The sequence below is a fragment of the Talpa occidentalis genome, unplaced genomic scaffold (genome assembly GCF_014898055.3).
Source record: "Talpa occidentalis isolate TD23 unplaced genomic scaffold, MPIMG_talOcc4v2.1 talOcc4.9, whole genome shotgun sequence".
Lineage (NCBI taxonomy): Eukaryota > Metazoa > Chordata > Mammalia > Eulipotyphla > Talpidae > Talpa > Talpa occidentalis.
In genome coordinates, this window is record NW_023605305.1 from 26,601,959 (window position 1) to 26,723,854 (window position 121,896).

General features: G+C 49.3%; 7 protein-coding genes across 12 annotated transcripts in view; 4 read left to right on the forward strand and 3 right to left on the reverse strand.

Annotated features, from left to right (window-relative positions):
• The window catches only part of TIE1 (tyrosine kinase with immunoglobulin like and EGF like domains 1), an 18,548-nt gene extending 12,711 nt beyond the window's left edge, over positions 1-5,837 (forward strand). For 2 of the 3 annotated variants that reach the window (XM_037498939.2, XM_037498940.2), the window contains 9 exons: positions 101-311; positions 505-615; positions 822-1,012; positions 1,973-2,086; positions 2,170-2,240; positions 3,276-3,316; positions 3,407-3,503; positions 3,626-3,725; positions 4,602-5,837. In XM_037498939.2, coding sequence (XP_037354836.1) covers positions 101-311; positions 505-615; positions 822-1,012; positions 1,973-2,086; positions 2,170-2,240; positions 3,276-3,316; positions 3,407-3,503; positions 3,626-3,725; positions 4,602-4,673 — 1,008 coding nt within the window. In that variant the 3' untranslated portion in view covers positions 4,674-5,837. The remainder of the gene's footprint in view (positions 1-100; positions 312-504; positions 616-821; positions 1,013-1,972; positions 2,087-2,169; positions 2,241-3,275; positions 3,317-3,406; positions 3,504-3,625; positions 3,726-4,601) is intronic. The other variant, XM_037498941.2, reaches the window with a different exon arrangement.
• An 8,471-nt stretch (positions 5,838-14,308) lies between these two features.
• On the forward strand, positions 14,309-26,957 carry MPL (MPL proto-oncogene, thrombopoietin receptor). The gene is made up of 12 exons (XM_054691199.1): positions 14,309-14,441; positions 14,591-14,723; positions 15,020-15,198; positions 15,706-15,998; positions 16,394-16,556; positions 17,093-17,219; positions 21,901-22,085; positions 22,244-22,386; positions 24,275-24,434; positions 24,643-24,739; positions 26,491-26,678; positions 26,881-26,957. Exons 1-12 carry the CDS (start codon positions 14,309-14,311, stop codon positions 26,955-26,957), a joined length of 1,878 nt encoding a protein of 625 aa, XP_054547174.1.
• Positions 26,958-32,357: 5,400 nt separating this feature from the next.
• CDC20 (cell division cycle 20) lies at positions 32,358-37,293 on the forward strand. The gene is made up of 10 exons (XM_037498286.2): positions 32,358-32,696; positions 32,783-32,931; positions 33,016-33,112; positions 33,307-33,435; positions 33,533-33,729; positions 33,830-33,924; positions 34,071-34,299; positions 34,456-34,581; positions 36,580-36,697; positions 37,052-37,293. Exons 1-10 carry the CDS (start codon positions 32,516-32,518, stop codon positions 37,228-37,230), a joined length of 1,500 nt encoding a protein of 499 aa, XP_037354183.1. The 5' UTR covers positions 32,358-32,515; the 3' UTR covers positions 37,231-37,293.
• A 182-nt stretch (positions 37,294-37,475) lies between these two features.
• ELOVL1 (ELOVL fatty acid elongase 1) lies at positions 37,476-52,677 on the reverse strand. Of its 2 annotated transcripts, none has more exons than XM_037498288.2 (8): positions 52,654-52,677; positions 39,612-39,671; positions 39,239-39,429; positions 39,005-39,085; positions 38,787-38,843; positions 38,600-38,705; positions 38,374-38,510; positions 37,476-38,201 (listed from the first exon to the last, which is right to left on the reverse strand). In XM_037498288.2, exons 2-8 carry the CDS (start codon positions 39,655-39,657, stop codon positions 37,974-37,976), a joined length of 846 nt encoding a protein of 281 aa, XP_037354185.1. In that variant the 5' UTR covers positions 39,658-39,671; positions 52,654-52,677; the 3' UTR covers positions 37,476-37,973. The 2 variants fall into 2 exon arrangements, with proteins under 2 accessions (XP_037354185.1, XP_037354184.1); XM_037498287.2 differs by lacking the exon at positions 52,654-52,677 and adding an exon at positions 42,189-42,312.
• On the reverse strand, positions 48,050-57,029 carry MED8 (mediator complex subunit 8). 2 transcript variants are annotated; one of them, XM_037498289.2, is made up of 8 exons: positions 56,974-57,029; positions 55,856-55,974; positions 55,035-55,179; positions 54,399-54,539; positions 54,132-54,213; positions 53,530-53,778; positions 52,654-52,714; positions 48,050-52,096 (listed from the first exon to the last, which is right to left on the reverse strand). In XM_037498289.2, exons 1-8 carry the CDS (start codon positions 56,977-56,979, stop codon positions 52,093-52,095), a joined length of 807 nt encoding a protein of 268 aa, XP_037354186.1. In that variant the 5' UTR covers positions 56,980-57,029; the 3' UTR covers positions 48,050-52,092. The 2 variants fall into 2 exon arrangements, with proteins under 2 accessions (XP_037354186.1, XP_037354187.1); XM_037498290.2 differs by lacking the exon at positions 48,050-52,096 and having other exon boundaries at positions 52,107-52,714.
• Positions 57,030-57,114: 85 nt separating this feature from the next.
• On the forward strand, positions 57,115-108,613 carry SZT2 (SZT2 subunit of KICSTOR complex). Of its 2 annotated transcripts, XM_037500982.2 has the most exons (72): positions 57,115-57,198; positions 66,847-66,972; positions 67,324-67,497; positions 67,788-67,958; positions 72,645-72,776; positions 73,497-73,638; positions 74,054-74,160; positions 77,414-77,624; positions 77,804-77,974; positions 78,412-78,646; positions 78,826-78,955; positions 79,664-79,806; positions 80,050-80,202; positions 80,340-80,454; positions 80,614-80,831; positions 80,904-81,119; positions 81,462-81,540; positions 81,785-81,879; positions 82,147-82,315; positions 82,512-82,626; positions 82,738-82,851; positions 83,066-83,236; positions 83,387-83,481; positions 83,714-83,837; positions 83,951-84,115; positions 84,204-84,402; positions 84,716-84,831; positions 84,964-85,210; positions 86,055-86,196; positions 86,356-86,448; positions 86,598-86,676; positions 86,780-87,073; positions 87,236-87,377; positions 87,551-87,658; positions 87,744-87,807; positions 88,015-88,200; positions 88,552-88,719; positions 88,803-88,881; positions 89,002-89,073; positions 89,378-89,579; positions 90,370-90,469; positions 91,148-91,277; positions 92,919-93,071; positions 93,159-93,261; positions 93,351-93,456; positions 93,547-93,658; positions 94,303-94,421; positions 94,522-94,686; positions 94,961-95,045; positions 95,193-95,357; positions 95,436-95,603; positions 95,979-96,124; positions 96,537-96,703; positions 96,822-96,919; positions 97,001-97,133; positions 97,242-97,372; positions 97,466-97,566; positions 97,640-97,816; positions 98,015-98,282; positions 98,383-98,462; positions 98,548-98,673; positions 98,798-98,997; positions 101,146-101,236; positions 101,468-101,548; positions 101,631-101,705; positions 103,604-103,817; positions 104,225-104,378; positions 104,523-104,645; positions 104,750-105,155; positions 105,272-105,388; positions 106,668-106,736; positions 106,890-108,613. In XM_037500982.2, exons 1-72 carry the CDS (start codon positions 57,172-57,174, stop codon positions 107,034-107,036), a joined length of 10,299 nt encoding a protein of 3,432 aa, XP_037356879.1. In that variant the 5' UTR covers positions 57,115-57,171; the 3' UTR covers positions 107,037-108,613. The 2 variants fall into 2 exon arrangements, with proteins under 2 accessions (XP_037356879.1, XP_054547780.1); XM_054691805.1 differs by having other exon boundaries at positions 82,512-82,851.
• HYI (hydroxypyruvate isomerase (putative)) lies at positions 107,726-110,279 on the reverse strand. The gene is made up of 8 exons (XM_037500983.2): positions 110,029-110,279; positions 109,848-109,959; positions 108,823-108,937; positions 108,555-108,633; positions 108,421-108,470; positions 108,261-108,330; positions 107,992-108,126; positions 107,726-107,879 (listed from the first exon to the last, which is right to left on the reverse strand). The coding sequence occupies exons 1-8, from the start codon at positions 110,225-110,227 to the stop codon at positions 107,806-107,808; spliced, it is 834 nt and encodes a 277-aa protein (XP_037356880.1). The 5' UTR covers positions 110,228-110,279; the 3' UTR covers positions 107,726-107,805.
• Between the last annotated feature and the right edge of the window lie 11,617 nt (positions 110,280-121,896).

Genomic DNA, 121,896 nt, shown 5'->3' on the forward strand with positions numbered 1-121,896 from the left:
GTCTGGGTCTCTGTCCTTTAGTCTAACCATTCTGCGTACACCTGTCAGTGCCCCTTGCCAGCTCATGTCTCTTGTGTCTGCCCCTGCCCACCTTGTGAAGGGTGAAGAGACCATCCTGCAGTTCAGCTCAGGGACCTTGACGCTGACCCGGCGGCCAAAACCACAGCCCGAGCCCCTGAGTTACCCCGTGCTGGAGTGGGAGGACATCACCTTCGAGGACCTCATTGGGGAGGGCAACTTTGGCCAGGTCATCCGGGCCATGATCAAGAAGGATGGACTCAAGATGAACGCAGCCATCAAGATGCTGAAAGGTCCCCTGGGAGTGACCCCTGACCCCAGTCCTAACTTGCTCCTTTCTCCCACAAATCCCAGGCCCCACTTGGCTCCCTCTAGCAGCTGACCCAAGCCCTCAACTCCCATGCCCTTTCTCCAGAGTCACTTCTGACAATGGTAATACTAGATTCTTTATTTATTTATTTTTTTTAATGCCAATTCTTTACACAGAATATGCCTCTGAAAATGACCATCGTGACTTTGCCGGAGAACTAGAAGTTCTGTGCAAATTGGGGCATCACCCCAACATCATCAACCTCTTGGGGGCCTGTGAGAACCGAGGTGAACCCCCAATTCATCACTTAGCCCTTCTTCTGAACCCCCATCTTCAGCATCAGCTCCCCCACATCACTAGCTGGCTGGGAGCTGCATGTTACCCAACATCAGTTCTCCTTCATGCGTCAGGCCCCTTGTCTATCACCACTGAGCACCTGCTGCCACCCCAGGTGACCTGTACGTAAACCACCACTTACCTCCTCACCTCCCAGGTTACTTGTATATAGCTATTGAATATGCACCCTACGGGAACCTGCTGGATTTTCTCCGGAAGAGCCGGGTCCTGGAAACAGATCCAGCTTTTGCCCGAGAACATGGAACAGCCTCCACCCTCAGCTCCAGGCAGCTGCTGCGTTTTGCTAGTGATGCTGCCAACGGCATGCAGTACCTGAGTGAGAAGCAGGTGTGTGGGTGTGTGGGCGCTGAGAGGGCAGTGCCAGAGGGAAGAAGGGGGCCACTGGGTCAACTTCAGGAGATCAAACCAGCAGGCTCTCATTGGCTGTGGGATGGAAAAGCAGAGATAGGGGCATGGGCCCAGGCTGCTGGCCTCAGTGAATGAGTGTGATCGCAGGACAAGACGCAGGTCTAGAGGGGTGCTGCCCACGAAGCATCCAAGAGACATCTTGGTGGTGGAGATGAGTTAGTAATTGCAGGTGCCAGCCTACAACTCAGGTGAGAAGCCTGAGCCAGACAGTACGATCTGGGGGCTGTCACCCCCACAGATGGTGAGTAATGGAGAGGGAGTAGGTGGGGCCCACCAGGAGTGGGGGGCAGAAAGGAGCAGAGTGGAGGCCTGCTTGAATGAAAGGAGAGAGGGGACAGTAACAAGGGTAGAGAATATGATCTGAGGAAAGGCATTTTAAAATTAGGACAGTTCTGAGTGTCTTTGAAAGCAGGGAGGGAGGGGTTGATGGAGGCAGGGCTCTGAGGAAGATGAAGGGCTGAGCGCTGAGGACCAAGAACTCCAGGGAAAGCCACTTTGGGTGAGAGAAGGGCTTTCCCCAGCCTCCTCCATGGAGGCAGAGGGGAGAGTGGGAGAGAGCAGGTGGTGAGCATGCAAAGAGGGGGCAGTGCGACGTGGTGGCTGGGGAAAGCCCACCACCATCCCGGGAAGAGGGTCAGACTGAGCTTGGCCAGGCCAGTCCTGGGAGGGAGGGATGACAGCCTGCACTGACTTTTCTCAGGCAGAACTCATGGATCCAGGATGAGGCTCGGGAGGGGGGGTGGGTGGCAGCACAGGGGGCAGGGAATGTGGAAGGAGGGTATGATGCTGCTAAAGGCATGGAGGGCACCCACAAAGGCTGGTGTGGAGTCCTGGGCTCACTCATCCCCAGGTTTCCCTGACCTCTGACCATGCCTGCAGTTCATCCACAGGGACCTGGCTGCTCGGAATGTGCTGGTTGGAGAGAACCTGGCCTCCAAGATTGCAGACTTTGGCCTTTCTCGAGGGGAGGAGGTTTATGTGAAGAAGACAATGGTAAGTCTCAGTCCTCCTGCTCAGGGCCTGTGCCTGACCCCAGAAGGCTTCTTCCTGACCCGCTCAATCCCTCTCTCTCCTAGGGGAGGCTCCCTGTACGCTGGATGGCCATTGAGTCTCTGAACTACAGTGTCTACACCACCAAGAGTGACGTGTGAGTGGGGGAGGGGCAGAGAGGGCTTGTTCACACAGGACACAGGCAGGCTTAACCTGGACATGCCTCCCAGGAGTGTCCAGGTGTGACACAGTTGTGTCTTGGGTCTACCTTGGTGATGCCCAGTATCTCAGTGGGAAGGGCTAGTTGGAAGGAAGTTTAGTCCTGGAAGGTATTTCAGGAGTAAGAGTGGGGTAGGAATAGTTGTGTAAGAGACTGAGGGATGCATTGGAAGGGTTAGGAATGCTGGCAGCTAATGCCAGGGTGGCTAAGAGACCACTCTAAGAATGCTCTCACCTTCTTCTCTGAAGGGTAGCGTCATCCCCACCTCACGACTTAACCAGAACTGAACCTCCAAGACCTCTCTGTGCTTCCTCCCTCACCAGACAGCCATCTTGGCATACCCTTCCCCACCCAGGAAGCTTACCTGGCCAGTCCTCCGGCCCTGACTCTGCCCCTCACCCCAAGCCCCTTGACCGGCCTGCCTGGCTCACTGTCCACCACACAGAACATCCCTCTGATCACCACTCGCCAACGTCCCTCTTCTGCCCCAGGACTCCAGATCCCCTCCCTCTAGAGATCCCCTCCACCTTGGTGTCACCTGACTCTCTGGCACAGAGGTCCTTACAGTACAAGGGGCGGTTAAGAGAGTAAGTCAGTCTGCCAAGTTTCGAGTCCGGGCTATGCCGCTTACTAGCTGTGTGACCTTTGGCAAGCTAGCCAGCTTCTCAGTGTCCCCATCTATAAAATGAGGAGACTGATAGTCCCTCTATCAAAGTCTTGGTATGAAGGTTAAAAGAATTACTATATACACTAAATGATCTGTGTCTGGCCCAGAGTATGCATGATAGGAATGTGAGCTATGACTACACTGAGCCTGGGGGGACTGTGAATGTCTCTCCATGGCGCAGAGACAACCGTTGATCGAGGCCCATGTGTGCAGGGGCCAGGAGGAGGCTTCACACCTGGGGTGGGGAGATGCTGAGCTGCTGGCCCAGGGCTGGCAGCTAATTACATGCACCCTCCCCCTTTCAGTTGGTCCTTTGGGGTCCTCCTCTGGGAGATCGTTAGTCTTGGTAAGTACCCAACCTCCAGTTCCCAAGTGGCCCCCTTAACACCCCTCCTCCCCGGGTCCTGGGCTGGGAGAGCTTTGTCTCGTCCTGCAGGAGGCACACCCTACTGCGGCATGACCTGCGCTGAGCTCTATGAGAAGCTGCCTCAGGGCTACCGCATGGAGCAGCCTCGAAACTGTGATGATGAAGTGTGAGTCACCGCATCCCTCAACCCTTGGCCCCCTCTCTGAGGAGTGACCTTAACCTTGAGCCCTGTGACCCCATCACCTCTGTTGGTCCTGACCCTTCACCTCAGCAGTGCCCCGTCTGCAGGTACGAGCTGATGCGGCAGTGCTGGCGGGACCGTCCATACGAGCGACCCCCCTTTGCTCAGATCGCACTGCAGCTGGGCCGAATGCTGGAAGCCAGGAAGGTGAGGAGACTGAGGGTGATGGGCAGCCTCTTGGGGTGCCTGCCCTATCATAGCAAACTGAGAGCAACAGCTTCCATGCTGCTGTCCCCACTGGCTCCAGGATGGAGACCCCTTTCCAGCTCTTAATGGGTTAGACACTAGGCCCTTTTAGACTCTAGAGGGCCCCGGCAGCAAACCCCACCCCCCAGGCCCCAGAATGCTTGTCTGTCCTCTGCCAGGGCCCTCAGTCCTTCCTTAGCTGGGTCACGTATCGTCGCTGGCACAGGGACAGAGTGGAATGTATGAATGGCCAGCCCACAAATGGATGGGGGAATGGATGATACAGAAACTGAGTGAATGGATGAACAGAACTAGTGGGTAGATGGTACAATAGTCATATAATAATCATAGAAATAAACATATAATCAAGCAACCATGTGAATGAATGATCAAATATAAATGAAGAAATATACCAAAATGAATAAATGTGAAGTTCTTCATATGAATTAATGACTTAAATAACTATAGGAATTAGTAAACCTTCTTAAGCATAAAGGAATGATCAACCAGATAAATGAGCAAATCATCAAAACTAGCCTTGTGAAGAGATGACAAGCAAACAAATGGCTGCCTGCATGAGCAAGCAAGTCATCTGATGAGGGCATGAAAAATCTCCTGTCTGACTTTGTGACAGGGGCCTCCCACCACATGCCCCAGCTGTGGTCTGATGCCCTCACTGCACTGGAGGGGTAAGGGCTGTCCTCCACCACGGTGCTATCATTAGTGTCCAGTACAAATCAGTGTCTTTCAAACGCCCCAACGATGTGAAAGTCAAGAACCTCCAGGCCAGAAGTGCCTCCAAACCTGACCCGCACTAAAGCTTACTCTGCTCCCCAGGCCTATGTGAACATGTCGCTGTTCGAGAATTTCACTTACGCGGGCATTGACGCTACAGCTGAGGAGGCCTGAGCTGCCATCCCGCCAGAAGCTGGCTCTGCTGGCCAGAGCAAACCCCATATGCCAACCTGTGACTTCTGATCCTTGGAGCTGCTGACCTGAGCTGCCTCAGGAAAGTTTTTTTAACTTAAGAAGAAAAGCGGAAACCCAGGATGGGGTGTGCATAGGGGAGTTGGGTCCTCATCCTTTGCAGCTGCATCCTGCATTTGCTTGTCCCACTACCCTTCACACCCTTCCTTCTAGTTGAGCAGCTCCACATACATGTTCCTCTTCTGCTACTCCCCACACCCAACCCCTACTTCAGCTCCTCACCCAAACCAACACTCACATACTAACAAGCCCTGTTCAGCTACTCTTACCCCAGCCTTGTAATCAGAACAAATAAATGTTCTGAGAAGCTCTATTCAATGTCTACCTTCTACTGCTGGTCAATCCCTGGGAAAAGTTGAACTAAAAAGGAAGAAACTGACCTCTCCAGAAAAGATATGCTGTCCCCTGTTACACTGTCTTCAGTTAGGGTTGGCTTTCCATGATGGGGGATGTTCTAGAAGACCCATTTTACATTCATACTACCCCCAACTGTACCCCCACCCCTGCATCTCCATGGCAATGAAAACCTCTGATTTTCCCCTGGTCTCCTCCTTGCTCTCCAACCTTCATCGCCAACAAGTCTCCCTGAATCTCTAAGTAACTTCCTGTGTAGGATCCTTTGCTCTGTCCAAACAGTCCATTGAGCATCAATCTCTGCACCAAATTCTGGTGGGTCTGGAAGCCCCACTTCTCCTTATGTCTCCAGACAGCCTTCCTGGGCTTGGCAGCCACCTTATTGCCCCATCTGTGGGCCTCAAAGAAGGGAACTAGAAGTCACCTCCAACTTTAGCCCATCATGTGGGACTCTTGCTTTCCTCAGTGCCTCAGAGTGTTCTGGGAGATAGCCCTTCAGACTAGTCACCATGTTACACTTTGGATTTGTCACTGCTGGCCTCAGATGCCACTCCCACTGGTCCTTAGGAAATAAGACCTGTCTTGCTTCATATAATTTTTTGGTGAATCAGACAAACTCAAAGAAGGCATTGGGCATTGTAGTTAAGAGCAGATTCTGGAATCACACACAGACCTATGTCCTTGTCCCTCCCATCTCAATATCTGTGTGACCCTGGTCAAGTCACTTATCCTCTCTGAGCTTCTTTTTCTCCTCTGAAAATGGGGTTATTGAGGAAATTGAGGTAAGAACTACCTCAATGGTGTCAGCACTAAATAAGATGACACAGCACATTTTTCGCAACACTGGGCTAGTCATAGTGAAGATGAGGTTTATGTCCATACATTTAAAAAGGTGAAATGATACTATATACAAATGCAGGAGGTTGCGGGCAAGGATCATCAGAATCTGTGGTCCAAAAAAGAATTGAATGGTGGGTGGTGGAGCGGGGGTGCTGAATTTAAGAACAAGAAATTAACTAAGGCCGTGTAGGATAGGAAAGATGGGATTTGTTAGAATGAAATTTCATTTCAGATCCACTGCAAGGTTAGTGCCAGGTTCAGGATGCGGGGGTTGAAAAGATTCCCCTGGTGGTGACTAATACATAAACAAAGACGCCCCCGTGGAATGACAGATACATAAACATATAACAAAAATAGAGTGGTGTCAGCTCCAGAGAAGGAGGGGACCATAGGAAGGAGATGGAGTCAGGAAAGATTTTCTGGAGAAAGTGACATTTTAATCTGGGCTATGAAGAAGCAGGAGCTCTCCAGAGGAAAAGACCCCTCCTGAGGAAACAGCACCGGTGACATGTTGTCTTGAGGAGCTGCAAAGAGTTCCAGGTGGCTAGAACAAGGGGAGAACATAGTTCTGTGAGGGTGGAGGAGCCAGTGTGGTTCCTGGGGGCCAGCCCTTGCTGGGCCCTTCAGGCAGAATTAGGAGGTGGGTCTTTATCCCCAGGACAGAGAGGAACCTCAGGAGAGCTGCATGCTGGGGAGTGCCATGATCAGATTTGCATTTTCTAAAGATCATCTGAAGACTGTGGAGGATGATTGTAGAGGAGCATGAGTGGAGATGAGGTTTGTATCCATATGTTGTTAGGAAAAAAAAAAGACAGAGTTTCAAGTTCCTAGAAAAACAAGAACTACCAAAATTAACCCAAGGGGAAAAAGCCAGGCCCAGTAGGCTTCACTGGTGAATTCTACCAAAAATTTAAAGAAGAATTAACACGTATTCTTTACAAGCTCTTCCAAAAAATGATGAAACAAGCAGAATTCTGAACTCTTTCTAGAAGACCAGTATTACCCTAAGACCCAGAGAAAAGACATCATAAGAAAACTACAGCCAGATATGTGGACACAAACATTCTCAAGAAAATACTAGCTAACAAAATCCAGCAACATGTAAAAAGGATTATATACCAAAACCAAATGGGATTTATCCCAGGAATAAAAAATTGGTGTGACATGATGTCCACGAAAGAAAAAAAAGAATATGATCATCTCAATAGACACAAAACAAGCATTTAACAAAGTCCAATATCCTTTCATGACGCAAGAATAAAATAAAATGAAGAACAGAAAGATACTTACTTCATCAACCTGATCTATGATAGTCACAAAAATCAACACTGCATTTAATCATGAAAGACTAAATGTCTTCCCTACTTCTACTCAACACTGTACTGGAGGGCCTGGCCAGGACAGTTGGGCAAGAAAAATAAACAGACCCACACTGAAAAGGAATGAGTACGCCTCTGTATTCAGATAACATGATTATGTATATAGGAAAACCTCAGGAATCCACTCAAAGACTAATCAAACAAATAAATGAATTTAACAAGGTTACAAGACACAAGATTAATATACAAAAGCCATTTTCTTTTATACAATGAACAATCTGAAAATGAAAATAAGAAAATTCCATTTAAAACAGCATTTAAAAGAATAAAATACTTAGGAATAAATTTAACAAAGAGCCTCCCCAGTGGCGCAGCAGTTGAGCGCTGGGTTGCGAAGCTGCCCGCAGCCTCTGCAGCGCCAGTTTGATCCCCAGCTGCTCCCCGGCCACCAGAGGAGGGTCCCACATGGCGTGCAGACCTCTCCTGGTGCCCACTGCTCCCCTCAGCAGTGTACTTCGGTCCTTCTGCCTGCTCTGCTCCCCGCTCTGGCTCTGGTGAATTCTCTCACCCTCCCGCGCCTCTGACTGTACCCAGTGCTTGTATAAATAAATAAATAAATAAATAAATAAATCTTTTTAATAAATAAATAAATTTAACAAAGGTGTAAAACTTACACTCTGAAAGCCACAAAATCCATTGAAAGAAAATACAGCACAGCTAAATAAATGGAAAAGCATCTCAGGTTTATGAATTGAAGACTTAATATTGTTAAGATAATAGTACTTCCCAAATCGATCTACAGATTTAGTGAAATCCCTATCAGAACTCCACTTAGGTTCTTTATAGAAAAATACAAGCTGATTCTAACATCCATGTGGAATTGCAAGGAGTTCAAGATAGCCAAAACAATTTTGAAAAAGAAGAGCTAAAGGTGGAAGACTTATACTTTCCAATTTCAAAACTATAAAGCAACAAAAATCAAGAGAATACAATTGAGTGTCCAGAAATAAACCTATGTGTCTAAGGTCAACTAATGTTCAACAAAAATGCCAAGACTATTCAGTCTTCAACAAATAATGCTGCAACACTATGTGCAAAGTGTTATGTACATAGTGCAAACACTATGCACAAAATTAATTCAAAATGGGTCAAAGACCTAAGTGTAAGAGCTAAAACTATAAAGCCTTTTGTACCTATTAATTCCTTCAATCTTCAACAACCCTATTAAGTAGGTACCATTACTATCATCCCTATTTTACAAAGAGAAATCAGGCTCGGAGAGTGTAAGTAACTTAGCCAAAGTCTGAGAGCTGGTGAAGGCAGAGCTGGACCTCAAACCAAGCCTTTCCGACTTCAGAGTCCCTCTCCTCGCCACGGTGCCATGTGGCTTCTCTGGCATCATGGGACGGTGAGAGATTGGGGTACAATACAACTTCCAAATCCAACACAAATACACTGATCACATACTGCATGCCAGGTCCTGGTCTGAAGACAGGCCCCCGGGGCCCCCTCCCAAACAGAAGGTCCCCACGTTTCCACTCTAGCCCCAGAGCTTCTGGAGGCCCCAAACAATGCAGTAAACTGCAATATGGAGCACCCGGAGCCCTGCCTCACCTGCCCCACGCCCAGCTCGCTCCAGTCCTCACTGTTTCGTATTCTCACAGGAGCTGGCCTGGGTTGGGCAGGGGTTGGAGGGAGAGACCAGCCCAGCAGCACAAACTTGTTTCCAGGGAAGTGAGGAGAAGGGGAAGAGGAAAGGCCACGGCACACCTCATAAAGGCTCTGAGGCAAGCAGCAGGGGCAGGCAAACCTGAGCACTTTAACCAAGGGGCCTCTCTGCAGCCGTCCTGGTCTTGGCCACAAAAAACGGAACTTCCACAAGTGGGCCCTGAGTCATTCCCCTCTTGGCCCTCAAGGAAGGGGTGATTTCCTGCAGGCCCTCTGGGCAGCTCAGACTCCTCCCCTGGGCTGTGCATCCTCTTATCTCATGGGGCCCTGGCCCTCTCCCTCTCCTGGGTGGGCAGGCCAACCAGAGTCCAGCTAGAGTGGGCTGGACTTCATGATTCCTTGGCTGGTCTTGGGTTCAAGGCTCAGAGAGAGCCCCACTGCTCTACAAGGACAGAGGGCTGACCTAACCAGGACCCCAGAAACTCTCTTGCTTGGGGTCACTGCTGGACACCTACTGTCCATTTCCACTTACCTGAGTTAAAGCTTTCCTGATGCTTATTTTGAATCCAGCCTCATACTCTGAGAAAGACTCATGCCAGGCTCTTCGCCAAACACATACTGTTAAATAAATGAATAAAGGGGAGGAAACAGTAGCCCCGGCCAGAGGTGTCTGTGTGGTGGTTAAGAGAACGAGCTTTAAAGTTAAACAGACCTGAATACAAGTCTCGGTTCTGCCTTCAGAGTGATTTTGGACAATTCATTTAATCTATCTCAGCCTCCACTTTCTCTTCTGTAAAGAAAGGACAAGGGCACCTAATAGACGCTTTGTGTGATGACACGAGACAATGCTGGCAAACAGCAAGTGCTGGGTACTGGCAAGTGGCAGAACGATAGTAGGGCAGGGAACCGGAGAGGAAAAGGCACCCACTCTTACTCAGGAGGAATGAGCCAAGATGACTTGATGGAGTTCACATCTTGTCTAGCTACGGCAGAAGTGCAGCATGGTTGTTTATGTATACAAGCAACCCAACAGAAGCACAAAATTCTGGGGCTGGGATGACTGCATAGGAACCCAAATGTTCTCAAGGATTACAGCCCTCTGGGGTCACCTTTTCCATTATACCCAATTAGAATAGCTCAGTCCACATTCCACATCCTCTGGGAAGTCCATGCCCCTCCTGTTCTCACTAGGACTCCCCAAGGGGCTATGTCCCCACGGTCACTGCTCAGTCTGAATTTCTGCTTTCTCTAAATTCTTGCTTACTATTTTACCCACTTTCTGGGGTAGCCATGTTGCCTTTCTTCCTAAAATGCCATGACTGTAAGGTTTTGTGTATAGAACACTTTTGCTGAATGTTTGGGGAGGCTATAGGGAAGTTTAAGCATTCACAGAGTAGGGAAAACACTTTAAGTATTAGGCATCGCTGTTTTGAAATCATCCTCTAGCAGTCTTTCCCCTGCACCTTCCCCTTGGGTAAGTTTTCTTTGCTTAGGTTGCTTTCTTTGCTTAGGTCTTTCACTTACTAGCCCTCCTTTTCCTCTGGAGTTCCCACAGTCCATTCTAAAATTATCATCAATTTCTTAATCAACATATTTAGTTCTCTGACTCCTTCTATCAAGGCCATAACCAAAGGCTCAACTAGCTGTTTGTAATCACAAAAGAGCTATGAGGCCTCTGAAAGGGATGTGAAATTGCATTTCCCCAATTTCATATAGTTAGGGCTTAAGAAAAGACTCCCAAGAAGTCATGACTTAGGAAAGGTTTGAAACATAAAGTGAGTTCCAGCAAGTTTCTGTGACTGGGGAAGCAAGGAAACAAGGCCCCGTGGCAGGAAAAGGTTTGGGAAATAATGAAGGGAAAATCCTGAGGTAGAGATGGCAGGAATAGGAAGACGCAAGTTCTGAAGGCCAGGGTGACAGCATCTGGGGCTGAGTCTTGATCCAAGGATCTTGTGGAGTGATGGAAGGATTTTAAGCAGGGCAAGAATAAAAGTCAATCTAAACTTCAGAAAAAAGCATTGTCAGCTATAGGAATGGCAAACTTAAAACATCGACGAAGGTGTAGGGGAAATACAATGCTCTACATGCTGCTAGCGATCTAAAAGGAACCACCATTTTAGAGAGACATTTGGCAATGTTGGGAAAGAGGTGGGGAGACAGAGAATCCAAGTGCCTAAAGCTGCCTATCCTGGGATATGATTGGAAAAAATTTGGGGAGATGGAGGGCTAGAGCATAGGGATGGGCTCAAAAGAGCCAACTCTCTGCACAGATCACTGTTTTGTGAAATCATCTTAGTCACTTGAAACTTTACACCACAAGGAATTTACACCAAGGCCAAGGAATTTACACCACAAAAAGCAGCAAATCCTAGAAAACAGGGTTCCCTCACCCAGAGAACAATTTGTCAGCACACTGCTGCCTGAGCCAATCCTCTTCCAGGAACTCGTTGAGTTCTTCGAGCAACAGCTGCACGGTAGGCCGGTAGGCCGGGGCTTCAACTTATGTCCCAACAGAAACACCTAAATTTGCTGATCTGTATTTGACTACAAAGAGCTTACTGGATTGGCCAAAGAGTAGGAAGACCTAAGTGGTCTCCTTTTTCCTAGCTCCATTGCAGCTTCTGCTTGATATTCTGAAGTAGTAAAAGATGGGGGTACGGTACCTCTTTCCAAGTGTATGGAAGCAAAGAGAAATAGAAAAATGACAAGAACAGGAAGCTGGACCCCCTTCCACTCAGGAGCAGACAGCCCCAGTCAACCCTATCACAGTCATAGAGAAGTACCCTATCTTGTGGACTTTTAACCACGGTTACACTGCCTCCTGCTAAAATGCACAAAGCCTTGGTCAGATTTGATGCAGGAGTGAAGGGAGAATGAAGATTTGAGGACAACTTTCAGGTTTCTGGCTTAGATGCCTAGGCAGCCTATGGTGGGAGGCAGAATATATCAAGAGAAGCTCCAAGAGGGTACATGGGACTTAGTGGTAGTTCCATTTGGACCTTGGTGAGCTTTGCAGTGCCTGTGGAACAACAAATGGAGACGTCTAAAAAGTAACTGAGAATTTGAAGGTCAAGAGAGTGATAAAGTCTGGGAGTTGCTCATTTATAAGTAGTACTGAAGCCATTAGGTCAATATAAAGGGTGGAACAAGGACCCCTGGGAGTTGCAACACTTAAGAGAGAGAGCAAAGAAAGAAACTGGGTGGGAATGTTCCAGGAGATAGGGAAAAACCAGAAGACCATGACACACTGTGGAATCCAAGGAAGGAAAAGAATATATCTTAGACACAGGTTGAACCTGATAAGGATTAAGATAAGAGACAAGTTGAGGTTATAGCAAAAAAAGATAGTGTAGGAGATAAGATTTAAAGAGGCAGGGACCAGATCTGGCAGAAACTTGCATGCCATTAGAAGGAATATGGATTTTATTCTAAGTGTAATTGGAGATCATCAGAGGCTTTTAAGCAGGGGAGTGAAAAAAAAAATCCAATTTGCATTTTAAACACCTCACCCATTACATGGAAGATGGCCTGAAGGAGTAAAGTGAGAGATTTAGGAAGATGCTGCTATAACCCAAGCTTGGGCTAGGATGCTAGGAGTGGACGTAGTAAAAAGTGAAGTGATTCAGAGCATATTTTGAAAGAATATCTGGAAAGACTTGCTAGTGAATTGAATGTAGGCTAAGAATAAGAGAGGATCAAGGAATACTGACAGTTTGGGTTTGGTCAACCGAGTAGATGGTGGTGCCATTTACAGAGGTGGGCAAGACAGAAGGTTTAGGGATACAACCAGAGTTGAGAGTTTTATTTTGACCATCTTAAGCATAAGATACCCACTAGACATGCAAGTGGAGATGCCAAGTAGGCAGCTGGAAATCCAAATCTGGAGCTTGGGGTTAAGTCACAGCTGCAGATATCTGTTTTGAAGTCATCAACACAATAGAGCACACTGAAGTCACAGGAACATTAAAGGTGTATTTCCTGTCTCACTTGACCTGACAGGAGGCTGGGTGACCCTTGATTGGGGGCCAGCAAAGGCATCCAAATTCATTACCATTGGACAGAAGAAGTTGATCCTTGATCCTTGTCACCTGAGAAATGGACAGGAACCAGGATGACTTGCAGAGACATGGTGCCAGAGAAGCTGAGACTCCATGGGAGGCATGAAGGATTCCATCTATCTCTTCCTCTCACCCACACTCCCATAATTCTTCAATAACATGAATTCCCAAGGAAGAGACAAAGGTGATGCTAAGAACACTTCATCTGTAGAGTCAACAATGGGAGCCCCAGCTGGAATGGGAGGGGCTAAACATGGGAGTTAACCTGATCTGCACTCCCCCTCTTCCCCTCCCTGTCCCCAACACCCTGCAAGAGTCAAAACTCCAGAGGGCTGGCATAAAAGACACCCACATTACAGCTCAGGAGACCAGGGCTTCAGATAAGTGGGGTCACGCCCACTATTTGCTACAATGTGAAGGAGCTGAGCTTGAGCTGAAGAATTGAGACCACCCATCCCTTGGCTCTGAGCCAACCACATAAAAGCATGGAAAGCTGGTGCTTCTCAAACCTTAATGTGTATTCAAATCACCTGGGGATTTTGGTAGAGAGCCGGTTCTGTTTGAGTAGCTCTGGGGCAAGGCCAGATTCTGCATTTCTAAGGAGCTCCTAGGTAATATTGCTGTTGGTCTACAGACCATGCTTAGAGTAGCAGAAGACTAGAGGTAGCTGGGGAGGTCGCCTGCAACAGAGAGGGCATGTTCAGTTGCAGGAAGGATGTGTTTATTTGTGCCTTGAGTCCTAGGACCTGTCAAAGTAGAAATAGTCGCCATGTTGTCATGGCTGGGAGGTGACAGTTGTGCCCCAGCAGAGAGCACCTCTATTAGCATGGTGCCATTGTTACGCACTTGGTTCTGAAGCTTGACCTCCTGAGCTTTACCCCCAAGTAGGTATTGCAATCTTGGGCAAATTTCTCTGCATCTTGGTTTCGTCATCTTTATAATAAAAACAAGACCATTGTGAGGACTAGCTGAGACAACAGATGTGAAGTTCTTAACAAATGGCAGCACATGGTAAGGGCTCAGTAAATGCTGCTGTTCTTGTTGCTAATTCGCCCATCTATAATAGTTAACATAGACACACACAGAGCCTTGGTCAAAAAAATCGAAACCCCATCTCCCTCCCTCCAAAAGGCCTGTCATCTCAATTTCCTCCTACCCTCCTGCCCAGTCCCACTCCCCTTCCCCTGGCCCCTGGCCCCAGTGTGGTCTGGACGGGCCCCGCAGGGGCAGGCACAAGGACAGGACGTGGGGCTGTATCTGACAGGAACCTGAGGGGTTGGCCCGGGAGGGGATTGGGGCCCGGCTTCCTGAAGGGAGGATGGGCCAAGGCAGGCACACAGTGCCGGAGAAGATGCCCTCCTGGGCCCTCTTGGTGGTCACCTCCTGCCTCCTCCTGGTCACCTCCTGCCTCCTCCTGGCCCCCCCAAACCTGGCACAAGTCACCAGCCAAGGTGAGGTGTATGGAGGGTGGAGATCACCTAGACCCAGAAAATGGGAGCCCTGGGAGGGGTGCAAGGTAGGCAGCTCCCACTGGTCCCCTACACTTGCCCATAAACAAGCCTGGGAGGACCCACACCTCCACTCACCAGTTGTTCCTCAGATGCCTCCTTGCTGGCCTTGGACTCAGAGCCCCTCAACTGTTTCTCTCGAACATTCGAGGACCTCACTTGCTTCTGGGAGGAGGAAGAGGCAGCACCCAATGGAACATACAAGCTGCTGTATGCCTACCCAGGGTATGTGCTAGACTGCACCCCACTCCCCTGCATCCGTCCTGTACTCGCTGCAGTTGCCTCCCCTCTGCTCGCCTCCCTCAGGCCCCATCCGAGGACTACTCAACTACATGTCCTCAGTGACCATTTCACAAACAGATGTGCTTTGGGCATAGGTAGGCCCAGCCCAAACCCTTCTTATGTCCTAATCCCACCTATCCCAGGTACTGAGAAGGAAAAGTGTGGACATAGAAGTTGTGCTTGGGCCCAGCCTGGGCATGCTGGCCATGTAGGTGGATGGACATCTCCTGTGTCCACAGGGAGAAGCCCCGTGCTTGCCCCCTGAGCTCCCAGAGTGTACTCCCCTCTGGAATCCGATACACGTGCCAGCTTCTGGCCCAGGATGAAGTACGTCTTTTCTTTCCATTGCACCTCTGGGTGAAGAATGTGTTTTTGAACCAGACTCTGACCCAGCGGGTGCTGTTTGTGGACAGTGTGGGTAAGAGCCCTTCTCCTGTTGCCCTGGTCTATCTGCTCCCCCAGGTCAGTTCCTAGAATCACCCTGGTCTGTGCTCTTTCTGGACCCCATGCACGGCATCCTCCGCCAGACCCCAATAGTGCCTCAAGACCCCTTGACCATTCCCCGCAGCCTTGCCATCAGAGTTAGATTTCATTTCACACCAGAGACACTCCGTTCCTCCCATCATTAGTCTGTTCATTCGCTCACCTGTTCAATAGTTACTCGTCACCTAGTGGGGCACCAGGCACTGTGCTGGGTGACAAGGAAACTGATACAAAAAGTGCTCCCTGCTCTTGAGGAGCACTTGGCCTAACAAGCCTGCAGTGAGGTCACAGGATAAGGAGCCTCCCTGTCCTGCCCCACCCTGCAAGAGCATCATGGTCTTTTAGAACCCAGAAGCCGCCCCCAAGACAGCCTCCAGGACCCCTCTCTACAGTCCATGCCCTGCAGTACCCGGAGTTCTCATGTGCCCTGTTCCACCCTCAGGCCTGCCAGCTCCCCCCAATATCATCAAGGCCATGGGTGGGAGCCAGCCAGGGGAACTTCAGCTCGGCTGGGAGGCCCCAGCACCTGAAATCAGTGATTTCTTGAGGCACGAACTGCGCTACAGCCCCAAGGATCCCGGGAACTCCACGAGTCCCACAGTCATGCAGCTGCTGTCCACAGAAACCTGCTGCCCGGCTCCACGGAGACCAAACCCAGCCCTGAACCAGCCTCCCTGTGCTCCGCACCTGATGCCCCAAAAGGAAGGACCGGAGCTGACCTCCCCAACTAGAGAAGTATTCTGGCCTTCTTCCACTCGTCCTCCTACATCCTACCCCCAATTTTGCCCCAAGAAAGAACAGGGATATTTTGGGGATTTCTGATGGGTTGGGTTTGGGACGTTAGTGTAAGCTCTGATTGGCCCTCAAGAGTCAGTCATGTCTATTGATGGAGTTCCCATATGGAGTCATTCATATCAATGAAGTGTTTCAGGCTTTGAAATTAATGGAAATTTCCCTAAAAAGCTCTGACCACCAGTGAAACCTAACCTGGTCCCCAGTTTGTGTGCACATCTGTGCAGTGAGGAGCTGAGCACTCTCCACAGGCATGCCATGGGGCTTCAAATCAAAGAGATGGAGGCCATTGGCTGAGAGGCAGAGCTAGATTCTGAGGCTGGGATTCTTCTCCCGAGGCTCCATCTCTGAGAATGAAGGGTGGAAGCTGCCTCATCTCGGGGCTCCAGCCTGGTAACTCCTACTGGCTCCAGCTGCGCAGCCAACCTGATGGGGTCTCCCTTCGTGGCTCCTGGGGATCCTGGTCCCTCCCTGTGACCGTGGACCTGCCTAGGGATGCAGGTGAGTCAACAGTGGAATGGGGGGATGGGAAGAGAAAGAAATAATCTCTTTAGGGAGGTTTGGGCTGCATATGGAAGCTTCTTCCTTATCATCTCAAACTTGCCACTAAACAAAGTGACCTATGTTCAGGGAGCAAAGAAGGGGAGTAAATGTTCCAAGTCGTGTGTAAAGATCTTGTGGGGCCTCCCCAGTGGCGCAGCGGTTGAGCGCTGGGTTGCGAAGCTGCCCGCAGCCTCTGCAACACTGGTTCAATTCCCGGCTGCTCCCTGGCCACCGGAGGAGGGTCCCACATGGCGCACAGACCTCTCCTGCCGCCCGCTGCTCCCCTCAGCAGTGTACTTCGGTCCTTCTGCCTGCTCTGCTTCCCGCTCTGGCTCTGGTGAATTCTCTCACCCTCCCGCGCTTCTGACTATACCCAGTGCTTGTATTAAAAAAAAAAAAGAAGAAGAACAGTCATTAAAAAAAAAAAAGACCTTGTGGATACCCTGTAGAGTAACAAGCGTGGGTCCTGATGAGAATTCCTTCTTTGACCTCAGTGGAAATTGGACTCCAATGCTTTACGTTGGACCTGAAGAATGTTACCTGTCAGTGGCAGCAACAGGACCATGCTGGCTCCCAAGGCTTCTTCTACCACAGCAGGGCACAGTGCTGCCCCACCAACTGGTGAGTTAAACTGATGACTATGCTTGATACTACTGGAGAGAGAATTTTGCAGGGAAAAATGTTTTGTGCGAAACTAAATGACCTCCATGGTCTCATCCTCCAATGAGTATTTTCTCTTCTCTACCTCCCTATTTCCACTGGGAAGGCCTTGGCTTAGTTCAGCCTTAATCATATTACCTGGACTAGTGCAACAGCCCACAGTCTCATTCCCCTCTAATTTGTCCCTGACAAGTTTGTCCCCTCTAATTTGCTGCTGACAGAGTGACCTTTGTTAAACTCAATCTTTGTGTGAACTTCCCCAACTCAAACATTTACTGCAACTTTCCACTATCCATCAAATCCAATCAAAATTTTGTCTGGACTTCTAGAATTGCCACTAAACACCTCGTTGGTCTGTCACCCCTATATCCTACCTGTAGCCAAGTCTTCTTGCTGTTATCTGTTACATATTTCTGGAATCTTTCCACTTTTGTTTGTCACGCCCATAACCCTAGTACAAGACATCATCATCTCTTACTTGGGCTAGTTGAGAAAACTTACTAACACTTGAATCTTCCAGATCATTCTCCACCATAGGCACTGGAGTGATCTTTTAAAATCTTTTAAGGGCCTCCCTGGTAGTGCAGGCAGTTGAGCGCCGCACTGTGAAGCTGTCTGCAGCCTCTGCAATGCGGGTTTGATCCCGGCCGGCCAGGGAGAAACCCACATGGCGCGCCAGACCTTGCCTGTCTTGAGTGCTGCTCCCCTCAGCAGTGTATTTCGTCAGTCTGCCTGTTCTGTTCCCTGCTCTGTCTCTGGTGAATCCTCTCACCCTCCCGCGCCTCTGGCCTGTACCCCGGTTCTTGTATAAATAAATAAAATCTTTTTAAAAAATTAAATAAATTTTAAAAAAAGAAAGAAAAGAACTCTATCATGGCCTTATAAAGTTCAAAAGCCTCAGTGCATGCCTACGCCTTTAGCTTCATCTTATACTATATGCCTTTTGCTCTGAATGTCCCAGGACTGGCCTCCTTGTTTCCCTCTATATTCCCTCCTGCCTCTGGGTCTTTGCACGTACTGTTTGTTCAGCACACCTGTCTTTACTTAACTTTTATTTAACCTTCAGATTTCAACTCAAATGGCACTTCCTCAGGGAAACCTCCCCTCACCCTCAATGGATCCGACAGCACTACTACACAGCCTTGCTGTACCATGTGCCTCTCCCTTAGTGATTATGACCATAGTTATGATTTTACACTTATACTTTATATGATCACTTCATCGGTAATAAAGTTCTTGGAACTCCAGTTGAGAGAGGCTGATCTTGACTATTTGTGATCCACAAGGGAAAATCAGTGTCTGTTTTCACTCAGCAATGTATTCTCACCTACCGCCGTGCATGGAACATAATAGGTGCTCAGTTAAAAGAAAACAAAACTGGTAAAAAAAAGAAAACAAAATAATAGAAAACCACTATTAACTGTTTTAATGCATCCCTCCAGTTGTTCTATGCATTTACATATATATACATGATATTTAATGTGTAACATAAATTAGATCACATATATTTGATTTGTTAACTTTTTTACTTAAAAATATGTCTTAGAGGTCATTACAAAAAGACATAACTTATTCTTTTTAATAACTGCATAGATTTCCATAGTATAGGGGTGGCATATAGATTACAGAGTGGCAAAACTGAAGTCACTATGTCCTCTACCAAAATCTGTTCCTCTTGTTGTCCTCCATCCTACTGTCAATTCAGTTTTCCAAAACATATAAATCACCCTGGACTTGTGCTGTTCCTATACCCTTATGGTCCAATCAGAATTATTCCTATCATTTGCCCCTCTTTAGTAGCTCTTGAATCCATCTATCCCCAATAGCACAACCCTGTGTTCAGCGCCTCATCCTTTGCACACGGAAAACCATAACAGTGTCCTAAGGATCTCCCTGTTTCTAGTTCTCCCTCACAGATTCTTTCTACAAAAGCCTTACAGCTATGTTCCTTAAATACAAAGCTAATTATGACAATCCCCTGTTTAATAGCATCAAATGTCTCCATAATTACTACAAAGCTAAGTTCAAGCTTTTTAGAAGGGCCACAAGGCCATCCATGACATGCTCTGCCCACTCACACTTACAATTCCATTAGGCCCTTTACGCTGGAAGCATTCTGTGCCACTCAGAATTTCCCCCAAAGCACCATATCTCTTATCTGTGCACAAGCATGTGCCTGGGGTGCCTGCTTGTCCCCTTTGCCTGTCCTATTTATAGCCCAAAACTCAGTCTAAGCCTTGACCACGGAGTGTTCCCTAACCTTCCCCGTCTGGGTTAGATGATCCTCCTTGATACTCCCAACCTGCCTGTGCACATCACAGAAAGTACCATGTTTGTTTTTCTCTCCTTTCCACTGAAATGAGAGCTCCTCGAAGATTGTACTTATAGAGCCTAGCACAGTGAATGGCACATAGTATCAATTATTTGTTGAATAAATGAATAAATGCATAAATACAAAAAAAAGGATTAACAATTTTAGTAACAGCAAGTCGCTTAGGAGTTATAATCAGAAAGGAGACCGGATTCATTTGTTCAATAAAATAGTTGAGGGTGGAGCCTCCCCAGTGGCACAGTGGCTAAGCGCTAGGCTGCAAAGCTGCCCGCAGCCTCTGCAGTGCTGGTTCCATCCCTGGCCGCTGGCGAGGGTCCCACATGGCGCGCAGACCTCTCCTGCCTCGCCCGCTGCTCCCCTCAGCAGTGTGCTTCCTCAATCTGCCTGCTCTGCTCCCCGCTCTGGCTCTGGTGAATTCTCTCATCCTCTCGCACTTCTGACTGTACCCAGTGCTTATATAAATAAATAAATAAATAAATAAATAAATAAATAAATAAATAAATAAATAAATAAATCTATCTTAAAAAAATAGTAATTGAGGGTGACTATACATCAGGCACTGGGGGTAGAGTGACAAATAAAACAGAAAAGTTTCCAGTATTTGGGGGGCTCACATTTTAGTGAGGGAGAGGAGAGTCAAGCAAGTAAAGAAACAAAGGAGGGAGTCTCCCTGGTGGCCTAGGGGTTAAGTTTCGACGCTGTCACCACTATGGCAAGAGTTCTATGCCCGGCCAGGGAGCTAAAGCACATGTGGTGCAGCAGACCTCTCCTGTCTCGACCGCTGCTCTCCTTAACAGTATATTTCAGTAGATCTACCTATTCTGCTCCCCATTCTGTCTCTGGTGAATCCTCTCACCCTCTGCACCTCTGGCCTACACCCTGGATTCTTCTACACACAAAAATATAAATTTTTTTAAAAAAGAAATAAAGGAATTAGGTTATATGACAGAGATTAAGTGGAAGACTGGGGAGAAGGGATGCTAATGTACACACTGCACAGGAAGGGAAAGCCTCACCAAGGAGGTGACAGATAAGCTGAGACCAAAGTGAGTGACAAGGGGGAGTGAGATACGTGAAGATCTAGAGTGAGAGCAATCTAGGGCAAAGGTAAAGTGCAAAGAGTGTGCATTCAACATATTTGTATCACAGAAAGAAGGTAAAGAATAGTAAAATGGTACAAGAATCATAGGAGACAAGAACGATGCTGTAGGGCCTGAAATAGAGTTTGGATTTTATTCCCAGTGCAATGAGGAGTCACTGAAGGGTTTAAAGCAGAAGAATGACATGATACGATTTATACTTTTAAAAGATATGTTTCTCTGTGAAATTATAAAGAATAGAAGCAGAATCACACATTAGAAATTTGCCTTAACCCAGACAAAAACAGGACCTCCTTGGTGGTGTAAGGGGTTGAGATGCAACCTATGAGGCTGTCAGCAGCCACTGCAGCATGAGTTCGATCCCCGGCCAGGGAGCTACCCACATGGCACAGCAGACCTCCCCTGACTCACCCGCTGCTCCTCTCAGCAGTGTATTTCAGTCAATCTGCCTGTTCTGTTTCCTGCTCTGTCTCTGGTGAATCCTCTTGCCCCCCGAACCTCTGGCCTGTACCCTAGTTCTTGTATGCATAAATAAATAAATCTTTAAAAAAAAAAAAAGAATCCAGGCAAAAATAATGGTGGTTCAATTTAATGTGGCAATGATAAAGACCAAAATAAATGGACAGATTTTTCCTAGGTGCTGAACATTATCAGATCAATATTTTGGAAGCAATTCTAGTAGCCATATGGAGAACAAATTGAAGGGAGTGGCAGGGGTGGAGGCAGAAAAAGCAAGTTAGGAAGCTGTTGTAATAATCTAATAGCAGCACAGCACACAGAGGTGACTAAGAGGCCTGTTGTAAGAGAACAGATTAAAAACCTAAGGATGGTTTCCTTCTGAAAAAGGATGGCTCTTTGATGTTTGAGACAATGCCAAGAAGTAGGTATTATTAAGCCATGTAGCAAATGAAGAAACTGGAGCGGAAATAAATCAAGTTATTTGCCAAAAAACCAAGACCTTAACTCTATAGCCCATGTCATTTTCATATATCATGCTTTCATGTATCATTTCCTTAGGGGGAAGGAGGTGGACACCAAAGGAAACTGGAAAACAAAACATTTTGGCATGAAGACAGACAAAGCCGGAAGGTCCACCAAAGGGAGGAGCTAGATTATAATCCATGCAGGCTGTTGCCCCTGTGGGATAGGGAATGTAGGACTAGCCTCTGGGGCAAGTCTGATTCAATGACTTTATGGGATCGATTCTTAGGGACCCCATCTGGCAGAATTGTGAAGAGGAGGCGATAACAAATCCAGGATTACAGCCCTCCCAGTTCTCCCGCTGCCACTTCAAGTCACAAAATGACAGTGCTATTCACATCCTGGTGGAGGTGACCACACTGCAGGGTGCTGTTCACAGCTACCTGGGCTCCCCTTTCTGGATCCACCAGGCTGGTAAGAATTTTTTCCCTTCTCCGCTGACACAGTTTCTGCCCCTACCATATCTGACCCCATGCCCAGGATCCCCGAATCTGACACCCCTTACCTATAGCCCTGGTGACATGGTGCCCGGTACATAAAATGGCTTAAGCTATCGCCTATTGTTCCTGCAGTGCGTGTCCCCACTCCCAACCTGCACTGGAAGGAGGTTTCCAGTGGGCAGCTGGCTTTGGAGTGGCAGCACCCCTCATCCTGGGCACCCCAAGAGACCTGCTATCAGCTTCGCTACACAGGAGAAGGCCAACATGACTGGAAGGTACAAGTCAAGGAACAAATGTCCACAGACCTCACTACGCAGGGTATCCTGAGTTTCACAATGTCTGTTATTGGGAAGGAAGGTGTCCATGTATCCATGCCTGGGCTTGTCTAGGTTTATGTGATTCAACTGGTATTTTAATCCCTCTTTGGCATCTGACACTGTTGACTATTTCTACCAAAAATGTCCTCCACTCTGTCTTTGGGATATCAGCCTCTTGTGATTCTCATACTTTGACTGAAACCTCTACCCTTCTTTCCCACCTTTTTTTATTAGGTTATGCATCCCAGAGTCCAATCTCAGGCACGTTTCTCCTCAAGATACATACTTTCCCGAGTGAGCTCTTCAACAACTTGGTTTTAACAACTAAATACTGACAATCCCAAACTTACCACTCCAGGACCCAGAGAGAAAGGAATTTATATACAATAGGCAAACTATCTAAATTTCTGAAGCCTCAGTTTGCTTATTGGTGAAATGTAAATAAAGCTATCTACCCTATGGAGTTATAGTAAACATTAAATATATAAATATTGAATGTACTGCCAGGCATCTAGAAGACACTCAATATATATTAGTTAATTGTTAGTTTCTTCCTCTATCTTTAGTCTCATTTAGCAACTGAACAGATAGCTCTACCTAAAAGTACCCCCCCGACCATGTCATACTCAACATATTCAAAACTGAATTCATCTTTCCCCCCAAATTTATTCCACTTTTATTGAATTACATAAATCACACAAATCCTGAATATACAACCATATAACCATTATCTATAATGGTTCAAGATATCGATTATTTCTAGTCCCCTGGAAGCTCTTCATGCCTCTTCTCCAAGGTAACCATATTCTGACACCACCACCACTAAATTTGGGCTGTTGCTGAACTTCATAGAGAGGAACCATACCAGTAGTTCCTCCTCAAACTTACATTTCCTCTGTTCCCTGTTTCTGACAACAGCACCACCACTTACTTACCCAGTTGCCTAAACCTGGAATCATCCTTGACTCTTCTTCTTTTTCTCTTTCTCTTGCCTCTATTTATCAACAGATAAGTTCGGTTTATTGCACTAACAGCCCACAAATCCCTACTCCATTGCCTTTGCCTACCTTTTCAGCATTCAGCGTGCCCATCCACACAAAACCACCCTGTAAGCCCAACCAAGCAACTGTGTAGCGTGAAATGCTTTGTGCTTCCGTTGTGTCTTATTCGCAGTCATTGTAGCACTAATCACCTATCATACTTGTGTGGATGCTTTCCTCAGAGACATGTGAGGGACCATGTCTCTTTTCTACCAGTACTTGGCATATCACAAGCCATTTGTAAATATTTGCTAAATGATTAATAGTCTCCTTCCTCGTACACACGACACCTATCCCCTCTGCTCTGATCTGTCCTTGTGCTCCCAGCGCCTAGCATAAAGCTGGCATCCTCTGCTGAATGCGTGTTGTTTGTGGCATGGTCTTCGTGCCCCACCTGGAGTGCTGGTGCTCGCTCCTGTAGGCTCCATGTCTCCTGGCCAGCGTGTGCGCCCCAGGGTCTCTGTCGGAGTGGCGCGTGTGTCTGTGTCAGGAGTGGATCTCTGCAGATGAGGTCTGCGTGTCAGTGTGTCGGGCGCGTTTCTCTCGGGCAGGGTGAGGTGGTGGTCAGGGAGAGGCTGTCTGCGGGGTGTTCCTGGCGAGCTAGCGCCTGGGACGCGTGTTTGGTCCGTGGGGCTGGCGGCGGTGAGCGGGGGTGGAGAGTAGGGAGAGGCCAGGGCGGGGCGGAGGAATCACCGGGAATTCAAAGCAGTAGGATTTTAGTCAAACAGATGCTGGGCTCTCGAAGCCCGGGACGCAGGGCCACCGGATGCCAGAGCCTGCCCGACCACCGGCTCCCCGGTCCCCAGGTGCTGGAGCCGCCCCTCGGCGCCCAGGGCGAGAGCCTGGAGCTGCGCCCGCGCTCCCGCTACCACCTGCAGCTGCGCGCCAGGCTCCACGGCCCCACCTACCAAGGCCCCTGGAGCGCCTGGTCCGACCCAGTGAGGGTGGAGACCGCCTCCGAGACGGGTGAGGGCCCGGCCGGGGGCAAGGCGGTCTGCCGGGGAGCGGGTGGGAGGGTGCAGCGGGGGGCGGCGCTCCGACCGCACCGAGGGCGGCTGCGCAGACCTCCGCGGCGCCCCAGGGCGGCGAGGGCGGGGCCCGGGCGGGGCCGGCGGGCTTGAGGGCCGGGCTCTGGCCTTGGTGGCGGGGATCTGACTTTTCTTTGCTTCGGTAGCCTGGATCTCCCTAGTGACCGCTCTGCTGCTGGTGCTGGGCCTCAGCGCGCTCCTGGGCCTGCTGCTACTGAGGTGGCAGTTTCCTGCGCACTACAGGTACCGTCCCGGTCAAGCGGGAGACGGTGCTCGGTCGGGGTGGACCAGAGATCTCTAAACAAGTAACCCGGGGTCTCTGTGACACCTCCTCTCTGGACAACCCCAAGTCCACCAGCTGCTGCCTGCATGTTCTCCCAGGGTGTCGCACCACCTCCTTACGCTCTAACATCCCTCTGTTCTGGACACCTCAAACAGCCCCACCTTCTGGCTCCTCACCTCAGGGGTGGTTACCCTCCACCCCTCACCCAAGCCAGAACGGTTAGGCCCTCCACCCCCTTGGCCAGTCTGGTCTGATCTAGTCATTTCACCTCCTAAACCTTGCTCAAACAATGGTCCTCTTTCTCTAGCCCTCCAAACACTACCTGGCTCAAGAAAACAGCCTCTTCTCTCTCCAATCTAGCCTCACACAGCCACCAGAATAATCTTTCTAAAATGCACACATGAACTTATCATTTCCCTTCTTACATCTCATTAGAACCCCAAGACAGTCCAGATTCTAGAATGGCAAGTCAGACCTGGCCCCTGTCTGCTTTTACCGCAGCGCATCTGCCTTGCCAAACTGTTGGTGACTTCTTCCACAAGTCAGGCAGTTTTACTTCTCAGTGCCTTTGCACAATGTCCTTGCTGCCAAGAATATCCTCCCTGGGTGACTACTACCCATTTATTTTTAAATAACTAACTGTCTTCACCAACTGCTAGGAATGTTTCCTAACCCTCCCCTACTGGCTGCTCTCTTTATGCCCAGTACAGACTTCATAATACCAGTAACTCTTTACTGCATTTATTTCTATATATGTCTTCCCTATACCTTATTTGGTCACCTTTAAATCCTCAACACGGTGCCTGACAAACAGCAGGCCCTTAAATAAATGTGATTAATGAATAATACATATTTATATAGACTAGGCTGAGGAGAAATGTTTCCGGAAGTTACAAAGAGTAGCATCCACACCACCTCAGTTCTTCAATGGTAACATCTCTTGAGTCTCAAAGATTCAGCTCCCATCTCTCCTTGAACACATGCTTCTCTGAACTTTTAATCCACTCATCTGTATGAGCAGACTGGAATGTAGCCTCTTGTCGGTAACCAGACCCAGCAAAAAAGCTGGTGGGGTTGGGGGGAGGAGGGGTGGCTTATGTTGGAATGGGAGGTGGTGCTGCTGAACCAAGCATACTCAGCTCCTTTTCCCCCAATTTACCAAATGCATCATTCCTTCCTTCCTGGAGAAACGTGAGGTCATTGAAGAGACCCAAAATGTCATTTAACTAAAGTCTCTCTATGTGGAAATATGAGTAAAGAATCGGAGGTTCCCCACCATGCCTTAATCCATATGCTTTCCAGAGAGACCACTCTCCTCAGTAACAATATTAAGCCCCATTCATTCTCTTAAATCATTCATTCATGTAGCTAATTTCTTGAGCACCTACTATGGTGATACAGGAATGAGCAGAAACCTAAATGAAACATGGGAACAAATGAATATTCCAGGCTGGAAGAACAAAAAATACAAAGACCCCGAAGCAGGAATGTTTGAGGACAGCCCATTTTGAACCTCCCTATCACTGATTTCCCTCCTCCGCCTAAGCTTTCCTTTTCACCCATGCTCTCCTACCTCATTTTATTCCCTTGCCTCCACTCTTACTTCTCTATGACTGTTCCCCACCTTACCGCTCCCCATCCCCATCCCGGTGCTCTACTCCTCCCTCCTGGGTCACTCCCCTGACTGGGTCTTCTCTTCCTTCTCCCCAAGGAGCCTGAGGCATGCCCTGTGGCCTTCACTTCCAGACCTGCACCGGGTCCTCGGCCAGTACCTCAGGGATGCTGCAGCCCTTAGCTCCGTGAGTGCACTCTCCTCCCTGCCATTCTTGCCTGGAGCTGCATCCTCACCACCTCAACACAACTTTTCTAAGATCTTCGCCCACCAGTATACCTTCCCAAGTCCTAACCCCAACCAGACTCTTCTTTCTACACAATCGAGGTCCCTCTCCCATGGGATCTGCTCTAACCCAGACCCCTCTCCCCCCAGCTCTCCCAACCCAAGGCTGCAGTCTCAGATGTCTATGAGGAAGTGGAACCCAGCCTCCTTGAAATTCTACCTAGGTCCAGAGAGAAGACCTCCTTGCCTCTGTGTTCCTCCCAGGCCCAGAGGGACTACCGAGGAGTGCAGCCTTCTTGCCTGGGGACCATGTCCCTGACTGTGTGCCCACTCACGGCTGAGTCTGGATCCTACTGCACCACTCACATTGCCAACCATTCCTACTTACCATTAAGCTGTTGGCAGGCTCCTCATCCCCAGTACCCTGGACAGATCCAAACCCTCTAGTCCTCTCTTCCAAATCTCCCTACCCAGCCCACCCCCCAACACATGCATCTTAGACGTCATTTCCATTCCCTCACTTCTGTACTCTACTAATTGGGCTTCATAACACTGAGCTTTCAGTCCCGCTGCTGACAGCCATCCAAGTCCTTCTTTGCTTGGGCAAGGATTCATTTGACTAAGCTCCTCTTTTACCTTCTTTCTCTCTCCTCTTTATTGCCAAACTCCTTCCAAAAAAAAAAGTCTCTACCTTCCCATTTCCCATTTGTTTTTCAAACTAATTAGTTCCCCTACTATCATGTGGCTCATGGTAAGGTTCACCTCAAGCCTCCTAATTGCCTTACCCAGTAAGATCTTGTTAAACTGGATCTTGTTAACCCTCAATTTTTTTTATCTCTTGGTGGCATTTGTCATGGTGACTGTTCATTTCTCCTTTAAATTCTTTCCTACCTTGGTTTGTATGACATCACCACCTCTCCTGGTTCTGCTCCTACCTCTCTGAGTATGTGAGTTAAAAGTATAAACGTGGTGTCAGAACTGTGCTCAATTCTTGTTTTTCCCTCTTGCTCCATGAGCAACTTTGAACAAGTAACTTTGAGCCTTTGAGCCTTAATTTCCTTATGCATAAAGTGGGAGTAATAACAGAACACCATACAATTGTGAAAAGGATTAAGTGAGATAGTCTAAGTAAAGCACAGTGCCTAGGACATAGTGTTTAATGTATCTGAAGTACTGTTTCCTAATTTTATCCTAGCATCTGTCCACCCCATAATTATTGCATCCCTCCATCAAGAGTTCTTTTTTGTTGTTTTTTTGGTTTTTGTTTTGTTTTGCTTCTTACTGTTCATTTATGACAAATATTCCACATCCATGACTCTCCCTATCAGAAGTTCTCAGACACTTTGCTGCCCATCTGGCCAGAAAGAGAATGGCCAGAAGGAGAAAGGCTCAGCCTGCCAATGGCCTCACAGATAGTATAAGTTTTAAATTGGCCTTTGAACCTGGCCTTTGAACCTGCCAGTCACCTTGTCAACTTCTGCCATGTTCATCTCAATGGACACGTGGTCCTTGGTACCATTGATGTAGTTTCTGGCAGAGCATTTCCCCTGCAGGTACAGGTCCATGAACTCACCAGTGTTCTGCATGGTGAGGGCATGCTTGGTGCCTCCATGTCCAGTGCAAGCACAAGCACTGAGGGGAGCGCTGCACCCCGGCAGCCATGCGAGAGCCCACTCGTAACAGTCTCCAATCCCATCCATTTGCATGGTCTTCACACTGTGCTGGCTACTCCAAAGTTCTTAGCTCCAACCCAGACCCCTCCTACAGGACCTGTAATGTCTTATGCAGTAACTGTTTACAAGGCTGTTTTCTGCTACTAGATTGTGAGTTCCTGGAGGGCAAGGGCTACAATTTCTTTGTCCCCACACCCACCCACCAACGCCTGCCAGTACCTAGAGTAGTGCTTGGTGCACTAGTAGGCCTTCAATAAACATCTCTAAGTGAATGGAGTCTTTTTGTACTCTGCCACTGTAACCCCATGTCAGCTTCCCTCATCCTCCAAGTCATTCATAGCAGTAGTAAATATATGTGCTTATGCCATTCTGGTATGGGTTCCCTTGACCCATTCAATTCTCTTTGCAGAAATGGATGGCACACTCAAAGTGGGTAACTTGACAAGAGTTTAATAAAGGGCATATTTATAAAGATGAGGCAGCATTTAAGAAAAGTACCCCAGGGCTAACAACACCTGGAAACTGATACCACCCCGAGGCATCAAAAAGAGTTAGGCATCAAAAAGGCATCAAAAAGGTTACTCAATCTGGAGAGAGTAGCTATAAGAGAGATACAGTTAATCCTTCGGATGCAGGGATGGGGGTGGAGGAATAAGTCACTCAATCAAATGCACCTTCCTTTCACCCTCTGATTTCCTCTGTGTTATTTGGTAGCACTGTTATAAGAAAGTACCACAAACTTGGTGGTTTGAAAAACAAATATTTTTTGTCTCACAGTTCTGGAGGCTAGAAGTTCAAGGTATCAGTGAGCAGCATTAGTTCTTTCTGAAACCTGTGTGAAAGAATCTGCTCTATGCCTCTCCCCCAATTTCTGGAATTTTCCTGGAAATCTTCATTGTGCCTCAGCTCATAAAATCTCTCTGGGATATTCTTCATATTTCATTCTCTGTGAATCTGTGTCCAAATTTCCCATCTTATATGGACACCAGCCATATTAGATTATGGTCCAATGACTTCATCTTGATGTATTACATCTGCAGTGACCCTGTTTCCTAATAACGGTCACACTTGGAAGTTCTGGGGTTAGGAATTCAACATATGCATTTTGTGGGGAACACAATTCAACCTATGATACCCTACAATTCCTTCTGTCCTGACCACTTTTACTTCCTAAATTCCATCTCCTCTTCTCCGTATTCACTGAGCTATTACTGCAACCTCCGGTCTCTCCTTAAATCCAACCTGTACGTTGCTTCCTATTCATCTTACTCCTAACCTCTAAGTCTTTAGCTTGACTCTTCAGAATATGAACTGTTTCTTTTCCATTTCCCTACATAAGGATTAAAAGTATTAACACAATGATGCAAAGCACAGAGTAAATACTCTGCCAAATGGGTTGTTTCAGCACCTGAAAATCACCTACATTTTATTCCTTCCATGTCTTTTGCTTTACTAAATTCAAGTCTAATGATCTCCCACTTCTGGTGGGAGTTTCTCCCATCTAACCAGTTCCTATCTGCTCTCTATCTGTCTCTAAAGCCTTATTTTCCTTCTGTCCAACCTAAGTAAAAGTGATCTTTCTTAGGTTGGAAAAGCTCCCTGTATTTTCTCTCCATATCTTCCTAGGGAAGGGATACAGTTTCCTTGTTCTATCTGCTGGCCCTGCCTGGTCCCTTTCATCATCCCTGCCCTTTTGTCTTCACCTTCAAGCATGCATAGGCCTCTTGGTGTTGGTGTTTCCTCAAGCTCTAAACACTACCCTTTTCACTCCCAAGTTTCTTACACAAGTGGCCTGTGCTTGCTCCCCACTCTTCTTCCTGCAACCTCTTTCAAATGGAACCCTAGCACCCACTCTCTTGTCCTACTCTCTCCAAGGTCACTGATTTCTCAGTAGCCAAATATGACCTTTTCTGTCATCATTCTGCTTGACCACTTTGCATTATATTAGAACTCACCCCATTTCATGTCAATATAACCCCCACTGGCTTCTTTCATTCCTCTGTTTTACAAAGCAAAAAACCCCTGAGGCTGTACACTTATTTACTCTGTCCTTTTCCTCTAGTTACCCTTGCTCCAAAAATTGCAAATTGCTAATCATACCCTCAGATACAGTTTTGTAAGACTCTTCCCTATATGGAAACCCTCCTGATGCCACAATACCTGGCAGGTAAAATTCAAATTCCTTAGTTCAACATTTAAGGCCCTTACCAGCTTGACTCTATACTATCTTTTCAATGTTATCTGGGATTCAAGGGCACCACATTTCCAATTCCAGGACACTCAACACCTTGTTTTCTAAAGTGAATGGAAACGGAGAACATGGCTGTTTCAAAGTTAAAAAAAAAAAAAATTAAGCTTGGACTATGAAACCCAGATTTTTCCATCGTCAGGGCTGATCTTAGGTTAACGATTGAAAATGTGATTTTGCCAGCCTCTCTCTAGGACAGTACGCCGGATAGTTAGGAGTACAGGGGTTAGACAGTTTGGCACCATTGCTTACTATTATTGGCTTTGGCCACATTTCTAACCCAAGCCTGGATCTTTCTCACCCAGTTTCCCCTTCTGTAAAAAGGAATTAAGAGTGCCTGCCTTAGGGAGTAGGAGTAAACTCAATAAATGTGCATAAACAGTATTTAGCAGATGGCCAATAAATGGCACCCACTATTATTTTTATGATTTCAGCTTCACCTCTAAGATTATTCAAACAGTTCATCCAGGTCAATATTAGGGCACTGAATTAAACAGGAATCAGACCAGGATTCCCCACCAAATGACGTTGTTAGGGGGAAAAGGATGTCCCAAAGCTATTTCCATATAGGCTTTGTGGACTCCACCCCCACCCCAGGCCAAAGCCAAAGACACTGGGAACTCCAAATCCCATCACCACCAAAGGGAAGGTGGCTGGGACCTGAGGGTGGGGTTAAGCAGCCAGGTGGATAGAAAAGGCAGACACGTGGGCTTTGGGGGACCCATTTTGGCTCTCCACCAGCTCGCAGCCTCCGGCCAGCTCTGAGAGTGACTTTGGGTTTCCAGGTCGTCGGATCGGGTAGGACGCATTAAAGACTTTATTTCCCTATTTTCTCCCTGAGTTGTACATTTTCCTTATTTCCTTTTCTCTTGTAAATAAACCTTTTATTAACCCTTTTGTGTGTGTCTGTAGTAGAGTATTCATAAGTCCCTTTAAAGCGCGCGGGTGAGGACCCACAGCCAGGAACCCGTTTAATATCGGGGCTGCTCTATAACAACGTGACCTGGGTCAAATCACTTCCCTCGCCTCCTGTTTCTTCATCTGTAAACTACGGGTATGTTGCCAGCGTGAGCAGGACTTATGCACAGACTAGCCTCATCTCTCTGATCCCCGACAGCTCCAAAGCCCGGCGGAGGGAAGCCACAGTGGTCTCCACAGGGCAGCCCAATTTTAGCTTCCAGAGAGGCAGGTCTGAAGCATGATCCTTTTCCTTGACCTTAAGGAATTCACGCCTTTCATTTCCCCCTAAACACACGTGCTACTCCCTCCCGAGCAGCGTTCTTCCTGGCACTAAGCAAACAGCCCATACATTCTAACCCGTCTCTGGCCTTCTTTTGACTTCCAAGGCTTCTCCGCCCCCCCCGCCCCCCCATGCCCCTGCCCGGGGCTGTGCGCCCGCAGCCTTTCCCTTCTCCGAAAGGCGCCACGGCTCTAGGTCACTCCGCCGAGCTCTGTATTTATGTGTCATAAATAATGACCCACGCTCAGACTTGAAGAGTGAGGAGCGGGTGAGGGGAAGCTGAGGAATGAATGGAAGCGATTCCGGAATGCAGAGCCCGCGGGGGCCGGGTCCCCCATCGCGGCCGGCCCCGCCCCCCAGGTTTTCAGACGCGGGTTCCCAGGGCCCCGCCTACGCCTTTCTCTCTTATTCCTCAAATCACGCTCCGCCGTCCGATTCTCGTGAGATCTGTGACCCGGAAGGCCCGCCCCCTGCGCCGTCGAGGCCAATGGGCGAGGGCAGCGGTTGAGACGGTTGGGTTTTGAAGGAGCCAATGAGCGCTCGAAGCGGAGAGTTTAAGTCGCGTGCGTCGGGAGTCGTCAGGGCCGCCTGGAATTGGAACCTCCTGAGAGCGGGCGGTGGGAGTCTGCTGGCCGGAGCCGAGGACGGGCCGCGGCCGGCACGCCCTGCGCCCCAGAGCACGGTCGCTGCCTCTTCGGCTGCCTTCCCTTCCTCGGGCCCTCCCCTCCAGACGCCCCCATGGCGCAGTTCGTGTTCGAGAGTGACCTGCACTCGCTGCTCCAGCTGGACGCGCCCATCCCCAATGCACCGCCCGCCCGCTGGCAGCGCAAAGCTAAGGACGCGGCGGGGCCCGCCCCCTCGCCCATGCGGGCTGCCAACCGGTCCCACAGCGCCGGCAGGACCCCGGGGCGAACCCCTGGTTGGTAGAGTGCGGCGGGACGCGGGGCGGGAGAGGGGACGGCTGAGAGCAGCCTGGTCAGACTGGCCTCCCTCTCCCCGCCCCAGGTAAATCCAGCTCTAAGAGTCAGACCACTCCCAGCAAGCCTGGCGGCGACCGCTATATCCCCCATCGCAGTGCTTCCCAGATGGAGGTGGCCAGCTTCCTCCTGAGCAAGGAGAACCAGCCAGAAAACAGCCAGACGCCCACCAAGAAGGTATGTGTCTCAGAGGGGCTTAGGGTAGCGGACCTGTCAGTGTCCTTTGGATAATGCCATTCCACCTCCCGCTTTATGTGCTAGGAACATCAGAAAGCCTGGGCTTTGAACTTGAACGGTTTCGATGTGGAGGAAGCCAAGATCCTTCGGCTCAGTGGAAAACCACAGAATGCCCCAGAGGGTAAGAACTGAAGTTCTTAGGAGGTGTCAGCGCCTCCCGAGGCCTGAGGCCTGCGAGGGAGATGCCCGTCTGTTGCTCCTTCCCATGGGAAGGGGAAGTGCTTATCCAGCTTTCCAGGCTAGGGCCAGGCCAAGGGGGAGGGGCAGGTGACCGTGTCAGTACTCCCAGCGTCTAAACCCACTCTGTTGCCACAGGTTACCAGAACAGACTGAAAGTGCTCTATAGCCAAAAGGCCACACCTGGCTCCAGCCGGAAGGCATGCCGTTACATTCCTTCCCTGCCAGACCGCATCCTGGATGCCCCTGAAATCCGGAATGACTACTGTAAGTGCAGCCTTCTCTTTGCCCAGTGGATGAAGAAAGGGCCCGGGGATGAGACAAACAAGTAAAAAGCATGCTCTCCCCTTTCCCGCCCTGGCAGACCTGAATCTTGTGGATTGGAGCTCTGGAAATGTCCTAGCCGTGGCACTGGACAACAGTGTGTACTTGTGGAATGCTAGCTCTGGTGACATCCTGCAGCTGCTCCAAATGGAACAGCCTGGGGAGTATGTATCTTCTGTAGCCTGGATCAAAGAGGGCAACTACCTGGCTGTGGGTACCAGCAGTGCTGAGGTGCAGGTGAGACTTGTCCTTGTGCTGCAGCTTTATTGCCTCCCAGACCCAGGGAGTTTGCCCAGCAGGAGGACATTAATTCTGAGTCCCAATCTCTGATCTCTAGCTGTGGGATGTGCAACAGCAGAAACGGCTTCGAAACATGACCAGTCACTCTGCACGAGTGGGCTCCCTGTGTTGGAATAGCTATATCCTGTCCAGGTCAGTGGTTCTTGCTAATCTGTGACAAAATCAGTTTATGACTTTTGTCTACTCTCCCTCAACTATATACCACTACACTGAAGTAGCACTGGCCTGCTGGTTGTGTTTGACACTGGCACAGAACCTGATCCCCTTCTCTTCCATAGTGGCTCACGCTCCGGCCATATCCACCACCATGATGTTCGTGTAGCAGAACACCATGTGGCCACACTGAGTGGCCACAGCCAGGAAGTATGTGGATTGCGCTGGGCCCCAGACGGACGACATTTGGCCAGTGGTGGCAATGATAACTTGGTCAATGTGTGGCCCAGTGCTCCTGGAGAAGGTGGCTGGGTTCCCCTGCAGACATTCACCCAGCATCAAGGGGCTGTCAAGGTGAGTGTGGCTGGGCTGGAGCTTTTGCAGACCCTCAGCCAGAACCTGGGGACTATTAAAGGGAGATGGGATGGTGGGATTGAACTGGCTTAATCTGTGACCCCCGCAGTTCACCTCACTCTAATTTTAATCTGACCTCACCTCTGTTTCATCTAGGCTGTAGCTTGGTGTCCCTGGCAGTCCAATGTCCTTGCAACCGGAGGGGGCACCAGTGACCGACACATTCGCATCTGGAATGTCTGCTCTGGGGCCTGTCTGAGTGCTGTGGATGCTCATTCCCAGGTAGTCTTATTTCAGCTTCCCACTTGCGGATGTGTTCTTACTCTCTATTATATATACTTCCTAAGAAGCCATGTCCATTTCAATAATTTTGCCAAGTCTATATCCTGATGATTCCCGAACTTCTAACTCAGACCCATAGTTCCAATAATTTGTGGCTTATCTCTATCCCTGTGTCCTATAAGGACACCCCAATATGTCCCAAATTAAACTTGTCACTTTCCCTTGCCTCCTTTAAATGTTTCCCTCCTCCTCTTGTATTGTTTGAGAGAGGCAGAATCTATTCAGAAATCTGAAAAACCTAGAATCTCATCCTCCTCACCTACTCATCAAGACTGGTCATTTTTACCTCAGAATATCTGTCCCCTCAGCCTCACCCTTCTTCCCAGCCAAGGGCCACTGCATTGGTCTCCCAGTGTTCTCATCTCTTTGAGTCTGTCATTTGTATTGGTCTGGGTGGTCTGGTAGTGTTATCCCCATCAACTATAGAATATGATCTAAACCCACTAGAAGTGATCCTTGAGGCCCTTCCTTGCTGGTATATCTCCCTGCATCCACTCCAGCTTCCCTTCCGACACATCCAGCCTTCATTCTAGAGAGGGCTATGGAGCTAGAGTTCAAATTCAGGCTCTGTCACCTACTAACTTAACTTGCATTTGACCTTAGGCAAATGTGCTGAGCTTCCTTCTGCTTTTGATTCTGAATCTTTAAAAATGGAGGGCATGGGGCCTCCCTGATGGTGCAAGGGGTTAAACACAGCACTTGTGAAGCTATCCGCAGCCTCTGCATCATGAGTTCAATCACCGGCTGGCCAGGGTGCTACCCACGTGGTGCAGCAGACCTCTCCTGTCTCGCCTGCTGCTCCCCTAAGCAGTGTATTTCAGTAGATCTGCCTGTTCTCTTCCCCACTCTATCTCTGGTGAATCCTCTCACCCCCAACCCCTCACCTCTGGCTGTATGCATAAATAAATAAATCTTAAAAAAAAAAAAAGTAAATGGAGAGCAGGGGGCCTTCCGAGTGGCCTAGGGGTTAAGTCTTGGTGCTTCCACTGCAACATCCTGAGTTCAGTCCCTGTCTGGGTAGCTAACCAACATGGCACAGCAGACCTCTTCTGTTTTGCCCACTGCTCCCTTTAGCAATGTATTTCAGTAGATCTGCCTGTGCTGCTCCCCACTCTGTCTCTGGTGAATCCTCTCACCCCCCACCTCTGGCTTACACCCCAGTTCTTCTATGCAAAAATAAATTTTAAAATAATAATTAAAAACGTAAATAAAAAAGAAGGGCCTCCCCTGGTGGCGCAGCGGTTGAGCGCTGGGCTGTGAAGCTGTCCGCAGCCTCTGCAGTGCTGGTTTGATCCCGGGCCGCCGGCCAGGGTCCCACATGGCGCGCAGAACTCTCCTGCCGCCCACTGCTCCCCTCAGCAGTGTGCTTAGGTCCATCTGCCTGTTCTGTTCCCTGCTCTGGCGAATCCTCTCACCCTCCTGCACTTCTGACTGTACCCAGTGCTTGTATAAATAAATAAATAAACCTTAAAAATAAATAAATAAATGGATAAATAAATAAAAAGAAGAGCAATTGTTCTCCAAGGGCTTTTGTAAGGAATACAGCCTGTAAGTCCCGTTTGTAGCACCTGTCAGGGTGCCGAACATTAGAATGGTCTTTTTTTTTAAGATTTATTTATTTATGCATACAAGAACTGGGGTACAGGCCAGAGGTGTGGTGGGGGTGAGAGGATTCACCAGAGACAGAGTGGGGAACAGAACAGGCAGACTGCCTGAAATACACTGCTGAGGGGAGCAGTGAGTGAGACAGGAGAGGTCTGCTGCACCATGTGGGTAGCTCCCTGGCCTGGGATCAAACTCGTGCCACAGTGGCTGCAGACAGCTTCATAGTTTGGGTCTTAACCCCTGCGCCACTAGGGAGGCCCAACATTAGAATGGTCTTAGTTCTGATTTTAGTAGCATTAGTTCCGTCATTCTCATGCTAGTCCCTTTCCACAGGTGTGCTCCATCCTCTGGTCTCCCCACTACAAGGAGCTCATATCAGGCCATGGCTTTGCCCAGAACCAGCTGGTTATTTGGAAGTACCCAACCATGGCCAAGGTGGCTGAGCTCAAAGGTAGGTGCTGAATAAAATGGACACAAAGACCACATAATGTATGACTATATGAAATGTCCCAGACAAGGCAGTTGCAGAGAAATAAAACAGATTAAATAGGTTGCCAGGGACTTAAGGGAAGAGGGTAGAGAAGTGACTTTATGAGGTGATGAAAATGTTCTGGAATTAGACAGCTGTGATGTTTGTACAACTTTGTGAGTATGCTAAAAAGCAATGACTTGTACACTTTAAAAAGTCTCAATAAGCTGTTACAAAAAACAAAACCCAAAAAAGGTTGGTAACCCTACAAATTGGAAGGCAGCAGTGTGTCTACATTCATCTGTACTGCTCCACTTTTTCCTGTTCATACCTCAGGTCACACAGCCCGGGTCCTGAGTCTGACCATGAGTCCAGATGGGGCCACAGTGGCATCAGCCGCAGCAGATGAGACCCTGCGGCTATGGCGCTGCTTTGAGTTGGATCCTGCTCGCCGGCGGGAGCGGGAAAAGGCCAGTGCAGCCAAAAGCAGCCTCATCCACCAAGGCATCCGCTGAGGACCAACTCAACACCTTCAGTGTTTTTTTTTGTTTTTTTTTTCCTAATAAAGTCACGTCTCCTCCCTGTCTTCTCTTTGCATGATCTTGGTGTCAGCAGCCTTCCCAGAGTCCTCTCTACTGTGATCAGACAGCTAGGCATGTGTGCTGTGGGTGCCGTGATCATCCCCCTGCTTGTAAACAAAGCTAGCAGGTTTTGTGCGCCCCACTCCTTTGTTGACATATGTACACACACAGCCTCAATCGTTTCCTCTGTCACTTTTAATGAAGACAAAGTGAGTGAGCAGCCTCCACAGGCTGTATTCCCAGGCCCCCCACCTACCCTGACCTTTGGCCAAGAAGCTCCTACTTCAGTGTGGGGTGAAGGAGGGAGGCTGAGTCCACAGCGACAGATTATTGCTGACCTCTTAAGTGTGAGGCAAAAGGCCACAAGACCCTGGTGGGGGCCAGCCCTGAGTGCTCCTCTCCCAAGTTTAAGGCAGGGAGGGGGGAGTAAGTGTCCAGCCCCCAGCTCGAGTGGCAGAGGGCATTGAGGCCACATCCCTGGGGCTGACCGGAGGAAGTGGGTGAGGAACGGAAGCAGTGGTCCCTGTGTACCAGCTGTGGGAGGGGCTGGCCTATCCCCTGCCCAGTCCTGACCACATAAGCCCTGGTCGCAGGTGTAGGTGGAAAAGATGCTGACAGATGCTGCCCAAGGTGCAGTCCCGAGGCACTTAGGTGGGCGCCCAGCTAAGCCACAGTATTCAATTGGCCTTGGCCTTGGCCTTGGCAGTACCCGGAGCTCCATTCTGCTGAAGTGCGCGGGGCAGCCGCTTGCCTTTGGTGTAGGAGTGATACCAGAAATTGGAGAAGAGGATGAAGAAGATGGTGCCGTACATCCAGATGAGGTGGATGATGACCGGGTACTGGTAGCCACAGCTGGGTATGAAGTAGTACTGGGAGATGTGCAGGGACACCAGGACGAACTGGATCTAGGGGAGAGAGAAAGGAAGGGCCAGAGGGGACAGTGAGGACCGGGTGGTGGGAGAGAGACTGAAGGTTGAGTGGGAGGGAAAGGTCAAAGGTGAGGTGTAGGTTGCATAAAGGTAGGCTCCAGACTAGGAATGTTGGGGGGATGTGACAGATCAGGCCCAGCTTCCTCACCAGTTGGATGGCTGTCATGTGCTTTTTCCACCAAAGGTAGGGCTGAGCCGCAGGGCCAAGGGCAGACAATCCATAGTACAGGTACATGACGACATGCACAGAGGAGTTGATCATGGCGTGGAAAGAGCCCATTCCTCCTGTGAGCAGACAGTGAACAGGGTTGGGTAAGTTGAATTTCTTGTTCCCCAGTGCCACCCTCCTAAACCTGGTGGCCTTCACCACTCACCTGGGGCAACATTTACTCCCCACCACCAGCTCCAGGGCAGCACTGAGTGGTGAAAAACATGTAAGAAGGTCACCTGTCCATCTTTTTTCCGGAGAATAAAGATCACCTGAGAGAAGTGGAAAAAGGGAGTTCAGAGCCAGGGTCTCTCACTTTCTTCTCCGGCCAAGTTCTCACATCTCATACTCACTGTGTCCATTAGCTCAATGAACTTGGAGAAGAGGAAGAGCCAGGCCACTCGAACCATCTGCAAGAAGTCAGGGCATACTTAGAAACCCTCACCCCCCCAATACTTACTCCAAGAGCTTCCCTAACCTGGACCATGAGCACACACCCAAAGTGCTCCCATCCCTGGCAGCTCTGATCCCTCTTTCCCTGCATAGCCCCCACCCCAGCCCCCTAACTTACCCTCAATGCCTCTGGGCTGTTGGAAAAATCCACAGGGTCACAGCGCCAGGTATAGGTACTCAGCCAGCCAGACATCAGGAACTAGGAAGGGTGTGGATTAGACCACTGAGTTCCCTCTTTGCCCCCAGTCCCTCCCTCCCTTTAGCTGAAGAAGGGAATCTGAGCCTCCCCAGAAAGGAGATGCCATGCACTGGTCCGAAGGCAAGAATTAAAGCTAGGCATCCAGGGGCCCACCTCATAGACAATGTAGAGGGAGAGTGCCACCAGTGAGAAGTTGTAGACAATCATGAAGCCGCGGAGCTGGAAGGGCTTCCGATTGGCCATGATTCGAGGCCCAAGTGAGAGAACGAAGTACACGTAGGTCAGGAGGATGGAGGTCATGAGCAAGGGAGACCCCATCAGAGGGTAGCCCTGGATCCGGGGATCTGTGAATAAGGGTCAAAGGAGTCAGAAAGGGTCACTGGGTCCAAAGGGTCCCCACCAGATGTACTGACAGACGTGAGGTCACAAAAGGTGATGCAGTTCCTAGGGACACTCCATTAGGAGATAATTCTAGATCCAGGGACCCCAGGGTAGGAGGGGGAAAGGGCAGTGAACAGCATCTTACCTGCATGCTTCATCAATACCTGGTACAAGTTCACAACAGCCTCCATCCTGGCTAAGGATTCTGGGGACACATGGAGGGTGGGTGTCAGGCAGCACCCCCCACCCCATCCCACCCTTGACCCATAGATAAGACAGACCAGATGAGAACTCACAAGCCTCAAACAGAGGAAGGAACTGCTGGGGAGTAGGGGTAGGAGGAGGCAGTTTGGCAGCGGGCATCTGCTTCCCGAACATCCTGCCTGTCTGGGAAGGGCTGTTCCGCCCTTCCTCTCCACACCTTACTCTCCTCTCACTCTGCCCCTCTCCAGAGATCCGTATTTCTGGACCTCCCTGCCCCTCTTCCTCAAGAGATCTCTGAAGTCCTGCTCTCTTTCCAGAGTCTTCCCGCTCACCAACTCATCTCAGAATGCACTGCCTCTCCCTTCCTCACCATCTCTCCCCTCACCAGTTCTGGGTCCTTTTTGTCTCTCCGGAGATCCTCCCCTTCCACCTCCCTTCTCCTGCCTGCTAGTCCCCCTTTCCTGATGCTCCTGGGACTTCCTCCGGTCCCCTGGGGACTCTCCCCTCCCAGTCCCACCTGCCCCTACTGGGAAGCTTACCCACCCAGAATTCCTCCTCTTTTCTGCCAGGATACTCCCTAGGGCTGGCCTCTGCCTTCCCGGGCTCTCACGTCAGCCTCTCTCCTCTCCGCGATCTCCTCTAGCCTTCCTCTGCAGGAGCCAGGCCCTTTGAGACTCCGTCCTGGTGGCTCCACCTGTCTGACTAGATCTGGCAGCAGCCCCGCCCTCTGCCCGCCCCCGCTGAGCTGCGCTTGGGGTGGAGGGTGGGTCCAGGCCACAGGTCAGTGCCTGGAGGAGCAGGACCCACCAGGATTGAGAAAGCCAAGTAAAGCCAGGGACTCACCAGCTACCCAGCCCAGACCCGCCAGAAGAGCTAAGGATCTACGTCCTAAGCCAGAAACCTCCCAGGCTACAGCCCCAGCCCTAGCTGGGCCAAGGAAAGTGCTAAAAACCCATATCTGGAATCTTCTCTGAAACTAGACATCAGTTCTCAGTTTGCCCTACTTCAGAATGGGTAGAATTCCTTCTCTCCCAGGGAGAGGCAGGGAAGCCAGCGGCATGTGAGGAGGCGGGGAGTGGGGGAGGTCTCAGGAATCTTCCCCTCCCTGAGGGAGGGGTCCTAATGAGAGGAGCCCTCTCCCCCTCAAAGCCTGAAGGAATGCCGGGGGAGGGCTCACAGGGACACAGAGCCCCAGAGAGCCTGGGACTCAGAGATAGTCCCAGAGCAACAAGGTATTTCCCAAACGGCAAGGGCAGCAGATGCTCTGTGAGCTTCGGGCGCCCTAGTGTGCCCAGTTCCCTCTATCAGCGAACACCTGCACAGGTACTGCATGAAGAACACATCTTCTGACACAGGTGTCAGAGGTGGCACAGCAGCTCGCACACCCTCACGGGTCACACACCTCGCAGATACGCCCCTCAACCTTTATAACATCCCACAGTGCTTCAGACCCACAACTGTCTCAGCTCCTCCCAATCCCCTGCCTTTGGGGGTCAGGGCCCAAGTTCTCCCAACACACACTCTCTCTCAAAGTTCTCTCCTCACCCCCATAGCAAACTTACCCAATGGCTAGTACTCAGGTAGGCACAGAGCCCGCAAAATTTCTGCTAGTGACGGCTGCCCTCCTCTGACACACCATTCCAACACGCCCGCATGAACTTTGACATACTTAGACCTGTGCCTAACTACAGTCACACTGACAAACACACCCCAAGTACTCACACACCCACCTTCACTGGCCCCACACTACCAGGTGTGAGTGCTCACACACTCAGGTCTGCCTGCAGGTTTACTCACACATTCAGGAATCGCACATAAATGTCAAGTACATAAACTCATAAAATTCACTTCGGGGTGAATGAACATAAAATCGCCCATGCGGTGTGTGCAGACACAGCTGCCTGCAGATCTCCTTTCACAGGTGACAACCATCATTCATTCATTCACTATCAGATTTTTGTCCCTTGCTGTGTGAGGACAGCAGCGCTTCCCTGTCCCGTGTGAGTTTGCCAGCGTGTTATTATCTCTCCTTCCCCTCTCATCCACTCCTGCCCCTACTTCACCCCCACCACCCCCTCCACACACACACATGTCCCCCAGGATGTCAGTAGTAGCTTAAAGTTTCTGGAAAGGACGTCTCCCCAAGTTTAGGGGAATCTGGGTGTGGTCCCAGTAGGGGAACTCAGCCTGTCCCTTCCTTCAAGATGGATGGAAGAGAAAATAGGCAAAGGAAGGGGGAGGGGGAGGGAGGAGGAGAAGGCAGAGGGGGGAGGGGGTAATGGGGTGGAAGGGGAGACCTGGAGATGGTGGGGGCAGGCTAAGGTTTAAGCAAATGGGGGCCGGGGGCGGGAAGGAGATTGCTGGGGAGGCCCAGCCCCAGAAAGCTGGGACCTCCCACCCACTCTCCCCAGGAACAGCCTCGCCCACAGCCTGGGCAGGGCAGGGCTGGGCAGGACTGGGCTGGGCCGCCAGGAGAGGGGCCCGGCACGTGGAGAGCCCGCGGAAGGTCCAGACTCACCAGTGGGGGGCCAGGCGGGCAGCAGTGGAGGGATCGGAGGGAGCAGGGCCAGAGAGAAGTGCCAGGGCCAGCCTGCCTGCCACTTCCTCATCTGCTGGGCCGACTTTCTGTCACCAGAGGGGGAGGGGGCGGGCCGGCTGGGGGGCGCCTGCTGATTGGGCCGCCGCCGAGGCAGGAGGGGCTGTGCAGCCCCGGCTCCGCTCCACTCCGCGGGGCCCGGGGGGCGGGCGCAGGGGCGGGCCGCCAGATGCCGGGGCAGGAAGCACGCCCAGCCCCGGCTCCCCACCCTTTCCTCGCGCCGCAGCCCGCCTCCCGCCCGGCACAGCGGCCTGGCCCAGCCGCCGCCGGAGTTCTCCCTGCTTCTCCCTGCAGGCAGCCCCGGGAGACCTCATTGTGGGCTCTCCGGGGGTGAATCCACCGACAGGACCAACACATCTGTTTGTATCAGGCCCGACTTAGGGCTCTGGGAAAAGTTGAGGACTCAGCCCTACCCTCAAAGACTTGCCTCTCTAGAGGGTGACCCGAGGGGTGAGCAGGAGGGAGACTCTATGTGCTCTGGGGCAGCAGGACTTGAGGTAGCAGGGAGGTCTCAGCCCGAGGGAGCAGCTGGGTGGGGAAGCCTGCTCTATGAGCCTATAAACTTGGAGGAGCTCAAGGATTCAGGTGGAAGAGGTGGGCGAATGCAAGTGGCCTGAGGCAAGAACAGTGAGTAAATCACTGGCTAAACTGGCCTTCAAGGTTTTGAAAGGGGGAAAGTGAAGTTGGCTGTGGCTGATTGTAGTAGTTTTGGAGGCCAAATTGGGGCAATTTGATTTTATTTCAGAAGCTGCAGTGAAATAATGAAAATTTTTGAGGTAGCTACAAATCTGGTTTGTAGCATCACATATTTATTGTCCACCTAGCACGTGCAACAGTGTTAAGTGCTGGTGACACATCAATGAAAATGGCGGTCGCTGTCCCTACAAGGGGTTTGCGCTGTAGTGGGATCGCTTCACTTCACCCTAATAGCCAGTGTGATGGGGATGTTGGAGGGAAACCAGGTGCGATATAACAGCCTAATTTAAGGCTTGGAGACTGATTGGGTTGCAGGTGAGGACTAGGTTTTAGTGAAATGAAATCTGACCTCCAGCAGCTCCTGGAAGAGTGCTTTGCATAAAATGATCCAATAACTGCTTATAGGATTGGATGATATAAATATGAACAGATTTGAGGAATTAAGAAGATGCAGTGACTTGGGAGAATGGCTAAGTTCATAAATGGTGGGATGTAACTATGTGAGTTTAGTCTTAGAGGTAAGAGGCCAGGGCCGAAGTACAGCTACAACAGAGCCCATAAGTACCTATCCTTGAAATGGAAAAATAATTCAACTATTGAACAGGTTCAAAGGTCTTAGCATTGTATGTACTAAGGTCCTACGTGATCTGGCCCTACGTGATCTGGCCCTCACTCTTCCTTTCTACCAGTGCTAGTCTCCTGGGCCACATCCTATGCTTTAATCATTCCCCAAGGGTGTCAGCAGCTTTCATACCCTCTCAGCTCCACCCCTCCAAGCCTTGTTCCCTGGTTCAACATAAGGTAGAGTCAGCTCTCCCAGACAGTAAAGCATTCCTTCCCCTTGCTCCCACATCATTCTGCAATGTAATTATCTGCATCCCCCCTCACTGTACACTCCTCTCAGCAGGAGCCATGTTTTAACTGTCTCTGTATCTCTAACATCTGGCTCACTGTCTGGCTCATTGGACCCTCAATAATGTTTGTTGAACAAATGAGACAATGTGAGAATGGTAAGAGAAATTGAGGGACCCAGAGTCAAGTAGGGAGGAATTCAAAAGCCTTTTACTTCCTGGGGGTATAGATTGAATCACTGCATCAATACACTTATTGAAAGCCAAAGGTATTTTAGGCATACTTTTGTGACTTTGGAGTCACACCTGACTCCAAAGGTCTGGGTTTCAATCTTCTAGTTTTTGTGAGCTTATGTGAGTTGCTGAACAGCTATAAAATGGGAACAATGATAGTACCTATTTCATAGGTTGGTTGTGAAGGTGAGGGAGATAACACATATAAAGCATTTAGCTTTTTTTTTTTTTTTTTTGTGGGACCCTTGCCGGTGGCCAGGGATCAAACTCGCGCTGCAGACTGGCACTGCAGAGGCTGCAGGCAGCCTCGCAACCCAGCGCTCAACCGCTGCGCCACGAGGGGAGGCCCTAGCACTCTTTCTATCTCAACATTTAATAGACAAGGTGGAAAGCGACTAATAGATCAAGAAGGTATATACTTGTATGTAAACTCATACGCATTAACAATTTCTTAAATGTTCACTGTGTGCAAAGCACTATTCTGAGAGCACCTGCTGAGTGAATCAGACAATGAGAATGGGTTAAGGCTTGGATTGTCTATCTAGAGACAGGTGTCTCTAGGTGATGAAACTGTGCCAGGTATCAAACGTAGTGATGATAGGGAACTTCATCTATCCATTTCTTTAGTTGGCCCACCAATGGTAATGATTGTAGCAAGCTCTTGATAAATGCTGATTGACCACATGAATGAATGTGTCCAAAGACTCACTTCATTCAGTTCTTGGTCCTGGGAGCAAGTATCTTCAAATATCTGCTATAGACCACTTAGCCCCAAGTCCTACCAAATAACATCTCCATGGCCCTAGGTTTCCTTCATGACATCCATAGTCTCATGGAGAAGACAAACACATAAATGAACAATTATTGTGGTGAGTATTCCCAGAGGTAAACCCAGAGGGTTGTGAAGCACTCAGGGGAGTACCTTACCCAGGTGGGGGTTAGTTCTTAAAGACTTCACAGAAATGACACCTAAGCTAAGCATTAAAGAACACTCTAGAAGGCAGGAAAAGGCACTGCAGGCAGAGGGAAAAGTGTGTGTGATAAGACAGAAGCAAGAAGTGTGGCAGGTTTGGGGCACTCTAGGTGGTTTAGGGAGTTCCTACTCAGAAGGCACACAGGCAAGGACAGGAGTCAATTTAGGAAGTGTCCTATAATACTCAGTAAGGAGTTTGGATTTTATTATTTCTCTTTTTCAGCCCCAGTTGGCATGTTAGAATCACTAGGGTGAGCTTTCAAAATACCAGTGCCTGGCTGTCTCTAGATTGATTCTGATCAATCAAATCTGCCTGATGATTGTTTTTATTTTATTTCATCATTTTTGTGTAGAACTGATGTGTAGGCCAGAGGTACAGGGGCATGAGAGGATTCACCTGGGACAAAGTGGGGAGCAGAACAGGCAGATTTACTGAAATACACTGCTGAGGGGAGCAGTAGGCGAGACAGGAGAGGTCTGCTTCACCATATGTGGGTCAGCTCCCTGGCCGGGGATTGAACTCAGGCCGAAGCAATGATGGAGCTGAGACTTAACCCCTAGGCCACCAGGGAGGCCCTGATGGTTGTTTTAAATGGAAAGAGGCTTGAGTATGTTTATGTGCTATTGGAAGACAATGGATTCAGCACACATGTGGAAGGGTTAGCCTTTGGCTAAGGAGTGCACTTCACACACTGAAATAGATAGAAAAAAAGAATAAGTTTGTCAGTGGATTGGGAGGAATGACACAGTTCCGGGCCTGCAGAAAATAGGTGGAAGGAAGGCTTTGGAGGAAAGAGTATTCAGTGAAGGCCATGACACCAGGGACAGACTGAGAAAGTGAGGAAACTAATGGAGTCTAGGAACTCAGTCTTCAATAAGGATGAAGGTCAGGTGTGGGTGGGACAGAATGTGTAGTGCGGTGGTAAAAATTTCCCCTTTCCTGGAGCCTTCCTGACTAATGGGAAGTGAGGTGACAACTTCCTTTGGGTCCCACCCTGACTGTCTGACTCATTCCTCACTCGTTCACTGCTCTCTACGGTCATTTTTCATCCTCTTTCCCCAAGAGATAAACCACTACTGACTTACTGTCTCCAAGGGGGCAGTCATAGAACCACTGACTGTATCAGCTCTAATGACTCTATTTCTGAGGCTTTATGTTTCAGAAAAAAAAAAATTAAAAATTAAAGGGATCAAAGAAGTAGAATGGCAATGAAGAAAAAAATGGAAAGAGCTACACCTGGATGAATGAGTTAGTGAGCAACAGGTGCAACAGTGGATAGAATCTGTTAAAAACAGCAGAAGTGAGGGACAACTGGAGTGGGAGGGTAGAGATGGAAACAGCCCCCTAAGGGCAATGTAAATTTCTCCCTTTCCCATCCTGTAGAGGACAAAGGGCACTTTCTAAACAGTCCCACACAGAGGAGTTGGGGAAGGCTGAGTCAGTGAGGACAGGAGAGATGAGGGTGAAGTGTTTGTCAGTTAATCGTTCTGTATGTCTCTGGGCTTTAGCCAGCTAGCTAGTGTCTTCCTCCTAATGCTGGGACCTTGGCTGAAACAGCAGGGGCTGGGGAGACACCTGCTAGCAGGAGGGAGAAAGCGCATGTAAACATTCATTGTAGCATCTGGAAGAGGGGGATGATAGCTTCTGAGTGCTGACTTTGTGCCCAAAGCGCCTTGTATACCCATCTGAGAAACTCAGACTTTATCCTGTAGAAATGAAGAGTTGCTTAAAGGTTTAAGTTTAACTTTACAATATGCTCGGTTAAAGTTACCCTTTGAGGTTGGTGCTATTCACCCCATTGCACACAGGTGCAAACTCAGGTTGTGGGAGTGAAATACTTGCCTAAGATCACACAGTACTTAAGTGTCCAGGTCAAGATTTGAACTTGTAAATAAACTGCAGTGGAATTGTAGGTACTATAATGAAGTGGATGGAGAGATATTGTTTACAAATAGTCAAGTATACAGGGAGAAGGTGGTGAAGCCTTTCCAAGAATAGGTGACACTCGAACCAGAAGGATGATTGGCTCACTAGATGAGTAAGGGGGCTGGAGCAGGAAAAAGAGAACAGACATTCTATGTAGAGGGCAGGGCAGGTATAAGCCATGGAGGTGTGAGGCAGGACCTGACCCCCAGGGATTTCCTTATGGCTATAGGTGAGGAAACTTCTAGCTTGGTGGTAAGAACAATGGTGTGTGCCATGAAAAACAAGGTGTGAATGGAAGAGAGGCAAGCATGGGGCTCTGGTTTGTGATTACACACAGAGTGACATACACCACCCAAGACATGAGTCCAGACCTTGTGAGCACAGACATCACACCTGCACAGAGAAAAGTCTCTGAGGGAGAAGGGCTTCCTTTAGGGACAAAATGTGGACAGACTATAGAACTGGGTAGAGCTGATTTAGACAGGGAAGAGATATCATTTAGAAGGGATAAAAAAGAACATTTCAGGTGAGGGACCAGATTGTCATTTGGTCTCAAATGAAAAGGACACAATTTAAGAGACTAAACTGGGCTTAAATCCAAGAGTATAATGACAACTAAGAGGGAGAGAGAAAATCATAAAACTAGATTTAAAAATGACATCATTTGTACCAGGCAATCCAAAGTAAAAATATCCTGGTGCATGGATCATACTAGGTGGGGATGAAATCTGCACAGAGGCTAAGCTCCTAAGCAGCGAGCAGACAAGCTGCAGAGGGAGAGGTTACGTCCTCATGGAAAGACTGGTCAATCATTGATTTAAGCAGTAGTTACTGAGAGCATATTTCTAGACACCCTGAGGATGGCTAATATTTATTGGGCTGCTATTGTCAGTCATTATTCTAAGCGCTGTATCTATTAACTCAAACCTCGAGCAACCCTATGACATAGCGACTATTATTATCCTTTCTAAGGATAGACACAGAAGCACAGAGGTAAATTTGCTCAAGGTCACACAGCCAGTAAGTAGCAAAGCTAGGATTTGAACACAGGCATTCTGGCACTAGAAACTGCTTTTGTAACCAATAATACTATATCAGACTATATCCAAAGTTAATGAGATAACATCAGCGATAGTAACAGCAGCGGCTGCCACCCGCAGTGTTTATGTTGGGCCTGACGCTATAGTATGTAAGACATACACTTTTCTTGCCAAAGACCACAAAGTTCTCAAGTGGGTGAACTAGAATTCAAATGCTGACAGTTCAGGGTGCTTGTATTTGGGGGACAATACAGGGCAGCAGGAGCTAGAATAAAGTTTAAGTGTGTGACATCAAAGAGAAGGTAACTGGCTTTACCTAGTGGCATGGGGTTTTAGGTAGACTGAATTGTTGGAAAACTTCACAGAGTGACTTGTGAACTAAATCTTGAAATATCGCATATTCATCAGAGAATTCAATACAAAGGGAACAGTGGAAATAAAGGCTGGAGTCTGTTACGCTCAGGAGTGTCAAGCAATTTCTAAGGCCTGGGAAGAGAGTGGGTGGCAGGATAATATTGAAAATTTGTCATAAGTCGCAGGGCTAGATCACACAGAATCTTACTTGTCTTCCAGGAAATCTGAAATTTTTCAAATTTTTCCAATGTAGTAAAAGTAATGAAAAAGTAAAAAAACTAAATATCATCGAGGAATCTAGCGGCTAAGTCTGCAGCCCTTCAGACTAGTAGGAATTCTCTAGTTTATTTTCTCTAATAATGCATATGAGATGATTTGGCATTCTCCAATTAAAATTACTTACCCTCGAGTAAAATGGGCATTCTAATTTTTGATTTTATCTATGGCTTCAGTCTGCATAGGATACTGCATCCACCAATCTGCCAGGTATGTGGGCCCCAGAAAACTAGCAAAAGGATTTTATTTGGGGGATTAAAGTGATGAGAGGTAAAACTTAGAAATACCTGGCATCGAGGAAGCACTAATACATATATCTTGCCCAGAGGAGAAAGTGGGAAGATGATTTCTCTGAATACATGAATCTCTGTGGTAATTCACCATCTCTTTGGCAAGTTTTCATTAGAGAATAAAGCCAGAAATTAATTAGAGGGAAGTAGTCTAGAGGAAATGTTAAATTGCATGTGACCAAGAGGGAACTTTAGGAGCCCTCTATGGGGGGTTGAGGGCTTTGGAGGGCTTTGGAGGCTCACTTAGGAAAATTTAGGGTTATTTTATATAACACAGCTATATAATGAAAAAAATAACTGGAACAAATGTGCTTGAGAATCACTGCCAGAGATTATAGAACTAGGAAGATCACTCAGGTGAGAAAACTTAAGGCTCAGGTGCCTTATCCAGGCTGCACCTGGAGAAGATGCCAAATAGTAGGTGACATCCTGGGACCACATGAGATCCAGGTTCTGCCTCAGTGACACAGAGCTCAAGAACAAAAAAGAAAGGGAAAAGGGAAAAAGAACTGTTGTCCTGTGGGATAACATCTGTTGAGGGTGCTATGTTGCTGTAGGATGGCTGGAAAATCTGTCTTCTGTTCCAATTAGGAAGCCCAATCTGCAGGATGGCAGATCTTTTCCAAGTGTTAAGCCCCTGTGCCTTCAAGGCTGTCAGGCCAGAGTCATATTGAACTTCTATAATTTGACATGGTAAACTCTCAGGACTGAACCGAAAAGGGACCACAGGCCGTGGCACTATTCCTGGCCCACTGCTAAACTTCAATAGGCCATGCCCCCAAATCTGGAGCAGATGGAAGAAAATGCACAACCCCTAGTAGTTTCTCTGGACAGAAATCAGGAGTTGACCCAGGGTGGGCGTTTGGAAGGATTCAGCCTCCGTCCTGCCTGGTGCTGGGATCAGCTCACACGGCTCCTGTGTCCACGGGGTACAGAGAATACATTGTCCATAAGGAGGATTATTCTGTACAAGAAGCTCACACAAAGGGAGAGGTTGTTTCCAGCTGCCTGGGGGAGGTGAGGAGGGGGTGTGAAAAGGAACCAGCCTTGCACTAGGGCATTCCTGTAGAGCTGTTTCTTTCCTTCAGCAGTAGGACAGGGGTGGAATACACCCGCTCCAGTTCAGTTCTAATGCCAGGACCCAGTATGGAGTTAGAAGGAACACTCAGTTACATCTTTTTATCTTGGTTGTTTCTCAAGGAAGTATAAGGTTCAGTGAGCCAAATAGGTAGGGTGGCAAAAGACATCAGAGGAAGAAGAGAATAGGGTGACCAGGGCAGTGAGTAAAAGGGAAGTTCAACAGTCACTGAATCCCAGCACCAGGGCAGAGTTGGAGAAGGAGTGGTCTTAGGCAACGGTGTAAAGCTGACATTGATTCATGAAGCTTCCATCTGCAGCATGAACTCTGTGCTGTGGTAACATCTCAAGGTTGACAGCAGCTGCTTTTTTCTCCAACCTAGACATAAACCTGACAGGCAAGGATCTAATTTCATTCTCTGGAAGCCTCCAAAGTAGGGGATAGCACAGTGCTCAGGTAAAACAGAGCAGTGAGAAATCGAGGAATACTACCAGAGCGCAACAAGAAAGCCATCTTTTGCAAGTCCTCTCTGAGCAAAGAGGTCATGCCCTCTTCTTTGAAGAACACACCATAGTTTCCCCTCCTGAAGGAATACCCATGTTAGGGGTGGGAGAGGCTCTCCACTGACACCTTTACCAGGTTGGATGGGCCCCAATGTTAGTGATGCTTCATAGGTTTTTGTACTCCACAGCTGTGGGCGATGGAGTGTGGGCAGTGATAACACATGTTCCCAGAACGAAAAATATGGAGATGTGTGTGTCTCCAGCACAAGGAACTTTTTTATTCAAGGGCACAGATGTAGATAAGGTCCAGTGTATATTCTTGGTGGGGCAAGAAGACCTTTCAAATAATATGGTGGGAATGAAATCAGTATCAGCCTGGAATAAAAAGGAGGTTGGGTTGGCACCTTTCAACAGGAGGCAACCTTTTGGTGGAGTAAAGGTCGGCAGGCACCAAAATTTGCCCCAGGGAAGTTAGGGAACCACAGCTTCAATTCTGTTCAATATGACAGTTAGCTTTGCCATTCAGTGGGAAAAGGTAAAGACAATGAACAACTGAGTGGGCTGGCAGATGAAGGCGGTACTGCTGATGTGAGGAGGGAAAGGTGAGGCATTACCTCAGAGCCAAGGAAATGTCTCCCCACGTTGCTGTGTGCCATGGTCAGTGAACTTTATGGACACCATCTTGATGGAACATGAATGCATGTGAGATCTGAGACCACTTTTCCAGTCCTCTGCTGCCACAGCCTGGCAGAATTCTGCCTGGCAATGAACAAATGCCCAAGTACTGATGTGTGACAGAAGAAAACAGAAAAAGGCAGCTGGAAGATATGAGCAGGTTCTTCTCTTAGGGCTTTTAGATCAAAGTAATCAAAGATAAGAAAACTTTTCATGGAGCACAAATTAGAATTATTTCGCAGCACCCTTGAAAGCCTCTGACATTACAGTCTCTGATCCCCACGTAGCTCTCGTAGATTGTCAGCAGATAAGCCTGTGTCAGCAGACACAGTGGCCATCAACTTAAAAATCTTTATACTCAGAGTAACCCTTTGGTCCACTTCTCCTGACTCACATCAGCCCTAACCCACAAAGGAGTACTAAGAAAGGCAACTTAGGTTGGAGACCCAAACTCACTCAGCTCTTCAGCTTTATTAAAGCAGACAAAGGCCATGTGGGCAGCTCCATCCATCTGGCTCTTATTTGGGTCACAGACTCAGTGGACTGTGACCACTCAGTGGACTGTGAAAATCTGGCTAAGGGCAGGAATGAGGCCCTCGTATGAGGACAACGAAACCCTGATGAAAGATGGTGTGACATGCAAGTCCCTCTTCCCTCCAAAATAAGAAAACTAAGTCCAGAGAAGAAGGAGCTTTTGCATGTGCAAAGCAAAACCCTTTCTCACACAGTCCTGCCCAGTAGTGTCACTTCCTAGGAAGCCCTCATCTCCGGCCCCTCGACATCTTCCTGCATGTGTACAGGGTGGGGTAAAGGACAGAGGACTTTGTGGCTATTTCCTGGGTAAGAGCTTCTCAGAGGATGGAGAGTACAGCAGGCCCGAGCTTCACCAGAGCTGCAGGTGGACAGTTTGTCCTGGTCCAGAAGCCTTGTCACCTGCAGATTAGAGAGACAGCCAGGATGGCACCTGGACGGGAGGGCACACACCAGTATGCTCAATGGCCATAGAGGCTGCTGTTTCTAGCAGCTCAAGGTAACACTGGTTTTCAAACAGTGCTGAGTTCTCCATAATCGTGTGCCCATCAGCACATGACTGACACAAAGCACTATTACATCACGGTAAGTTCTGGACTGAGGGTTAAGGAGGTCAGCGGGGGAGATGTGGCTATAGAAACTATCCTTTATCGAATACCCATTATTTCATATAACTGTGCTAAATGTTTCACATTCATTTGCTCATTTTCATCTTCACAACAACCCTATGAGGTAGGTATTACTATCACCACTTACAAATGAGAAAACAGGTTCAGAAAAATTAGGTCACTTGCTCAAGATCACAGAGCTAGTCAGCAATGAGGCTGTAATTTGTCTGACACTAAGAGGCCAGGGTTTTATTTTTTGTAGTACCCATCTAGGTTGGCTTGGGCATAGGCAATTTCACTCCCCAACTCTGCAAAGAACACATGGGAGTGGAAGTAGCTGGCCACACTCACCGCTGGTAGGGGTGCATTGAAGCCGACTTGATGTTGGTTTTTATCCCACTTGGCATTTTCCCTAAAAGGAACATAAAGAAAGACACCTGAAGCACAGTAACTGTCATGATAAATCATAAATGTGGTTTCTCAGATTCCCTTCTGCCTTCTTTATCATCACAGAACGTCTTTGGCATCTGCCCCTGGGTGGCACAGATCAGAGGTGTGGTTCCTCACCTAGCTCTCTCCCTGAGAGAGGGGGAGAGTGGGGGGTGGGGGGGTGGAGAGAAGAACACACCCCAGCAGGGTCCTGCTCATCTGCTCTTGAAAAAGATAGCTAAATCAGTGTGACTGCCATTTCCTGCCACAGACAAAAGAAGCAATAAGTTCCCTTACTTTAATTGTCCCTTTTCCTAGGTAGCTTGGAAGAAAACACCTCTTCTAGTGACTTATACCTGAACTCCTCCTGACTATGCTCATACTTACGGATGTGAGCAGGTGAGAGAGAACAGAGAGAAAAGAATACAGGTAGCACTGGGAAACTTGCCTCTTTGTCAATTCCCAATGCATTACCAAATGATCTTAATTAAGGTCTTAGAACTGTTTCTTTACATAAGAAAAGACAGTGATAACACACCTAGTACCCAGAGTAAATGGGAGAGAAGGGTAGCTGAGAGAGAGGTCTGAAATGAGATTGGGAAACGAGAGAAGTTTCTGTTAATCAAAGTTCTTCATTCTCTGGGGCTTGTTATAGAATTCCAAAGTGAAATATTTTTTCCTAAAAATTTTCTAGGCCCCAATCCAGGGAAGAAAAGGAAAAAGGTCCAGTTCTTGGGATGCTGGGGACCCAGAGAATCCAGCTTATTTCCCCTCCCTGCTCATGGTGTGACACGTTACCTGGTTGACCTGCTTGGGCCATTTGCACTCCACTGAGCATCGGCTGCTGCTGGCTTGGAGTTCCTGCCATCTGTACCTGCTGTAATCCTGAGGCTCCCCCAAGGATGGTCCCAGCTCCTGGTTGACCTGGCTGGCCAGGACCACTGGTGCCCGAGGGTCTCCAGTTAGAGAGCCCCTTCCCAAAGGCAACAGCTGCCACCAAGGCATTGGTATCTGCAGGGTTAAAGGTCTGCTTGTTTGGCCGGAGACCTGAAGAAAAAGTAAGAGAGGACCTTTAAGTATACACTAGTCCCAGCAGCAGGAAGATAGGTATGAGTTCCAGGGTTTGGAATTATGACTTCAGCAGCATCTAGAGCCCCTGGTGGCCCAGAAGGAAAGCCAAAGGATCCCCATGACTATCTCAGAATTCATCCTTCTCATCTCGCCATTTCTTCCACCTATGCCAGGCCCAACCTTTACTACAAAAGGCTAACAAGTGGATGCACACTCTTTCCTAAAGCAACTCATGCTACATCCTCATTTCACCACTACCAAAACTACCATTCCTGTTCCCACAATCATATCCCTCTTTCCTGCTCTATTTTGCCACCCATCCTTCATACCTCCACTCTCTGATTCTCGTTCCTCTTTGCTGATTTTCTCCAGGAGATTTGAGCACATCTTATTCAAGCTCTGAATCTGCTTCTGTAACACATAAATTTGTGTAGTGATTAGAGCAAGCAAGAAATGATTATGGGGAAGACTGTGCTTTTCCAGGGAAAACTTAGGTCTAATCAGCTGCCCATCCCTACCACATAGGAATGGTAATGCCTAGCTTCTCATGATGGGACTTGGAAGATGGAGGGGCAGCAGGACAGTGACAGTCCAACCTGAGCTACATCAGTGCCAATGCGGGCGGCATCCGTTGTCAGTTGCTTCTCTTGCTCTTCCACCTCAGGGTCAGGCTTGGTCCTCAGATGGTCAGGGACCACTTCATGGCTGAAAACAGGGACTCGTCCTTCCGTCTGCCTCTGTAACATAGATTTTATAGATCTTACTATGTACTCCAAGAAAATTCAATCTGGCCTGATGCATAGTTCCTTCCACAGGCAAACAGTACATTTTTCAGGGAAAACACAACCTGAGATTTAGACTATCTAGCACCACTATTTCCCACACTCTAGCCTTCCTTTCTCTCTCCTCACAATCCTATCTCTGTGAGACCCAGGGACAACTCTCTGTCATATTTTAATCAAAGGCTGGGATAGACAAAGTCATAAAAGAACATACTTCCTGTTTGAGAGAGATAATTGGAGGAGGTCTTGGGATAGGCCTCAGGTTAATTCAGTACTCTTTGTGAGTGGTTCCTCAATTCCAGGACACAAATCTAGGTCTCTAAAATGCAGTCCTCACTTCTTACTGCCATACACCACTCCACATTCAGAATGTCTGGAATAACCAACCAACAACTGTGCTCTAGGTCCTCATCTAAAAACTTAATTCTCCAAGTTGTACCCTTCTCTTACCATGAGATCTTCATCTCGGTCTGGAGATAACACCAGAGGGATTATGACCTGATTACGGAACAGTGGTGTCTTTTCATGCTTCAAGACCTTGTTCAGTGTGTTCAACTGTCCAGAGAGCAAGGCAAAGCTGTCCAGGACAGAGGGCCTGGTGGTAGCAAGAAAGTGTCAGAATGTTCCTGGTAAAGTAGTTACTAAGGGGTTCTTCAGACTAGGACCATCCAGACACCCACCCCACCCCTCACTTCCCCCACCCCCTCCCAGAACCACAACTCTATGGCTGGACTAGATGGGAAACGGGCTAGTTCATGAGGATTGTGGAGTTAGTAAAGAGGGGACACATGCTCAGTTTCGTCACGGATGTAGATGTAGAAAAAAGGGGGAGGTGGATGGGGATGAGAACAGTGGCAAAATAGGAACCATAGCGACCCTGGTATCACTAAAAATTCAGAAACTAGGTAAAAGCCTCCTTTCCACTCTGGAAATAGAAGTCACACTTCCAGAGTAGGTTTGATCTGCAACATCTGTGACGAGACCCAGTATGAACACCACATTCCTACTGAAGTGAAGGACCTCATCCCAGAGAAGTCAAAGAGTGAGAACCAAAAGCTAAAAGCAATCTGAGTTGGGAAAGTAGGCATTTCCCCACATCTTTGCCATAGAGGCCCTAAGCCAAACTTCACCTGTTAGGAAACCCAGTTCTTTCCAAATCAAAAGATAATGCCAAAGTGATAAATAGTTACATCACTGGAGTTGCCCTAGCCACCTGAGGTGCATCCCCCCCACCCTTGGTGCCCTCCCCAGATTGCCCTGGCAATCCTTACCAGGTCAGCCGGTCATACTCGTTTTCCAACTTGTAAATGAAACTCCCCAATGAGTTCTTCAGATCACCCACTTGATTCAGCAGTGCATCTAATGACGCCTCAAGCTGTTTCTCCTCCCTCTGCACCAATAGTAACAGGTTGATTACTCAAATGGGTGTGAATATGACACATACAGAGAAGGCTGAAAAGTCAGGGAGACAGTGCACAACACTAGTCAAGGGACACAGGTGCTCACTGGCACAGGACAGGCAGATGGTTAACTACCTTTGGTATCTGAATTATACACAGCATCAACCCTTAGACCTTTCAACCCATTCACCCGACCTCAATTCTCCCTACCTACTGCTTCCTTTCTCTCCTCACCTTCTAATCCATGCCTGGCACATCCTCTCATTGAGAATGTGACCAGACATAATATCTGAGGGTTAATTATCTTTGGTGCACTGTTGCAGCCTGCTCCAGCTTTCTTTGTCCTAGAATTTGTCTTATGCTTGGGGGGCCATATACAGGGAGACCATATACGGTCTCCCGTTTTACTTCATGTCGTTTTTAACAACTTTCAAGCACAGGCTCATAAAAATGATGCAAAACCGTCTCGCAGAGTCTCCAATGTGCATGAGAGAAGCCTTGATCCACTATTGGCCTCAGATTATAATTAGCTAAGATTTTCTTCACCGCGTCCGGGAATTCCTTCAACCCTCTGATGTCTCTCCAATTATAGACCCGCTTGGACTGTATCCGATGGCCTCTACCCAACAGCCTTGGCCGATGCACCGGCCAATCCACCACTTTCTTGAGTCATCTTCCTTGGGCTGCATCTTATCCTTCTCACATTACAACCAGATCCTTTCCCAAACCCCAGAAAATCTGTGCTGCCTCCTTCCTCCAGACGTAGCCTTAGCTTCTGTCTCCTGTCAGCCAGGCTCCGCCCCATCTCTCCAGTTGGCCTCGATCCCTCTCCAGTTGGCCTCATCCCGCATCCCGCGTTCCCTAAACCGTCAGCCTCGGACTCTGCGGCTTCCCCCAAACCCCAACTCCTCACTCATTCCTGGGCCAGCCACACTTAGTCCCGCTACCCGAAGATAGCTAGCGGCCAGCAGCCCTGAGCCAGTTCTCACCTGCATTGCTGCGGCAGCGACTTCCTCTTCCGGTTTCCAAGTCAGCGAGTCACAGGGAAAGGACCTCGTCCGCCAATCAGAGACTCAGAACTTGGCCCTCCCACACACTTCCGGTTCCTGCCGGGTGCGCGGTAGCCGGGTCAGGGGTCACGAGTGGAGCATCTCCCCTGGCCCGGGCCGGCGCGGGAGGGCTGTGTGATGGCCTCGGAGCGCCCGGAGCCGGAGGTGAGGGGCGGGCGGGCGCGCTGCTGGGCCCCGGCATCTGAGGGAGAGGCCCCGGCGTCCAGGGGCGGCTGTGGCCTTCCCCGGGTCTGGGGGCTGCCGGACCGCCGTCCGCTGATTCCTCGGGATTGGGAGGGGTGAGCAAAAAGAGAAACTCGTTTTGTTTACTGAAATTTCATCCGCTCGACAGGCTCCCGTTTTCTCGGGCTCTTTGACCAAACAATGGTATTAACAAAATCTGTATTGCTTTTCTGTTGCAGTTTCACTGGGCCACCCGGCAGTAGACTGACTTTGCCGGTTTCTGCTTTTCTCAAACATTTGGAATGCCATAGACAGCATAGATTAGTTTAGTATTAGTGCTCATGCATTTGGAGAGTAGCTTTGGTTTCTTGAAACAAGTCAAAACATTTGATTCAGAGTGAAACCTCGTTCCACTACTGGCGCTGTAATTTAGCTATCCGAAACTTCAGGCAAGTCCAGACTTCCCCAGATCCTGTCTCCTTTATAAAATAGCTATTTCATAGGATGGTTTGAGCATCGCATATGTTAAATCAGAAAGTGCATGTTCGGCGTCCATTAGGTGCTAAGGGCTGTGCAAACTTTGCGTTTTGTTACACTTGCAAGGATGTTAACACTATCTATTCTGATGTACCTAGAAAGGAACTAAAAGGTGAGAGGTTAACTATCTTAACTCAAGTGCTACTGGACTGAGGTATAGCAGAATTTTGGAGTTAGAAGTGAGTATACAATCTCAGATTTAGAAGACTATCACTAGGAGAGGTGTCCAGTATCATAAGAGGACATATGAGTAGGTGGCAAGTGATAAAAGAGGATTTATTATAAAAAGATATTTGAATTGTATGTCACACAAGTAGTAGTCATTACTCAGTGCTTACTGCATGCCAGGCGCCATTCTCAGCACCTTTAATTAATGCTCTCAACCCTGTGAATTAGACTCTCTTAGCCCCATTTTTAAGTTGAAGAAACTGAAAAAAGAATAACAGAGTTATACAGCTGTTAAGTAGGTGGTCTGGCTTCAGGTCTGTTCAGGTCTATTCTGAACCATATATTTATAGTATAAATAATAAAGTAACCTCAGGATGGTAAATCTCCAGCTCATTGGAATTTGGTGTGATGAAGATTGAATATGGTTGTGGGAAACTATGCCCTATTTAAAAGAAGCAGACATGATGACAGGGGTAGCTAGAATAGCACTTGTCTCAGAAATAGCAATACTGAGGACAAACATGAAAGTGAAATATGTTTCATTATGGATTAAAATGAGAGAAATGGAGGGGAAATACAGCATACATTTTAAGCAGATGTTGAAAACAGCACACAGTCCAGTAAAAATCTAATACAAGGTACACAGTAAATCTTCTAGTAGTCACATTTGAGAAGGTAAAAGGAAACAGGTGAAATCAACTTTAATAATGTAGTTAACCCCATATTTCCAAAATGTTGTTTCAACGTGTAATAAAAATTAAGAGCTATTCAACTTGTTTTTGTATCAAGTCTTTAAAATCCAGTCTGTATTTTCCACTTACAGTACATCTCATTTGGACTAGCAACATTTCAAGTGCCCAGTAGCCTCATATCGTGGTGGTTACCACATGGAACAGTACAGATCTAAAGTAACTTGTAGTTGAGACATACCTCCTGGGAGTCTCATTTAGCCCAAAATTAAGGATTCCTTATGTTCTTGTTTTGCATTTCTGGAAACTTTATCTCAGAAGAGTTCTGCCCCTAAGCATAAGAAAGTGCGGTTGTTATTGATATAATCCAGAGAGAAAGATTGGGTGCGGTCAGATTTAAGAAATCATTCATTCATCAAATACTTAAAATATTTTCTGAGTGCTGCTAAGGACTCAGACTTCTGCTAAGTATCAGGGTGGATATGAGCACTGTAAGACATTGTACCCTGTTTTTTTGTGGCATCAACGAGCGTTGAATTATGATAAGTGCTGCAAAGGAAAAATATGGAGTGAATGAGTGTCTAACAGAGGTTTTTAACCTACTTTGTTAAGGAAGTGGGGTTGGGTGGCTTATGAATCTGGCAGTTTGTTAGAGGAATGACATTTAAGCCTGAAGAGTGAGAAGCTGGCCATTAGAGCTAATTCCAGGCCAAGGGAATAGTGAAAATCCTGAGGTGAGAAGGAACTCAGAGCCATCAGGGAGCTGACAGGAAGCAGCTGCTGGTGTGGATGAGGAATAGCTAATGTGGTGCTTGAGAATAGCTAATAGCTCAATGGGGTGCTTGAGACTTTTAATTAAAAGTCTCCATGAAACAGACACTAATATTAACCCTATTTCACAAATGAGGAAACTGAGGCACAGAGTTTATGTGACTTCACTGACTGCGGGCTTGGAACCAACAATCAGCAGAACCAGCATTTGACCCTAGGTGCTATAACAATAGAGTGCTTGCTCTTGATGGGAGGGATAGGTGAGCAATGAGGCCGGGAAAGAAGATTCAGGTTGAGGCCATCCTGGAGACAAGATTTTGGCCTAAGTGCAGTGGTAAGGAGGCTTCAGACAGTCCGGGGGGGCAAATACATTATTTCATAGGAGTCTGTTAATAGGAAACAGCACAAGAGTTTGAAAAAACTAAAAGAATAATTTGTACCTTAACCACAAAGAGACAGGTGCCAAAAAAAATATCTGGGCCATGTTTCTTTCATCTGGTATACACAGTATGTAACAGAATGCCTATAATGTTTTATTCATCTGGTTGTAAATGATCTGTAGGCCTCAATAAATGTTCCAAAGAATGATAAGCTACTTTTATCATTATGCTGACTCCTTATTAGTTGCAGTAACATCCTTATGAAGCAGATTTTCTTATCCATACATTATCAATGAAATTTGAAGCATGAAAAACTTGCCCAAGCTCACCCAGATAGCATGTAGTAGAACCAGATTTGACTTCAAGTCTCTGACTCCATAGCTTTGCTTTGTCTCGGCCAGGCTACTCCAAGGGTAGTGCACTTCAGGTTTGGGGCCTAAACACTGGGAACTTGAGCAACTTACAAGTATGAATCCTGTGAGAACATAACTAATTCAAGGGGTCTTAAACATTAACATGGAAAAATCCCTTGGAACTATTTAGAGGTAGATTCCTGAGCCCCATTCCAATTCAGTTGGTCTGAGGAGGTGCCCAGGAACCTGCATTATAATAAGCACCTCAGATGATTCTGATGCAGCTGGTCCTTGGCTCACACTTTGAAAAATACTGTTTTAGCTGCTTACATTAATTCTTAAGTCTTCTGGTTCTGATAAATTCCATCTTGAATGTGAAGAGAAATTAGAGACAATGTTTTGAAACATAATAGTTGACTTTGAAGGCTCGTGTATAAGGAGGTATGTCCTGAGTTGAGGCATATGTTCCAGGTGTCAGTTTGAACTGACCGTGAGTTTATCATTCAGATTAATCCTTTGAGCCAATGAAGCTGAGCAGTAGTAGAATTAAGCAACCTACTAGGGATCTGAAGAGACTTTCCTAATAGTACAGTGCTCAGCTGTACCCTCCATCTAGTTTATCCCACTTTCCCTCCTTACTTAGCATATCCTACGCAGCCTTCACTGTCATTTTCTCCTAAAACCCTCGCTTGGGTCAGATTATTATATTCTGTCACAGAACCACATTCTTATCTTTTGGCAGGACCACATTCTTATCTTTACTCAGTTTATAATAATAAAATAATCAGAGTGATTGATTCATGGGTTTTTTTCCTCCACGACAGGGTAAATTTTGTGACAGCAAAGAATGCCAATTTTTGCTTACCATTCATATCCTTTGAGCCTAGCAGAGTGCCCAGCATGTATTAGGCTGATGAATGAATGCATGTCCCACTTTCTTTTGTTCTCTTTGGACTTGATGGCATTCTGATCAAATTAGCAGGGAAATTAAGCTGGAAAGGGATTTACTACAAGACAGAACAGCACTTTAAGCCTCACAACAGAATAGCAGGCTGAATTTAACCAAGTAATAGTATTAATTGAATAATTGTATGTATCTATAAAAGCCAGCTGCATGAGGACAGAATGGGGGATGTGTCTTAGTAGCAGCACAAGTGAGAAAGTCATGGAAGTTTCCTGAGTCCACAGTATGATAAAGCTTTTCAAAAAGTAAATAGAAAGTAGGAGACTGAATCTGTGACCTCACCCAGGTATTGTGCTTCATTCTGGCCTCCACGAGTAATGTTGAAAAGCAGACCAGTAATGTTGAAAAGGCATGTGATCTAAGATAGAAAATATTTAGGAAATGAAACCATGCCATTTGAAACATACTTAAAGAGCTAGGAGATATTTATTAGGGAGAAGCAAAGACTCAGGACTGTTAATAAATGTCTGCTAGATCTTCTTTACCAAAGGGTCATACTTTCCTTGTGTAAACTTAGGAGGTAAAACCAATAGTGGATTAAATATTTCCCAGAAAAGTATTTTAATAATGGGCCAAGAGAATATCCAGTAGACAGATTCTGGCTCAATGTGAAGAAACTTCCAAGTATGTCATTAAATGGGGAGGAACACAAAAAAAAATTGAAGTGAATGACCCTGCAGGACTTCTCCCAGTCTCCAAAACACACATATTATTCATATGTGTGTTTATACAAACACTTTTAGCATATAAAGTGCTTTCAGACATCATTGGGATATGTGGTAGTATTTTAAATAGAGGAGGAAATTAATCTTCAAGCCCAGAGTCTTCCTCTATCAAATCAAATTTCTTTTCATAACACTGTTCTTCCTTTTAAAACAAATCTATTAGAATTCACACCAGAACCCGTCTCCCCAGATTCCAGAAACAGTAGAAAGAAGATAGTACCAGAAAAGAACATGAGAGGGAAATAATTTTCATGGAAGCAAAGGGATAATAGAACCACCTAGTTGTTTTTATAATTTATTTGTTTATACATACAAGAACTGGGGTACAGGCCAGAGGTGTGGGGAGTGAGAGGATTCACCAGAGACAGAATGGGAGCAGAACAGGCAGGTTGGCTGAAATACACTGCCAGGGGGAGCAGTGGGCGAGTCAGGAGAGGTCTGCTGCGCCATGTGGGTCACCTCGTTGGCCGGGATCAAACTCAGATAGCTTCATAGTGCTGATGCTTAACCCCTTGCATCACAAGGGAGGCTCCTAGTTTTCTGTAAAATGGATGAGACAGGATAGGAACTCGTTAACACCAAAAAAGCAGATGTTGACCAAAGTGAAAAATTAGGAATCATGGGTAAAATGAACATAGCTTGAAACGGAAGAGAATAAATATAGCTTGTGAGTGCAATTTCCTTTATCCATACATTCATTCACCAAATAGTATTTGAACACTTAGTGTGTCTTGGCTAATTGCTAGGAATCCAGCAAAGAAATTATATAGACGCAGCACCTACCTCCCTAGAGCTTTTAGACTGGGAGAAACAAACATTAAGAAGTAGACAAATACTTCATTCTAAACTGCTGGGTTCTGTGAGGAAGTATAGCCTGCTTTGTATATGCCTGACAGAGGTTAGTGCCAGGGGTCATGGAAAAATCTTTTATTAAACCCAGAGTTGCCAAGATTTCAATCTCAAGGAGGGAGTGACCAAATTTCTCCAACTGTTCTTATGGTGATCAGGATTCTTGGATATAGGCTCTCCCCACTTTAACCTGGGCTCAGTATGGGCCAGAACTTTTCTTGGTGTTTACTTGCATAGCTGGCATTTGGGGGAAAAGTTTTTACTGACTACCAAAGAGGAACTAAAGGAACAGTTTCCAGACTAGTGTGATTAGAGACTAGTAGAGTTAGGAGTTCCTAATAACAAGTAATACCTTGCTATTATTCGTATGTGTGTTTATACAAGCACTTTGAGCTTATAAAGTACTTTCATCCATCATTGGGATAGGTGGTGGTATTTTATAGAGAAGGCCATTAACCTTCAAGCCCTGAGTCTCCCCTATTAAATCGTATTTTCTTTCTGTAACACTGTTCTAAAACAAATGGAACTAGTGTGGTTGAGACTAGTGTAGTGAGGAGAATAATGTGTTGATTGTGATTAGTTTTAAATGTTATATTTGCTTTGCTTAAAACATACTAATGAATTCACTTAATCCACCAAGTTTCATTGAGTATCTGACATGCCAGGTACCGCAGTGGGCCCTGGGGCCAGAGTGATAAACAGAAAGGACTGCTGATTTGAGATATCCTTTCCATTCTGATAATCCTGAGCCCCAACCCATCCTTTTTTAGATAATCTTAACCAGCATCCAGCATAGTTAGCTCATAGATAAAAGCAGTTACTAACTGCCAGCACCAGCTTAGCCGGTCCTGAGGGAGAGCTTGCTCAGTTTCTGAGAGTATTCCTCCCTGGGACCAGTGGTCAGAGAAATCATTGCTACAGTTTCCTTCTTTGCCACTAGACCCCTTTTCTGTTTTCAGGAACTTGCCAGTACAATTTGATGGGCTCTTTTGAGAGGGCTGGTAGTTAGAAGTGATGGTAGATAACTTTATCTACTTTGCCTAACTGGCTTGGAGATTTTTCTGCAACTTACTGTTTTCTGAAGCTACGTTAGTAGTCATCTTTGACACCTTTCTTTTTGTTACTTTCCTCCCTACTTACAATTAATCACCAGTTCTTGTCTGTCTTATTCTAAAGATTCCTTAAAATGCAACTAAGCTCACTTGCTCAAAAGTTAGTTCAGCTGACATTTATTTATTTATTTATTTATTTATTTATTTATTTGCTGCTTATAACATGGCTTTATCCATGAAAGCAGTTGTAGTTTTGCATTCTAACTCAACTCCTTGGCATCAGGGACCCGTCGCAAACTGGGCCTCCCCTGGTGGCGCAGCGGTTGAGCGCTGGGCTGCGAAGCTGCCCGCAGCCTCTGCAGCGCCAGTTCGATCCCCAGCCACCAGCAAGGGTCCCACATGGCACGACAGACCTCTCCTGCTGCACCCGCTGCTCCTCTCAGCAGTGTTCTTCCTCACTCTGCCTATTCTGTTGCCCACTCTGGCTCTGGTGAATTCTCTCACCCTCCCGCGCTTTTGACTGTACCCAGTGCTTGTATAAATAAATAATAAATCTTAAGAAAAGAAAAGAAAAAAAAAAACAAAAACTGTTCACACAATGGCTGCTTTGAGTAACTCTGGTCTAGGCCACTGTTCTCTGGTCGCTAAGGAGCTTTCTGGTCACTAAGGAACTTTCTAAATCACACAGTAACCAGAGGAATTTTTTAAATGCAGATATAATATTGCCCTGCCGAAAAAAAAGATTCTCACGTCTTGACCTAATTCTTGGGATAAAAGCCAAAATCCTAGCCAGTGCTGACCTCAGCACAGTGTAAGAAAGCAGTGTAATAAGGAATGGTAATTCCCCCAAAGTATAATTTCAGGTAGTATGGAGACATAACATCAAATGATATTGAACCACAACTTCTGGTTACTTTGTCTTTATTTTTCCCATTAGGTCAAGGTATCCTTTCTGCTTGTAAAGCCCATCCTGTTCCTTCTTGTTCCTACTTTAAATCTTCTCTGCTCTCAAGTCCCCAGTTTTATCCATTTGTCACTCTCATTAGAGGGGCCTGCGTTTAACTTATGACCTTACACCTACTAGTTATGTTAAGTCACTTAACTTTTTTGGACCCCAGTTTTCTTTTATCAAATACTTTGTGTGAAGATTGAATGAGTTCACTTATATAAGGAGCCTACTATTGTGCCTGGTAATAACCTGTAATAGTTAACTTTTCTTATATATTTTTGCTGAGTGCCAGGCACTGTGCTGAATACTTCATGTGCACATATTCTCTTACTCCACATAACAGCACTGTTAGATTGGTATTCGAATTATTTTATGTTGCTTTACATAAGATAATCTCATTTTACAAATGAGGACAATGAGGCTTGAAGAGGTTAAGTAAGGTTAAGGTTAAGGATCTTACAGATCACAGGCTGCTAAGTGGCCAAATTGGGGTTCAGATCCATGCTGTCTGATTCTGATACTCTTGCACTTAGCCTCTGCAGTGTGCCTCTAAATATATTTTCTGCGCTCAATAAATATGAGTCCCTTCCCTCTTCTTGCCTTCTACTTTCATCTCTGCCATTTCCCAATATCTATGTCTGTATGTCTTTTATCCTTGCTTTCTGTCTTGGAGCAGACTTTATTCATCTTTAGTCATTACATCTCTCCATACTCTTCTAACATCAGGCCCCCTTCTTTATTGCTATTCCGGGGCTGGTTTTTTTTTTTTTTTTTTAATTTTTTTTTTTTTTTTTTAAAGATTTATTTATTTATTTATACAAGCATTGGGTACAGACAGAAGCACGGGAGGGTGAGAGAATTCACCAGAGCCAGAGCGGGGAGCAGAGCAGGCAGAAGGACCGAAGTACACTGCTGAGGGGAGCAGCGGGCGGCAGGAGAGGTCTGCGCGCCATGTGGGACCCTCCTCTGGTGGCCGGGGAGCAGCTGGGAATCGAACCGGCGCTGCAGAGGCTGCGGGCAGCTTCGCAACCCAGCGCTCAACCGCTGCGCCACCGGGGAGGCCCTTTTTTTTTTTTTTTTTTTTTTTTAAGATAGATTTATTTGTGCATGCAAGAACTGGGGTACAGGCCAGAGGTGCAGGGGGTGAGAGGATTTACCAGAGACAGAGTGGGGAACAGAAGAGGCTGACTGACTGTAGCAGGTGAGACAGGAGAGGTCTGCTGCGCCATGCGGGAGGCTCCCTGGCCGGCCAGTGATCTCACTCATGCTGGCTGTGGTTAGCTTCACATTGCTGTGTTTAACCCTTTGCACCACCAGGAAGGCCCCGGGGCTGTTTTGATCTCTTGTCCATGCATATGTCCCCATGGGGGAGGGGAAAAATTCACTTTCCTTTGGCACCACATTTCTCAACATGCAGGCATTGACTTCTATTCATTTCCCTTCTACCACTCTCTCCAGTCCTCCAGCTGGCCATCGCCCCATACCCCATTAGTCAGGAACACATTAGTTAGTAAGTTATTTGTAATTCATCTAAAACAGGAACAGAGTAATCTTTAAGGCAATAGCAAGGAAACAAAGGAGTGTTGCAAGAAGGTTTACTATGAAAGAAACATTGGAGGAGTTCAGGTTAGTTGACCCTTGTTTTCTCTGTTGTGTCCTAGCACTTTTGTCTGCTAGGACTGAGAGGGTTGAGAGACTGGCAGTTCTGGGTAGAATAGGCGAGGCTGCTGGCCAGGGGTAAATAAAGGATTGGTAAAGACCTGCTAGATTTGGCCCATTGGCAAGGTGATGAGTTCTTTCTGTCAAAGTGCAGCTGCCAGGTCCAAAGGAGAGTGTTAGTCTGTCCTAAATCAGTATTTGGCAGGACTTGTATGATAGATGGACACAAACTTGAACAAGGGAACTGATGCTTATTAGGAATATTATTGAACTGACTTCCTATGAGTGAATGGAAGGAAGGAACTAGAGCTTTGACAACGTGGAAAGGTCACTTCCTCTTTATAGTGGTCTATAGAGGGGACTGGGAGCAGAGCTGAGAACCAAATCCTTGGGGGCACCTTGCACAGAGGTGGGAGTGACTTTGCTTCTCACTATTGGATCGTGAGCCCTTGGATAAGTTACTTGCACAGTGATCTTTGCTTACTAGGAGCATAGTGAATTTTTAGACTTTTACTAATGTCTCCTTGTCTGCAGGTGGAAGAAGCTGGGCAGGTGTTCCTGTTGATGAAAAAGGATTATCGTATCTCCCGGAATGTCCGCCTGGCTTGGTTTCTCAATCACTTGCATCAAACTGTGCAGGCCACACCTCAGGAGATGCTGGTGAGCCCCCAAAGCACAATAGAATATGAGGGCTCGTCCAGAGGATCTCTGTTTTTTTAATTTTTTTTTTTTTTAAAGAGAGTGCTGAAACACCCTTAGGATGAGAGACTCAACTCTTGAGGAATCTCATTCTAAAAGGGGCAAGTTATTTCTCCAAGTTATGCTCACATGATGATTCCACAGGGGAAATTTTGCTTGATAATTTTTCCAGGTAGTGGAAGGAAGAATGTATGGTTGGGTTGCAGGAGATAGAGCTAATGGTATGTGGTTTTTGGATATGAAAGTCAGGTCCTGGAAAGAAAGGGTAAATCCTCCCTAACCCTCTCCTTTTCTCTCTACCCTCCTTGCCAGCTTCAGTCTGAACAGGAATTGGAAGTCCTCAGTGTCCTACCTCCCGGGTGGCAGCCAGATGAACCGGTGGTCCCAAGGCCATTCCTCCTCGTACCTTCCACCCGAGTCACCTTCCTGGCTTGGCAGTATCGATTTGTAATTGAGCTGGATCTTAGCCCGTCTACTGGCATTGTGGTAAGGGGTTGGGATATAGTAAGAATAAAAGATGGTGTGGGGGTTGAAAAGGAGATGGGGAGGCCTGGAGGAAGTAAAAAATAATCCAAACCTACCAGTGTAGAAAGTAGATAGACCTGTAAAGGAATGGCCAGTGTTTGAAGACAGATCCCATTACATCCGTGGCACTGTGTTTGGCGGTACTACCAACTTTAAGATCAGAGTCCTGTCAACCCATGGAAGCTGCTTGTTTTTGCGCTGTCAGAGCTGCCGTTGATTTCCCTTGAGATCTTTTTTTGTATTGCCCTCAGGATGATTCCACAGGGGAGATCTTGTTTGATGAAGTTTTCCATGCCCTCTCCCGCTGCCTAGGCGGGTTGCTTCGGCCTTTCCGAGTGCCTGGATCTTGCATTGACTTCCAACCTGAGATCTACGTAACTATCCAAGCCTACTCCTCTATTATTGGCCTACAGTCCCACCAGGTACTGCATCCTTTCTCCAGGTTTGACCTTTGACCTAATTTCTGATAATCCATTGACTTTTCATGCCCAAAGTCCCTAGCTCTGCCAACTTCTTGGGCCTCTCCTCTTGAGAAGAATCAGTTTCTCTGCTCTTAAAGAACCTTCCCATATACCTTAGGTCAGTTAGCATCAGTTGGACATGGGCCTTTCTCCTCTAAGTCTGGTTCTGGCCACTGTATGTTTATCACCCTCTTCTCCCCTACTTTAGTTTCATCAAAAGGTTTGCTATTTTCCTGACCTGGCTATACCCCCAGGAGATGGTCTTTTGCAATAGTTTTATGATTTTTAAATATACCCAGAAACATAATTTCTTCCAAGGACAGAGAAAGGTTATTTTTTCTGAAGGCCCTAAGAACTTTTGGGTGTAATGAGGACCATACAGATAATGACAGGCCTTATCCAGCATCCAGCAGGCTATCATGAGACATCCTTTTGGAGAACATCCAAGTCTGTTACTAGAATATCTGTTTTTGGCTTAGATAAACATTGGCCCAGTTTCCCCTCATCTGCTCTTAACCACCCTTAACTCATTGGTAGGGGTGAAACTATCCCCAATGGCTGCATCATTACCTTAGCTATCAAACTGGCATTGAGAGACAGGGATACATGAAACAGCATCCTAGGGTCTCAAATTTGGCGCTTGCTTGGATCCCAGCCCTTCAGCCTGGTTTAAGTGCTGTCTTAGTGCAGCTGTTAGAACTATTGGTTATGAGCTACTCATTGACAGAGGCTTTGTAGGCACTGATGGCCACACAGAGAAAGCATGGCTGTTAGGCAATTACTCAATACTTGGTTCCATTCAGGAAATACTTCCTGAAGCCTGTCTATCCTAAGCCTAGACTAGGTCCAGAAGACAGATGCATCAGATACTATCCCTATCCTCATGAGAGGAGTTGAGAATTTAGTGGGGGAGACAGATATTAAGGAGCTAGTTTTCAGTTGAGTGCAGTAAGGGCACTATTAAGTTATGAATCCAGTGATATGGAAACACCCAGGCAAACCCAGGGCAGCAACAGGGATGATTTTTGGACAAAGACATTTAAATTGAGTCTTCAAGGGAGAATTGAGGTTAACCATTTAAAGAAGGGGACGTTAGGGGCCTCCCTGTTGGCACAGGGGGTTAAAGCACTGCACTATGAAGCAATCCACAGCCTTGGCAGCATGAGTTTCGATCCCCGGCCCTCCAGGGAGCAACACACATAGCGAGGTAGACATCTGCTATCTCGTCTGCTGCTCCCCTCAGCAGTGTATTTCAGTCTGTCTGCCTGTTCTGTTCCCCACTTGTCTCTGGTGAATCCTCTCACCCCCACATCTCTGACCTGCACCCCAGCTCTTGTATGCATATATAAATAAATCTTTTAAAAAAAATAAAATAAAATAAAGAAGGGGACGTGGGCTTTCCAGGCAGAGGGGCCAGCAAAAGCAAACACATAAAGCAGTGAGGCTGTGTTCTCAACCACAGGTGCTTTAGGAAACTACATGTTATTCCATGTGACACAGTAGCATTTAAATGTGGGAATTTGTGTGGAGGTAGTGAGACTGGAGAGGTAGATTGGGGCCAGATTATGAAAGACCTTGAATATAATGACTAAAGACTTATACTTTATTTTTTAAGGGAGTTTAGTGTGATTAAGAACGCTGGATCTGGAATCATATTGCATATATTTGCTTTCTGACTGAACCACAAAGTCAATAGACTTTGTGCCTTTAAGCAAGTTACTTACCCTCTCTGTGCATCTGTATTTGGAAAATAGCTGTTTTCCAAAATGGACATATTAATAGTACTTATGGTGATTGAATTCATACATATCAAGCACTTAAAACAATATCTGCCACATAGAAAATGTGCAAATGTTAGCTATTAAAACTATTAGCCATTAAAACTATTAGCCATAGATAGTAGGAAACCATTGAAGGTTTTAATGGACAGTAACAGGATCAGATTTGTACATTAGGGAGATGACACTTTTTTGCGGCCAGAGTGGAGAATGGATTGGGGGACGAAGTGTGGATGTGGGAAGAACAGGCTGAAGATTATTGCAGGATGGGAGAAGAGATGAGGCCTGAACAAGGATGGCAGCTGTGGAGAAGAAAAGGACTTAGTTGAGCCCTAGGGCCACTTGTCAACCCCAAGACAGCTTCTTCATCATCTCTCAAATCCCTCAAGCTATATCCTACTGCTCTTTAAAAAACAAAAAAAAAAAATTAAATCACTTTTATATAACTGGCCATTGAAGGAAATTTGAAAAATACATAAAATGTTAAGAAAAAACAAAAGTCATCCCTAATATACTTTCCAAAGATAATTACTATTAACATTTTATGGAATCTCCTTCTTGTTTGTGAGTCTATAGTCGTTCTCCCTCATCACCACCCTCCTTCCAAAGAGAGGAGACACATCAGAATCATTTCAAACACTCAATTTTACATCCTACTTTTTAAAATGTATCATGTGAGCATTTTTCTGTGTCACTAAATATTCTTTGAAAATGTGATTGTATCATCTTTTATTATATACTTAACCAGACCTTTGTTGTTGGACACTTGGGTTGTCCCAATTTTCACTCTGGAAGAGTGAAACAATACAGCTGTGAGCATCTTTCTCACTTTTTTTGTTTTTAAAGATTTATTTTTTGGACCTCCCCTGGTGGCGCAGCGGTTGAGCGCTGGGCTGCAAAGCTGCCCACGGCTTCTGCAGCACCGGTTCGATCCCCGGCCGCCGGCGAGGGTCCCACATGGTGCAACAGACCTCTCCTGCCATGCCTACTGCTCCCCTCAGCAGTGTATTTCATCAGTCTACCTGTTCTGGTCCCCGCTCTGGCTCTGGTGAATTCTCTCACCCTTCCGCGCTTCTGACTGTACCCAGTGCTTGTATAAATAAATAAATAAATCTTTAAAAAAATTTATTTATTTATGCATACAAGAGCTGGGGTATAGGCCAGAGATGTGGGGGGGTGAGAGGATTCACCAGAGACAAGTGGGGAACAGAGCAGGCAGATTAACCGAAGTACACTGCTGAGGGGAGCAGCGAGTCAGTCAAGAGAGGTCTGCATCGCTATGTGGGTTGCTCCCTGGCTGGCTGGGGATCAAACTCATGCTGCAGAGGTTGCAGATAGCTTCATAGGTTGCGTCTTAACCCCCTGCGCCACCAGGGAAGACCCGTTTTCTCACTTTTTTATAGCCCAGTTCCTACTCTTCCTCTGATTCTGCTTTTCCTCTCACAATCAGTCCTGCTGAGTGGTATAGAGCCCCCCTCTTCCCTCTCCGGCTATCATCAAGCACTTACCCAGGTCTGAGGAAGGAGTGAAGAAGTATTGTTGCACAGGAGGGTAAGGTTTTAGGAGACAGAGTGGGTATGTGAGACAGGTATAGGAGTCTGGTGGAGAAAGGGAAGAGCAATCCTTAGGGCCACCCCAGGGGCCAGCAGGCCTATATTACATTTTTCTGACAGGGGCACTTACTTACTTCTATTAAAAGTAGAAAGGAAGAGGTGCAGTAGACCTTTCCTGACTTGCCCACTGCTCCCCTCAGCAGTGTATTTCAGTCAGTCTGCCTGTTCTGCTCCCCACTCTGTCTTTGGTGACTCCTCTTACTCCCCACACCTCTGGCCTGTACCCCAGTTCTGGTATGCATAAATAAATAAATCTTCAAAAAAAAAAAGTAGAAAGGAAGAAACCCTATGGAAAAAGAGGAATCTTCAGTAGTACCTCAAAGGAAAAATAGGAGCACAGACAGATTTAAATATCTAGCAGGGCCTCCCTGGTGGCGCAGGGGTTAAAGACACAGTGCTCTCAAGCAGTCGCCAGCCATTGCAGCAGGAGTTTGGCCAGCCAGGGAGCAACCCACATGGCGCAGCAGACCTCTCCTGGTTTGCCCACTGCTCCCCTTAGCACTGTATTTCAGTAGATCTGCCTATTCTGCTCCCCACTCTCTCTGGTGAATCCTTTCACCTCCACATCTCTGGCCTATACCCCAGTTCTTGTATGTATAAATAAATCTTAAACAAATATCTAGCATACAATGTGGATATTTTCAGTGGGTTGGAGAATAGTATACTCTCAGGGTTAGGATAAGTGGGATATAACTGTTGACTGGAATCCTGTCTCTGTCAGTGGTGTCTGCTGAGAGTACAGAGAAGGAAGAAGCCATTAGTGGAATAAGAAGATTTTGAGCTTTAGAAGAAAGGAAAGGTCCAGAACAGCCTGTGTGTGCATGCTTAGAAGTTAAACAAGAATAAAAAAAGTGTGAGTCAGAATGAACAGACTGCCAGGCTGAGGTTGAGCAGCTTATAGACAATGTCTGGTAAGGTGGAAGGAGTTAGACGATCTTATGATACCCTGATTTCGAAACTATGGAATCCAAATGTGGAGGACTAAGCAGAGGAAAATTATCAACCAGATTTAGATAGTGGTAGGGATAAGAGTGCGCCAAGCAGTGATAGGGTAAACCCTAAGCTAAGGATTTAGGGAGTAGGTGATCAATAAAGAAGAAACTGGATGTAAAGTTAGCCAACCTTTGGTCCTAGTTGGGTGGGAATTAGGATTGCCTGGAAGAAGCTATGGAAAGTAAACTGGAACAGTGTCCAGGGTCCTTGACTTTCATGTCTCCTTAATCTTAATGTCTCAGTCTTTCCCTTGTGCTTCTCAGGTGCTGGTACAGGGCTGCCTTTTGGACCCTTCCCAGCGGGACATGTTCCTGCAGCAGGTATATGAGCAGCTCTGCCTCTTCGAGGATAAGGTGGCCACCATGTTGCAGCAGCAGTATGACCCCCAGAGCCAGGTATGTAGGAGAGAGCCTGGGTGGAGGCCACATAGAAAGAGGAACTGTTGTGACTCAAGGGGAGTGAGGAGGGACAAGCTGAACCCCAAGGGAAAGAGGGCAGACAAAAGGGTGAAGGGCCAGGAGCAGAGTGAGTGCACATGAACAGGCTTCCTGTTGGAGGAGGGCGCAGATACATTCCCTAAGACACACATTCCTGCCGGCAGAAAATGGGAAGGCTGGTGCTTGTGTTTTTTTCAGTCAGTCCTGGGTCTTCTTCCCCAGTGGATCCAAGAAGGTGATCCTGGGTGCCTCTGATCCCTGGTTTATATTTTGTACAATCAGGGATACAGCCCATGGGCTCACTAGAAGGCATTGACTCATTCTTTTGGATATCCTCAGATATCCAGGGAAATGGCAGTTCCTCATGTCTGAAGGTTTTAAGTGGATTGGTATATTAAATATCTCATAAAGATGATGCAGAAATATAGAAAAGGGACCTTATTGGCAAAAGGTAAAAAGCCCTGTTCAAGTACATTCTGGTGTTGAACTCATTGTGTTCCTCTGAGGGTCACAATATGAGCATACATTGGCGGGGAGCACAGTTTGGTCTCTGTTGCATAATAGGGGTTGGAGTCCTTACAGGAATAGGCTATGGCAGTGCCAGGTTATAAATTCTGACTTTACTGTGGATGGGGCAGCAATGTCATGTGTCCCGTTCTGTTGTATAACTTGTGCCAGGCAGAGGACCAGTCCCCAGACTCTGTGGAGCCCCCAGGCCGGAAGGTGGGAGTCTCCATGGTGACAGCTGATCTTGGACTGGTCAGTATGATTCGTCAGGGCATCTTGGCATTGCAGTTGCTGCCCTCAAACTCTAGTGCAGGTCAGTAGAAATAATGTCGGTGGGATTGGGGAAATAGCATTCAGGAAGGGGGGGGGGGGCATTATCTGCAAAGATAGAGGTTCCAGGATATCATTGGGCCCGGGGCAGAGGATCTTTTTCATGGTTTGTAAAGGTAAGTGCATACTTTAATATATATCACAGTTACCCCCACCTCTGATAATCATCAGAACCTCAGGACCCTAGTGGGAAGGAGCAGAGCTCCAAGGACATCACTTAGGAGGAGACTGACCTCCAACATTGAGAGGAGGAGGCTCAGAGAAGGAGAGAAGGAAAGGTGTTTGAGAATTATAAAGCACACTGGTTGACATACTCTGAGGTCCTCAGGGGCCTATCAGTTGGCCTCCCTGTTACTGTTATTCCTTTAGCATCCTGAGTCTGCTGTTTCCTGCTCCAGGCATCATTGTGATCACAGATGGGGTGACCAGCGTCCCTGATGTTGCTGTCTGTGAAACCTTGCTGAACCAGCTTCGCAGTGGCACTGTGGCCTGTTCCTTTGTGCAGGTGAGGACTTTCTAGGTAAAGCGAGAGAAGCGTGGTATCTCACAAAGATGGTAACTTTTTTGCAGGAGCTGATCTCTTATTCTAAGAAACAGGGAATAGGGCCACCTGAGTATATCCTCAGCCAATTTGAATCAAAGGACTACAGAGCAGGAGGCAAAAAAGCATGGCAAACAAATCTGGAATGCAGGCACAGACCTGCCGTGTCAATGAGTTGCAGTATCATTCTGCATAGTGTAGATATAGAGGAGAAAAGTCACTAGTTGTGTTTACATTTCATAAAATCACTTGTACTACTGGGTGAAGGGTAAGAATGGCAGCTATTAATTGTACCAGGCAGGTGAGAGAGAATTGGGACTTAAATAAGGGAAATAAAGGGTATGAAAGAAGGGGCTAGGATTGAGAATATGATGAGGCAGAATCAACAGACATGATTAGCGAGCTGTGGGAGGAGTGAGGGAGAAGGGAGTTAAGAAGATCTCCAAGTTTCTGATCTCAGCGATGACTACATAGAGGCAGTAGAGCTGACAAGAAGAGGAGCATTTGGGGTAGAGGAAGACAAGTTATAAATCCATGTTTGTGCACGTTGTGCCTGTAGGTCAACCAAATAGCAATTAAAAACAGTCTTTGAAGTTAGGCATGCCTGACCTGACGCTATGCCCCATTTTGTGTAATATTCACTTCTTGGTTGGAATCATTGGATGAGGCAGTGCATAATTTAAAGTGCTTAGCACATTGTATAATTTCTTAATAAATGCCTGGCTGGGGCTTCCCTGGTGGTGCAAGGGGTTAAGACGCAACCTATGAAGCTAGCTCTCCGCAGCCACTGCAGCAGGGGTTCAATCCCCGGGCAGGGAGCTACCCACATGGCGCAACAGACCTCTCCTGACTACTCCCCTCAGCAGTGTACTTCAGTCAATCTGCCTGTTTGTTCCCCACTTGGTCTCTGGTAAATCCTCTCACCCCCCACACCTTTAGCCTGTCCCCCAGTTCTGGTATGCATAAATAAATAAATCTTTTTAAAAATTTTTTTTAAAAATGCCTGGCTGTTCACATCAAGTGGGGATGAGTGTGAGAATGGTAGCCCAGAGGGAAGTGTAGGATGGAAGGAGAGAGTAGTTTCATTCTGTTTTTTGATTAGTTTTTTTTTTTTAAACTAGAAACTATGGCATGTTTCTGAGGCTCCATGGTGAAGCAGAGTTTGAAAATAAGGGAAAGAAAAGGAAGCCAGATGGTATAAAAGTGAACTTGAGGTCACCTTGAGGTAAAAAATGACTCTTTTGGAACAAGAGAGTGACGTCTTTTCTTTGAGACTAGAAGGATAAAAAATGTAGATAAATTCAGCCAGGGATCCCTAATTTCTCCGAAGTCAAAAGTGAAGATGAGTGCTGTGAGATAGGAAGGCCAGAGCTGGAATGGTATTGACAACAGCTGGGTTGGGTGGTGTATGTTTTGATGTGGCACCAGCCTACACACCTGTGTGGTTTTTTCCATTGGGGATTAAGGCATAGAGGCTGTGACCCTTGTGTTTTTGACATGCAAGCAGAAAATAGTGAAGGAGACCAGGGAGTTGGGAATGACACTTATGAATTTGCTTGAACACAAATTTCAGCCTTGGTTGGCAGATCAGGAGGATGTGGATAGACTTGGGGAGAGCAGAGGCCCAAGGCCTGGCTGTCTCAGTAAGCCCAAAAAGCAGTAGGATAAGGAGGGTGGAAGGAACTTAAAGGATAAGGTTGTGTGCGATCAGTGGGATATAGCAATTGAAATTGCAGAGATGAAGTAATTCCTGGTAAGATGAAGTAATTCCTGGTAAGTAATTCCTGGGTATAGCCAGTGGTGAGGTATGTGGAATAGAGAAAAGTCCTGGAGATTAGGGTTCAGAAACAGTTCAGGAATTGAATGAGCCATCTAGAAAGATCTGCGATCATTTTCTCCAAAGGGCCAGCTGGTAAATATTTTAAACTTTGCTGGTCACACCTGCAGCTCTTCCTTGATTTAAAATGGGGTTTCATTCCGATAAACTCATCATAAGCTGAAAATATTGTACGTTGAAAATGTATTTAATAAACCTAACCTACCAAACATCGTAACTTAGCCTAGCTATGCTTCCTAGCCTCACTATTTTAAACATGTTCAGAACACTTACACTAGCCTGCCTACAGTTAGGCAAGATCATCTAACACAAAACCTAGTTTATAATAAAATGTTGACTATTCCATGTAATTTATTGAAATATATACTGAAAGTGAAAATAGAATGCCAAAACTCATCGTGCGGTTTGTACTGAATGTGTGTCATTCTCAAACTATTGTAATGTTAAAAGATTATAAATCTAATCCTCTTGAGTCAGGACTGTCTATACTGAGCCTTTCCTCTTATAGCATAAATGCAGACATAAATAACCAAAAAATGGGTGTGACTGTTCCAATAAAACTTTATTTATAAAAATAGATGATGGGGGGCCTTCCTGGTGGCGCAAGGGGTTAAGCACTGCACTATGAAGTGGTCCGCAGCCTCTGCAGCACAAGTTCGATCCTCGGCCAGCCAGGGAGCAACCCACATGGCGTAGCAGACCTCTCCTGTCTCACCTGCGGCTCCCCTCAGCGCTGTGTTTCAGTCAGTCTGCTTGTTCTGTTCCCCACTCTGTCTCTGGTGAATCCTCTCACCGCCCGCATCTCTGGCCTGTACCCCAGCTCATGTGTGCATAAATGAATGAATCTTTAAAAAAAAAGATAGACGATGGGCTAGATTAGACCGAAGTGTCATGTTTGCTGATCTCTGATCTGCAGTCTCAATATTCCAGCTATGGTCCACAAATCAGCAGCATTAGCATCACCAGCATGTTAAAAACATCAAATTTGACTACTGCGTTTTAGCAAAATCCTTAGGAGTGTTGTATGCATCCTAAAATTTGGGAAGCACTGTGATAGAGAGACATTGAAGTTTCTCAAGATGATACTGAAAAGCCAATGAACCAGTTGCCAGCATTTTTAGTAAATTGGGGTTGTGGGGGGCAGACCAGTATCTAATGTTGAGAAAGAGGGTATAGCCAGATGTCAGGAACTTCAGACAGGAAGACCCAGGGAAGAAAAGTTGCAGAGCAGTAGTCTGTCCTGGGAGAACACTAGCCCATTTACTACTCTGTGGTCTCAGGGTTGGGAGTAGCCACCCACCCAGTCTCTTCCTCCCGTGTTGTCCTTCCTTTCCTGGTGCCTGTTTTGAAGCTAGATCTCCAGTTGCTCACTTTCTGCAGGTGGGAGGAGTTTACTCTTATGACTGCAGTTTCGGCCATGTGCCCAATGTGGAATTGATGAAGTTCATCGCGATGGCAACATTTGGCTCCTACCTGTCCACTTGTCCTGAACCCGAGGCAGGCAACCAGGGTCTGACTGTCTACCACCGGGCTTTTCTCCTCTACTCATTCCTGCGCAGCGGGGAAGCCCTGAACCCTGAATATTACTGTGGTGAGAGGCAGACTGGGATGGGGGTGAGGAACAGGGAGTGAATGGACCCAGAGATGATACAGGAATCAGTCTAGGGTGTGGGGCCCTCTGGGACAACCCTGACACTGTTCTTCTTCCCCCTGGAGCTCTGCCAGTTGACAGGGAACCACTTTTTCTTCCCCATTCTCTCTGGCCCCTAGGCTCTCAGCACCGCCTCTTTAACGAGCACCTGGTCTCCGCCAGCAGCAACCCTGCCTTGGCCCTGCGCCGGAAGAAGCACACTGAGAAGGAGGTGCTGGCTGACTTGGTCAGCACCGTCTCTGTACGACTTCGAGAAGGCTACAGTGTCCGAGAGGTCACACTGGCCAAAGGTAATGGTCACTAACCCTCCTGTTGCCCACTGGTCTCAGGCCTTGCCTGGGGTAGGACCTCCTGAGCAGGGTGGAGGACACATGTTTTGTGCATGAAAGTGTCTCAATGAAAGATTCTGCTTGTCACTTGAGACAAGTGGGTTTTGAGTTGTCTTCAGGGCTTATTCTCTGAGTATTTAGCTTCCCAATCTTATCTCCCCTTGCCCAAGGCAAGTCAGCTGAGGGTCGTGTGCTTGTTTGGTTCAGTTTGCTTAACTCCCGTAAACTTCTGTACATGTCAGTTGGCAGGCTCTGGGCCTGAATGTGTGGACCGATGCTTGGAACCTTTGGCCAGGGTAGAGTTCCACACGGATAGTAGGGGCTTGGGGTGGGACTCGGTCGCATGCTTGGAGTCCTATGCCTTCTTCCCCTAACTGACCCGCCTGCTTCCCCTGAAGGAGGCTCCCAGCTGGAGGTGAAACTGGTACTGCTGTGGAAACACAACATGCGCATCGAGTATGTGGCTATGGCACCCTGGCCCCTGGAGCCTGAGGGCCCTCGAGGAACACGGGTGGAAGTGACAATGGAAGGCGGCTATGACATTCTGCATGATGTGTCCTGTGCACTAAGGCAGCCCATTCGCTCTCTATATCGGACCCATGTTATCCGGCGGTTCTGGAACACGCTGCAGAGGTGAATGAGATAACCACTTGGAGAGTGACATCCCATTTGTTGTGTGGAGGGACAGACTGGTGAAGCTGGGGGCTGGAGAGTCACACTGAGCACCAGACCTCTGTTTAGGGTCCCTCCCCCAGATTCCTCTCCTCTACGGCCACCAGTCAGGTGTAGCTCAGTTGGCCCTTGTCCTACAGCATTAACCAAACGGACCAGATGCTAGCCCACCTCCAGTCCTTCTCTTCAGTCCCTGAACACTTCACGCTTCCAGACAGCACCAAGAGCGGCGTGCCCCTCTTCTACATCCCTCCTGGCTCCACCACCCCAGTAAGTGACTCTGATGCTTCTTAAATCCTGTCACAGCACCTGAAGCCAGACCACCTTTTTCCTTCCCAAACCAGCACCCTAAACTTTAAGCTTCAGAAAAGTTCTCCTTCCTTTCAAGCCCTGGGGCATTGGGCAGTGGGAGTTGTGGAGAGGATCTGTAGAGAGAGAGGCTGTGGCTATCTTCAGCAGGCCATGGATGTCAGAGGTAAAGATGTATAGAATGCTAGGTGGTAGTGCCCCTGCAGACTGCAGCTCCCTTGCCCCTTCTCCATGTGGCATACTTTGGCCTCCCTTTTCCCACCACAGCCAACCACCAAAAATTTCCAAACAGAGCTTCCTCTGTTCTGTGCATAGTCCACACTTGACTCAAGGCTGCCAGCCTAGCACTGATGTACAGGAGGCGCATACTGGTGTAGAGTGGCCTTATCCTGCAGTCCTGCCTTTACCCAGTGTCTCCTCCAGAGTCACTGCTGGAGTACGGCAAATTACATCCTTCACCTCGCAAATTACATCTGTCCCTGGGCTCATACCTCCTGAGCTAGCATTCGTATTGGAAGTGGTTTTGCCTCTGTCCCAGGCTGGGCCATAGGTTTCCGTAACTTTAAACTACGGCCATCTCTGCCCCCTGAGTGCTGTAGTCCCATTTCCATTTGGAGGTTATACCCTGGCTCCCACAAATGTTCCTATAGGGCTCCTTCCTGTCCTCAGGTGCTCTCCCTTCAGCACAGTGGTTCCGACTCATCCCATGCCCAGTTTGCTGCCTACTGGAAGCCAGTGCTGTCCATGGACGCGAACTCATGGCAGCGTTGGCTGCATATGCACCGCCTGGTACTAATCCTGGAGCATGACACGTGCGTACCCTCCTCAGGACCGTAGTTAGAGTGGAGGAGCAGTTGGGAGAGGGGAGGGAGGGGTGGAGAAGGGGAGCAGTGAATGAGCCCTTACCAGCCTCCACCAGGGAAAGACTCTCCCTTTCCTAGTCTTCATGCTCACCAGCCCCCCAATCCTTAGCACCCAGAAGAGAGAGGTAGCCGTCTACTTTTTTCCCCCAAATTGGGGCTAGATCTGACTTCACTGTGTGCCCCTCTTCTCAGACCAATCCCCAAGCACTTGCACACCCCGGGCAGCAACGGGCGCTACAGCACCGTCCAGTGCAGGATCTCCCACTCCTCGCTGACCTCTCTGCTTCGCGACTGGAGCAGCTTCGTGCTGGTTGAGGGCTATTCCTATGTGAAGCTGCTCTCCAGGTGGGCCAAGCAGCATCCCTTCACTCTCCCCTTGCACCCCTTCCATGTCTCTTCCTACCCCCCAGTTTCTCCCTACTTCCTCCTGAACCCACTTACTCCTAACCTAGGGCTGCTCGTTGACTCCCATTTCTCTCCAGCGCGCCAGACCAGCCCCCCTCCTCCTTCTACATGGTCCGCATCATTTCCAAGGCCCCTTGCATGGTTCTTCGCCTGGGTTTTCTCATCGGCACCCCGGCACAGGCCCGGCACGAGGTGAGCTGGGCCCTGCCTGACTGCCCGGCCAAGGAGCCTGGGAGTGGAGACTGCCTCCTTCCAGACCCCACAGGGCTGGGGCCCTAGAAAGCGAGAGAGCCTCTTCTTGTCTGTGGGCCTCTCCTTCCAGAGCTTCAGGGAGATCCCATTTTCCCTCAGATCGTGTCGGGCTTACAGGAAGAGATCCTACGGCTGCGTTTCCCGCACCGGGTGCAAAGCAAGGAACCAACACCCAAAGTGAAACGGAAAGGACTGGGGGGTGTTGCAGGGGGCAGCTCTCCCTCCAAGTCTCCCCCCACACTGGGGCCACAGCAGGCCCTCTCTGACCGGCCCTGCCTAGTGGTCCTGCATAAACCACTGGACAAGCTCCTCATCAGGTAGGTATGGAGGGTGGAGAAGGGGCCGGGAGCATATTGCAGGCTGTGGCTTAGCTGGGTGTGGTTTCCCAGGTATGAGAAGCTACCTCTGGACTACAGGGCCCCCTTCCTGCTGACATTGGAGCCACCAGGGCCACTGCCCTTGGTGTCAGGCCGCTCTGCATCTTCCAGCCTAGCGTCACTCTCCCGCTACCTGTATCATCAGCGCTGGCTCTGGAGTGTGCCCTCAGGACTGGCCCCCGCACTGCCACTCAGTGCCATCGCCCAGCTCCTCTCTGTGCTAACTGAGTACGTCAGCCAAGCCTGCCGGGCAACATGGGGTGGGGGAGAGCGGTTTTGGGCTCTGGGTTTGGGCTCTGCAGAAAACCTAAGCCAGGCGCTGCCCTCTCTAAACACCAGTCTCTACTGCCACTGCTGGTAGTGCTCCCCAACCCCCCTATTTTATTTTGCTTCTGGTCCTAATGAACTGTTAATACCCGAGGGACCGGTAGGCTGATCAGCAGCCCGCAAACAGATAACCTTGATGGCTGCTGGAAGGTTGATGTATAAGTGGTATGGAGGGCAGAGGACATGCTCCGAGTGTCTCCTCCATCTCATCCTATCCCTGCCCCTGCCTCCATGGGACTTCAGGGTCCGGCTTTCTGAAGGGTTCCACTTCGCCAGCAGCGGGGAAGGAATCATCAACATGGTCCTGGAGCTTCCAATTCAGGTATGTTCTGTTCTTCCTAACACCTCCCCATCAAAGTCTGTCAGCACACCAGGGATACCGGTCTCTGAGCTGGTTTGGAACTGCTGGAAATTCTGCCTCCCAGAAACCCTGTGATCAGAGGACACAAGACCTGAGGCCAGGTCCAGGCCAGAGGCAAGGGCCTGAAATTCTGAGGGTCAGAACTGGGCCAGATCAGCTCTCTGCTTTGGCTGGTTTTGCCCAAGCTCTCCCACTCTACCCACAGAATGAGCCCCCGGGACAGGCTGCTGTGGAAGAGAGGCACACGTGCGTTGTCCAGTACATCCTCTTCCCCCCACACTCTACCTCCACCAAAGACAGGTGAGACCCTCCATTCTCCCTGAGAGCTGTCTGTCCACATTCTCCCTGCTCCCCTGAAGGTTATTTCTCCCCTACCAGGGAGAGTTGAGGCAGGAGGTACTGTTTTCAGATGCTTTATCAGGCAGACGCAGGTGTGGAGGGGCCACCTGTGGCTTGTGGATGTCCTCTGTGTCCACCACCTTCCTGTCCTCTATGGACTGACTCCCTGTCATGCAGTTGTGAATGGGACTCTCCTCTCTCCCAGGCTCATGGCCCTTCCTCCTTTAGTTTCTCAACAGATGATGACAATGATGTGGAAGTGGAGGCCCTAGAGGGAGACTCAGAGCTCAACCTGGTCACTGAGGTGTGGGTGGAGCCACAGTATGGACGAGTGGGACCTGGCCCTGAAACCTGGAAGCATCTCCAGGACTTGACATACGCTGAGATCCCAAGAGCAGTGAGTGACCTCAGAAGCACCCTACCCCTTGCTAGGTTGGGGGCCATCTCCTCTGGAGTACTATATTCTGAGGGCTGCCTGGTCCCTCTGGTTCTCTGTGTTCTGAATATCTGTGACTGTGGGCTTCTTTGAGAACTGGAGTTGCCAGGTGTTCTGGACTGGGAAGGACTGACCCTGACCGTGGCTCTTTCCCTAGCTGCACCCTCGGGACGTGGCCTGCATAGGCTCCATGCTGAGCTTCGAATACCTCATCCAGCTGTGCCAGAGCAAGGAATGGAGCCCCCTGCCCCCAGAGATGAGGATCTCTGATGGTCGGTGGGGAAGGGTCCCCTGGATGGAACAGGGGAATGGGAGGAGAGGAAGCAACCCCAATCATGGTACTGGGTCTCCATGTAGCCATGTCTTCTGTCCCTCCTTCCTAGGATTAGACCAGGGAGGAGACTCCTGTGTTCATGAGATCCCTTTCCGCTTTGACCTAATGGGTCTGTTGCCTCAGTGCCAGCAGCTCCAGATGTTTTTCCTCCTGCTCTCCAGAGGTAGGTGAACTTTGTACCCACTTAACCCACACCCAGAAGGCCAAAAGCCTAAGAGTATTGAGAATATTGAGCAGATGAGTCTGCAAATGAGCACATGAGTGATGGGGTCAGGAGGTGGCATAGAGGCCAAAGGAGGGGCTTTGTTGGTCAGGGCTGAGCCAGGGGTACTGGGCAGTGGAGGTTCTTGGTGCTGAGCGGAGTGTGTGTCGGGCAGAGCCAGAGGGCGTCCCCCTCGCCGAGGGGCCCTGTCCCGCCAACGACATGGTGCTGTGCCTGCTGCACAGCTGCCTGGGGCAGGAGCTGAGTGACCGGGAGATCCCACTCACCCTGGCTGACCAGGCGACCTTCTTCCATGAAGTGCTGCGGCGGACCTGCCATGGTCCAGGTGAGCTCCCACCTCTTCCCTGACCAGCCCAGCCTCTTTCCCCCACCCCATAGGGTGGTTTCTGTCTTGTCCTCTTCCCCTCTCTTCACAGCAGAGCCCTGCCTCTCTGCTGGGCCTGCCCACCTCCCCCAATCTCTACCTGCATTGTAGGTCCAGAGGAGCCACCAGTGGGTGGCTATGGGATCCTGAAGGAGCCAGCAGTTAGCAGTGCCCAGGCCTCTGGAGACTCTGCTCTTCCTGCCCTGGTCAGCACTGAGTCATCTCCTTGAGCCCTTTTCCTACTTACCTCTTTACATCACCACATACTCATACCCCAACTTTCCATCACCCTGTATAGTAAGCACCTCTGCCAGAAAAGACACCCCCTTTGTCCTAGAACTTTGATGCTATACCTAAGATTGGACTCCAGGGTGAAAGAAGGGGGTGGAGGTTGGATGTTGCCATAGAGATCGCCCTAATGTGGTTTCTCTCTTACAGAGTGCAGGCCCTCCTGAAACTCTCAAGCCTCTCATCTCTGCACAGCCCCCTCAGTGGCGTTGCTATGCCAGGCTCGTGACCCCCCAGCATGTATTTCTGACTTTCCTCCCAGCAACCTTCTCAGGTACCCAGCTGCTGGCTCCCTCACTCAGAAACAAGCCTCTCAGAAACATATCTCAGAACTCCCTTGACCGCCTATCAGGCGACTCTGATTTAGGTCTCTCTTTTCCTCTTCAGACGTCCAGCATCTGGCCGCCTATGGCCTGGAGGGACCTTCTCAGGAGGAGACAAAGCCTAAGTCCGGGGACTTGAGTGGGACTCCCAGCCCAAAAGATCTAGGAGGAACTGGGGTCAAGGCTCCCAAGGCCCAGGTCCCCATCCTCAGTGTTACCCCAGCCAGTGGTAAGACTCTCGAATAAAGTCAGATATGCAGGTGCAGAAATGGGAACAAATAGAGGACTTGAAGACCATGTGCTACCTCTTCCCACAGACAGTGCCCAGAATCCAGAAGAGCTGAGCTCACGTCGGGATGTACAGGCTTATACTGGGCGTCAGGCTCCACAGGCAGAGGGTGCGGATGGGCCCCGGACCCGGTGTCCTGTCTACATCTATAGCTGTGCCCTGGAAGCACTGCGGGAGCAAATGATTGGCATACAGCCCCCTCAGCCACCCCGAGATCTCATCTTCCGGTGAGTGCCCTCAGAGTTGACCGAGGTCCTTCCCCCATCCCTCAACTCAGGCCCGCAGCCAAGGCTCAGGTACCCACTCACACGTGTGGACAGGTTGAGGGTCAGTGGCAGGAACTCATCTTAGCCATGTGCTACCAGAGTCTTGCTGAGCTTCTTTCAAAAAATTAGTTGACTTTGGTGGGCTATAAATCCATTCAGTAGGGACCTATGGACAATCCATTGGAGAATAGTGGACAATCCATTGGAGAATAGAATAAGTCTGAGGTGTCATTTGGGGGAGTTGGCCAAGCTCTCACTTTCCTCCCATTCCCAGGACTCAGTTCCTTGACCAGCCCTCCCCATCCTCTGTCTGGATGGAGCCCAGGTACAAGGAGGCAGCCAACCACTGCGCCTTGCTACAGGAACACGCACAGCGCTGCTATGTCCGCGGTGAGCGGGAGGCCATGTGAGGGAGCTTCCGGGAGGAATGGGACCCTGCCGGAGGAGATGCTGGGATTACTGATGAGGAACAGAGAGGTGGTTCCCGAGCTTGATCCTTGTGGCCCCTTCCACTTCCCTCAGGCCTGTTCCGGAGCTTGCAGCAAGGACAGAGTGTGACCTCTCAGGACTTGCTGACAGCAGTAGATGCCTGTGAGGAGCTTCTACAAGAAGTAGACATCACTCCCTTTCTGCTCGCACTGTGTGGCTACACTCAGGGTTTGCCTCATGCACCACCGAGCCCTGGTCCTCTCAGCCCCGGGCCTTTCAGCAGCAGCATTGAAGAGGGCCCCGAGCCTCGGGAACGAGCTGTTCTGGCTTCAGAGTCCAGGTGGGATTGTCCTTGAGTGACATGTAAAGTGGCACATAAAGTCCCATAAGCCAGGACCTTTTACCCAGAGGCATGGGTGTGCTGGCTGCCCACCTCCTGCTCAGCTTCTTTCTCCCCTTCTGCCTCCCTGCCTCTCCCATGGCTCCTGTTGTGGTATAGTGTTGAACCAGGGTAGAGTAGGGAGTTCCCCCATAGCCCTCGGTAAAGCAGAAGCTTGTTCTGAGGACATTCATACAAAAGTAGTAATCCCCGAGTTCATCTGAGATTCATAGAGGCAAAAACTGTATTTTGCCCACCGCTGAGTCCCTAGTTCATCTTAGGGGCCCATCAGCTTACTGCTGAAGGGAGGGCGAAGGCAAGCAGGCAGTCAACTCTGGCTGGCATCTGCAGCCTGTGCATATAGAGGAAGCAGAGGGTAAGTAGGCTCGTGGCTGCCAGACCCAAACTCCAGCCCACGTTGTGCTTGGACCTCTGGCTCCCTGCCTGCCTTGTCCCTAAAGTGGATGTATTTTCTTCCCACCAAACCTTCATTCTCCCACCAAACCTGGGTTCTCCATCTTCAGTGAATGTTATCACCCTCCACCCAGTGGTCCAAGTCAGAAAACTGAGAGTAATCTCTACTCCTCCATCTGCATCAGAGGTGCCTGGCCATTAACAAATGTTACGGTTCAGGCCAAAATGTCTGGGTTGGTTCTCTTTGCCTCTTCCCCTGCCCACGCCATTGTGCTAAGCACCCTCCCTAGAGACAAAGGCAGACGGGAACATGCGCTCCCGGTTGGGAAGCAGGCTCATCTGGGCCTTGCTGGTTCTTAATCCCCCCCACCCCTCCACTCCCACCACTCAGCATAGAGACTGAGGACCTCAGTGAGCCTGAGTTTCAGAGCACCCGCATCCCTGGCAGTCTGGACCCTGGCCTGGAGATCTGTCTGACGGACATCTGCCAGCTCCAAGGAGAAGCACACGAAGCCCTGCATAGCCTCATCCAGGTGAGGGATATGGTGCATGTTGAAAAGGGTGGAGCCCTGCCTGTGCCAGGGGGCACTGCTCTCCCCTGGGCTGGGCTGCATACATGTATGTTGGAGGGTAGCAGTGGTGTTCTGCTGAGCAGTGACTGACATCCTGGCCTCCTTCTAACCCCCAAACAGGAGAAGTTCCTGGAGATCAGTGGTCTCCACTTCCGTACAGTGCCCTCCAATCCCCACTACTTCTTCTTCTGCCCTCCATCCAGCAGGCGAGAGGTGGGTGGTCTTCTTGCTTACTCCCTCCTACTCCTGACCAGCACCCCAGAGGCCCCATCCAGCCCACCTGGATCCTTCTGACTCTCAGTTCCTTGAGGTCTGGGTGTGGCTTTTGTCCTGCCTTGAATCACACTGTTTCTTTTGCCCAGGATGAGGGCCCCCGGGACACAGTAGACAGAAAAGTCAGTGACCTGGAGTTTTCAGAGGCTGAGTTTTTGGGAGAAGAAGGTGTGTGGGGCTGGGCGGCTAGAGGTGGGGAAGGCTGGGATATGCCAGGATTCAGGGACCTCCACTGCCGACCCCTCCCACTGACTGTGACGTGCATCCCTAGGAGACACATCCGCCGGCTGTGTGGTCACTGAGAGTGACCCCGAGCTGGAGGTGGAATACCGCGAGACCCGTGAACCCGACCTGGGGCCTACAGGGCTCGACTCCACCTCATTGTCAGATGCAGACACTGTGAACCCCGATGAAGACTCCTTCAGTATTCTGGGCGGTGACTCGCCCACTGGACCTGAGAACTTCGTTCATGACCTGCCACCACTCTTTCTGCACCTCACATGCTCTGTGCGACTGCGTGGGCAACACAGCTCAGTCCCCGTGTGTAGCCTGCCCACCTGCCTGGGTGAGTTTGGGGGTGCCCAAGAAGGGCTACAGGTCCCAGTACAGCCTGCCTGCCTGTCTGGGGGCGGGGAGAGTCTGTGGGCACAACTCTTTAGCACTGAGAACTTAGAATCTGTGCTTGTCCCATATCTCCCTGCAGTCCCTAACTGTCCCCCTCTCCCAGGCCAGGTGCTTTGCAGTCTGGAAGGCCCTCCCGCTGCAGGCCGAGTTCCTCTGAGGGACCTCAGTGTCACTCTGGACGTCTTCGTGCTGACCCTGCCCCTGGAAGTGGAGCTCCCCCCGACCTCAGACCCACACCACCACCGGTGTGCAGCAAGTTTGGTGGGGAGTCTGGGGCCCTTTTGGGGTAGGGGGACCATTAAAGAATTAGAGGCCCTTGGGGACCTCAGGGCACCGTAAGGATTGCAAGCAGGGAGCACTCATGAGACCTTGTGAGGGTCGTAGCTGTGACCTTTCACTTTTGCCCCATCCTGTGCAGGTCAACGTCAGAGAGCAGCGCTTCATTCCCACGTTCCCCAGGGCATCCCTCGTCGTTAAGGTCAGATGATGGCCTGGGCCCCCCATTTCCACCCCCGGAAGAAGACAGGTACCTCCTTATCTCCCTCCCAGAGCTCCTTGTTCCCTCAGTTTTGTTTTCATGAAACTAGTATTTGTATCTTTCTTCCAATTAGGCACCCAGGGCTGTCCAGCTTGGCCACACCCCACAGACTAGCTATTGAGACCACCATGAATGAGGTGAGGCCCTTGTCTCCCACAGCCCTTAACAGTGACAGCCCTCAGCACATGCGGGAGGTGAGGCACCCCTTTGTTCTGGGGTTAAGTGAGGCCTCCCTCAGTCTGTGAAACAGTATTTCTAGTATCTTCTAGTTAAGATGTAAGGTGATGCCCCAGTCAGCAAGGGAGATACCCTGTGTCACTTCCTGGATTGCTTTCTGACTGTAGATCCGCTGGCTGCTGGAGGATGAGATGGTGGGGGCCCTCCGAAGAGGGGGTATCCCGCAGAGCCCTGCCCTGCACCGCGCGGCAGCCCACATCTACAGCTCTGTTGGACGCTCCACCTGCTTTCGCCACACTGTGCCACTGAGTTTTGTGTTTGGGCCAGAGCGTTCCCTCACTCAATTCAAGGAGGTATGTTACCCTCAGAACACTCACTGGTCACCTTGGTGTGTGTCCTTCCCTGGACACCAGATCCAGAAATGGAGGCCCTCTGTTGGTTTGCGTTCATAGAATGTCTCCTCCTGCCCCTTCCTGACTATAATGTCTGTCCCTCATGCCCTGCCGGGAGCCCAACTTGGTGAGCAAAGACCCAGCTGCCAACCTAGCCGCTGGGCCTGTTGGACCTTAGGCATGTCACTGTACCTTTTCATACCTTAGCATTGGGGATGCTTGTGTTTCTGCACCAGGTAGTATGAATGTGGGATGCCATGTATAAGGAAGGCCACTCCTACCTAAACTGTGACCTTGGCTCCTCCTCCCCAGGAGTTCCGACGCATCCACCTCCCCGGCCATGTTCTTCTTGAGGACCCTGACAGTGGCTTCTTCTTTGTGGCAGCTGGCCAACAGCCAGGCGGGTCCCATGGGGAGCCCCCTTCAGCAGCCTGGGCTTGGCACAGCCATGATGACAGGGCTGAAGGTGTCAAAGGAGAGGTAAGTCTCTCCTGAGCTCACCTGGAAATGGAGGTGGGTGTGTGTGTGGGATCTATACTCAGTCCTGTCTTTCTGCCCCTCAGGCCCTGACAGCAAGCCCCCCAGCCCCTGGCTCCCCAGAAGATTCCGAGGGCCCACCTCTCATCAGCCTGCCACAGAGAGGTAAGAGAGGACTTGGCAGCAAAGACTTAGAAATCCCCAGCTCTTCTTCCACCTACAGAGGGTAGTCCTTGGCAGGTCTGAGAGAGGCTCCAGTTCTAGGTGTTTCCCTTCTCTTTCCAGGGAGTCAACCTGGACCCAGCCGGGGACTAAGCCTCATGTCCAGTCAGGGCAGTATGGACTCAGACCACCTAGGTAAGCTGGGGTAAGAGGTGAGGAATTCTGGGCCTCCCCTGGTGGCACAGCCTCTGCAGCGCAGGTTCGTTCCCTGGCCACCGGCGAGGGTCCTACCAAAAAAAAAAAAAAAAAAAAAAGAGGTGAGGAATTCTAAGCTGCCGGGAGCTGGACTTAAGGCTGCATACGGAGTGGTCTGGGTGGTCTGGGTAGGGGCATCAGAAGGGACTAGCCTGGAAGGGCCCATCCAGCCTGATGCACTTGGAGGCTCAGGTGAACTTAGCCCCACTAAGGATGTTGTTGAACTTTGGCACATTTGACACAGGTTACGATGGTGGCAGCAGTGGTTCAGACAGTGAGGGTCCCAATGAGACCTTGGGTGAGAAGGCCCCCTTCACATTGCGGACCCCACCTGGATCAGTGCCTCCCCAGCCTTTGCTCTCAGGCCACTCTGGGCCCTGCCTGCCTGACTTTTGGCTCATCGTGCGGGTACTGCAGGACCATGTGGATGTGTATGGTCATGCACGGTAAGTGGAAGCCTGCACCCCAGCGCTGATGTCGGCTTCTTTTTCCTGCTCCCACAACACCCCTCTCTAATGCTCTTAAAGACTGAAACTTGGGACTGAGGGTTCGGATAAGGGTCTAATTTGTATCATGAGGTTGGCAGCTCCTGACCACTTCCCACAGCCTATAGGGAAGCTGGTTGGTCACTGTACTTTCTTGATGGAATTGAATAACTGATGGGAATTTTGGCTCTTAACTGAGCACTAAAAGCAACTACAGTTCAAAAGAAGGAATACCAGGTAATATTTAACAAGTCCTTAACAGTGTAGCAGGCACTGTCCTGTGTTTTATATGGATCTGGATAACAGCCCTACAAAGTATTATTATCCTTATAGTATAAATGAAGAAATCCAAGCAAGTGAACTACTTAACCCAAAGTCACAGCTAGTAAGTGGCAGAGCCAGGAAACCTACCCAGGCATCTGCTTAAATACTGCTCTAATGACAGGGATGGGGTGGGTTGAGAGAAGGAAAAACCATCATTCTGAGAAAGAAGACCTCAGGATAAGGAAGAGGTGAGCTGCAGGGTGAAGCCTCGGTTTGGTGCCCCAGTGGCAGCTGGTGAGGCCAGCAGGAGCCTGGGCCTCCAGAATTGCTTTTGAGAATTTTATCTTTCCCTGTTTTCCATCATGTTTACTGCCCTTTGTCCAATCCTACTTCCTTTTCATAGTTCCTCTGGGCCCCAGTTCCCATGAACCTTCCCCCACTCAGATGCCTCCCTACTGCAATTCTGTTTCTGACCCATCCTTTCTAGAAGCCTGATTAGGGAAGACGGGGGGCCAGGTGCGGAATGTCGGCACCTGCAGCAGCTCCTGACAAGGCGAGTGGGCGAGATCTGCAGGGAGGTGAACCAGGTAAGGGGCAGCCAGGGCAAGGGATCTCTGGGCGTGGGACACAGCCTAGATGAGGAAGGAGTTTCAGAGGCTATTATCATCTTGGATATTGTCTTTGACACTGGTTCCTGGGATGCTGTACCTTCTGAGCATCCTACATGGGAGACTCTTTAGCCCACCCCTGGTATGCGAGTCATCCTCTTATACATTTCCAGTGACTGAGCTGCTCCCTGTCGTTGCGCTGTGCTAGCATTAGGGAGAGAAAAGTGAACAAAACTTTGGAATATGTTGAATGAGGGAGATAGACATTAAACAACAAAATCACACAAATTATTCCCGTTACATTCCCGTCAATTCTACAAAGGAAAAAAAGAGATTGCTATGAGGGCCTATGATGGGGAGCTGACCGTCTCAGGGACAGCTTCTTGAAGAAGTGATTTTTTAGCTGAGGCCTGAAGGGTGGTGGATACAGTCTTTTGATAAAGAGGTGGGATGAGTGTTCTGAACTGGCGTGCAGTGCTCACAGCCCAAGGACATTGGGCACCACCTCTGACCCTCCAGTGGTTACTAATGCTCTTCCTGATCTCTGGCCCCCAGTGATAATGGGTATCTCTCTGGCTTTTGATCATCCCTCACCACTGCCATCAGTCTGTGAGGGCATATTCCAGTTCCCTGATGTCTTGCTCCTCCTCCTCTCAGCGGCTGCTTCTTCAGGACCTTCATGACAGTCATGTGTGTAATTCTCTATTGGTCGCCGAGAGTGAAGAAGAGCTATGGCGCAGCGAAACCCCTTTCCACTCACGTCAGCGGGCACCATTGCCCAGTGATGGTGAGTCTCCCCCAGGAGCTTCCTCACAAGGGCACTGCTGCCCTCCCCTTTACCCAGCACTCTGATGAGAAGCCCAGGGTGGCGTATTGATCATCAGTGCCAGGTAGCACAGGGAGAGCAAGGAGGGGCAGACTGGAAAGAACTAGCACACCTGGCTGCTGCGAGCTCATCAGCAATTTCAGTACAAGCACTTTCAGTGCAGAGATGTGAGCAGAAACCAGAGGAGGCTGAAAAGTGAAAGGATGTTAGCTAGGCAGAGCAGAGAATAATGGCTCTTTCAAGTAGCTTGGCAGTGAAGACTAAATAGATATGGCAACACCTAAAGGAAGTTGGGGGCAGGGAAAGAGTTTCCAAATGAGGTGGAGACATGAGCATGATTATGTTACACAGGACAGAGCCAGCAGTGAGGAAAATGTTGACCAGTGCAGGAGAGAAGGGCACCTGGCTGTGTCCTGTCTTCCTTAGGACGTGACTTTGCCTGGCTCTGCCTTGTTTTCTAGCATGAATATTTTTCCCCTGCAGTGTAACAGACAGGGTCAAGTAGAAGGGTGAAGTGCCCCCTCACAAGTGAGAGAGCTCGAGAGGGAAGGAGGCTGAGGCCCAGTAGGAGGATTCACCTTCTGATGGGCTGCCCCACCAGGAGGTAGGCACAGGACACCTTTAGGGATTCCTGGGCTTTCTCGTCGTAAGGAAAAATGACTTTCTGCTCAGGACAGTATTGAAGTCTCAACATCTGTAGTCCCTTCATACTCCTGGTCACTTCTTACTCATGGAGGGAAGTCTAGTCATATCATTTCTTTGCAGTTCTTTCTCCTTTCTGGTTTAAAAGTAAAATCAGATCACTCCTTGTTTTTAACATTTTCTGTCATTCTGTAGATGAATGTTCTTAACAACTGTGGAGAGTGTATTTCTCAGCACATCTTGGGATACCTCCATGTCAAAGCAGACTCTCCATAATTATTGAACTTCCCAGGGCTTGGAAGGTTTCTTCTGCAAATTGACCATGACCTAGGATAGCCAAACACTTTTACTTTAAAATGATTTCTAGCCACCTGAGATGCGTGCCAGAACCCAGACACCAGCCGTCTTCATTTTAGTCTTTCCAGATGCTTTCACTGAAACCTTTAGCAACCAACATTCTATACCAAACTCTGTAGCCTCCTGAGTCTCCTGTAAGCTGTCCATATCCAATGCAGCTTCTCCAGGAAGCCCAATTGCTACCTCCTACCAGATTCCTTGTCAACCTGGAATCCTGGAAATGGGACTGTAGCCACAGGCTTTTATATATGGCCACGTTGCCCTTTGGGTTCTTTGGCGCAGCTGTCCTCCAAAGCACTGACACAGCTTCCCCCCGCTCTGCAGTGGGTGTGTGAGCACTCATACCTTTTTACAATGGGGCTATTGTTGCAAATTCCCATGACCAACACAGGTGGGGAAAATATTATAATGTGATGTGTATTATATGACAGAGTCAGACTGTCTTGGCATAATTGTAAGGATTTTCTCCTGTTTTGCTTTTCCTGAAGAAGGAGCCCCTTCTCCTTCTTGGGATCCAGAGTGACAGGCAGCCCCATTCACAGGTAAGAAGTTTGGGGTGCAAAACTGTGTCTTCTTTCTGATCCACTGTCTCCCTTCCTCCAGATTATGCTGCTGATGAGAGCTGTGCACCCCGAGGGTACTTAGCAGCCACAATGCAGTTTGTCCCTGGCCATTTCTCGTGTGACGTTGTGTGGGGAACCGTGATTCGAGTCCATTCACGCCTCAAAATGGGGCCCAGCATGGGGGTTTCTCGGGGTACGTGATTGGCATGAGTGGGCAGGTGGAGTAGAGGTAGAAAGGAGTTCTGGAGCATGAGTTTCTGAGTCCATGTTACCCCCATAGCCATCCAGGCCCTGCGCTCTGTGCTCAATGCCTTCTCTGTGGTGAACCGGAAGAATATGTTTGTTTATCAGGAGCGAGCAACAAAGGCTGTGTACTATCTTCGGTATGAGGGCCCCGGGAAGATGAGGTAAGGGATGGGTCAAGGATGGCACAGGAAGAGCAGTGTCCAAAGACTTTGTTGCTCTTTCCTAGGCTCCTGGAGACTTCCTGCAGTGAGCGGCCTTGGGAAAGCGATTCTCTGCCCCCCTCCCTAGCTCTGTCCCGCAGCCAGGAGCCCATCTACTCTGAGGAAGCCTCGGCATGTATCACCCATTCCCTGCTTACTCTGTGCTCCACTCAGAGTGATTGCTCCCTAGAGCCAGGCCCTGACCAGAGTCTCTCCCTTCAGGGTCCGCGTTCTCCCCTGGATGTGGCTGCCAGCCGCAATTCAGATGCTGCTCGTCCTGTGGGCCAAGTGGACAGACACATCCAGCTGCTGGTGCACGGCGTAGGACAGGCAGGTGAGGACTTCCAGGAGCAGGGAGGGGAGTGACCAGATGAGGTTCCAAAATCTTCCAGGATGCCTCTCGAGCCTCCCTACTGTCCAACTCTTGCTGTGCCCTGGGCTTCCCTCAAGCAGGAACTGGGTGGGAAAGGACAGGCTCCTGTGGTGTTCAGGGGGTAGGACCTATAGCTGATGAAGTGCCGCTTGAGAGAGAGAAGCCGATCTTGTTGACACCCAAATAGCTAGCCCGGGTGACTCTGTGGAGAGATGGTAGTTCCGCTGGCCCCATACCAGGAGCGGCTTTGGGGTGAAGGTGATGACTTCAGTTTGGGATCTGTTGAGCCTGAGCTGTTCATTAGGCCACTGGATTTTCCAGCTAGTTTTTATGGTTCACTTAATGTGTACCAGGTGTTGGTCTAAGACTGTTATGTACGAAGTGAATGTTACTATTATTCCCATTTTATGGATGAGCACACTAAGTCTTTGAGTGATAAGGCTCACTGGGCCACAGTCCCACAGTGAGTAGCTTGGCAGAACTAGAACCTAGTCTGGCTGCTGCAGGTACAGGGGGAGTGTTTGAGCCTGGGCTCAAGGATGAGTGGCAGTGGGGTAGCCGGGTCCTCTGCCTGTGTTTCAACCTCTCACCCTGGCTGTGTCAAGGTCCTGAGATCACAGATGAGCTGGTGCGGGTTCTGCGTCGGCGCCTGGATGAGGCCACACTGGACGTCATCACAGTCATGCTTGTTCGGAACTGCAAGCTGACACCAGCTGATGTGGAGGTCAGCCCCTCCCTCAGAGACCCCCTGAAGGCTCAGATGCAGGTTACAGACTAAGCTGGAGCCTCCACATTCAGCTGACTGCCCTTCCCACTCTCTGTAGTTCATCCAGCCCCCGGGAAGTCTCCCCTCAGAGGTGCTGCACCTGGCCCTCCCCCCATCCTGCCGGCCCTGGCTCCCTGCCCTGGCCTGGTACCTGCGGCAGAACCTGCTCATTTTTCTGCACTCTCCTAAGTATACAGACAGCAACAGCCGGAACCACTTCCAGGTGAGATTTCACCACCTCCCTCCACACCCACCTGCACTTGGGCTGCCCTCCTACACCGCCCATTGCACATACACCCCCTTACTGTGAAATATTTTCTAAGGTGCCCAATGTACCTTTGACCACAGACCTGGCCCCCCACACACATACCTTTGCTATCTACCTGCGTGTCTCCAGTGCTATGTGTGCGTGTCCCCGAGTCCCACTGTGAACACATCCCGTGAGGACTTTTGTCCTTTTGCCTGGTCTGAGTCCTCTGTGGCTGTTCTCTCTCCAGCATCCACTGCCACCACAAGGTGGCCTCCCTGACTTGGACATCTACTTGTATAACAAGCCTGGTGGACAGGGCACCGGGGGCAAAGGTACAGTGCAGGGCCCAGGCCTGTGGCACTATCAGGTGTGGGAAAACCTGGGAGGGTCTTTCCAACCTTGCAGCTGAGGGACTTTGTAGGAATGGGGGGACAGTCTGGAAGTTCCAGGTCTGAGCCTTCCTGTGGATTTCTACCTAGGGGTTGCCTGCATCACTCTAGCCTTTGTGGATGAGGGAGGGCACCCTATCTCATTGGCATCGTGGCCTCCATCTCCTCCGGGTCCCCCAGACCTCCTGCAAGAGGAGGAATTTGAGCAACTCACCCAGGTCACTCGCTGCCCAGTCATGCCAGACAGTTCTTCAGGTGGGTCAGAGGAGAGGATGTTCAGTTAATGCAGTAGAGTGAGGGACACCCTCAAATGCCCCTCATTCTGCCCTCCAGCTCCAGATGGGGCTCCACGGCTTCGACTGGATGTGTGGGAAAAGGGCAACATCAGTATTGTGCAGCTGGAGGAGAAGCTCCGAGGAGCCGCTCGCCAGGCCCTGGCCGATGCCATCATGGAGCTGCGGCTGCTGCCAGCCTCACTGTGCACAGAGGACACGCCTCCAGGTGAGTGGGGTCCAGGGGATACCACAGATCCAGGCAAGATGGTGTGGCAGGTGAGGGTGCAAAAGTGGGGGCCCGGGAAAACATTAGAGAGGACCCATGAGAAATACACATTCACAGTTGTCCATTACCTTCAGCATCAGCAGGATGATCTGGCAGAAATGTACACATGCACTTGGTCACCCACTGAGGAGGGAGACCACTTCACACAAGGAGATCACTTCACACAAACACATGCATCGTGCACTGTCAGTTGCACATATTGTCATTCACTGATAGGTAGAGAGCATGTACACTACCTTAGCTGTCTTGGGGCTAGGTTGTCTGGAACGTGCATTGTGGTCAGTGGTGGAAGCCTGGAATATCTGGTGTCCACAGGAAGTCTCAGGAGCGGGTCACTGGAAACCAAGAGCTCAGCAGGACGGGCTAGCACCTTCCCCCCTGGCCCTGGCCCTGGCCCTGGCCCTGGCGAGCCTGTGACTCCCCCCAGCAAAGCTGGCCGGCGTAGCTTCTGGGATATGCTGGTAATGGAAGAGTGGGGGGAAGTGGTGAACTGGCATCTGCTGTGCTGCTCACCTCCAAGCTCCCCAAAACTCCCCGGCGGCCATGCCCCCCATCTCCTTTTATATGAAACCACTCTCTCTTGGAATGGAGTTTGCAGATCATGGAAGTTCTCATTCATGTAGAGAGGCCCCCATTAAGTACCTTCGTTTCCACATTTCTTATGGGGTCCTCACAGCCTGTAAAATAAGTAGGGCTTTCATCATTGAAGAAACTTGGGCTCAGGAAAGTGGAGCAGCCTACCAACCGCTGCCGAGTAGCTTCCAGAAGCCAGGGCCTGAACCAGGCCTCCAAATCCTCAGGCTCTTGTTGCCTCCATTCTCCACCCTTTCCCGATTTCCCCTTCCTGCCCCTCATTCACTGCATTGCCTCCAGAGTAAAACAGAATGTGGGGACTTGGGTTCTCCCAAAACAACTGATGACATTGTCCTGGATCGGCCAGAAGACACTCGAGGCCGGAGGCGTCACAAAACCGAAAATGTTCGCACTCCTGGTGGAACTGAGAGAGCACCAGGCTCAGATTCTGGAGCCCAGAGACAAAGGTGTGTGTTGTGTTGTAGGGTTGTGTCATGGGCAGGTGTGGTGTGGAGTCACAGGTTTGTGTGGAGACACGTGTGTCACGTGTGGGTGCAAGGGTCTTAACTCCTGCTGTGTCTCCAGGCGCCGAACCACACAGCTAGAGGAAGGCGAGGTGGGGACCCTGCAGCCGGTGTTTGCTTGTGTCACTCAGCGCTGGATGGAGTTTATGGTCCAAATTGGTGAGACTGCACACACCCTCTCCACCCCCAACCTGTGGCTTGGTCCCGAGCCCCACTGTGACTGCCCTGCCCTGCTTCCAGGTTGCGCCTCAGTGTCCAGGAGCTCCACCCACATGGTGTCCCGCTTCCTCCTTCCATCCATCCTGTCTGAGTTCACCACTCTGGTCACCTCAATGGCTGGAGACACCAGTGTCCGTGTGTTTGAGCAGCATTTGTGAGTTTGGGGTCACAGGGAGGCTAAGCTAGGTTAGGTGAGGGCCAGGCCAGGAGAGGTGATGGTCAGGGAATGGGGCCATGGATATCCATCTCTCCCTCCCTCTAGGGGTTCAGAGCGAGAGATCTTCAGTCCTTGTTCCCTTGGACAAGTGGGCCCAATGCCACGCCCAGCAGCTGAGCGGCACCTGCTGCTTCTGGGAAGGAACTTCCTGCAGTGGAGGAGACCAACCCAACAGGGTGAGGGCATGGCCCAGGAAGGGTGGGTTCAGTGACTAACTCTGCAGGGGCTCTCTCCCCAGACCTTCATTGTACTCTTCCCCTCCCCCATAGCTGCCAAAGCTGTGCAGCGCTTTGAGCCAGGAGGTGACGGGAGCTTGGGGCGAAATGCTCCCCGCCAGAGGTTCTTGCTGCTGGAGGTCGTGGACAAGAAGGTAGATATGTGGGGCTGGGGCTGGGTGGGAGAAGAGGTTCTGTGATCTCACTGACCCTGACCCTGACTTCCAGCTACAGCTGCTGACCTACAACTGGGCTCCAGACCTGGGGGTGGCACTGGGCCGAGCGCTGGTTCGCCTTGTGCAGTGGCAGAATGCGAGGGCCCACCTCATCTTCTGCCTCCTCAGCCAGAAGCTTGGACTCTTCCACCATTATGGCCAGTTGGATTTCCCAGTACGGGATGAAAAGGTGCCTACTGTGGTTTCCTTTTCTGGTTGTGGCTTCTGAAAGGTCAGCTGAAGAAAGTACTAGCTCAGAAGCAAGCGGGAGGGAGGGGACAGGCTGAGAGCAGAAGCAGTGGGGGAGGGAGAGTCAGAGAGGTCAGAGGATGGGAGAGAAGATCAGGGCAAAGACCATGAACCCATTGTGGGGCTCCATCTCTCTCAGGATCCAAACCCATTCCTACTACCAACCATGGAAGCAGAGACCCTCATCCGGAGTGCAAGCCCCCCACTGAGCCGTGAGCAGGGCCGGCTGAGTGGATCCTCTCGGGGTGGGGGTCCCCTTCCCCTGGACACATTCCCCTTTGATGAGGCCCTGAGGGATATCACCGCTGCCCGCCCCAGCTCCTCACTCGGTCCTGTGCCCAGACCCCCTGACCCAGTCACCTACCACGGGCAACAGTTCCTGGAGATCAAGATGACAGAGCGCAGAGGTGAGGGCACTGGGCTGGGCAATGGATGGGGCCATCTGTGCAGTTATGGGGGAGGGGGCAGCGGCTCCTGGGGGGCGCTACAAATGCCTTCTACCTGCAGAGCTGGAGCGACAGATGAAGATGGAGAACCTGTTTGTAACCTGGCAGCAGCGTTCTGCCCCAGCCAGCATGCCCATCAGTGTGAGTGACTCACCCACCTTCTCCGAGAGTACCTCATGACCCTTCCCCAGCCGCTGCTCCCGTGCTCACTGCCCCGTCTCCCCAGGCTGGGGAGCTGGAGACCCTAAAGCAGTCGTCCCGCCTGGTGCATTACTGTGCAACAGCGCTGCTCTTTGACCCAGCTGCCTGGCTGCATGGACCCCCAGAGACCTCGGGGCCCCCTGAGGGACAGGTGAGGCTCAAGACTCCTGGATTTCTCCCATGGGATATCCCTTTTCCCCAAGTAACCTCCCTTCCTCCACCACCATTGGGTGGTTGAGAGGAAGTAGAGCCTGCCTTCATGTCCTTTTCCACAGCGGCGCCATCGCCCCGAGTCAGGTTCTGGGAGCCGAGAAGCTGCCTCAAGCTGCGAGTCCTCAGATGTGCCCCCGCCCAGTGCGCGCGAGGAGCCTTGGCTGAAGGAGCTGAGCTTGGCTTTCCTGCAGCAGTATGTGCAGTATCTGCAGAGCATGGGCTTTGCGCTGGTGCCGCTGCGGCCCCCCTCGCCTGCCCGCAGGTAAGCCCCCCCTCTCACACGGGTCCCATGTGCTTGTTCAGCTGGGCCAGCACACATACATAAGGACCGTGGACGCTTTCGTGCAGCCCTCACGCGTGTCCTGGAAGCCTTGGGCATCTCAGGAATTCACAGCCACCATCACACACAGAAGTGGGTACAGTCTCACAGCGCTGTGCTCCACCTTGTGTGCCTACAGGCTGGATCTGGGTCTGCGTGGTTCCCATCCTGATCCCTCTCCTGACCTCCTGAAATTTTAGACAGTTCCTGACCCAGGAATTACTTTTCTCATGAGATTACTTGCCTTTCCTCCCAAGGACTCTGCTCCAGGCCTACTTGCTTCATTGTCCTCAGGCCTGTGCCTGGTCTTGTCCATTCACTGGCCATAGTAACAGGCCTGAGTCAGGAGGTAGGCAGGCCCATCGTCTCCACCTGCCACTTCCCCAGAGCTCAGTGAAAAAACTCCACAGCCATCTTTCCTGTCCTGTTCACACCTCAAATTCCCAGGTCTATGGCTCCTGTTCTGTGTTCCTCTCAACATCTGAGCCTCCAGATTCTAGGTTCCCAGCATGGGAAAACATGCTCACATTACACACATTCATGTCTCTAGAATTCTGAGTCTATCAAGGCATTTTCTCCTTTTCCATTTTCAAGCTGGTTGTTGCCTTTTCAAACAAGTCAGTGTAAATCGTGCAGGTGTGTTGCTTAGTGATGGGCATATGTTCTGAGAAATGCATTGTTATAGCCTAGTACACACACCTATATACGTGCACACGCACACACACACACACGGTTCATTGTTGATCAAAATGTCATTTAATAGTGCACAACTGTACATCCTTGCTCAGGACACTACCTTGGCCCAGAAAGCCAGTGCTAACTTAGCATATTTTGTACCTAGCTCTCTACCTTCCAGGCTTCCCTCTTTTCCAGGCCTGAGAAGGAAAGGACAGGCTTGTGCCTGTCCAGGGACCACCCGCCCCTCTTCATTTCTCAGTTACAGAACCCAATGAGGAGATACCCAGCTTGCTGCCCATGACAGCAAGATCCCAGCTGTAGAAGATTCTGGGAAAGACTTTAGCTAGCATAATTTCCATTCAGTTACATTCTTTCTCAAAATCTGAATTTTTTTTTTTTAAAAAGTACATTATTAAGTTAAAATGTTCCTATGGTCAATTTAACAGTCACCAGTCACTAGTTAAGTTTTGTCCCAGTTTCCTTGAGGATTAAATAGGACATTTCTTCTTAACAGAGGCTTTGACACTCCCCCAGACACAGACACAGCAAGAGAGTTCTGGTGGTTTATAGCTCCTCAGTATAACCAGGGGGTCACACTGACCTTTTTGTTTAGTCCTTGTTCGTCACAGTACCTTCTCTGCTTCTCTTTTCCCCTTGCCTCTGATTTGAGGAGTGAGAACCAGTAGCCCTGTGCATTGTTGAAACTGCCATTTCCCAGTCAAAAATGAACCCTTTGGGGGCCTCCCTCGTGGCGCAGGGGTTAAGTCTTAGAGCTATCAAGCTATCCCCAGCCACTTCGGCATGAGTTCAATCCCTGGCCATGGAGCTGACCCACATGGTGCAGCCAGACCTCTCCTGTCTCACCCGCTGCTCCCCTGAGCAGTGTATTTCAGTAGATCTACCTGTTCTGCTCCCCACTCTGTCTCTGATAAATCCTCTCACCACCACCCCCACATCTCTGGCCTAGACTCCTGTTCTTGTATGCATAAATAAATGAAACAAATCTTTTTTAAAAAAGAAACTTTTCCTTTTCAGAGGAAAGTACATCACCCTCTCTCTCCCTGCTGCCCCCAGTATGCACATGTCTCCATCCCCTCACAGGTGTCTCCCCATGTCCATAGACTCCCCTCTGACTCTACTCTCATCTTCTCACTGTACAGAGAGACCTGGTCTCCACCTTCCCGTGAGTACACTGGCACTTAGCCTGCTATGGCAATAGCCCTGCCCCAGTCTAGACCTGGACTTCAGTCCCAATCTTGCCATTACTCACTGTGGGGCCCAGCAGGGCCTTCCCCTCTCTAGGTCTGCTTCCTTTCCTACAACAGGATTCCATGAGAAATGGGTCTGATCGCTGTGATCCTCGCCTCACAGGCCTGCCTGCCTCATCTTCTTGTTCCTCTTCCTTTTCTGCAGCACCAGCCGGATGAGAGCCATGGCTATCCTTGGAACAGAGGGCCGAGGTTCCTTCTCCTGCCCTAAAAACAAGATTGATGGGAGCCCTAAGGTAATGTGTCCTCAAGTAACTTCTCCGCCAGTAAAATGTTGCCCCAGACATCAGCATCACTGAGCCCAAGTTATTTCCCTGGCCCAAGGGAAATAGCCCTGAATGATGACTGAGGTCCTGCCCCAGCTTGACATCATTAATAACACTGACTAGGGAACTTTTTCCCTGCTGGCTAAGGCTGATAAGGCCCCAGGCATTGTTTCTAAACCCCAGTTCTTTTTCTCTTTTCAGAGTGCTGGCTCTTCGGTCACCACCTACCACCTGCAGCGAGCGCTGCCTGGGGGCATCATCCTCATAGAGTTGACTTTCCAGGTGAGCAGGGGGAGCACTGAGTGGAAAGAGCCAGCCCCACCTGTCTCTTGCCCTCCTGACCTCATCTTCACCCTATATCCAGGGATGTTACTTCTGCGTCAAACAATTTGCCCTGGAATGTTCCCGAATCCCCATGGGTCAAGCTGTCAACTCTCAGGTATGTGGTAGGGACAGAGGAATATAGGGTCTCAGGTATCATCAGTGTACTCCCAGTGTGCTGTGGCCAGTAACAGTGATGCATGAGCCATCTGGCCTAGTGATGATCTGGTGCTATGGGCTGGCACCAGATCCTGCGGAGTCCAGGGGCACATCCAGCTGTAGCCCTGGGAGCTGAAGGCAGCTCAGCACTCTCCAGTCATTCTGGCAGTGACAGCAGCCTGGCTCTGTGGTCGGTCCTTAACCATAGATGGTGGGTTAGACAGGACATGTGAGCATAGTGGGTATCTGATACAGGGACAGGTGGGTGCTGTGGGCAGGCTTGGCCTGATCTAGAGCTGGGAGCAGCCTGACATCGTCAGTATAGCCGCTAGCACTTAAGATGAAGGCCTGAATTCCCAATCACACAGCATACCCCTGGCACTAAGTTGTTACTTCTGTCTGCCCCAGGGCAGCACCACTGTACCCCATGAGGGCCAGGTGCTCAGAATGAGTCAGAGCATCAGGTGAGGTCACCAAAGCCCTCTGGACCTGAGTTATTAGCTCGGCTCTTCAGGTTGCGAGGCATGCCATGTGGGCCCTGTGCCCTTTTTGTGCATTACATTTAGTTTCTGAGAGATCGGGATCTGGTTGGGCCCAGTCGGTCCCTCTCCAACACAGACCCCCGCCACCCCCCCCATCACATCTGAACAGCTCATATGCAGCCCGTGAGCGGTTGCTTCTGACCTGGGTATAAATACCATGGGATTTGTGGTATCATCATGGGATGATGTGACCCAGGAAAGCACAGTGACCGGGGCCAGGAGTGCTCAGAAGGGAGCCATGGGTGGCAGGCACTCTTTTCCACTTTGCTAGAGTGTTGGTGGGAAGGATCCACCCCATTGCTCTCTTGAGCTTCCTGAAGTCCTTTTGGCTTACCTGACACCTGATTTCCATCCAGCTGTTCTATTTATCCCCACATATCTAGTCTCTAATCCTACTTGAATTTCTAAATTGCTTCATTAGTACCGTAGCTCGTTAAGTACTTAGTGCACACACTAAGAGGAGAGTTGCTTCTGAACAGGCTCATAGAGGTTAAATAATTGGCCCTGGGCACATAGCAAGAGAGTAGCACTGTTGGTGGCACTATTGGGGTTGAAATCTAGGTCTTTTAACTCTGAGGCTCACCCTTGGGTATTTCAGTCTATCACGCTGCCTCTGATTGTATGAAGAACTTTACCTTCATGGTAGGTGAGGAAACTGAAGTAGAGAGAGACTGTGATTTATCCCAGATCATACAGTTCCTTTGGCTCCTGGACTCTTGCTGCTTTGACAGTCATTTATTTCCTTTCCTTTCTTATTAACTCCTATGCCCAGTGCCCCCAGGTGAGTGGTCATATAATTCCAGCAATTCTAAGAAAAACTTTCTAATAGCAAATAATTACATACCTGACCACACTGTTTAAAACTGCAGCTGCTTCACTACTTGATTTTCCATAACATCGTCTCCTAATGTACGATATATTTTAGTCATTTGCTTGGCCTAATGTTTATTGTTTTGTCTCCCAAGACCAGAATGTAAGCTCCTCGAGGGCAGAGGTTTGGTCTTCTTTCCCAGTGTGTCCCCAGCACCTAGAACAGCCTGAGGTAGGCACATGGTAGGCACTCAGCAAGTGTCCATGAACCTGTGGCAGACCTGACGGGCATCTGGGATACAGAATAAAAGGCCCATCTCTCAAAACAGTCAGTTGATGTAAACAGGTACAGTCCAGTATAAAAGAGATCACAACGAGGAGGGCCTCCCATGGCAACGGGGTGAATCTTAAGGTTCCTCTTCCCGCAGAAGAGGGAGAGAATGGGAATGTACGGGGAGGCCTGTGCTACCTTGTCCTCACCAGTCCCTGACTGCCCCCTCCGCAGCTGTCCATGCTGTTCACGGAGGAGTGCGACAAGGTGCGGGACCTGATGCACGTGCACTCGTTCAGCTATGACTTCCACCTGCGCCTCGTGCACCAGCATGTGCTGGGCACCCATCTGGTGCTGAGGCATGGTTACCACCTCACCACCTTCCTGCGACACTTCCTGGCCCACCACCCCGACGGTCCCCACTTTGGCCGCAATCACATTTACCAAGGTTGGTGCCCAAGGGCAAGTCAGAAAAATAGCAGTCTACCAGGTATCTCCAAGCCAGCACCAGTGAGGCTGCGTCCAAGGGCCAGACCTCGCCTCTCCGTCTGGTGTTGCATGTTGTCACTTGCCTTGTGTCACCTTGGACCCTGCCCCCCTTGTTGTTGTCATGTGCCTGTCTTAAGTTCTTCACAATCTGTTTCATGCCAAAGTTGAGGTCCTGGGTCATGTGGTACCCTGCCCTCGGTCCCAAGCAGCTTTTGTCCCACCTCATGTCCTCTATGACCTCCATAAGCTCCCCAGAAGGGCAGAGCAGGTCTGCCTGTCCATCAGAAAGGTAGGGACTCCAGTCCCCTGCCCCACCAGATCAGTGTGTCTGTCCCCGGCTCAGTGTCTCCTGTGACTCGCCCTCAGGGACACTGGAGCTCCCCACACCACTCATCGCTGCCCACCAGCTGTACAACTACGTGGCTGACCATGCCAGCTCCTACCACATGAAGCCATTGCGCATGGCCCGGCCAGGGGGGCCGGAACATAATGAATATGCCCTGGTGTCAGCCTGGCACAGGTAACATGGGCAGCGGGCAGCTCAGGTAGAGCTTAATCAGACCCAGACTGAGAGTAGCAACCCATGTTCTACAGGCAGAGTGGGTGGGGTTGACTGGTGAGCACCTCAGAGTTGACATCTCTCCCACCCTCCCATACCACACAGCTCTGGCTCCTACCTGGACTCTGAGGGACTTCGCCACCAGGATGACTTTGACGTTTCTCTGCTTGTCTGTCACTGTGCTGCACCCTTTGAGGAGCAAGGAGAGGCCGAGCGGCATGTTCTACGGTCAGCTAGCCCCTCTCACCTTGAACAAGCCTGTCACCCAGCCTCTCCCGCTCTCGCCCCATGAGTCTTCTGACCACCACGCTCCTCTCCCCTCCCTTCCCCAGGCTGCAGTTCTTCGTGGTGCTCACCAGCCAACGAGAGCTCTTCCCCAGACTCACTGCTGATATACGCCGGTTCCGGAAGGCCCCCAGACCACCCCCTGAGCCCGAGGCTCCCGGGACCTCAACTGGTAGCCCCGGGGAGGCCTCAGGGGTTGGTCTGGCCCCTGGTCTGGCTCCCCTGTTCCCTCCACTGGCTGCAGAGGTGGGCGTGGCACGGGCACGGCTGGCTCAGCTGGTGAGACTGGCTGGAGGACACTGCCGTCGGGACACCCTCTGGAAGCGCCTCTTCTTACTGGAGCCAGCAGGACCTGATCGGCTGCGGCTCGGGGGGCGCCTGGCCCTGGCTGAGCTGGAGGAGCTCCTCGAAGCAGTCCATGCCAAATCCATTGGGGACATCGACCCCCAGCTGGTAAGTGGCTATGGAGACTAGAAGGGGCTGGGGTAGAATGGTAAGAATTTTCTAAGCAGTTTGGGTGGAGGCTGCAGGGGCTCAGGTGACTCTGGGGCCTGTGGACCTTCCCCCAGGACTGTTTCCTATCCATGACGGTCTCCTGGTACCAGAGCTTGATCAAAGTTCTCCTAAGTCGCTTTCCACAGAGCTGTCGCCATTTCCAGAGCCCCGACTTGGGCACTCAATATCTGGTAAGTGCCCTGCATCTGCCTCTGAAAGGGGAGCCACTGCAGACATCCTCATCAGAGGGATGACCCCCAGCCTAACCAAGCCAGTTCTGCTCTGGAGGGAGCCCTAGATGGACAGAGACTGCAGAGACTCATGAAACACAAGCCTCGGCTGGAAATTCCAAGGCCAGCCTCTGGGACTGACAAGAGAGGCGCTCTCGGAACCCCTGTAGAAGTTGGTCTCATAGGCTGGAGTCCCAGAAAGGACTTCTGGGGCTTTAAAGCTTTGTTACTTGCTGTGTGGCCCTTCCACAGTAGCATCAGCACTACACGTGGACTTGCCAAAATGTGGATTCCTGGGCCCTATCCATTCCTGCTGACTGAGAACCTACAAGTTAGCCAGATCGCCTGGTGGTTGATTGAGAGCACTGGTGGAAAAGTGGTAGTAGGAACGCAGTGATGCTGGGCGTGTGTGGGGATTGCCGAGATAGGAGACAGGACCAGCTAGAGTCATGATTCAGAGGAAGCGTTCAAGACTTCAGAAGATAAAGTAGGAGGTGGGCCTTGGCAAGGGGTCCTATAACATAGTACAGTTTCAAGGTGGATGAAGAGTCATCCAGAGAAGCTGAGGTGAGTCAGGAGGTGGTTGCGGTAATGCAGGTGAGAGGTGAGTGCAGTGAACAGATCGGGTGCCCCTATGGGGGGAGGGGTGCTGGAGCACAGGGGTGGGTTAGGGAGAAAGGTGATGAATTGAACTTGGGGCATATTGAGTCTAAGGTCACAATACCTCAGGAACAGTCTAGAAGTTTTATGGACTCAGGGATTGGCGTTCAGGAAAAAGATCTAGGCAGAATCTGTATGAACAAGGGTAATTGAAGCCCTGGAGTAGAAAACATCACCTAGGGAAAGATGGCAGAGCTGAGGTTTGGACTCACTTAGAGATGAGGGAGGTCAGGATGGATGACTCCCAGACAGGAGGCAAGGAGAGGCAATTCCAGGTAGAGAATGCGCCTTGGTTGATGGGCTTTAGTGTGCCAGCTTTGTGCAGGGCCTCTAGACAGACGACTCAGACAGGTGACAGGTCCCATCTTTGCCCTGGTGAGGCTCAACAGGCTGACCGGGATGAGGAGTAGGTTCGAGTGGAGATGAGGTGCTGGTCACATTGGAGTGCAGGGTGCGGTCACTATGGTGATGGAAGCAGGCCTAACTCAAAGTGGCCCCGCTCCCAGTATGCCCTCCAAGGGAGTCTGCCTCCTCAGGTGAGACGGACCTAAGTCCCGTCTCATTTTGTCATTCACTGCAGGTGGTGCTGAATCAGAAGTTCACTGACTGTTTTGTGCTAGTGTTTCTGGATTCCCACTTGGGAAAGACGGTAAGAACAGGGGGCAAGGGGTTTTTGTCAGCCTAGTGGGAGGCTGCACTCCAGATGCTGCTGCCCAGAGCCAAACTGAGTTTTCTCGAACCCTACTCCCTGTGCCCACCCTGCTGCTCTCTTACCATTGTACCCCTGCCGTGTTCCCCACAGTCCCTGACAGTGGTTTTCCGAGAACCCTTTCCAGTACAGCCCCAGGACAGCGAGAGCAGCCCCCCGGCCCAGCTGGTCTCCACCTACCACCACCTTGAGTCCGTCATCAACACAGCCTGTTTCACCCTCTGGACCCGCCTCCTGTGAGGAATGGACACCGACTGTCACAGTCCCTTGAATCCTCGATCTGTAAGATCACCCCCTTGAAGCAGGACTGAAGGACACCAAAAGCTTTGTGAATGTGCCTTGGGGGTCTGCAACCCCAGGCTGGCAGCAGGGACTGCCCTCCGCCTCACAGCTGCTGACTAGCTCCAGAGTGGGTCAGGTCAACTCCTCTCAGCCCCCTGGACCTTTCCAGAACAGACTCCTTCCTGCTTACTCTTGCACTACCAGGAATTCTTCACTGCAGATGGCAAGTACTTACTTGCCCCTTAAGAGTTCCACTGCCAGGCCCCTGCCTGTTGAGCCAAATCTTGTCTTGATCAGCTAGCAACTGCCTCCCTACCATCTTGAGCCCTCAGACATCACTGCTGGACATAGCCACTGAGATAAGACCCCTTGGTTCAGTCCCAGCTCTGCCTTTGAAGCACCTGTGACCATGGGCGAGGCCCCCTGCTGGACCCTTGGTTTCTCATCTCTGAATGAGGACGTGGGCTGAAAAGCTCTCCCGGCTCCACAGCAGCCCTGGCACAGACTGGAGGACTTAAGCACATACTGTATGTCCCTTCTCAGCAGGAGGGAAGTGACCCAGAGAAACTTAATGGTTAGACACTGTGTGTCCTATTCCCACTCCCTTCCCCTCCACACACACCAATAACACACACACGGAAATGTTTAGCAGCTTGTCTTTAATTGAAGGGAGATTTAGGGCGCTCAACTCACTGTGCAGAGCTGCCCGGGGGTGGCTTGCAGGACCTCACTGGCCAGCCTCTGGGAGGCCCCGCTTATCCCAGTATGAACGTAGCCAACTCAAGCCCTCTACAGTGTCTCCTGAGGGGAGAGGGAGGCAGTGGCATCTCAACTCAGGAGGAGAAAAGCAGCCCCTGTCCAATGCGTTTCCCTTCAGAGCTCCCTTTCCCCAGGGCCTTGGTCCCCCCCTCACCTTGAGGCTGGTACTCGCAGCCCACAAAGCCTTTGTAGCCTCCATCCTCCAGCAGTTGGAACAGATAGGGGAAGTTGAGCTCTCCGGGGCTGCCAGGATCCCCCCGGCCCGGGACCTGTGCCACCTGCACATGCCCTAGGGACAGATGTGGACAGACGTAGGTCTCCTTCTGAGACTGGAGGAACAGATGCAGGGAACTGAAGGGGGGCGGGGTGCAGAGGGAGCAGTACTGCCAACAAGGAGGGAGCAAAGAAAGGGACCCCTCTCACCCACAATGGGCAGGAATTCCCGGATATTTCCTGTCAGGTTCCCGTCCATGATCTGCCAGTGGAATATGTCCTGAGGCAGAGAATACCAGTCAGAGACCCTTTAGCTCCCACCATTTTCCCCAGATTGGGAAAACAGGGCCTTCTGAGTACTCCTACTTACCATTTGTAGCTGGAGGTTGGGTCTTCCCACCTTCTGCAAGATGGCTGCCGCTGCGGAGGAATTGGGAGGGGGCTATGAGACTCAAGGGGAGCACAAAAATCAAAGGGGCTAGGAGGAAGCAACAGTGGTCCTACCCTGCTGGGGGGTATCCAGAAAGTACCGGGGGTCCGTGACACGGGTGTTAATGGGCTCCAGCAGTCCCACGAGGTTCTCCTAGTACCAAGTCAGAGCCCTGAATAGAGCTTATCCCCAGGTTTGTCCCCCATCAGCCAATCACTGGTCAGGACTCACCAGTCCCGCTGACCTATGCCCAGCCTTGTGCCTCATTTGCTGTCCCGTCATGTGTCCCCTCACACACACAGACATTCATGTGAATGTGTCTACCTTTTTCTACTGTCTCACCTGAGCCAAAACCCCGGCTGCGTGCCTCAAGTTCTCCAGAAAAACGGTCTCCATTTCACCCTTGATTGCTGCTCGATCAGCTCCCTGAGGTACTCGGCCAGCCATCAGGTGAATCCTGGGGGAAGATGGCACTGGACGGGGCAGCAGAACCCACCCTTGAAGCAGGGGCCTCACTATGACAGCAGCCAGTGTGCCTCTCCTGGCCGCCCTCTGACCAGGCCCCGCCCCCAGATTTATACTCAGGTCTGTCTTCCACTTCCCTCGGGCCCTGTGTCATCCATCCCCAGGATACCTTCCTGGGTCAGCCATCCTGCGGCAGGTCCCTCGCTTAGCCCCTCCTGTATTTTCACCATCTTTCCTATAAACATGCTTAAGTTCACTTTTAAAAACTATTTTGACTCTTACCCTTCTTAGGCATTCCATGCCGCTTGTCTAAACTTGCCTGTTTCTCAGCTTTTTCCCATCTGTTTTCTGCCTCCACCACTCACCAGTAATGACCCCTCGTTGCCTGCTCCTCAGCCTATTTGCCCTCTGCGGGATTTGACATTTACTTGATGGGCCCCGCTTTGAGCTCCACCTTTTCAGCCACATCCAACCCTGACAGATTAATCACCAGCCTCCTGAACTGAGCTGAAAACACCAAGCTCTTTTGCCTCTGGCATCCTCGCCTGAAACACACCTTACATCAAGCAAACACCTGCTCCTTCTAGGCCCGGTTCAACATCACTACACCTCTAAGAAGTTTTCTCTGGCCCCAGAGTTCGGTGCCTACTCTACTCTGTCCTCACGGGTCCCCGTGTGGGTTTCCTTGGCTACCTCCCAGGTCAGACTGAGCTCCGGGCTTGGGATTCCAGTATGGAAGCATGCAAACTAAGCGTGACTCATGACAGGTAAAATATAAAAGGCACTTTACAAAGGGCAGGGGAGGGCCGGTGAAGGGCCAGTGCGCTCGCGCTCCTGACCCTCGGACCTGGGTGCTCCCAGACCGCGGACGAGGGCGGGGGGGGGGGGGGGGGGGGGGGTACCTGGGACAGCCCAGAGCCTTGGCGTACAGCACCGCCTGCTCCAGCCCTTCTCGGAAGGCCGCCTGCCTCCCGGGCACGGCTCCCAGCCCCATCTCCCCCTTCTCTCGGTCTCCTGCGGAGAAAACCGGTGTCAGCCCCGAGGGCGGCCCCGGCCCGGCCCCGGCCCCGGCCCGCGGCGCACCCTGGGGCGTGTTGATGAGCACGAGCTGCAGCCCGGCCTCCCTCGCCGCGCGCGCCAGCGCCTCGGGGGGCTCCGCGTACGGCCAGGCGACCTCGGCTGCCTTGAAGCCCGAGCTGCCCGCGGCCCGGAGCCGGGCGGGGAGGCCGGGGAGCTCGGGGAACAGCCAGGACACATTGGCGGAGAAGCGCAGCGGAGCCATGGCCGCCGGGAGCGCGCGGGGCGGGCGGGCCGGGCGGCGGGAAGACGGAAGCGGGCGGGGCGGGGGGGCGGGGAGCCCAGCGGGGCGCGGCCCGGAGGCGCGGGGTCCGGCCCGGCCCGGCCAGTGGGGGGCGCGCGGGCCCCGGGAACTGGCCGGAGAGCTGTCTGCGCCGGCCTTTTTGGGTTAGAACAGCAAGATGCTGCAAATACCGTGGAATGCCCAGAAAGGCTTGTGGACGCGCGCGGAGAAGCGAGAGGGGGCCGGGGCCCGGGCAGCTGGGGGAGGCCGGGCGCCCCGCGGCGGAGCGCGGGCGAGGCTGGAGAGCTGGCCCGCTCGAGAGCCCCGTTAAGATGAAGAAATGTGGACTTCAACAACACATGCTCCGCGTTTCCTCTCGCGCTCTGTTCACTGTGGAACACCTGAAAGCTGTGTGCCCAAATCAGGATCATTTAAACCACCGGTCACGGCATCACTAGCCCGTTACCTTTCTCTTATGAACGAAAAAATAAACAGCCTTTTCTTAGAGGCCCCTGATTATACTGTGACTTAGGTGGTACGGCCTGCTTTTTCACTTGATGTTATTTTATGGGCATTTCCCCATGTTCTTCAATAGTCTTCAAAGTTATTGCATCAACTGCTCTTCGCTCCATACCTAAACAGCCAGAATTCATCACACTGCTCTGTCGATGGACAGTGTCTTCGATGTGTGTGCGGGTGCTCGCTTTATAAAAGCGCCTCTGGGTCCCCATCTCGGAATCTCTTAAGTTCCTTTTGTAGAGATGTCTGTAATAGGTTGGCCTGCCCAAAGTCCTTTCCAAAAAATTTATTTATTTATTTATTTATTTATGCATACAAGAGCTGGGGCACAGGCCAGAGATGCCTGGGGTGAGAGGATTCACCAGAGACAGAGTGGGGAGCAGAACAGGCAGACTGACTGAAACACACTCCTGAGGGAAGCAGCGGGCGCTTCAGGAGAGGTCTGCTACACCTCCCTGGCCGGGGATCAAACACGTGCTGCAGAGGCTGTGGATAGCTTCACAGAGCTGAGACTGAACCCCTTGGGCCACCAGGGAGGCCCACAAAGTCCTTTATAAGGAGAACCACTCCCACCACTGGCATCTATAAGCAGCTGCAGGTGGGCTGGCTAACCTTAACCTCGGCCCACGGAAAGACATCTGATCCAAGGGCAGCTAATTCATACTTTGGCCAAAGGCTCAGTACTTGCCTGGTTTGGAAAGATGATCTGACCAATCAAATTCCCTCTCTCAAGAGCTCAAGCAAGGAAATACTGAGTCAAGAGGTGACTTTGGCCAGATGATGATTGCGGCTGTAAAAACTAAATAAGTAGGAATCAGGTGGTTAAAAAAAACGAGTGAAGAGGGGTGTGACCGGGCACTGGGCACTAAGACCAGAGGTGGCCCTTAGCTCAGGTTTGGCCAAGCCCATTGATGCTCCAGGTTGTGGATTTCCCCAGGCTGGAATGTGTAGACTTTCCTGGATCTCTTTTCTTCGTGCCATATGAGATAATTAAAATAATTTCATCCAACAATAACTCAACTGATTAGGCAGATTTCTAAGGTTGGACAAATATGAACAAAAATATAGGAACATTTTTAAGTTCATGACTGCTAAATTGCTTTTTGTTTGCTTGTTTTTCATGTTGTAAGTTTATACCCTTCCAATACATCAGAAGTCATCTTGGTCTGCACTTTGTAGGAAGGAAGCTCTAAAGTGCAATGTCAGGAGCACCCAACTTCCACTCTGTGTCACTTTTCACCTCCCCCACCAGGCCCACCCAGACACCCTGGGGTCCAGGATGGTCTCACAGTCCCATGCTTGGCAGCTTCCATTTCTTCAACTCTGCCTCCAAGAACACACTGTCACCAGCTATTGCTGATCACCTGATTCTTTGCATATTTGCAGCTGGCGCTAACCTTGGAACTTTGACTTGTCCTGGAATTGTGTTTCTTGGGTATAGTCCAATCAGCATGTGACTGCACTATGTTTAACCTTTTAACAACCCCAGCTCCTCCATGTTTACCATCCACTGTTGAGCATACAGAATAACATCTAAGCGAAGTAACTCCTTTATTAACACTCACTGTAAATCTCTGAGTATGCAAAATCTATTTAAAACTTTAAAAGCACCACCATCTGCAGAGGTTCAGGTAGTGATAATTGTCCAACCGCCAATGTCCATTGCCTTTTTGCTTGATCCCCTTTAAGGCAGCAGAGGTGGTATATAAACTAAATAGGGGCCTCCCTGGTGGTGCAAGGGCTTAAGACACAACCTATGAAGCTGTCCGCAGCCTCTGCAGCACGAGTTCAGGTCCCGGCAAGCCAGGGAGCAACCCACATGACGCAGCAGGCCTCTCCTGACTAGCCCGCTCTCCCCTCAGCAGTGTATTTCGGTAGATCTGCCTGTTTTGCTCCCCGCTCTGGCTCTGGTGAATTCTCTCACCCTCCTGCCCTTCTGACTGTACCCAGTGCTTGTATAAATAAATAAATAAATCTTAAAAAAAAAACCTAACATATATACATACATATATATATATATATATATATATACACCTTCCAGATTAGAAAAAATATTTAAGTCAGACAATAGTAAATAATGAAATAATGACTAGACTTTGGAGCAACTGGATCATTTATTCACTACTGCTGGGAGCATAAGTCACTACAACCTCCTTGGAAAACAATCTGGGGTTATCTGTTAAAGCCAAATGTTCATATACCTTTGAGCCAGCGGTTCCTTTACCAGGTGTATTGCTTAGGGAAACATTTGCACAAGCATAACAGGAGACAGCTCAGCAAGGTTCACAGCAGTACTATTTATGTAGCAAAAATACAGAACTAACGCAAACACCCATCAATAAGCTGGGTTGTGCCATACTCCTACAGTGTTGTATATAAAAGTGAGAAAGCTGGTGACTCAAACAATAAAATTGAATGTGCTCTTGTGTTAGAATAATATATGAAGAGCTTAGTAAAGTTTGGGTCAAATTGAAAACATCAGTGTGAACACATCAAATGAAAAACATAATCTTGAGCAAAAGGAGCAAATCACAGAGAAATACATGCAGCGTGATCCCATTTATAGAAAGCTGAAGCATACAATATCGTGTAGAAAGATACAAATATCTGTGGTAAAACTGGCGAAGAGCAAGTGAATAAAGCTGACAAAATTCAGGGTGAAAACGACCTCTAGAGAGGAAGGGGAGGGACTAACAGACTTAAGGATCACGTCAGCCCCTTTCTCTGGGCCATGCATCTTCATCTTATCACTATTCTTTACATCACACATAGAGTTCATAAATATCATTGACTGTCGCATATTTTTTTAAAGATTTATTTATTTATACAAGAGCCAGGGTACAGGCCAGAGGCTGAGGAGGGTGAGAGGATTCACCAGAGCCAGAGCAGGGAACAGAACAAGCAGACTGACGAAATACACTGCTGAGGGAAGCAGCGGGTGTGACAGGAGAGGTCTGCTGTGTCATGTGGGATTCTTGCGGCAGGGATCAAACCCACGCTGCAGAGGCTGCATACAGCTTCACAGTGCGTTGCTCAACTGCCAGCGCCACCAGGGAGGCCCCAACTGTTGCATATTTAATAAAACATTTGTTAAAAACCTGCTGTATGCATTACTATCACCTGCTACACATTTGTATTAACATCCCCCTTGTAGTATCATCATCATCTCAAAGTTTTTCTACAGCAACTTGTTTGTCGAGACCGTAGCCACCTCTCATCACACTCAGCGTGTTCAGGCTCAGCGTACTAGCCTGCTCAGTTCCTGGGGTAGGCAGGCTGTGAAAAGGTCCCAGTGATCTCCATGCACACACACACACACACACACACACACACCCCGGAATGTGGGCTGGATCTAGGCTCACTCACTTCTAATGTCACCTCAGATACTAGGTTACAAAAGACTGGCTTCTCTCTTGGGTGCCCTCTCTCACTCTTTCACATGCTTGTTCTGCAGAAAAACAGCAGCCACGAGTTGCCCCATGGAAGGACCTATGTGCCAGGGACAAGGTTTCTGGTCAACAGCCAGAAAGTGACCTGAGACTTCCAACAGCCACCGGCGTGAGCGTGGACACAGAAGTGCTTCCATGGAGCCTAAGCATAACTGTCCCCTGGCCCACGCCTTGATTGCAGTCTTGTGACGAAAAAGACCTGAATCAGAGACACCCAGCTAAGCCACACCTGGATTCCTGACCTACGCAAGCACTCTGATAGTAAATGTTTATTGCTTTAAGCCACTGAGTTTGGAGGTAACTTTGTTAGCAGCAGATAAGTCATAAAGAGATCTCTTTCTTCTTCTGGAAACAGTTGTCTTGTTTGGAGGAACGATATCAATTTCACCATTTCTTCACCTTAAGCTGTAAGGAGGAGTTGCCATCTTATAGGATGCCTCCCTCCGATGCCATGGGGACTTGCCAACGAGTGGGCACAAGCCAGAACAACCATGGAATCCGTTAGAGGCATTCTAGTAGCCTACCTGACATCTGTTCCTTCTTTTCTCTTTTCTGATGGAATCATGTCTCAGGGAGATAGTCAGCCAGAGAGAATAAAGCTAATAATGTACAGAAAAGTGGTGAAGAGAGACAGAGAGGCAGTGTGCACAGCACTCAGAAGCTGAATCAACCAGGTGGGCCTTCTTGCTTCAGCTTAACTCTGAAAACAAGATGTCTCATAATAACCTGCTTTTCCCTTTTTGACATCCAGCTATGTGCACATTTCAGGAAACACTTGGAAAAAAAATAAACAATTTAAACATTTGAACTCTGAACCCTGGGGCTATGTATCTCTATCATTTCATGAATTTATATCATTTCATATAGCTCATAGTGGCATGCTGGAGACCCCACAGTAACTTGGGGATCACAGAGTCTAAGAGGAGAGGCCATCTTTATCTTCCAAAATCATGAGTTTATGCTAATGTTTTTTGTTTCACCTAATCTTCATTAAGTTCTCTCCTACTCTGCTCTAATGTAAAAGCATCTTCATATCTATTTAACTTTCTTATTTGAGCTACCAGTATTTTATTTTATTTTATTTTTTTTTTTTTATAGAGGCATGTTTTATTTATTTATTTGTTTGTTTTGTTTATACATGCACTGGGTACAGTCAGAAGCGCGGGAGGGTGAGAGAATTCACCAGAGCCAGAGTGGGGAGCAGAGCAGGCAGAAGGACCGAAGCACACTGCTGAGGGGAGCAGCGGGCGGCAGGAGAGGTCTGCGCGCCATGTGGGACCCTCCTCGGGTGGCCGGGGAGCAGCCGGGGATCGAACCGGCGCCGCAGAGGCCGCGGGCAGCTTCGCAACCCAACGCTCAACCGCTGCGCCACCAGGGAGGCCCAGTATTTTAAAACCATTTTTATATAGTACGCTCAAATCAGATTCCATATAGCGTGCTATATATTTTCACATCCAACCATGTGTTCGTTACAGCTGCCTGGGTGTAAGACTATCCACATTCAAGTGTCACTCTTACTCTTACTCTTACTCTTACTCTTACTATTAGTTTTTGAGCCACTAAGCCTACATTTCTATGGCTCTGGAATTTTACCTTCTTACTTTACTCAATTTTACCTGTAATAGCCCATATTACATGGATGCCAGATAGCTTGTAACTGTGAAAAAGGAAACTAAATCTTTGGTTAAATTTGTCTTTCATAGGTTTCTATTGTAGCCAAGCATATCAGGAAGGAATTCTATGGTACAGCTACATTAGAACTCTATAACTAAAATGTCAGCACGTTTAAATAGTCATCTCTCTCAAACACAGTACATTGAATAATAACACCATTATACAAAATAGCATTGAATCACTCTACAAAATTTGTGCTTGCATGAGTGATTACCTATATTCTCAGAAGAGTATTATAATTTTGCTATTCCATGTTATACACCCTTATCTTTAAAAGGAGGTTCCTCTAACTGGCCCTTTATCTTTAGTTTCCATTCTATTTCTGGGTGGTTGGATCACGGGCAGGAATTCTTCTTGTCCCCCTCCCTTAAGTCTTCATGGCATTAGCGAGAATCTTAACTAATGGCTTATCAACTAATTACATACCCAATCCACATGCAAACTTCAAATTTAGTTAAATACAATATATACTCAAAATCTATATTTATGATATATTTATGGGTCAGGACTTAGTTTTTAACCTTAGTAATGATACCATGGCATTTTTGGTGACTTGTTATTTTTCCACTTAGCAATATTATGAAAATTCAAAAAGTTTTAAGTTCATAACTTTGAAAAATCTCAGTAATCTTGACTACAGAATCCTTTCTTTCCCTTGTTTAAGTTTGAGACTCATGGGTTCTACCCACAGTGTTATATATGTATTCTTTGTTGCAGGAAAGAATCAATGTGTAGGCCAGAGGCACAGGAGTGAAAGAATTCACCAGAGACAGAGTAGAGAATAGAAAAGGGGGATTTATTGAAATTTATTGAGTGGAGCAGCAGGCGAGAAGGGAAAGGTGGTCTGAGCTAAAGAGGGTCTCAAGACTCTTTTTATAGTCCAGGTACCAGCGATTGGCTGGACTACCTGGCCTTGGGCATGTCCTGACACATGGACATGGTTTATGGATTATGGACATGGATCTGGATTCCTGGCTCGATGGCCTAGTTCCATGGCAGCCCTATCCATGCACTTCATCCATTCAAGCCTCCCAAACTTGCCTGCTAGGCAAGGAGTCAGGGCTCAGTTTTTAACCTTAGTAATGATACCACGGCATTTTTTGGCGACTTGTTATTTCTTCACTTCGCAATATTAAGGAAGGATATCCTTGAGGGGGGGAATATATACACAAACTCAATCTATACTTCTCTCTCTCTCCATTTCTCTGTCCATTCTTTTAACTGCATTTTACTTCAAAATATGAACATCTAATCATTCCCCCATTGCTGGACAACAAGCTTGCTTCCAATTCATTGCTGTTACAAAAATAATAACAACCATGTGCATGTTCTTCTGTGTGTGTATAAATATTAGTATTTCCCTAGTATTTATCCTTAGAAGTAAACTTGCTGGGTCAAACGATACGCACATTTAAAGTTCTAATTCACTGTTAAATTGTCCTTTAAGTGATCTCAACTTACATCCCTCCTAGCAGCCTGTGAGAGAGCCTGCTTCTCTAAGCCATCCTCAATCTTGGGTAGCATTAGCCTTTAACATGTATAGTCTTTAACATGTTAGTTTTTAACTTCCAATGTGAAGGGAGAAGAACATTTTTTTAAAAATCAAGTCCTTGGGCCTCCCCGGTGGCGCAGCGGTTGAGCGCTGGGTTGCGAAGCTGCCCGCAGCCTCTGCAGCGCCGGTTTGATCCCCGGCTGCTCACCGGCCACCGGAGGAGGGTCCCGCATGGCGCGCAGACCTCTCCTGCTGCCCGCTGCTCCCCTCAGCAGTGTACTTCGGTCCTTCTGCCTGCTCTGCTCCCCGCTCTGGCTCTGGCGAATTCTCTCACCCTCCCGCGCTTCTGACTGTACCCCAGTGCTTGTATAAATAAATAAATAAATCTTTAAAAAAAAAAAAAAGAGATATATAGGTTCTCCCTAACATTTTAAAAAAAAAAATCAAGTCCTTGATAATCACTGAAATTGAACATCTTTCCAGATGCTTATTTGCAATTAATAATCCTTCTGTGAATTGCTTATTTGTAACGTTTGCCCTTTTCTCAATTAAGTTCTTCATGTTTTAATCCATTTGCAGGTGTTCTTTATAGAAATTCTGGATATTAAATCTGTGGCTGTCTTTGCTTATCATTCACTGTAGTTCAAGCACCGTTTGCTGTTCAGTGTTGGAGGAGCGCTGCTTCCCTTCAGGCCTCGCGCTCCTGTGTGGCCAGAAGCCTGCCCGCCCCGCCTGCCCTCCCCGGTGGAAGGCTCCAGCCTCTTGCCCCACCTCTCCACCTTCCCCAGGGGAAGGAGAGTGATTCAACTGGTTGGTAACTTGGGTGGAAAGCAGCAGCCAACCTGCTAAGCCAGGCCCGCCGCGCTGCCTCCATGCAAAAGCCCACGTCCCACTCTGCCCTCTCGCACTTCAGTCTCCCAGGGGCAAGGCCTCCGGGGCTGACCCACGGGTGAACTGCAGCGAGGCTGCTCGCCTGGCAGACCTGAGCCATATTGTCCAGTATCCGTTTTGACGGCAATAAAAGTAATATTTGTATCTCCATCTGTCACACTCCTGTGTCTATCTCTTAATAGGATCTTTATCAGTCAGAGTCCAAACAGAAAACAGATGGCGCATTCAAATGAGGATAATTCAGGAGATTTAATGCAAGCACATTTATGAAGGTGTGGCAGGGTGGAGGGCGGATCCGCGCATGGTGCAGCAGCCGGGCTGGCAAGCAGTGGGCAGAACTGTCACCACTTGGAGCTTGGAAGGGTGAAGGGAGCAAGCCAGCAGCTGGGGTTCAGGCGGATTCAGGAGGAGAGGGTGTCTGAGGCAGCTGCTCTGAGACAGCAGAAGCCCTCGGTCGAAGGACACTCACAACTTGAGGCCGGCGGCCAGGAGGCACCCTGAGAGCTACATGGCCTAACCTTATGCTCCTTCCTCCTCTAATATCTGGCCAAGCCTCCCCACCAGATAAACCAACAGGGTCACAGGGTCAGGTACCTATTGATGTCATCAGCATGGAGCCCCTACCAGGACAGAGAGCGGGGAGGACCATCTGGAGAGAGGAAGGGTCTCCCTGCAGGGTTCACCTCGCTCCTTCCTCATTATACACTCTTGCCTTCATCCAGGGGAAAATTTCATGTTCCCAGCAGGAATATGGGGTGCACAGAGTGCCAGTGGCCACCACTTCATCATGAGGCAAACTCAAAACTACTTCCCCCCCGAGACTAAAGCATTGTTGTTACTGTTCCTCACACAAAGAATCAGGCAAAAATGGGCCTCCCTGGTGGCAAGGGGTTAAGCACAACACTGTGAAGCTATCTGCAGCCTCTGCAGCATGAGTTCCATCCCCCACTGGCCAGGGAGCTACCCATATGGCGCAGCAGAGTGCTCCCTTCAGCAGTGTATTCCAGTCAGTCCTCCTGTTCTGCTCCCCACTCAGTCTCTGGTGAATCCTCTCACCCCCCACACCTCTGGCCTGTACCCCAGCTCTTGTATGTATAAATAAATAAAAATAAATCTTAAAAAAAAAAGAATCCAGCAAAAGTGAGAAGATGTGTGGTAGGCAGAATTTGGTGGTGGCCTCCCCAAATTCCTGCTTCCCTGATGAATCTGTAGCTTCTCTCAGTTATTTAAACATGAATCTATGTTCTGTTATGAGGGGATTTTGCTGATGTAATTAAAGTCCCAAGTCACTTGTGAAAGGGAGATTATCCAGGCCTGACCCAATCAGATGAGCCCTTAAAAGGCTCCGGGCCAGGGCTCTGCCTGTGAAAGATATTTGAAATTCAAGTATTAAGTTTTCTCCATTGGTGGATTTGAAGATGGAGAAGGAATGTGGGGGGCCCCTGGGAGCTGAGAACAGCCCCTGGCCAGCCCCCAACAGAGAGATGGAGACCTCGGGCCCTGGCCACAGGGAACTGAGTTCTGCCACAACCATGTGGGCTTGGAAGAGAATCCTGAACCCTAGATGAGACTCCATTCCAACACCTTAATCCTTGAGGGGAGAAGCTCGCCATGCGTGCCGTGCCTGCACTGCTCTCCTGCAGGAGGGGGAGCTGATGAGTGGGTTTGTTTTACGTTCCTAATTTTATGAAAGTTTGTCAAATAGCAATAGAAGCTAAGACAGGAGACAAACAGGAAGATGACATAATCCGTAGCTGTTATGGTCCCCGTGTTAATCGCTGGTCATGGGTCTAAACTGCAATCCCGGCTGTCTTCTCCCATCACTCAATCCAAGTTCCCTCGGCCTTATCCAGGCCCTCCGCTGGGTGAATTTCTTTACCTGCTACCCATTTTCCTTCTTGAAGGATCTGAATTTGGTGGTCTTGACATTATTGGATTGCCAATTTTCCACTTAGGATAACTTTAGAGCAGGAAAGGGGTACGAGGCATCCTAACGAGTCTTCCCTGTCTTCATTAGGAGCACAACACCCTTCTCCCCTGAGAGTCAGCATCAGGGACCCCAGCAAGCTAGAGAACCTCCCCTCTGTCCGTTTGTTGGCACGAGGAATCCCAAACAGACAGGGTAACTCCCAGCTTCTCCTTCAGGAGAACAATGGCCGTACTTCCTAGCGGAAGAATTACTGCTACGAACATAGGTGCTTCAGATGCATCGAGTCCATAGTTGAGAGGATGGAAAGCCAAATAGCCAGTGAAAGATTAAGGGAGGGGGCCACTCCCACCTCTAGCCCTTTGTTCCCGAACCCGTGAGTCCTAGCCGTGGGGAAGGTGGCACCATATACTGACCTCCAGTTTAAAGCATATTCAGGGCCTCCCGGGTGGCGCAGCAGTTGAGCTCTGGGTTGCGAATCTGCCCGCAGCCTCTGCAGCGCCGGTTCGATCCCCGGCTGCTCCCCAGCCACCGGAGGAGGGTCCCACATGGCGCGCAGACCTCTCCTGCCGCCCGCTGCTCCCCTCAGCAGTGTACTTCGGTCCTTCTGCCTGCTCTGCTCCCCGCTCTGGCTCTGGTGAATTCTCTCACCCTCCCGCGCTTCTGACTGTACCCCGTGCTTGTATAAAAAACAAACAAACAAATAAATAAATAAATAAAACATGCCTCTATTAAAAAAAGTAATAAAAAAATAAAGCATATCCAGGGTTTTCCTGCTGGCCCTGTAACAGCGCCTTTAGTAATCCACCTCACCGTTCTCTCAGGCTGCTTGGTTCTAGGCAATAAGCCACATACCAGCGAATTTCATGGGCTCGAGCTCACTGCCACACTTCTTAGGCTATGAAATATGTCTCTTGTCAGAGGTGATATTGCGTGGCCTACCATGGTGAAGGAAGGGCATTCCATGAGTCTACAAATAATGCTGGATTCAGGCAAAGACGTCAAATAACCAGAATGTGTATTTATCCCCTGAGAACAAAGCTCTGCTCCCTCCAATATGGAGGGGTCCAAGATGGGCTTTTTCCAAGCTAGTATGTCTCTTTCTTTGCCATATGACATTCAAGAGGCAGCAACTTGTCTCTCATTTTAGAAGTTGCCCCAGATGACTGAGTCCCTAGAAACTGGTAGGTCCCTCAGCCCTAGACATGCATATATCTCACAGAGGTCTCCAGAGCGTTAGGCTTTTCCCACTCACCAGGTCCAGTTAGCGTAATGCCATCCATGTAACGAGCCATTGTCATGTTGCAAGATGGTAAAGGTGTACTATTTGCCCTGCTATGTAAAGGCAAATTGCTTCAGCTATTCCTGGAAATAGCTGAAGAAAAAAAAAAAGAAAATGTTGATCAGATCAAAAACTGAGTGTCAGGTACCATGGCTGTGTTGAATTGCTACAGTAAGACACCACTCAGGGTGCTCTGGTTGTGATTGACATCACTACCTGATGAAGCTTGCAAAAATTGACTCTTTCTCCATGCCCCTTCTGGCTTTTGCACTGGCCAGAAGCTAAGTGAAGTGGGAGCCTGCTGGGAACCACTGCCACCCTTGCATAACACTAATCTCCGTAATGTCCCCAGGGTTGAAGTATTGCCTTTCACTTTCCTTCGTGGTGTGGTAGGAGTAAGGGATCATTTTTAGGAGC

What these genes read in the sequence shown, in the direction of transcription:
- ELOVL1 (XM_037498287.2), bottom strand. Translation starts at nt 42,279, where the DNA reads ATGAGGAAGTGGCAGGCAGGCTGGCCCTGGCACTTCTCTCTGGCCCTG. An exon ending in GGTATTGATGAAGCATGCAG is followed by an intron (nt 39,430 to 39,611) that starts GTAAGATGCTGT and finishes CCTTATTCACAG; the next exon opens with ATCCCCGGATCCAGGGCTAC. An exon ending in GGGAGTAAATGTTGCCCCAG is followed by an intron (nt 38,511 to 38,599) that starts GTGAGTGGTGAA and finishes GTCTGCTCACAG; the next exon opens with GAGGAATGGGCTCTTTCCAC.
- HYI (XM_037500983.2), bottom strand. Translation starts at nt 110,227, where the DNA reads ATGGCTCCGCTGCGCTTCTCCGCCAATGTGTCCTGGCTGTTCCCCGAG. An exon ending in TCTGGATACCCCCCAGCAGG is followed by an intron (nt 108,471 to 108,554) that starts GTAGGACCACTG and finishes ATTCCTCCGCAG; the next exon opens with CGGCAGCCATCTTGCAGAAG. An exon ending in CCAACCTCCAGCTACAAATG is followed by an intron (nt 108,331 to 108,420) that starts GTAAGTAGGAGT and finishes TCTCTGCCTCAG; the next exon opens with GACATATTCCACTGGCAGAT.
- MED8 (XM_037498289.2), bottom strand. An exon ending in GAGTATGACCGGCTGACCTG is followed by an intron (nt 55,180 to 55,855) that starts GTAAGGATTGCC and finishes TGCTACCACCAG; the next exon opens with GCCCTCTGTCCTGGACAGCT. An exon ending in TTGGCACTGATGTAGCTCAG is followed by an intron (nt 54,214 to 54,398) that starts GTTGGACTGTCA and finishes TATGTGTTACAG; the next exon opens with AAGCAGATTCAGAGCTTGAA.
- MPL (XM_054691199.1), top strand. Translation starts at nt 14,309, where the DNA reads ATGGGCCAAGGCAGGCACACAGTGCCGGAGAAGATGCCCTCCTGGGCC. An exon ending in TTTCTGGATCCACCAGGCTG is followed by an intron (nt 22,086 to 22,243) that starts GTAAGAATTTTT and finishes TTGTTCCTGCAG; the next exon opens with TGCGTGTCCCCACTCCCAAC. An exon ending in AAGGCCAACATGACTGGAAG is followed by an intron (nt 22,387 to 24,274) that starts GTACAAGTCAAG and finishes CCCGGTCCCCAG; the next exon opens with GTGCTGGAGCCGCCCCTCGG.
- SZT2 (XM_054691805.1), top strand. Translation starts at nt 57,172, where the DNA reads ATGGCCTCGGAGCGCCCGGAGCCGGAG. An exon ending in AGAGGTCACACTGGCCAAAG is followed by an intron (nt 77,975 to 78,411) that starts GTAATGGTCACT and finishes CTTCCCCTGAAG; the next exon opens with GAGGCTCCCAGCTGGAGGTG. An exon ending in GATGTGTATGGTCATGCACG is followed by an intron (nt 89,580 to 90,369) that starts GTAAGTGGAAGC and finishes CATCCTTTCTAG; the next exon opens with AAGCCTGATTAGGGAAGACG.
- CDC20 (XM_037498286.2), top strand. Translation starts at nt 32,516, where the DNA reads ATGGCGCAGTTCGTGTTCGAGAGTGACCTGCACTCGCTGCTCCAGCTG. An exon ending in TGAAATCCGGAATGACTACT is followed by an intron (nt 33,436 to 33,532) that starts GTAAGTGCAGCC and finishes CCGCCCTGGCAG; the next exon opens with ACCTGAATCTTGTGGATTGG. An exon ending in AATAGCTATATCCTGTCCAG is followed by an intron (nt 33,925 to 34,070) that starts GTCAGTGGTTCT and finishes TCTCTTCCATAG; the next exon opens with TGGCTCACGCTCCGGCCATA.